The following is a 141,671-nucleotide window of genomic DNA, read 5'->3' as shown; positions in this document are numbered from 1 at the left end:
GCTCCATCGGTCAAGGGTCCGACTCTCGATTTCGGCTCAGGTCGTGACCTCACGGTTTGTGAGATCGAGCCCCGAATCGGGTTCGGCTCTGACAACTCGGACCCTGACTGGGATTGTTTGTCTTCCTTTCTCGCTGCCCCTCCCCAGCTGGTGTCCTCCCCAGCTCGCTCTCTCTCTCTCAAAAATAAATAATTAAACTTAAAAAAAAAAAAAAGATTCACCCATTTCTCACGGGGACATATCAAATCCACGGCAGGCTTTGAGTGTCGATGGCCCTGTGCTAGTACTCAGGGTAGCAAGGGGACAGGGAAGGGACTCAGGGTCACTTACAGAGGGTAGGCTGGAAGGAGGGGTGGCATGCAGGGGAGGCCAGAAACGGCACCCAAGTTATCTCATCGATTCCTCAAAATGACTCCACAAGGCAGGCACGGTTACCATACCCAGTTCACGGATGAGAAGACCAAGTCTGTCGGGTTTCTCAATGTTTCTATCAAAATACTCCTGATAATGGAAGAAGGGGAACATAGACGCTGGGGACCTGGAGGGGGGGTTTCCCAAATCTACCTACTGCAAAAGCAGTGTTTCTTTGAAGTTCTGTGTGCGTGTGTGTGTTGATTTGATTTTTACACACATTTTTACGTAGTTTTTTTTTTTTAATATAAAAATGATGTTTTGGGGGCGCCTGGGTGGCTCAGTCGGTTGAGCGTCCGACTTCGGCTCAGGTCATGATCTCACAGTTCGTGAGTTCGAGCCCCGCGTTGGGCTCTGTGCTGACAGCTCGGAGTCTGCAGCTGCTTCAGATTCTGTGTCTCCCTTTCTCTCTCTCTCTCTCTCTGCCCCTCCCTCGCTCATGCTCTGTCTCTCTCTGTCAAAAATCAATAAACATTAAAAAAAATGATGTTTTGGGGCACCTGGGGGGGTGCCCCAGCTAGTTGAGTGTCCAACTCTTGGTTTTGGTTCAGGTCACGGTCTCACGATTCATGAGTTCGAGCCCCGAGTCAGGCTCTGTGCCAAAGGTGTGGAGCCTGCTTGGGATTCTCTCTCTCCCTCCCTCCCTCTCTCTCAAAGTAAATAAATACATTTTAAAAATAAATAAATGAATAAAAATAAAAATGGTGTTTTTGGTTGTCCATCAGTGAAATCCCACAAACTTCCTCTCAAAAGAACTTCTAATGCAATCTGCCTTCCCAGAGGATGTGCCTCATTTCTTCTGGGCATTTCTGACTCCTTTTACCCCCTGACTGTGCCCGGAGGCTAAAGTGCTCCAGTTTAAGACGCTCTGTTGGACAGCAGAACTTGTAAACTGGTAGGCCTTCGGGCCCTTTGGTTTTGTTTGGCTTTTGTAGCGTTTTTTTTTTTTTTTTTTTTTTAATTTAATTTTTTATGGCTTATGTAGTGTTTTTAAGTTTTCACCAAAATAAGAAAATAATCCAGATTTCCATGTTCTCTTGAACAAATGGTTCCCCAAAGAGCCACCACATGGCCCTGAGTAATGGCAGGCCCCTTCTGGCTGGGCAGGGGTTCCCAGGGGTGGTGCTGAAGTCCCCACCGCTCCCTAGTGTCTTACGCCTAGACTATGCCATTGGTTTATGGGCTCAGTTGGGCCCTGGAGGCACTGGGTATGTGTTCTTGCCTTGGAATGACTGGCATTTGGAGGTACAAAGGGCTGAAAGGCCATGGGGTCCTCCCCGGGAAGACAGAGTTGGCCACAACACGAAGAAAGTGAAGCGCGTTCACAAAGAGCCTGGCAGAGCCATGTCAACCTGGAGGGAAAAAGCCCAGACGATGCTCGTGAAGCCTTTTTATTTTCCACTCTACCTCTGCTCCTGCTCGGAGTGATGGATCAAAGAAGCTCACTTCCTTTGGTTGAAGAGAAAAAAAAGAAAAGAGAAAAAAGGAAAAGAAGAAAAGAAAAGAAAAGAGAAGAGAGAAGAGAAGAAAAGAAAAGAAAAGAGAAAAGAAAAAAACAGAATGCAAAAGAAAAAGGCAGTGTTTAATAAAACACGGAGGAGTGACGTAATGGCGCTCAGAACCCTCGGGGTGGAGCTGTTAATTGCTTCCTTCCCCGGGATGCTGGTTAGCCCTTCTCTGGTGGACTTAGATGTGTTTGTCAAAGAAAGTATCAACCCCCCATAACTCTCCGAAATGATACAATACATCACTTGAAAGTAAGCTAGGATCAACACGTTGTTAACTGTTTGATCTCCCAAGTCAGAATTAATGATAGGTATTTTGCACAAAGAGAAAACAAATGAAGCTAAAAGCCTATTTATGTTAACTAAAGACATCCTTGCAGCATCGGGGTTGAGCTGGAGGCGATTTCCTGCGGCACAGCTGTTCCACGTTTGGTAGTCTGCGGGCGGGTGGCAGCAACCGGTAATCAGAGCCAGACTGAGGGTGCGGGGCTGCGATGATGGGGCGACAGGGATCTCCAAACAGAAAAGCCCAGTGACCGCCTGGAAAAGGGGGGTCCCGCGTTAGAATTCATAGTGGACTCCTCCAAAACTTCGGGGAGAGTCATGGATCAGTTTCTTCACCGGAAAAATGGACCTCGTTCATTCCTTCACTCATTCTGAAAACAGTTAAAGAGCCGGGCTGTGCACTGGGGTCCAGCGGGGTGCAGACCAGGTCCCTACCCTCGTGGACCTCACATGTTGGACGAGAACACTTTCACCAGTAAGGAAACCAACAGATGAGCAAATAAGAAAAGTCCGGGTCAGGATGAACGGACGATAAGATGTGTCCCAAAGGGACCGAGATGAGTGGTCAGGGAAGGCCTCTCTGGAGCGGTGACGCCGGGGTGGAGCCCTGAATGATGTGAAGACGGGGTGAGCTAGGCACACAGTCTAGGATGGAATGTGCCGGCAGAGCCCGAAGCCCGTGCAAAGGCCGGGAGGCAGGGAAAGGCATCGGGGCGTCCAGGCTGATGCCAGGGGGCTCGTGTGCTAGAGCTGCGGGAGGGAGGTGGCAGGAGGAGGAAGAGGCTGGCGACGTAGGGGACGGTCACACGTGAGGCTCGCTCTGGAGGCTCTGGAGTCGGGCTGCTGTTCTGAGTGTGAAGTTTCCACTGAAAGAGTCTGAATAGGATCCGATTTTCACTTTGTTTTTTTTTTTTTTTGAGACAGAGAGAGCGCGCGCGCGCGCCTGCGCCCAATCAGGGAAAAGGGGCAAAGGGAGAGGGAGACAGAGAATCTTAAGCAGCCTCCACACTCAGTGCAGAGCCCGACGAACCCACGAACCGTGAGATCACGACCTGAGCTGAAATCAGAAATCTGACACTCGACCCACTGAGCCCCCCAGGCGCCCCCTCTGCCCCCCACACCGCTGATGTACATTAAAAGAATCTCTGCGGCTCTGGGTAGACAACGGGTTGCCGGGACCAGTGGGGGCAATGCAGTCGGGGAGACCCCTCAGGTCCTGGTGTTGTCCAGCCAAGGGGGACTCCGTGAACTGAGGCGGCCAGCCCCCGGCCGTCACCCACCGTGTCAGGCACTGCCCTCAAGTGCCAAGTTTCGGATGGGGGACAGGGACTGCCACAAGTCTGAGGACTCAAGATGAATAAGGACACCTTTGGCATTATTGAGTTTGCTCCTGCCTTAGGGTCTGGGACGGGTTGGCACAGCCCTGGGACCCATCCTGTCTCTCTTTAGAGTTTTGATACTCTGTTCATCAGGGATTTTTTTTATGTTACTTTTGATTCAAGAACGACAACAACAACATTGCATGAAAATATCGCTTCCCTGGATGACTGAAGTTCTGGTGCCCCCTCAACCCTAACTGCACCCCTGTGCTAAGCAGGGGACAAATGTGAGCCATGGCCATCGTTGCTGTGGTTCCTTGGCTTACCAGCGAGGATGCGAAATCTTACCCGGCTGCCAGGAGGGGCAGGTGCGTGGTGGCTTCTGGAAGCTTCCCATGCTCCCCCCTCCCCCCCACTCACCCAAGTTGATGACTGAGCTAGAACCATGTCCGCCAGGAGCCCCCGGGGCTATGAGTGGCTGAATGCATGCTCCCAGAGCTCAGACGGAGGGAGCCTGTCTGTCAGGCAGGGGGGCCTCCTGGCTGCACCTCAGTCTTCACCTGGGGAGCTTCTCAGTTATTCAGATGCTGGGGCCACACCCCAGAGCAATCACTGGAAAGCCTGGGATCTGGCCCTGGGCCCCCTGGTAATTCCAACTTCCAACCAGTTCGAGAAACTGAACCGAGAAACTGAATTAAAAAACACAGGAGGGGGGCGCCTGGGTGGCTCTGTCAGTTAAGCGGCCAGCTTTGGCTCAGGTCATGATCTCGCGGTCCGTGAGTTCGAGCCCCCTGTCAGGCTCTGTGCTGACAGCTCAGAGCCTGGAAACTGCTTTGGATTCTGTGTCTCCCTCTCTCTCTGCCCCTCCCCCACTCATGCTCTGTCTCTCCAAAATAAATAAACATTGAAAAAAATTTTAGGGGTGCCTGGGTGGCTCAGTCGGTTGGGCATCCGACTTCGGCTCCGGTCATGATCTCGCGGTCTGAGTTTGAGCCTCACGTCGGGCTCTGTGCTGACAGCTCAGAGCCTGGAGCCTGCTTCAGATTCTGTGTCTCCCTCTCGCTGCCCCTTCCCCGCTCATGTTCTGTCTCTCTCTGTCTCAAAAATAAATAAACATTAAAAAAATTTTTTCAAAAAAAATTTTTTCAAAAAAAAGTTTTAAATGTGGTTATTTTATGGGGACAGGTAAAAATCACGAAGGTGAGTGAGAGCAGTGTGGGCCACCCCTGTTCAGTGGATGGCCCCAAGGCCCGGAGATGCCATCTGACGTGCACCACTCTCTCCGGGTGACAAAGGACGAGACAGACGGTGGGGGGGGGGGCAGTAGAAATACACGTCTCAAGCCACACCGACGGTGATGAAGAGCCAGGGCCCAAATGCTGGTAGTTTTTAAACTCTTGGTTCAAAAGTTTTGTCACGTCTACCAAACTGAGAAGTCCTCTGTCACCCTAAGATGTGAGTTTTACAGACTCACCCCAAGCCAGGCTTTCCCAACACTTCTCTGCAAGCAGAAGAAAAACCGACAAACTGTGACGATTATCTATTCGTCCCCATTTTTCCGTCGCTAGCAGTGTTTCTCAACCTGCGGTGATGTGGCTCCAGGGAACATTTGGGAACATTCCAAAGAGGGTGGGGGTGAGGTGAGTACGCTGCGGGTGCAGGCCCGGGAGGCCCCGACACTTGCCGCCGTGCACGGGACAGTCCCCACAACAAAGGATGAAGCCCCAAATGTCCACCGTGCCGAGGTTAAGAAACCCTGCTCTGTAATAATGATGACCGTCTCACTTCACAATCTCAGACGGAAGGATTAGAAATGTCTCTCTGTGGCATTCCTCAAGTTTGCCCAGAAATTAACTTTTTTTGGCTAAAAAAAACAGGAAAATATTATACGAATGGCAATCATATCTTTTTTTTTTTTTAACATTTATTTATTTTTGAGAGAGACAGAGTGCGAGCCGGGGAGGGGCAGAGAGAGGGAGACAGAGCATCAGACGCAGGCTCCGGGCTCCGAGCTGTCAGCACCGAGCCCGACGCAGGGCTCGAACTCACGAATCGCGAGATCGTGACCCGAGCCGAAGTCAGACGCTCAACCGACTGAGCCACCCAGGCGCCCTGGCTCATATCTTTAATGAGAGCTAACATTTGTAGAGCCTTCGTGTTGTGCCAAGCACTGGCCCGAGGACTTTGTGTGCAGTCCTCACCAGCACCCCACCAGGCTCGGAGGAGGCATCTGAGGCACAGAGAGGTGAAGCCACCGGCCTGAGGCCCCACAGCCGGTGCTTCCGAGGCGGGGTCCGACCCCAGCAAATCTGCGCTCACGACTGCACGGTTTTTCGGTGTTTTTTAGTGTAGCCTAAATTGTAAGAATATATATCTTCTACGGGACTCACTTTAACTATCTTCGTTGTTAAACGAGGGGACAACATGTCACACAGAGGCTTTCATTTTTCCTGAGTTGGTCCTCGTGAAGAAAGAGGACACTGCCCCGTTCCAGCTCGTACCCTTTTTGCGGTCACTTGTCCTGCGATTTCCCTGTTTGGCCTTAATTTCCTTGGAGTCCTCGGTGCCATGTAAACCGGACGGGAGGGGTGTGTGGAGACGGCTTCTGTTGAGCCCAGGACAGCCCGTCGGCTGGTCTGAGCGAGAGACTCAGATTTGATGGTGTGAACGAGCCAGAAGCATGCAAGTCTGAGCATTTACCTGGAGGGAGCGGAATTCAGCGAGTCCTTATTCTATGCCAGGCACTGTGGGTGTTTCTTCATGGCAGGCCCAGCTCTCGTTGGGGGTATGTAGTGGGGTTTTTTTTTGCTTTTTTACTGGGGTGAAAATCATATCACAAAATTTAGTACTTTAAGCACTTACTGTCTCTATGAACTTGCCAGTTCTGGACACTTCCTGTCAACGGAATCGTACAACCTCAAGTCTTTTTCGTCTGGCTTCTCTCACTTAGCGCCATGTTTTCAAGGCTCAGCCAGGTGCCCACACCTGCCACCATTTTACGGCTGAATCACGTTCCGTTGTGTGGCTAGACCCCATTTTGCTTCTCCATTTCTCTGTTGACGGGAGCGGGGGTTGTTTTCACGGTTTGGTTATTGTGACTAATGCTGCTATGAACATTCATGTGCAAGATTTTTTAAAAAATTTTTTAAAGTATTTATTTTTGAGAGAGAGACAGAGCATGAGCGGGGGAGGGGCAGAGAGAGAGAGACACACACAGAATCTGAAAGAGGCTCCAGGCTCCGAGCTGTCGGCACAGAGCCCGACGTGGGGCTCGAACCCACAAACCTGGAGATCGTGACCTGAGCTGAAGTCGGACGCTCGACTGACTGAGCCACCCAAGCACCCCCATGTATGAGCTTTTTGAACACTCGCTTTCAATTCCCTTGGGTACATTGTCGAGGAGCAGGATTTCTGGGTCATCCAATAACTCTGTTAGAGCAGTGGTGAGCCCACTTTAGAGACGCGATATCCGAGCCGAGATGTACCCTTGCCCAGTGTCTCAGTGCTAAGTGTTAGGACTGGGATTTGAACACGGGCCACAAGGCCATAACCTCTGGTCTCCCCTGCCTGTCATAAATGAGGCCTGGGAGAAACTGCAGGTGAATCGTATGACACAAACCCTCGTTTGTTTATTACATTTTGTATTTTTCAGTTTGCTTTTATTTCATTATAACAGTCGGGAGCGCTCATTGCCTCATACCAAATGATTTTTAAAATCAAGTGTATTAAAAAACAAATGATCAATGGTCCACATGCTTTAGGCAGCTCTCGCTTAAAAGATTTTTTTAAATGTTTATTTTTGAGAGAGAGAGAGAGAGAAAGAGAGAGCACAATTGCGGGAGGGGCAGAGAGAAAGGAGACACGGAATCCGAAGCAGGCTCCAGGCTCCGAGCCGTCAGCACAGAGCCCGACGCGGGGCTCGAACCCACGAACTGTGAGCTCATGACCTGAGCCGAAGTCGGACGCCTAACCGACCGTCTCACGCAGCTTTCCCTTTGGGGTTTCTTTCCTCCGTCAGTAAATGACAGAACGGTTGCCGAGGGAACACTCAGGTTTGATCATTTTTTAACCTCTGGGAAGGAGGGACTGATCCTCAGGGGCCCAGGGCTATGCCATTCCCAGGGTCACGAGTGACGGGGACTCTCGGGGCCTGAGCTGAGCCATCCGGGGAAGTGCTGTGCCCTCCGCAGCCACTGAGACCAGGCCAACAGTACTGGCGACCCTGTGCCAATCACAACAGCTCCCGGGTTAGGGCGACACCATCTGACCTACGTCTGATTCTCGGGAAAAGGGCTCTGTCCCCTTCCCGTTGAAACGGAGCCTCCGTTGGACTGCCTTGCTGAGTAGCGGGGACGTGGCTGCTCATCTGGGAGCCCAATGCAGCGCTTTCTGCCGGAGAGCTGTACTTTCTCTCCACTCTCTGCCTTTACACGTTGGCATCTTTGATTCAGAACACATCTAAGATGCTAAAGAAATACAAGACCCTTCCACTATGCCTATTTTGTAGACAGGGAATGATTTAACTGAGATCATTTGGTTAGAGAGAGAGCCGGGCTGGGACTCTGATGCCAGATCCGAGTCCCTTTGTATTACAAGAAAGCATTTCCTCGCAATTCAGGGGTTCGTGAAGTGCCTCTTTGGCTTCTCCGTCTCAGGGTTTCAAGCTTCTAGCTTTCCTTGATTAGCTGGATGGGCCTTGGTGTCCTACAGACAGGGCTCGGTTTCAGAATCAGCTGTGGGCAAGTTGCTTCATGGGAAGTCACACCAAAGAGGTGAAGGCACACCTATTCCACGGAGAGATAATAAAGAAACCACAGCTTGTCCAGGGAGCTTATGTTGTGCCAGAAAACGGGCCAAAGCCCTCTCTATCTTCTCATTAACTTAATTCTCAACAATCATCCTTTGATCGAGGGACTGATTTTGTTCCTGCTTCATGGATGTGGAAGGTGAGGCACAGAGAGGTTAAGTGACTCGCCTGAGGCCACCCAGCCAAGGCTGGACTTTGCGATCCCAGCAACTTGGCTCCAGAGCCCCGCGCTGTCAGCCCCCGTGGCTCAAAATCATGCTGGGCAGCTACATCCACCAGAGTGTGGAAAACTCCATCGGCTCAGCTTCAAAAGAGGTCACACATCAGCCCGGATGGGCCCGTGTAGTTTACATGTATATGTAACACTCCGTGTCCTGAGCGCTGACTCTCTCTCTGCTGGGTGCGGAGGCAGGCGCGTATTGTTTCACTAAGCAGCCCTTCGAGGAGGGCACCAGTCTACCCATTCAGATGCAAAAGGGAAGAGTCAGAGGGGTTTAGTGACTCCGTCGCGGTCACACAGCCCTGAGAGCAGGAGCTGGGATTCCAACCCAGACACTCAGGCCCCCGGAAGGCACTGGCACGGATGTACTCGTTGCTGGTCGTACTCTGTGGCCGGCAGCTGCGATCGGTGGGCGCACGGGGTGGCCCTGCAGTGTCCCTAGAGATGCACACCGCCCGGCCTTCCCCACCCTGCCGCTGCAAGTTGCATCTCCAAACATGCAACAGCACACGGGTGGAGGGTGGTGCCGGCCTCCCCCGCTGTGCACATGCTGCTTCTTTAGACAATGAACTGGGGAGGAAGGAGGGTCTGGGGTGACGGGAGGGGCACGCGGGGGGCTCGGAGCCACGCTCTTTGCCAACTCGCAGCTTGTTGCTGCCGCCGTGGTGGGCACGGGCCCTGTTCTTTGCCCTGAAGAGCAGGCTGGGTGCCACGGCTTTCCCGTGTCTTCCCAGGAGCCGCCCCCAAGCCCTGACTCCCAAGCGCCTCCAAAGGCAGAGCCCCAAGCCGGACTACAGAACCTGGACGATGCTGGGATCACGAACGGCTTTGGAGGAGCGGCAGCGAGGACACCGAGTGGGGACAAGCTCAGATGCCCACCCCTCCATGTGCAGACCAGATGCAGGACGGGAAGCAGAAACCACATCAAAGTGGCGGGCGCCCAGGCCGGGGCGGGAGGGACCAAGGACGGGCACAGCACGGTGATAAAAACCCCAGGCCTCACAGCCGTCACCATCTGCAGGCACGGAGCCGGGGCCAGCGGGGGGCAGGCCCGAGCCAGCCCTGGTCCGGGAGGACACTGAGCATTTGGGCTCCCTGCATCTTGGGGCTGAGAACGTGGTTTCGTCGGCCAGCGGGGCCGTGGCCAGGGTGCAGCTGTTCCGTGGCCCGCGGAGAGGCGGGGCCAAGGCCAGCGGAGTTTCGGAGCACGGGCCGTGGGCCCTGAGGTGTGTGGGGGGGATCCCAGCTTGACCGACCACGAAGATCATAACCTTGCAAAAGCTATTTAGCCTTGGTTTTGCCATCTATATAATGGGCGTAATGCCTTGACTACCTTACAGGGTCGGGGAGAGGATCAGATGCGTTCCGGAAGCCCTCTGGGAGCGAGCGCCCCCCAGGGGAGCAGCTATGGGCGGGTTGAGCTATGGGGGTAAATAAGCCAGTGTCCTCCCGGCTCTGAAATGCATGCTCCTCCCTGTCCCCTGGAGTCCCCAGCAAGAGCGGCTCGGCTGCCCGCGGCCATAGCTGTCCCTTTGTCGGCTGCCTCCCCTCCCTGCCTGACTTCCCTACTCCCGCGTCTCCCCCACGCACACTGCTCGCCGCACGTGGTCGCTGTCGTCACCGTCTCAGGTGGGCTCTGGGAAGAACCGAGCCCATGACCTCGCCCACGGCTAACACCACCAGCTCTCCACGCCGTGAGTCAGACCGTGGTTCGAACCCTGCCACGTGCACGCTGAGACCTGGGACGAGTGATGCGGGGTCTCTGAGCCTCTGTTTCTCTTCTTTAAAATGCACGCCCTGAGGGGCGCCTGGGCGGCTGAGTCGGTTGAGCGTCGGACCGCGGCTCAGGTCACGATCTCACAGTCCGTGCGTTCGAGCCCCGCGTCGGGCTCTGTGCTGATGGCTCGGAGCCCGGAGGCTGCTTCGGCTTCTGTGTCTCCCTCTTTCTCTGACCCTCCCCTGCTCATGCTCTCTCTCTCTGTCTCAAAAATAAACGTTAAATTTTTTTTTTTTAATGCAACAATAACGGCAGCCGCTGCGTTAGTCTCAAGACTCGGTATATTCTGTAGGTCACGTCTCACATAGACCCCGGCGGACAGTGACCGCTCAACAAATGTTGGCGGTTAGTTTTACAGTCAGGTAGACACGGGGCAGCTTTCCGGGTGACAGAGCCGTGCGGGCATAAGGCCCCCGCCTGGCTTAATGCTTTGCCATCACCGTCTTCACATTCGTAACGAGCGTGAACAAAGGGTCCCACGTTCCGTGTCGTATACTGGAACCCGCAAACGATGTAGTCGTCCCTGTGGGATGTCGATGGGTGTCAGTTCCCCCGTCTGTACGATGCGGTGACAACAGAATGGACCCAGCCCAGCAGCCATGACGTGGGGCCCAAGTGTGGGTCTCTAGAAGCGGTCTGCCAATAAAGACAAACGCCCCGACGAAAACACTGGCAAAGGATCCGCATGGCCACGTCTCCGGAGAAGAGGGACGAATGGCCAAGAAACGCACCGGAGATGCTCGCGCCATCGGCCATCGGGGAAATGCAAATCAAGACCACAGTAAGATACCCCTCGGCACCCATTACCACGGCCAGAGTCAAAAGACGGACCAAAGCAAGCGTTGGCGAGGACGCGGAGAAAATCGGGACCCTTCTGGGCGGCCGGCCGGTGGGAACGCGTGACGGCACGGCCGCCCCGGAGAACAGTGTGGCGGCTCTTCAAGAGTTAAAGTGGAGGGTTACTCTATGGGCCGGCAGGCCCGCTCAGGGCCTGCCCAAGAGGAACGAAAACCTACGTCCACACGAAAACTTGCACGTGCATGTCGACGGCAGCATGAGTCACAAAAGCCAGAAGTGGGAACAACCCAGTGACCCACTGACCGATGCGCAGACCGCGGTCTGTCCCACGATGGGACGTTACTCAGCCACACAGACGAGGGGAGCGATGGTACCCCTGCGACAGGTGGCTGAACGGGGCGAAAGGAGCCAGACACAGACCCCACGCTGTGTGGTTGCCCTTGCGAGAAATGTCCGGGAGAGAGGGCTCCACAGACACTGAAATCAGTGCTTGCCAGGGGTTGGGGCTGGAGTGGGGGGGGGGGGGAATGGAACTGGGGAGAGGCTGCTGATGAGGCTGAGGTGTCTCTTGGGGGCCAGGAAAACCCTCTGCGAGCCTGTGATGGGTGCACAACCACGAATACACTGAAAACGCTGACCTGTGTACTTTAAGCGGCCGAGTTGTGTATTTTTGAAAAGGTGCCTTGCAAATTCCACAGCACTGGACGATGGCTGTTCTGACGATCGTGGCCCTGCCTGCACATACGTACACACACACCCACACAGGCACCTGCACACGTACATATGCACACCCACGCAGGCACCCACCACGCTCGTGGTCCTGGCCGCATTTGTGCCAGACCTGAGCCACTGCCCTGCATATTTTCCGTGTTTATTCTTCACCTTCAGGGAAACACATCCCCCACCAGGCCCCCCGGGGAGAAGCCTCAAAGAAATATGCCAACCAGGAGGGATCCCTCCTTCCCACATTCTGAAGCAGAAGCAGAGGTCACTGAGAGCCCCTGGTGGGACAACATGTGACATGGGCCCTCCAGACCCTCCTTAGCACTCCCGGACCTTGCTAGGAGGTAAGGGCCCCCTCGTTTTGTTTCAGGCTGCAGACAGCAGAGGGCTCAGGACAGTGGTGCCCAGATGGGGGCTCCCCAGAGCAGTCAGCGTTCCGATAAAGTGGTGGTGGCCCATATGGGCTTGTCCCCTCACCCTGTCCCTCCTTTGGACTTCTGTCTCCCTACAGTGCTCATGCATGTGTCCCTCTCTGACGCTCTGATCCTCTCCCTATCTCTCCCCATTTCTCCCTCATCCGCACCTTTGTCACCTCATAGCTGCAAGGTGGCAGCCGAGCTTCCGGCCAGCACGCCCATGTTCCAGGCAGGAAGAAAAGGCAGAAGGAACATTAATCAACGCCTCAAAATATTTTCCCAGGTATTTGTGACGGAGGCTCAAATCGGTGAATGTCTGGATGCCCCTTCTTTTCCTCAAGCACCCCCGCCGGAAAGAATTTTGTATTTCGCTTGCTCGGTATTCTCCTCTGTTCCGCGCTCTAAAAACAGCCCGGGTTGTGCCTGGGCTTTTGTGAAATGGAAGTGGAGGGCTGGCAGGGCAGGGGGACTAGTAGGCAGCTGTGTGGGTTCCGGTCCGTCGGCCCCACGGGCCTCCACCACACCCGCACTTACCCCCACCGCACCAAATGTTTTAGCTTGTCGTTCACTCCTTCTCCCGCACCCCCACTGATCCCCTCCCTCATTTCAACAAGAACTGGGGGCTCATCAGAAGGACCCTGACCAGGAAGAGCTCAACGAAGCAGAAATCTCTGAGCCAGAGGAGACGGAGGGAAGGAATGTTTCCGGTCACTTTGCCCACGACCCCCTGAGGCCGGCATCTTGTTGTGATGCCCTGCTCGGGCTCTCCTCCGTGGCGACCCACAGGGCTTGAGTGGACCCCCCCTTTCGTGGCCCTGCTCTTGCAGAGCCTGGAGCATCACCTCCAGTGACAGAGGCAGACAGAGATGATTCCAGGAGATGGGCCAGGCCCCGCCCTCTCCCAGGACCTGCTGGGCAGGCCCTCGCTTGTTCTGTGCTCTTCGTGGGGTGTAGACATGTGGGGGAGGCGGGATCTGGTTAAAGGGGCAGCCGGCTCAGTTGAGTTCCAATTAATTGTGGTCTCACTTAGCTGAGGCCGGCCTACGGTCTGCTCTTTCCCGCGCCTTCCGTCTCGGGCGGCGGGAACCTCCAGCGGGGTGGGGATCGTTTCCGCTGGCAGAGCCAGGCGGGTCCCTGGAAGGATGGCCAAATAAGCCTGATGATTATGATGATGGCACCAGTCCTTGCGCACTTGTGATGGTCCATGTTATCATAATATGCTAAGCACATGGGGTTATTTTTCTTTTTAATCTTTACAACAGCTCTATGAAGCAGATGCTATAATTAAAGCCATTTTGCAGATAAGGAAACTGAGGCTCCAGGAAGCCAAATAACACAGCCAGGAAGCAGGTGGACACTGGGATAGAAAGGCGGGGGCGTCCGCCATCAGGGCACACGCCTCGGTCCTCCCTCCCCGCCAGCACCTCCTTGGCCACCACTGTCCCACCTGGCCTCTAGCAACGGCTTTGGCGTGGGCTTGCTTCCGTCTTTGTGTACATTAATTTAGTCTAAGGTGTGAGCGACTACCAGGCTCGACTCCTCGTAGTAATATCTGCTTTTTTCTTTTGAGTTCTGGTTCTTCCAAATGCATCCTTATTCAGAATGCAGAGAAGCACCAGCCGAATTAAAGGGCCCCTCCCACATGCCCATTCCTGCGGGGGGACTAGGGGTGCTGAGCAGGATCTGCTGCCTTCTTTCCATCTACAAACCCTACGGCAGCAGAGGCGGTGAGCACCTCACCTCCAGCCCTGCCCTTGGCCATGAGTAAGTCTTTCCAGGCCCTTCCACGGCGGCCGTTAATCTGAAGCCCCAACGACCAGACCGTCCTCGGCATTTCCAGGTCTTGTTTGGACTGGAACAATTTAAAATGCTTTCTTGTAATTACAGAGGTAGTGCGGGCGGGGGAAGTGCCACCAGGAGGCCAGTGGGTTTGCACGTCTCGGCCGCAGCCAGCAATTTCAGTAATGATAGTCATGCACGCCGGTTATCTTTGGGGTTTCCAGAAATACAGGGACTTTTCCAGACACTCGTGAGTGTCTGTGATATGAGTGATTCGGTCTCCATCCCTCTCCGAGGCCGCGAGAACCCACTGCCTGGATGAGCAGGGTTGCCTTTAGCGGCCGTTCAGGGAACACTGAACTCAGGTGGGTCCGGACCGTCCGGGGGGGTAGAAAACACTCAGAAGCCACCCCTGGAGAAGGGTAGTTCCCCGGATGGAGGGCTCTCCTGGGGTGGAAGCTTCTGAGTTTTAAGGCCAAGAAAGTCCTGGGCAGATCAGGAAGAGTTGGTCACCCTATTATCCCAAAGCTTGGCATAAAACCATGGCGATGGGAAAGCAGAAGTCAGAGGCTCCATGCTGGGACCCGGCTCACAACTGGCAAGAGTTCTAGAAAGAGGAGATAGGATAGGACAGAGGGAGAAATGATCATAGCATTAACAGTTCTGGGAAAACCGGAGACAAAAAGGACACTCCAAGTTTTGCCAGAGAAAGAGGGGAAAGTTCGTATACAAATGAACAGGAATCGGAATAGCCTTGAACTTCTGAACAACAATCCTGGAAATGTTGCAACTCTGAGAAGCAGGAGCCGAGCCTTACGAGGCCTTCAAAAGTCTGGAGGAAAATTATTCTCCAGCGAGAAGTTTTCTATTGAGCTAAGTAATCAACGTGTGAGACAGAATGATGTTTTCAGATATTGGAAGTTTCAAAAAGTGGCCTCCCGTGTATCTTATCCCAGTAGCTCCTGGAGGCCTCTGTCCCAATCACACAACGGTATAAACCATGAAAGGCACAGGATCCAGGAACCGGGGGGGGGGGGGGGGGGGGGACGCACTGCAGGACGGAGGTGAAAACTCATCCCAGGGTGGCATGTGGGGAAGTCCCAGCCGTGCAGCAGGCCTGGAAGCCACTGACAGGAAACCAGGAAGAATAATTGAAAACCCCAAACGAAAAGAAAGTCACCCAATAGATTACCTGATGTACTGAAAAAACTTCAGAATTCTTTCGGAAAGCAGAGAAAGAGATAGGGGCACAAAGAAAGCTGAGCAGATTGTCTTCTAGAGGCAATTATAAACTTCAGGAAAAACAAAAGTCTGTGCAGGAAAGGAAACGATGCCGTAATATACCGCATAGTGTCGAGGTCAAACAGTATTTCCACGGCCATAATTGTGCAAACGCTAAACATGCATTTCACCAAAAATTGGGATCAATAGACCAAGAGGATGTACGAGAGTAGTCTGTATATGCAGATGGTGTAAGGTGTTCAATCCTCATCTTTCGTAGGAGAGGTCAATGAATAATGTTTAAAACAGGAGCATTTTTAATGTTTCAATGTGAAATTAATGTTTAACTTAACGAATAATGTTTAAAACATAAAACAGGGTGCCTGGGTGGCTCAGTTGGTTAAGCGTCAACTCTTGATTTTGGCTCAGGTCATGATCTCGTGGTTCGTGAGACTGAGCCCTATGTCGGGCTCTGTGCTGACAAAACAGCACCTGCTCGGGATGCTCTCTCTGCCCCTCTCCCACGCACGTGTGTGCATCCTCTCTCTCTCTCTCGAAATAAATATATAAGCATTTTTTTTTAAATAATCAAATAAAATAGAAAGTCAAGAAAGAAGAGTATGGGTATATTTTTTAGAAATACAGAGGTATATATATGAGAAGAAAGATCCAAAAGAGTGAAAAAGTGCTTTGTTCCCGCATTGAAAGTGCCCATCAGGTGCCCAGGACAATGAAGTTCAGAATGGCGTGGGGCACCTGGGTGGCTCAGTCGGTTGAGCATCCCACTTCGGCTCAGGTCATGATCTCACCCTCCGTGAGTTCAAGCCCTGCGTCGGGCTCTGTGCTGACAGCTCGGAGCCTGGAACCTGCTTCCGATTCTGTGTCTCCCTCTCTCTCTGCTCCTCCCCTGCTTGCACTCTGTGTCTCTCTCCCTCTCAAAAATAAACAGTTAAAAAATTGTCTTTAAAACAATGGTGGATCCTCACCTGTATTCCCACTGAAAGCAGGAGTCCGTGCTGGAGCGGGGACTGGCCCACAGCTGCTCTTTGTCACAAACTTGTATTCAGCTGAACATAGAGGTCTTATTTACCTCTGCATAAGTAGAAATTAAATGTGAAAAGTGACAAAAGCACACTTTTCTCCGGGAAGCAAAAGTAATACAAGGAATTCGTCCGCAGAGCGGGGGTTGGGGTGGGGGTGGTCGGCTTTCGAGTACAGCTGGATCCAGCAGCTCACACGATGCCACCGAGGGCTGGGGTGGCCCACTCGAGTCAGCGTGCTGGGGACTTCCTTAGTTTTAGCACCGAAACCTCCACCCTCTGGGGAAACCTGTCAGTGCCCAGCAAACCAGGACGGCTGGTCACCCCAGCAAGGGCCCCGGGGTTTCTGCTTTTCTGGTCTGCCTTCCACGGGGTCGACATCATGCTCACGTCTCACGGGGTGGCCCCTCGCACATTTGTGTGGTCGCCCCTCCCCCGCTGCCAGGTGCCTGAGTCGTTGACTCACAGCCCCTTTTCACACACTTTTACTCCGATTTTATGTTTCATCTTCCCATCTTTCATACGCTTACGCTTTTTGTGAAGCCTCCCACCGAACCTTTTTTGGGAAGCAGTCCGTCTATACATCCTAAATAAATAAACACATCACTCTCCTTTCCACAGCTGTCCTGGCGAGAGCGGCTTTCACGGTGGACCTGCCCGGCTTCCCGTGGTGGGGGGCCCTGCCAGGGCGAAGTGAGTTCTCTAGCCCGAATTACTCTCTCTGGGCCCACACCCCTTTTCTCCGGGGGCCACCCCCACGCCTGCCGAGCGCCTTTGTGTGAACAGGGACAAGGTGGCCCTCTCAGTAGATGTGGCCGTCCACACAGCTCGGGGGGCCGATCACAGCATCTCTCTCCCGGGCCGGACCGGGACAGCGGGTGAAAACACCCAGATCAGCGCCTGGATGCGGCACTCGGGTCGGCAACCAGTGGCCCGTAAGACCTCTGCCCCTGCCCCTAAAGAATTTGCTGTGGCTGTGCGCCCCCCTCAAAAAAATAGACTCAAAAACAGAAAATTCAAAATTGAATGGTACAACCCACCAGAGTATGCAGAATGAGAAAGACAGACATATCAGGTGTTGGGGAGGGTCTGAGCTCTTGTAGGCTGCCGCTGGGGACTTAGTGTTCGACCACCCTGGACAACAGGGGGGAGGAATCGACTGGAGCGAACGATGCACAAGTCCCCGTCCGACCCAGCTGCTCTGATCTCCTTCCTAGGAGTAGACTCGCTGACTTGTGTGCATATGTTCACCAAGAGGCAGATAGGCAAGGATGTTCCCGGCATCATCTCCTTGTTTTTTTATTGCCTTTTTCTTTTTTATTTGGGAGAGACAGTGGGCGAGGGGCAGAGGGAGAGAGAGAGACAGAGGGAGAGAATCCTAAGCAGGCTCCACACTCAACACAGAGCCCCAGGCGGGGCTCACGATCCTGGGATCGCGACCTGAGCCGAAATCAAGAGTCGGACGCTCCGTTGACCGAGCCACCCAGACACCCCTTCATCTCCTTCTTTTTTTTTCTTTTTTTTTACATTTATTTATCTTTGAGAAACAGAGTAAGACAAAGCGTGAGCAGGGGAGGGGCAGAGAGAGAGGAGACAGAATCCGAAGCGGGCTCCAGGCTCCGAGCCGTCAGCACGGAGCCCGACGCGGGGCTCGAACCCACGAACCGCAAAATCATGACCTGAGCCGAAGTCGGACGCTCCACCGACTGAGCCCCCCAGGCGCCCCAACCCTTCGTCTCTTTCCCAAACAGAAACTCCAAAGGACCACACGCCCATCAAGAGAAGAACAGATAAACTAATCAGCTCCACTGACAGAATGGAATATTATAGAGCGGAGAAAATGAACCGATTACAGGTAAACGCAGCGAGATGGGTCGATCTTACAAACATAACGTTCAGGGAAAGAGGCCAGACACACAAGAACAAACATCAATTCGACTTTGTCCGCCTCCCTTTCTCTGACAGCCAGACCGATTTTGGGGTGAGAATCTGGGCAGGTGTTTACCCTAGGAGACGGGGCTGTACCGGAAGAGACCTCTTGGGGGGGATGGGGTGATGCTATTTCTTGATTTATTCCCAGGGCAGAGGCCCTCACTCTGGGGTCACTTGGTGCATATTCACTCTTGCAAAGTTGGTGCTCCTTCCTGTGCGGGTGTCATTCTTCAATAGCAAACCCCGGATAAATGCGATTACATCACGTTGACTGTGTTTCCCTCGCCCAAGGGGTCGTGGGGGCCTGGGCCGATGGTGAGCCCCCCTTGTCCTCCCGTCTCTGCCGAAATGTCTCCCAACACCTGTCCTAACAGGTGGCCTAACCGCTGGCCACGATGCCACCATGCCCCCGGTTCGTTTCCCTTTACGCCCGGCCGGGCCGCTGTTTCTCCTGTTGATGGCGGAGCCGCTTTCTGTGGCTGGGGGGCTGTCACTTGCGGGTTTGGGGACATGGTGGATTGTGCCTTATCCCTCTCACGGCCCGGCCTGCCGCGTGCCTGTTTTCTGGAACAGTGCAGAGTCAGAGATGAAGCCTTTGCGGCTGTCGTGTGTGTGTTGAACGGGACGAGTCAGGCGTTTCTCACCCGACCAGAGGAAGGGAAACGTGCGTCCTGTTTTCCGTCCGCCGAGAGGAGAAGGCTGGAATGATGGGCAATGTTTTCACCTCTTCCTCCGAGCCCTTGTTCGTTTCCGGATCTAAGATTGGGAACAATCCGTGTGAACCAAAGGAGCGTTCGGAGGCTGAACCGGCAGCCAGACGGAGGCTTCGGGCACGACGCTGAAGGGGAGCACGTCGGAGCCCACGGCGGGGACAGGACGTCCCAGCTGGGCAAAGGCTGGAAGGAAGGCCGTCCGGGGTGAGACCACCGAGCCCAGGGCCCCCCTGTGGTTGAGGACACGCGGGCAGAAGCCGTGGCAGGCCTCTGCGCATACGTGACCCCGTGGGGGTCACAGACCAGGCGTGCCAGACTCTGCCATCAACGCCACGCCCACACAGTCAGGCCCCCGGCCTGCTGGACTATTTATACCCCTGGGAGGTCACCAGGAGGGCCAGGAAGCAAAGAGCTTTGCGGCGCATTAAGCCCGCGACCGCCGCCCCATCTCAGCCCCGGGCTTCCGAGAAGGCCCGCTCAGCGCTATCAGCAGGCCGGCTCTGAAGATAAGCGGCCTCCGCTTGGCCCCACGAATGGTGTTATTTCAGGGACCGCTCAGAAGGACAGGATGGGATGGGACCCAGCCATCTGTCATCCTCTCCTTCGTCAACACGCTTCGCAAGCGTCGAACAAAGACCAGCACTTGTCTGGGGAAACCACCCTCCCCAAAGGCATCTGGGCAAGGAATCTGCTCAGAGTGATGCTTTCCATCCTCCTCCCCAGCACCTCTGGGCGGTCACCACCCCCCCTGCCCCCCGAGGCCAAGGTCTGCTCCCCAACCCCGGGCTGGACGGGCTGCGTGACGTCACTTCTGCTAAAAACCTCCTAAAATAAAGAGATCCCAGATCTGGACTCGGTTAGAGAGGGTCAGGGCCCAAACGTGGAATTTCTCTACTTCAAACCCTCTACATCCCGCATCTCGATAACATAATTAAGTTGGATACGCAGCGCTGAGGGTCAAGGGCCAAGGTGCGGGCCTCTGAGCCGACGGGGGCCCGCGTCTCCATCCCCCACCCTTTCCACCTCGGCCCCCGCCGGTCCCCCACCCCCACCGGACACACGCCCACGCTGTTCTTGGGGATTGTGTCATCTTCTACTCGGCGGCCAGCCGGCTGCCTCAAGTGATGCCACCGGTTTGGGAGAACGTGGGCAGATGCATCGTCCCCAGTTTCCCCCGCCACTGCCCGTCACAGAGCGGGAAAAGCAAAGAAGACAGCCACGGGTTTGGGATGAAAGTCAGCGGGAAGGTTCACTGCTCTGTTGGCCCCCCCCCGGGCACACCTGAGAAGACTTCTCACTGATGATCCCCAAGCGGCGTCAAATGTGCTCACGGGGTGAGGCCGACCGAGGGCCCCTGACCCCAGCCTTGATCTGAAAGGGAGGGACGCCGAGGGCCAGGGCGAAGGCCTCCTCGAGGTCGTGCAGCTACGAGGGGCACACCCCACGTCTGATTCCAGGCCTATTGATGACAACAATGACATGTATTCACCAAACATGCGAGGGCAGCCATGGGCTGGGCACTGGGGACACCGCAGTGACCAAACTCCTCGCCAGGAGCAGGGCTCACGCACGAGGCGACTTGGGGCGAAGATCTACGGAAGCTGAGGGAACAGCCTGTGGCTGTCTGGGGGAACAGCATTCCTGGCACAGGCTGGAACCAGTGCAAAGGCCCTGAGGCAGAGCACGCTTGGGGTGTTGAGAACAGCAAGAAGGATGCATAGCCGTGGCAGAGAACATCAAGGGACAGGGGGTGGGGCGAGGTGCGGGAGGCCGAATAAGGGCCCCTCAAAGATGTCCACGTCCCAGTCCCTGGACTCTGTGAATATCGTACCTTACAGAGCTGACATGTCACTTAGTGCCCGCTATTTTCACCCACAGCACTTCTGGCACCGAGACCCGAGACCCTCGACCCTAGGAGGAGCCCCTTCTTCAAGTCTTCAGACACCAGCCGGATGTCCTATGATTCGATTCCATTCTGGCACTAACCACCCAGAGTTTGCACAGACCCAAGGTTAGGGGGTCCCCTGCGTCGGACGCCCGTTGTAAGTCCCAGGTTGTCACCTGGACTTCTGACCGACTGGCTATAAACGAGGGGGGGGGGATATCCACAACCCCTCCTCAGCTTGGGTGACTTGCTCAAACTGCTCACAGAACTCAAGAAGTTACTTTCCTTATTAGCACCGGCCGTAAAGGACACAAGCCAGGAACAGCCAAATGGAAGAGATCCCTGGGGCGGAGCATGGGGGGGGAGGGGGGAGAGGGGCTCAGAGCTTCTGGCCCTCCCAGCACCCCCATACGATCACCAGGCAGGAAGCTCCCCAAACCCCATTTTTCAGGGTTTTTTTAAACGGATGTTCCATTAAGTACGCAGGACTGAGTAAATCGCTGGCCGGTGGTGATGAACTCGGTCCCCAGCCTCCTGGAGCTCAGGGACTTGGGCTGGAAGTTCCAGCCCTCCTCTAGGGCTCCGTCCCTCTGGCCAGTCAAGAGTCACCTCCTCAGCATAAACTCAGACGTGGCTGGAGGGAGCTACTTTTGGGAATCGGCCGACATCTCAAAACCCCCTTCTTCCCATCCATCAGGAAGTTCCAAGGGTTTTAGAAGCTCTGTGCCAGGAACCGGGGACAAAGACCAAATATTTATTGTTTATTCCATCCCACCTTGCACCAGGGACTTGGCAGATGAGGTTGGGTTAAGGATCGTTGAGGCAGAGGGATGGTCCTGGACTGTGTGAGCACAGCATCATCACAGGGGGCCGTGTGAGAGAGGAGTCGGATCAGAGGAAGACGTGGGGGGATTTGGGGACGCCACTCTCCTGCCCTGGGGCTGGGGAAGGGGCCGCAAGCCGAGGGGCGACAGGAGAGGCACTAAGGAGCTGGAAAAGGCGGGGGCCCTCCAGTCCCTGGAAGGAACCAGTCCTCTCCTGCGGCCTGGGCAGACTCCCGACCCCCCGAACGGTGGGGGTAAGTCCGTGCTGCTGTGAGGCGCTGAGTTAGGGGTCATTTGTCGCAGCAGCCCAGGAAACCGGGGACGGGACAGTTGCAGTGGGGCCTCTGGGGTGATTTGACTCGAAGAAGGGTGGGGCTCGGGGAGGGTGCTGGGCAGAGACCTCGGGTTTAACAGGATCACTCTGGCTGCGGCGATCAGCCCGGTGCTTGAGCTAAGTGCTCTGCTTACATCATCTCATTTAATGCTCCCCATGTCCCTGAGAGGTTGTGACCACCGTGCCCATTTCACAGAAGAGGAAGCTGGGGCTTCAGGGAGCTCCGTGGTCGCTGTGCGGTGCCTCGAGGTGCGCCAGCTCGTAAGAGGCTCCGATTCTCCCCCTGGTAGGGCATACGAGGTCCTTCGATCGGTGGCCACCCCCGCCCCGGCAGATTTCCTTCAACTGTCCCCTAGAATAAATGTCCAGCCGTCTGCTGTCCCCTCACTGCCTCCTGCAGGTGTTCACGGCTCTCCCAGAGAGGCAGGCACTGCCACACAGACTCCGTCACCAATCCGCCGAGTGGACACCACGGCGGGGGGGTTTCCAGAAGGCAGGAGGGGCCCCCGCCCCTTAACATCTCCCCTGAGCTCCCAGGCTTCTGCCTTGTCGGCCTGGCTTCCGTTTCTCCATCAGTGGTTCTCAACCGGGAGTGACTGTCTTCCCAGGGGACGCGGGGCAATGTCTGGGGACATTAATGGCTATCACCACTTGGGGGACAGGAGAGGAACGGGGGCCAGGGATGTTGCTAAACATCCTACAGTGTACAAGGTGCCCCGCCCCAAACGGCAGCAGCCGAGGCCGAGAATCACAGTTTGCCCGTCACACGTCTACTGGCCTCATGTCCCCCCCTCGGGGTCTGCGGGCGGCCCTGTGGCCATGGGGCGTTACACATGGGGTTTCTGTGCACTCTGCCTGCGCCCCTTGTCACATCCCCTTTCTGACACCCCCTCACCTGGTTTGAGTGCCTTCTCTCTGCCCCCCGCCCCGCTCCCCTGCACCAATCCCCACCCAACGCTCAACGTTGTCACCCGTTTCCCTTGGTTGCTTACTTGTTCTGCTCCCTGTGCCCCTGGACGCACCACCATCCACGAGCACGGGGCCCTCATCTCCCCCTCGGTCACGGTGTGTCCTCGGGGCCCAGAACACCGCCCACGGTGCGTCGATGCTCAAAACGCACCTGCTGGATGGCAGACGTATCGAGTCAGAATTGGGCCCCGGGCCTGGCCCCGAAGTCTTTGTCCTAGTCCCCAAGCACAGGACAGCCCGGCAGGACACGGGTGGGGCCCTGGCTCAAAAGGCAGGAAGGATTTCAGGACGATGACCACAGCCCATTCGCATCAGCAAGGGGCCGTTCCGAGCACAGAGGCTCGTGCGGCTGCTTAGGACACGCGGCCGGAGAGAGGAGAGCTCGTACCGTCGCAAAACGTTGGCCCGCGGTGCTGGGACAAGAGTGGCGGCCACACCTCAGTGTCACGGCACTTCGAGTGGGCCCGCTCCTGGGCCAGCTCCTGGGCCTGCTGGCCGCCGGGTCTGAGAGACGGCCGGCGGAGAGGGCGCCGCTCGCCCAGGCCAGGTGCACTCTGCCTCTGTCCAAACAGCTGCTGCGAAAGGCTTTGGCGAGTTCTGTGTTTTCCCTCTTCTATTTTTATTTCCTCAAATCTAAGACCAAGAGAGGCCAGTGCCAGATTCTGAAGCGGTCTGAGCCAGGGCAGACCGATCCACAGGCGAAGGGAAACGTGTCTGCGAGGGGTCACTGCAAGTACCCTTGGAAGGGATGGACAGACTTCACGTTGAGGGCGGGGCCGAGCCCGGAGAAGGACTGGGTCCCCTGACAGAGGCTCCGTCCCGCCATCGGAGGCCCCCGGACCCAGGGCCGCCTCCGCACTGCCCCACCCTGGAGGTGCTGTTTTCCCCGACCCCTCCCGGGAAACAGCGCCCCCTGGAGGTGTGCAGGGCCCAGCAAATGTGTGACGGTTTCTACCTCCCTGTGTGTTCAAGTGGGGACGGCGGTCAGCGTATGTGGCTCTCAGGCTTGTCCCGCAGATCTGCACGAGCTCGGTGCCTCGGACGGGGTCCCTGGCCCGGAGGGAGCACTCCAGGGCTCACACTGTGGTTTGCAAAGATCCACACAGGTCATGCCATCATCCTTCCCGGGCACATGTGAGAGTAGCTGAGGTGATGAGGGACTTTACAAAGACTCTGGGGACGACAGGTAATGATTCTGGGCACTTGTAGGTCACAACCTAAATCGTTCAACTCACTGGATGGGATCGGGGCGGGGGGGCGTCCTCCCTGGGAGGACTCTGTGTTCAGCTACAGCCATGATCGTTCTCTCGCGTGCCTGCTATTTGCCAGGGACTTTCTGTGCCCGTGCTACCCCTAACGTGCTCCATAACCCAAGGTGCGTGGGGTAGCTCAGGTGATGTGCGAGGGAAGAAGTCTGAAATAGCCCCCAGATTTCTGCCCGGCGTAGAATGATCGCTCCCAAAGGTGAAGGGATTTTGCAGGTGCAGTTAGGGCCCCTAACCAACGGACTTGGAGCGAATCAAAGGGAGATTATCCTGGGTGGGTCTGACCTCATCAGATGAATCTTTAAAAGAAGAGAGGTCCTCCTGCTGGCTTTGAAGAACGAAGCGGCCGTGTTGTGAGGGGAGCACCTGTAAAGGAGGCGAGAGTGACCCAGGGCTGGAAACCAGGAAGAAAATGGGGACCTCGGTCCTACGACCACAAGGAATTGGATTTGGCCAACAGCCAGGATGAATTTGGAAGAAGCCTCGGCTCCAGGTAGGAATGGAGCCACGGGGGGCGGGGGTGCCTGGGGGCTCGGTCGGTTAAGCGTCTGACTCTTGAGTTCCGCTCAGGTCATGATCTCGAGGTTCGTGAGATCGAGCCCCGCCTCGGGCTCTGCGCTGGCTGCATGGAGCCTGCTTGGGATTCTCTCTCTCTCTCCCTCTCTCTCTGCCCCTCCCCCATGTTCACACTCTCCCTCTCTCTCTCTCTCTCTCTCTCAAAATAAATAAACATAATAAATACACATAAAAAAAACAACGCACCTGCTGGCACATTGCTTACAGCCCCGTGAGGTCTTGAGCAGAGAACCTAGCTACACATTGTCCACACTTCTGACCCGCAGAAGGTGTAAGATAATAAACGGGTGATGATTTAAGCCAACAAGTTTGGGTAATTGTGCTGTAGCAAGAGAAAACTAATACCAATAGGTAGTTGCCAGTCTCCAACATCCATAAAATTCTGAGAGCAATAAAACACTGACTGCTGATTTTTGACTATATACCTCGCCACCTAGAATCAAAGACTATAGTTTCCAGTCTCCCCTGGAGAAAGCGGCTGGGTGTGGCCATGTGACTGTATTTTTGCTAATTGGCGGATGACTGGATATTTTGTGTCTACGCGTTAGGACGGCTACTGGAAGGAAGCATATAGCCTAGAATACAGATATAATGGCTGGTGCTCCAGCAGCCATGTTGGGCCACGAAGTGGACTGGGAAGATGGAGGCCATGAATGATGATGACAGGGCAGACAGGCAGAAAGAGACTAGACCCCAAATGGTGCGTGGAACTGCCATCCTGACCTTGGACAGCTGGCTTTCAGACTTCCTTTAAATGAGAAACTTTTATCTTGTTTAAGTCACTGTGACTTGGGGGTTTTGTTGTGGTGGCGGTTAAGTACAGCTTATGCTCACCCTACATTATCTCGGTGGGCACCATACCATCTCACAGAGGAGGAAACTGAGGTCACAGAGAAGGTAGAGACGTGCCCACAGCGGGGATCCCACAGCTAACTAAATAACTGGCCCCAGGTCCCTCTGCCCAACACGCACTGCCTCTGACTCTGTGGCGTGAGAACTCTCCTCCATGTCAAACAGGTATCTGTAAGAAAGCAGCAGTGGTCTTCCCCCAGAGCAGGTGAGTGAGTGTCCTGCCAGTTGCTCCCACCGGTGAATTTGACCAGTGTCACTTCTCACCCCAAACGCCTGGTGAAGGGCCTCGGGGCTCACCACCTCCAGCCTCTGCAGATGAGGAGGCAGGACAGGTTCCACTGGGGCCTCAGAGCCTTTGCACGTGCTGATCCCTGAGCCAGAGATGCTCTTCCCTGCAGTCACTCCGCTGCTCTGTCCTTCCTTCGGGGGCCCACCCCTTCCTTGACCACTCCGTCCGAGGAGCTTAGCCAAGCTAAGCCAACCCCTCACTTCCTTCCCCTGCTCACTGTTCCTTCCTGATACACATCGTTACTCGCCACTAAAGTGCTCACGGTCCACGCCAGCTTGTCCATCAGGCACGGTGGACAGTGCCCAGGGCTCACGGCACTGTCAGGGGCCCCCAAGGTGTTTTCACGTCTTTTAAAATCAGAAGGTAAGAAATGAATGGGATTCAGCCTGACTTACTTGCCATTCCAACCCAGTCGTAACAGAATCTGCGTCATTCTGCGTGAGGGGAGGGGTCCACGCGGCCACGGTGCGGTGCCAGTTACGACTTGTTTCTCGTGCTCCCCGGATGCAGGCTTCGTGGTGAGGACGCTTTGCCTCGTCCCCTGCCTCTCCAGTGGCCGTAGCGGGGCTGGTGCATGGTGGTGCGTGCCATGAACTAGTGAATGAACGAACGAGCGAATGAATGTTTCCGGCCGAAGAGGAAGGCTGTGCTTCCTCGGAGAGATCCCCGCTCCAGCAAAGGGCAGCGCGGGTTGGCTGCCCTTGGCCGTGGTCATCCTTGTGTGTGGTCTACCTACTCCCCCTGGATCCCTGTGCCACGTCGGCCCCACCGGAGGACGGTGGCTCCCGTCGTGCGTGGGCCAAGGGCGGGAAGTTGGGGGAAGCGGGGGTTGGGCTCCCGCAGCCCCTTCTCCAGCCACGGGATGGGGCAGAAAGCGGCAGCACGTATGGCACGAGGCAGGCTGGGACTGACTGAGGCTGCTGGGAAGTTCTGGTAGGCTCCAGAACTTCGCGGGGGCAGAAGGGGACAAGGCCGTGGGAGAAAGACAGGAACCTCACCGTAATGGGATGAACGGTGGCCTCAAAAAAGACTTGTCCACATCCTAATGCCTCGTACTTACGAATGTGACCTTATTTGGAAAAAAGGTCTTTGCAGATGTAATTAAGGATCTTGAGATGAGATCATCCTGGATTATCCAGCGAATCCTAAACGCAATGACAAAAGGCCCAGGAACGACCAGAGGAAAACGGAGAGATGTGACGACGGGTGACCCAGCCACCAGCCGAGGGAGCCAGCAGCCCCAGAAGCTGGGAGACGCTGGGAATGACTCTCCCTGAAGTCCCTGCACAGGGCACAGCCCTGCAGACACCTTGAGTGTTGACTTCTGGCCTCGGAACTGCGAGCAAACCCTTCGGTTTTCGGCCACCACTGTCGTCATCAGTCACGGCAGCTCCGGGAGACGAACACGCTCACCTTCCCCGAAACATCTGAACAGAGGGAAGGACTCCAAACGTACATGTGAGGATTCTCCGAGCAGATGGCCTCAGTGGCCACGGCCAACACCCCCAGCCTCTCAGCAGGGCCCACACACGGTCCGTCACCGGCAGGCGAGGGAGGGCTCAGAGCGAAGGCCTCGCTCGCTCGGCAGGAGAGGCCGCCGGCCACAGCCAGGGAGGAAGCTTTGTGTTGTGCTCAGAGTTCTCACAAAGGGAGGTCTCGGGCGGCTTGGAAACGGCAGGGAGACCCCAGGCCTGCCCTTTGTGGTCCAGGAAGTCGGCATGGATTCGGGGACTGACACACGGCCCCGGGGGCCTTTGGGAGGGTTGGGGCTGGGGGCCCAGAGACCCCGCTTTTACAAGCATCCCCGGGCGATCGTAGCTGCGGTGATCTCGGTGGAGGCCAGGCTGCGGGGCTCAAATTCTGATCGCGGCACTTGGTGGCTGGGGACTTCAAGTAAACGCCTTCACCTCCTTGCGCCTGCTCGGCATGACCAGCGGGGACCTCAGGCCACGCCGCGGGAGCAAAGGTGCCTGACGCAGGTGCTCGGAGAGCAGGGGTGGGACAGGAGGCGATGAGAAACCGCTCGGAGGTGAAAGTGAGCGAGAGGGGTGGAAACCGGGAAGGCAAATGACCTCACGTGCGCCGCTGCGGCCACAACACCCCTGCCCGCAGGAGCCCAAAGAGGTGCCAGACGGGGGAGGCGGGCCAGCAGGTCGCTCTGAGACTGGCCTCTCGGCTTCTTCCGGAAGGTGTGGCTTTTACTTTCCTGCTCTTAGTAGACATGTGGGTACAAATCCATAGCCATCTGCAATGATTAAAACAGCAGCTGGCATTCACCCCTTATGAATAACAGCCTAACGAGACAGACGATTGGGAGTAGTGAGGACTGTGGTTAACGAGCGCTGTTTGGCTCCAGCCGAGAGTCTCCATGCAGGAATGCGGCCCACGGCAGGCAGGTCTGCCCATTTCTCAAGAGGAGCCAGAAGTGGCGAATGTGTTTCTCGCCCTCAACCTTCTAGTTTTCAAGAACCATGAAGGCCATGGACTCCCTTTCTGAAGACGTATCAACACCATGCTGGGGGCGGGGCGGGGGTCAGGCTCGTCCGCAGGCGCATCCGGCCCTCCGGTTTGCGGCTCTGGTCTCTGGCCTGGAACCAGAACAAAAGCTGGGCTGCGCATCAGGACAGTGACAGGAGGCTTTGGAAATCCCGGGGGCTGGAACTTGCTGGGAGCGGTTGTTTCGTCTGAGGCAACGGGGAAGGGCGGGCCGTCTGGCCAAGTAACAGCCGGGCTCCTAACATCCACCAGGCGACCTCTGGGTGCACTTGAAAGTGACAAAGGAACCCACGATGTTGCACGGCTGAGCGCTGCCGAACGCACGGCAAGGAGGTGGGCCCCTGGCTGCCCCCCCCCCCGGGCCCCCACCGGTCGGTCCCTCCCCGGCTCGAGCCCAGAGCCAACAGATCCCCCGCCCCGCCCCGCCCCGAACCACTGAAACAATTCGCATTGGACAATGCTGGCGACGGGGCCCTTGCTGCTTCAGTTTTGGGTGTGCACTTCCCTGCCCCCCCCCCCCGCCCCCAGCCTGCCTTTTTTGTTTCCTTCTTGTGCCTCTCTTTTATTGGGATGACTAAATCTTTAAACTATGTTAGCAGTAAACACAGCTAATTTACCCCCCCCCCCCCCCGCCTCTCTGAAACAGCTGTTGACAGCTGCACTGTAATTCAATCAAGGATCTTTGTAGTCGAGCCTCCCCGGTTCACATTTGTGGTTCGTTTCCATCCCTCCTGCCTGGAGCCCCACACAGCTGGACCAAGTATTGACGAGCGCCCCGTTCTCCCCGGGGCCTGGCTGACGAACAGCGTGCTGACGGTGGGGGCCAAGGCGGAGAGTTCTTAGCGAACCAAGGGAGCGGCGACGTCCGGGAGTTAAGAGGGAAAGAACCCGACATCCAAGGCCCCAAGAATCAGAACCAAATGTCTCCTTTTATTGGAAAGTCAAAAACCCTCTTTATTTTGTCTATTTATACAGAAAATTCGCTGAGGACCGCTCTATGCAACAGCTGAAGGTACAATGGTCTGACCGTTAATAAATAGTCTTAAATAAGAAAACAAACAGGCCGGGGGTGGGGGGGAGGGAAGCGAACTCATCATCCTGAACGAGGGACCGAAGAAGGAGCGTGTAAAGTGAGCTTCCGATGGACATAAATAATTTCCTTTGTTTTGTAACAACTATTTACATGTTTCAATGTACAGACGATGCGAGCCAGAGGCCAGCTGGGGTACAAGTGGCCAGAAAACTTGCACCTGGAGGGAATCACACAAAAATCCCCAGATCTGCCAACAGGTAAAACAAAGCACAGCAAAGACAGTGACTCTTCCCTACTGACCGGGCCGAGTGAAGGCTGCAGCCTAAGCTACTGAAGAAGAAAAATAAAAGAAGATAAAAACGGGGGCTCCGGTGTTTCCAGGAACCAACTTAATCAAGGTGGAGAAAACAATCCCCTGCTGGACAGGACTCCAGGGGCACAGGCCTCATCTGGATGAAGCCTCGTGTGGGTTAGCCTCATCTGGATAACCCTGCTCTAGACTGCCCAGAGCTCCCCAAGGCTTGTGTGGCAGCTAGTGGCTGGGTGCACAGCATTTAGGGGACCCACTGGCCAAGGGAAGGGAGGCTCACACCAAGAGCCACATCAGAAATGGCAACTTGGAGTTGGAACACCCGATTAGGACGTCACTCCCAAAGCGGCTTCTAGATCCTTCCATCTGAGATTGGCATCCAGCAGATCTAAACCACGTCATCTGCTCCTTACTTCAAGGAGCTGATTGTTTGCAGAGTCCTCAACAGGGGCCACCGGGGGCCCCGGTTGGAGCCCAGACCTCAGAACGCTGCTGTCCATCTACGGCCCAACGGGGGAGCCCCCCGGGGCGGTGGCCAGCACCCCCGCCCACCCCACCCCGATCTAGAGCTGGGCTTCCTTGGCACTCCTTTAAACGGGGCCATGTTGGCTAGAGTGCAAGGTGTCGCCGCAGGTGCTGTCCCGCTGGCTGTCCCGTCCACTCTGGCATGCCACATCGAGTTTCCTACCGTGAGGAGAGCCGGGAAACCGGTTCCAAAGTCTGCCAGAGCTCCACATGCCTATTTTAATCTCTGCCACCACACACACACACACCCAGCTGAACATGTTTTTCCTTCAAGGTCAACACCCCCCCTCCTGCGAGCAGAAATCTGCCGTTTCCCTGCCCGGCTAAATCTTAGATTTAGGCAAGTCTATATAAACAGTGGGCCTCTGCAAGTCTCAGAATGAAACCAGACTGGAATGACGGGGGGCGGGGGGGGTGTCTCCCCATCCTCCCCCGGCCACAGCTTCTGTTTACGAAACCAGAGTAAACCAAGAGATGGGGATAAATTGTTTAGGAAAATATATCTGTAACATCCTAACCATTTTCGTTCATTCGTTTTATTGTGACATTTATTACAGGAACTTCTGTGTTAACTCTCCTTGCGCACAGACACAACGCGCCCATGCCTCGCCGCGCCCCCTTCCTCCCGCTGCTGGGGGGCCCGGCTGAAGGGCGCTCCTAATTACCCCTGGGAACGAGTCAGTGCACGGCAGAGACTTCACAGCCAATGATCGCGGCCGGGCCATTTTTCTTTATATATATATTGTCTTCCTTCAGGCTTTGCCTGCAGCAGCTTGTAGGATGTTGTCCATAGGAGGCCGGTGAAAACCTGATCAAAAGGCATTCACCTCTCAAATTCCTTGATGCTCCCACACCGTTAAGGTTGGGGACGGGGGCGGGACAGGCCTCTCGAGGGGCAGCGGGTCTGCTGGTGCCTTGCCAAGGCAGGGGGTGGCGGGAGACCGAGGATCCTGAAAGAACGTGGCCCCCGAGGATCTGAGCTCCGGGGAGGGACTAGTGGCAGCCACAGGCCCGGACGACCATGTTTCTGTATTTCTTCAGGATGACGTTGGAGCTGTCGTCGAAGTAGAGCACAGAGATGGCGTTGAGCTGCGTGGGGGCACAGCACGGCTTGGGCACCGTCTCCGGGTTGATGAAGTGGACCTGGAACGAGCAAGCGGCGGCAGCGGTGAGACGCGTCGCATCACTCCCCCCCCCCCCGGCCCCCTCGTTTCTAGAAGGATCACGCGTGGCTTGGGTGAAACGACTGTGCGGGGCTCGCCCTCGGCGCTTCCTGGGTGGACACGGGACTAGCTCGGTTCTGAGAGGGCCCGTTTCCCACGGCAGGGAACCAGAGTACCGACGTCTACACAGCACATGGCTGGGAAGTGAGTGGCCGGGCAGGTCTCCACCGCGGGGCTGCCTGTACAGTGCGGAGGGCTTCGCGGGGTCTCTGGGGGGCCAGGGGCACTCGACCCCCAGCTGCGACGGCCAAAAATGTCTCCAGAACCTGTCAAATGTCCCCGGGGGGGGGGGGGGCAAAATTGCCCCAAGTGGAGACAGAATGGGCCCGCAGGCCGAATCCTGCCCACCAGCTGTTCCTGCGAATAAAGTTTTATTGGCACCTAGGGCTGCACCTGGCACACTTGAGTCTAGGACTCGCGAGGTTAAAAAGATCTACCACCTGACCCTGTCCAGAAAAAGGTGGCTGACCCCCGGGCTCACCTGTCCTGTCCAAGAAAAAAAGAAAGCAAGGCACACATGTAATTTCCCATGTTCTAGCAGCCGCATGTGAAAAGATGGAAAAGAAACATGTACAATTAATTTAAATGATATATTTAATTTAACCCAGGGTTTCAAAAATATGATCGTTGCAATACATACTTACCGTAAAGAAACATTAATGACGTATTTTGCTTTTTTGGGGTACCAAGTTTTCAAAAACTAGTGTGCATTTTATTTTTTGGGGTTTTTTTTTTTTAATGTTTTTATTTATTTTTGAAGGAGAGAGACAGAGAGACAGAGCATGCGCGGGGGAGGAGCAGAGAGAGAGGGAGACACAGAATCCGAAGCAGGCTCCGGGCTCTGAGCTGTCTGCCCAGAGCTGGACACGGGGCTCGAACCCACAAACCGTGAGATCACGAGCTGAGTTGAAGTCAGATACTTAACTAACTTAGCCACCCAGGTGTCCGTCACCTTCTTTTAAAAATTTTTTAAAAATATTTATTTATTTTTGGGAGAGACAGAGAGAGACAGAGCATGAGCAGGGGAGGAGCAGAGAGAGGGGGAGACACGGAATCTGAACCAGGCTCCAGGTTCTGAGCTGTTAGCACAGAGCCCGATGTGGGGCTTGAACTCACAGACCGCGAGATCATGACCTGAGCTGAAGTTGGACACTCAACCAACTGAGCCACCCAGATGCCCCTATGTTTATTTATTCTTGAGACAGAGACAGAGCATGAACAGGGGAAGGGCAGAGAGAGAGGGAGACACAGAATCCAAAGCAGGCTCCAGGCTCCGAGCTGTCAGCACAGGATGCGGGGCTCGAACCCCCAAACCATGAGATCACGAGCTGAGTTGAAGTCGGACGCTTAACCGACTTAGCCACCCAGGTGCCCCTAAGTTTTTTTTTTGTTTGTTTTGAGACAGAGAGAGAGAGAGAGAGAGAGAGAGAAAATGCAAGTGGAGGAGGGGTGGGGAGAGAGAATCCCAGGCAGGCTCCACACTCCACAAGGAACCTGACATGGGCTTGACCCCAGAAACCGTTAGATCATGATCTGAGCTGAAACTAAGAGTTGGATGCTTACACTGACTGAGCCAGCCAGGCGCACCCCTAGTGCGTATCGTATTGTACTGTACTGTTGATTTTTGAGGGGGGGAGGGGCAGAGAGAGGGGGACAGAGGATCCCAAACGAGCTCCACGCTGACAGCAGAGAGCCCAGCGTGGGGCTCAAACTCACCAGAGATCATGGCCTGATCCGAAGTCGGATACTTAGCCGACTGGGCCACCCAGGCGCCCGTAGGGTGCAGGTTAGACTCCCGACGCCTCTTGATTCAGACTGGCCCTATTTCAAGTGCTCAAGAGCCACGTGTAATATGTGGTTACCGCGTTGGAGGGTGCAGATCTAAACGATACGAGACCGTCCCGCCTCGTTAGTAGTGACAGTTAAGAGGACAAAATGGGGCGAACGCTTGGTTGGACATCATCAAGAAAGAAGGTCGGGAAGGGAGGACTGAAGACAGAGGCCGGCTGGCTGCTCAGGTTTACTGCCCTTCATGCTCGTGGGATTCTCTGCACCCTACGGAGACCAGGGCTGGTGGCAAACAACGCCCCGGGCCTGAAGGGGCCACACAAGCGCCCCCGGATGAGCGAGGCAGGCAGGGAGTCAGACGAGAGGGAAGAGTGAGGGCTGGGGCACACCGCAGGGCGGACGCGGCCAGCTGACCGCGGCCAACCAAAGCCAGCGAGTTGAATATGCCGAGTGCCCGGGACAGGCCAGGAGTCTGGTTCTTGCTTTGTTTTTATGTCAAACTTCAGGTTTCCAAGCACATGCCAAGGGAAAGCACCCTGTAGAGGCCTCCAGCCTGTGACCTCTGACATGAGCCAGCACACTTGGTAACTTTTTATGACGGACCATTTCAAACTTACAAATCTAACCGCCCCCCCCACCTCCACCCTTGAATCATTTGAAAGCAAATCCCAGACATCAGCTCATTTCCTCTGTATTTCACTAGGACTCTCCGCAGGCAAGGCTTCTCCCCCCACCCCCTTTTATTTTTTTAATGTTGTTGTTTTTTTTTTGAGACAGAGACAGAGCATGAGCAGGGGAGGGGCAGGGAGAGAGGGAGACACAGAATCCGAAGCAGGCTCCAGGCTCCGAGCTGTCAGCACCGAGCCCGACGCGGGGCTCGAACTCACAAACCATGAGATCGTGACCCGATCCCAAGTTGGACGCCCAACCGACTGAGCCCCCCAGGCGCCCCTCCCACCCCCTTTTAAACATGACCACAGAAGCATCTTTTCGGAATAATCAAAGGGCTCGCTCTGATCCCAGAGTTTCCTCGTGACGAGCGGACGGGGCAGGTGGTCACAGGACGGCTAGGCTCCTGTTGTGTGGGCCATGAAGCAGGGGTCGGAGGGTAGAGTTAGACCCATGGCAGCCCGGGAGACCCCCGGGGCACCTCCCAGGGGCTTCAGGACAGGACCTTAGGGGGCACGTGGGCGCCAAGGAACAGGGTGGGGGCACTATTCATTTCCAGCCCGAGGACTTTCAATCCTGAACAGGGCTCCGGAGTTTACTGCTGGGGGAGGAAGGACCTTGCAAAAGCATTGCTAAAAAGAAGAGGCCTTCTTTCAAAGGGCAGACCGCGGCCCAAGCGAAAGGACCAAAGGAGCTTTTTCTCCAGGAGGTAACACGTGGGTAGGAACATGGGAAGAGAGAGACGGTTTATTCCGAAACAAAAGAAGCCAAAACGTCCATCACAAACAGAACTGCAGGACAGAGGGGATGGCCCTGAGGAGGGAGCTCTCTGTCACCAGGAGCATTCAAGCCAGGGACGATGACCGGTTGACAGGAAAGGCCCCAATAACGTTCATGTCAGAGAGCTAGATAATCAAGACCCCTGAGCCTCAGATTCTACACCGAAGAACCAAGTTCCTAATTTTTATCACTACTGCGGTTTTCAGGAGAGTAATAAAAATCACATGCACCAGGGGTCCCAGTGCTAGGCACCCTGGTAAGAGCTTAGCTTATTATCACACTGAATCTTCCAGTGACCCCAGGGAAGTTCCACCTGAAAGGCCCCCCGCCACCCCATCTCTCTGTCCTATCGTCCTGTCTGCCACCTTCCTGTCCCTTACTCCTCTCAGGCTTCCTCATTTGTCTACTTGACCGTTTCTCTCCCTGGAAACCGAGGCCCAGAAGGCAAGGACCCCATCTGTGCTGTTCCCTGCGGTGGCCGCTGTTCCCAGTCCGGATCTACATGCAGGAGATGCTCAGGAGATGCCCTAGGATGGCTGAAACCCCAGAGTTCAAGGGTAGGAGGCAAAGACGTGAACTCGGAGAGGGGACAGGCTCTCGAGCCAGCATGAGCCAAAGGAAGCATGGATTTGGGGGGTCGGGGAAGGACCTATGGACATGGGGTAGACGTGCGGACAGCCGAGAACAGTCCCCCACACAGAGGCAGGACCAGGGCCGACTTCCCCATTAGGCACAGTGACCGCTGTCCGAGATGCCTTTAGGAGCCCAGGAAACTGTTCTCGCTTCTTTCAAAACTGGGAGAAATACATGAACTTTAGGGTCAGAGGTTGTTGTACACATTGTTATGCCGATGCCGTTGTAGAAGAGGATTCTTAATCTTTTTTTTTTTTTTTTTTTTTTTTATGGAGGAAGGGGCCCAGGCAGGATGGGGTGGGGGCCCCAGCCTGGGGGAGCCCGAGGCAGGGTCCGGCCGCCCCGATGGCGGGCGGGCCGCACTCACCAGCGTCTGCACGATGGCGTGGTTGGTGGCGTTCATGTAGGAGTTCAGAGGGAAGGCACACTCCCCCTCGCAGTAGTAAGCAGCATAGCCTTCGGGAGCGATGATCCAGTCCTGCGGGCGAGAGAGGGCGAATCAGGGCGAGTGAGAGCCCCGTACGGCTCACTAACCTCCACGTCCAAACCGCCTCCTGCGGGCCACACTCCGCGCTCCCGGGCACAAAGACCCGGCCCCGGTCCGTCCTGCACAGCGGGGGTCCTGCTGGAGCAGGAGAAACAGATGATGCGCTTTCACGGTCCCCACTGAACGCAGAATGGAGGAAAGACCACCGGGGGCTGGGCTGAGTCCGGAACGGACGCTCGCACGGCTTTGTGGGAAGGTGCCACAGAGAAGCACGACCGAGGGGACGTCCACGTTAGCACTGCCAGGTGGTTGGCGGTCTGCGTTCGGCGAAATCTCCGTCTGCCAGTTCGCCCACGTGGGGAACAGATAGAGGACCGTGTAGACGAGCCAGCCCAGCCGCCCGGTGCACGCGAGCGGCTTGATGAAGGATGCGCAGCCGTGCCTGCCTTTACGGTCAGGTGAGCACAGCACTACCGTCCCAGCAATACCCACACCCCTCACTGACTCAAGTCCATGGATTCTTCCAGCAGCGGAGTCTGGGGCTCGGTTCCAGCCCGGCCGGGTGCCCCGTGGAGCACGGGAGCCGTGAGTACGAGGGCCAGAACCAGGGGAGGGCTCCACGCTGGCCATGGGCCAGTGCCTTGAAGGTGCGCTTGGGAGCGATCCCCAGGGAAGGGTCTGGCCTCGCCCACCGAACCACAAGTTCACTGAGGAGAGAACGAAATCGGTGGCCTTGGTGATCTCAACGCCCCATCGGGGAGCCGAGCTCCACGAGGGCGGGCACACTGTTCATGCTCACGGCTGTGTCTCTGGTGCCCGGAAGAGGGCCCAGGATGTCGGAGATACTCACAAGCAATCACGAGAGCGTATGACCCTCATGCCCGTCCTGGGATACACCCCCTGCCCTTCACCCCACTCCATCCAAATGGTTCCAGAGGGAGCAGTCATGGTCCCAGGACGTGATCTCATCCCCCAAACAGCCAACCGGTTCAGGATCAAGCACCTGACCCGAGCTGGCTCCATCAACTCCCTGCCCTGCACAACTGAATCACGGAAGGGGGAGGGAGGGACAGACAGGGCAGGAGGTGGGGGCCGGCCCTCCAAGCAGCTGCGTTCTGGCACACAGGCTCCCCTGCGTCTGAGAGCAGCCAGCCAGCCGCAGGATGGAAATGGGAGTCCACGTGGAGAACGAGGCTCAGGGTCCGGAGCGTTTGGGCTGCTGGTTCTAGCTTGCGTCCTGATTCCATTCCTGCTCTTGGATCTCACGAGGCGTCCCTGCATCCTTAACCTGGATTGTCTACCCTAGCGAGGGCCCTTGAGGCTGGAGTCTCAAGTCGAGTAGGTGAGAAACCTGACCCACCGTACGTGTGGGACACAGCCCTCACCGCCCTGGCGGGGGAGCCTGGGGGAGCCCAGCCCAGAGCCCCCACCATCGGGCAGACCCAGCCGACCGCCCTTACCTGCCAGCCCAGGTCTCGGAAGCTGACGTACAGCTCGTGCTTCTTACAGGCCTGCCTCTGGTCACTGCTGCTGTTTTCTGCATTGATGGGAAGCAGAGGGGCAGGGCAGGGGGGTGGGGAGGGAAGGAAACACGCGCGCGTTAGAGTTCCCTCGGTCGCAGGCAATGGCGTGAGCACAGTCAGACTCAGAAAGCTGGAAGGCGACCTTTCGGACGCAGAAGCTGTTCGAGTACCCGCAGCCTTAAAACTCACTTCTGTCCCCGACGAACGGCCCACGCAAGACGTGCCCGCATTCCCGCTCTTCCCGCGCCACCTTAGCCCCTGCCACGCTCTGGACCCTTCTGCAGACCCTGGGAGTCTTTGTCCACGCGTGTTGTTCAGACGCAGACATGGGCCCAGATTCCCTGCGGGAATCAAACTACGGCCACAGGCCGCCGTGCTGGCCCCAGGAGCCCGCTCAAGGGGTCTGCTTCCGTGAGGCCTGCCCACTGGCGAGGCTCACCCTTCAAGAAAGGGCACGAGGGGGCGCAGACGGGGCCTGGGACAAGGCCCCCACCACCAGGAAGAAAGGAGAGGGCAGGAAGTCAGATCCCACTGACCTCCCAGAAAAACACTCTCCTGAGGCTGCTTTGAGGAGTCAAAACTATGCGCTGGGGTTTTCCGGAAGTATGTAAGGGTTGTTGGCATTTGGGTTAGGGCCTGCGCACTCGTGAACATGCAGAAACCCTCAGCTTTCTCTCTCTCTCAATCGTGCGCACACTCTCTCATTCTCTCTCTCTCTCACATACACACACACTCACTCTGTTGCTACTGCAACATCATCTTCTATCCTGCAGCCACAGGGATCGTTTCCCTTAACCATGCCTTGTCTCTCTCCCACCTAAAACTGTCTAGCATGCTTCGAGCAACATCTCTCACCTCCTGCCCTTGGCCTGTCAGGTCCTATGGAACCCGGATTCCTAAACCATCAAGCACTAAGCTCTAATCACACCGGCCTTCTTTCTGTGCTGTGTATCTAATGCCAAGCCTGTCTCTGCCTCAGGGCCTTTGCACTTGCTGCTCTCTGCACCTGAAATGTTTCTTGTGACCTTTGTATGTCTGGATCTACTTGATATTCAAGCCTGTCTGAATGTCGCCCCTTCAAAAAGGTCTTGCAAGGTCACCATTGGATTCCCAGAGCCCAGTGTCCACTGATATTTGTGTAATTAACGCACAACTAAAGGAGAGGTTAGTGCCCAGCTTCTGTCCATTGCTGTGATGCCTCCAGGCCTAAGTGTCCCAGAAGGTAATGAAACCAGTGGATGAGAGACAAAAGGAGGAACCGGGACTGCCTGCTCACCTGGCCCGTACCTGGGAGGCTTCCAGATGTAACCCGTTCCCGCTGCCTGGTCAGGCCTCTCAGAAGGCCAGGGGAGTGGCCCTCCTGGTGGCCTCAGGTGCTCCCGGCACCCCCCGCCCCGGTTGAGAACCCAGGACTGAGCTCACCAGCTCATTTCCCACCCTTGGAATGAGGACTGGTTCAGGTAAGAGCAAACGGCCCGATCCAAGCTGAGCACGTGGATGGAAGCATGCTGGGGGCTTCTGGAAAAAGTCTCCTGATTCCTAAGAAAGACGCATGGGATACGGTGCTCAGCTCTTCCCGCCTATCACCCGGGAGCAGAAGAGGAATGAAGCCTGATGGCTCCACGCGGCCACAGCCTTGAGAAGAAGCCAACTCGGAACACAGAAGGGCAAGGTCGAAAAAGCCGGGCTTCCACTGTCGTTGACTTTGTGGACCAACCAACCCTCGCACCCACCCGGCCCTGGCACCGCGAGCCGATGGCTTCCCTGGCGGCTGACGCCACTTGATCTGTGCTTCTGAGACTTGCGGCCAAACCACCCAGCGGGTCCTACCTAGGAAGGTGCGTCCCGGTGTGGGGCTGGTGGTCAGCTGGAGCCCAGGTAAAGACCCCGGAGGTGTAGACCCCAAAGCGCACCGGCTCCCAAGTGGAGTCTGACCAGTGGGTGTGGACCAGGGAAGGGGGTGGTGCCCCTCCAGCTGTGGAGTCACATCCCGGTTCTCCCAGACCTTGGGCTCCTCGTTCGCCAAGGATCCAGTGCCTACTGGGGCGTCCTCGAACGTTCACATCAGTCTCGCACAACACTCGGCTCATAGCGACAAGCTGCTGATCCTTATCCTTCCGGCCCACCTGCGACGGAGGGGCCTGCTCCTGAAGCCAAGACTTCGCTGCTGACTTGAATTTAAATGATCATAAAAAACACTACACACGAACTTCATTCACACAGACACCCTTCAGCCATTTAAAGCGAATGCCTTGTTTCCTCCAAATCCCACGACACGCCCATTTGGCAAGAAGCGAAACGTCCACCAGTTTTCCGCCTTCCTCTGATTCACGAGAATTCTCCCCGTGTGGCTTCTAGGTTCATGGGAAATAGTCGGATAAAAAGGGTATCACTGAATTCCCTTGCCTGGACCTCAACTTCCCCATCTGGGAAGTGGGTGGGGTGGTTCTCTAGGAAGTCACATGTGGCAGCCACAGCAAATCGGGAAACCCCTTCGGACACCTGGGAGACATTACACTGTCCCAGACACCCCAAACATACGGCCACCTGGGCCACCCCGAGGCGGAGAACAAATCTGAAGCGAAATGGAGGGGGGCGGGAGTGAGGATGGGAAGGACAAAAGAGAAGGAAGAATGGGGTCGGGCTGGCAGAGCAATACTGGACGAGAGGAGGAGGAGGGAGGGCAGGGGGAGGGTGGCAGAGGGCACAGCAATCAGAAAACGGTCTCAGACGGGCTTTCCGGAAACGCTTAGGTGACGAGCCCGTGTTCACGGCTGGGTGGGTTAATCGCACGCAACTTCCACCTTCGTCGGCCTCTGTGAATATTCCCAATTTTATATATATCTTTATAGTCCAGGAAAGCAATTTTTATTTTCTATTTCTTTTTTAAGTTTATTCATTTATTTTGAGAGAGAGCGAGCGAGTGTGCACGCAAGCATGGGGGAGGGGCGGAGAGAGAGGGAGAGAGAGAATCCCACGCGGGCTCTGCCCTGGCCGTGCAGAGCCTGACTCGGGGCTCGAACTCACACACCGCTGAGATCGTGACCTGAGCCAAAACCAAGAGTCGGCGGCTCAACCAACCGAGCCACCCAGGCGCCCAGGAAGGCAGTTTTTATAGATTTACAAACCGGTGAGAAAAACCGCATTGGACTGAGCACGACAGACACTCGGAACTACAGAAATGACACAGTGTCACTGCCTGGTGCCTCATTCATTCATTCATTCATTCACTCACTGATGCCATCTGTTCCTGGGGGTCTGTCTACTAGTTTGCGGCCACTGTTCTAGGCATTAGAGTTACAGGTGCCAACAAAACAAAGCCCTGCCCCGGGCGCCTACGCCTTCCAGTGACAGACAGATGGTCAATCAGTGGGTCAGCTTCAGTTGTGTCCTGTCGAGGAGAGCAGTAAGGCCGGAGAGGGGGTGTGTTGCCAGGGGGCCCTGCGATGGAGGGTCCTCACAGAAGGCCCTTGGGAGGAAGTGACATTTGCACGAGAACCGAAAGGGAGTGAGAGTCTGCCAGAGAGGCATCCCAAGGAGAACGCTCCAGCCCGAGGACGCAGAAGGAAAGGCAGGAGCGTGCCGTCCGTGACCGCGAAGGTCAGCGAGAACCCTGACAGCCCCAGCAGCTGACAGACGGACAGAGGGCCAGGCACCAGAACCTTCCAGGAGCGAGGAGGGGTGAGCGGGGCTCAGCAGCAGGCAGTGTGGATGGGGGAGAAGACAGGCCTTGCTGACCGAGCTCCGAGGGGTGGCTGGGAGGACAGAGGAGCAGCGGGGGGTCGGGCTCCCCTTCCCCACCTCTGGGCCTGGCAGCCGGAGGGCTGAGAGAGGGAACCGGCTACGGGGGTCCTCTGGAGGGCCAAGTGGCACTCAACACGTGACGGTCGAGGTCAAGGGAGCCATCAGAGAAGAACCCCAGAAACCGACCGGACCATTCACAATGCTGTCCGGAATGCAGAGCGGAAATGCAAAGATGGCCTCCATTGCTGTGGCCATGCCGGTGGCCACAGGCAGCAATTTCAATGCACAGGCCTCCCTCCCCGCCTTCCCTGTAGGGAGCCAGAAGGTAGAGGGGAGGGAAGAGGAGCCTCCCCTCAGCCCAGTGACGCGTGGAGCAGCCTGAACAAGACAGGACTGAGCGCGTTAGCTTGGGACAGGGGCGCGGCTACGAAGCTTTATGTCGAGCGCCCACGCTGCTGGCTGCTCCATGTCCTGGGTAACGACGGATCCGAAGCTACGCGAGGCTCAGTGAGGAGAAGGTGCCAGCATCGATTAGTAATGTCTGCCATGAGCAGAGGAAGGGTGAGGGTCGGCCCGAGTGCCACTTTCCCCAATCCTGTCTTAAAGCGAAGCAATGATATCTGACTTGATGTTGAAACCCAAGGCCCAACAGACCAAGGCTGCGAGCAGCGTGTGAGGCCAGCTGTAGGTGTAAGTGCTGGTGGTGGGGCACCAGCCCTGCCACCAGAGACCCAGACGCCTGCACTGTAACTCCGGGCCTCCTTGGATCGCTGGGCTGCTCTGGGAGAAAGCGGTCAGAAGTCCTGGTTCAAGATGACCGCGTGTTAGCAGAAAGGCCAGGACAGGGAAGAAGAGATGACTCCCAGCTCCCCTGTCCCTCTGGTCTGCCCTATCCCCCCGAACCCCACACGGCTTCATCCGCCTCCACCGGCCCCTGCCTGAGCGGCTGACAAGTTACACCCCCCCACCCCACCCAGGTCATCTGGTGGAGCTGCCTAATTACCAGGGGGGTGGGGAGAAGACAGTCGAAGGGAGGCCAGGGACCCAGGCTCTCCATCCCCAACCACACCGTCTACGAGCAGTAGAAGGCTCTGGGGTGTATGTAGGGGAGAAGGGGGGGATGAGCCTGCAGGAGAGAAAGCTCCGTGGTGGACAGCAGGCTGGAGCATGTGGCCCCCCAGCACACGATGGGCTGCGTATGAGAGAGAATTCAGCTTGTAGGGCCCTAGAGCAGGATTCCCAGCCCAGCACGTGGGGCCAAGCACTTCAAAAGGTGTGAATGAATGTACTCACACATTCAGCCATTCTGGTTTACCAAGTCTGTTGGGGTGGGGCGGGGCGGGGGGGGGCCTTGCTATGGCTTTTAAATTAAATGTCCAGGAAGGGTTTAGATGAACTTCAAAAAGGGCCAGGAAGTAGAAAGCCCCGGGAAGGAGGCAGACCGCAAGCAAGCAAGAAGAGGTGCCACGTGAGGTAGTGAGAGCCCCGTCCTGGGGGTTATGTAAATGGAGACCCGATGAGTGTTTGGGGAGGATGCAGTGGGGGAAACCGGGTGTCGAATTCTAAGACTTTGAGGCCTGGTCCCTCTTCCTTCCCTCCTGAGGCACACCTGCGTGTCGGCTGGCAAGGAATCTGCCCGTGCTTCCTGCCTGGCTGATATGGAAAGACATCTAACAGGGGTCCCTACTCTGACACCCCACCCTGCTCCTCGCCATTCCCAGAACATCCAGAATGATTCTCATCACCCCTGCCCCCCGCCCCCGCCCCCCATCGTAGCTTAAAACTCTGCCAAGACTTCCAAATTTGCTTTGGATGAAGTTCAAAGTCAAGACGGGGCTCCCAAGAGCCTGATATGGCTCACCTTGCCAGCCCCGCCGTCCCCTGGTCCCAGCCACCATGGCCTCTCTCTCCCCTCGAAGGCGCCCTGTCGCCTCCCGCCAGAAGTCTCTGTGCCCGCTCCCTGGGTCACCCTGGTCCAGCCGACCCAGCCAGGCCTCGAGGGCACCTGCTGGTCCCAGAGCTCTTGGGGGACGGTCTTCCCTGAAGTCCCCTCCCCCAATGCATCCGTCCCTAGTCACCACCCCCTGCCTCTCAGGCCTGTTAGTAAGTGTGCCTGGGAGTGGCAGCCACCTCCAGCCTGGCCCAAACCCCGAGGACGGACGGTGGCTGGGCTTTCCCCACTGAACCCCCGTCCCCAGGGCCGGCGTAGAGGAGGCTTCCAATGCGAAGGAAGGGATCCAGTTGTTGGATGTTTATTTATTTTTGAGCGAGGCAGAATGTGAGTAGGGGAGGGGCGGAGAGAGAGGGAGACAGAATCCGAAGCAGGTTCCAGGCCCCGAGCTGTCAGCACAGAGTCGGACGCGGGGCTCGAACTCACGGTCTATGAGATCGTGACCTGAGCGGACGTTTAACCGCTTAACCGACTGAGCCACCCAGGCGCCCCGGTTGCTGGATTTTAATTAGGGGGCATGACAGACCCTTTTGAGAAGCCTGAAAACGGACGGATCCAACTGCCAGAAAAGACTGCCTGCAAATCCCCTGCACATCGTCTCCAGGGCCACTGGAGTCCATCCAGGGGCCCCTGGGGGGTCAGGAAACCCGACGCTGAAAGCTTTACCAAGCACAGCAACCATCCCTTTCTTCTTCGAGAAGGAAAACGAACAGACACTTAAAAACTGGTCACATGAGGCCAAAGAAGCTAATGACAATACGGGGTCAGTCTGGGGGTCGGGGCCGCTCTGCCGGCTTACCACCCTATTTCTGAACACCCCCGTGATCCCCCCCGCATGCTTCTCGGGCCAGCTCCGGGCCCAGCGGCGGGCAGAGCCGATGAGCTCAGCTCAGAGCTCCCCACGCGGCGGGCAGGCTGGTCCCTGCTGCAGACCCTGTCTGCCCTGCCCCGCAGCCCACCCAGAGCTCCGTGATGGCCTCGGGGGGACGTGTTCCGGCACATCCGTCTGCTGAGTCAACCGCTCTGCAAACACGGTGGCTGGGCCTCCTGTGGCTGCTTCAACAAATCAGCACAAACACAGCGGCTGAAACACCACTTTATAGGCTTCTAGCTCTGTAGCTCGGAAAGTGCATCACAGGCCGAATTCAGGGCCTCGGCGGGGCCTCGTTCCTCCTGGAGGCTCAGGGGGACATCTGTTTCCTGGTCTCTTCCAGCTTCGAAAAGCCCGCCTTCGCCACGTGTGCCCCACCCCGCCTCCAGCTTCAAAGCCAGCGACATCGCACCTCGCCGCCCCTCTGACTCGGGGAGAGATTTCCCCCCTTCAAGGACCCACGTGATGACAGCACGGCGCTGGGCCCACCTGGACCATCCAGGCTTCTCTATCCTAAGGTCAGCTGATTAGCAACCTGGATTCTATCGGCAGCCTTGGTCCCGTTGGCCACGTAAGGAAACAGTCACCAGTTCTGGTGATTAAGGACACGGGCATCGGAGGCCTGGCGGAGGCGGGGGGGGGGGGGGGGGTGGGCATTATTCTGCAAACAGTTTCCTGAGGAGCCAAGGGATACCCCTTGGAGAGCAGCACACCCAGCCAAGGCGAGGGGGACGGGGCACAAGCTGGGCTCCTCGGAGGCAGTGGGTCATTTCTGCAGCCCACTGGGGACGTGGTCTGCGGGCCAACTTAATTTATTTGCAATTTTCTTTTTGCTCTGGGGGAAAAATCAAGAAGCATCTTTCCCTAACAGAGGGAGTGTCTGCTACACAGAACGTGGCACGGACCAGGGTGTGGGCACGCAGGCCACAGGCGTCCACCGTGCTGAAGAGGCCGGTCCAGGCCAGCCCGGCCCCAAAACTCATCCCAGCGACCGCAGGCCACCAGATGCCATCAACATCCTGCTGCTTGATCAGCCGGTAGGGAAAGGGACCATGTCTCGGCCAAGCCCCGATGCCGGCACAAAGGCAGGCCCAGGCAGGGCTCAGCAGGCACCTGGTGAATTGTCAGAAAACACTGAACAGGACTGTGGAGGAACCCAAGCTCATCCAGTGCAGGCAGACGCCTCCCGGCAAAATCAACAGGCTCAAATCCCAGGGCTGACACTTACTTGCACTGTGCACTTCCGGACCAGTGACTTAACCCCTCTGAGCCCCACTGTCGCGCCCTCTTCAACATGGGAGGCCGTCCGCCTCAGAGCCTCAAGAAGCACAGAGTACATAAATGTAGCACCTCCTGGAAGTTTCTGTTGCGGAATTCACTACCTTCAGGATTGCTATTCATCTCTGAGTTGCTTGCTGTGAAGATGTTCCCTTTATTTTCAGTTTGTGTTTACTTGTCACAATGCAACATTTCAATGCACCTAAAAGTACCCCCCAAAATACACTGAAAGAGTTAATGCTCTTTTTTTTTTTTTACTTCTGACATTTCAAACAAACGTTCAAAGTATCCCAAATAACATTCAAAAAAACCCCACCACCGCCCATGTGGAACAAGCAGTAAAGCGAGCCATGAATTTCAAATATTTTTCACCTAAGAAATACAATTAAAGACACAGCAAACTCTCCCCGTTTGTCCTCCTTTCCTCTCCCAAGGAGTGGCCTTCCTGGGGATGTTGGGGCGGCGTCTCCTGCTCTGCATGTTTTCAGAGTTTGCTTTCATTTATTTGTGGCCACGAGTCTCCCTACTTGGAAACTGACATGACTGGCATCTTGTTATACTAACATATACTAACGGTAACACACTAGTATACATTGTATACTAACGTAATGCACAAATGTGCCGCCATGTGCCTTTCTACACGAACTTATTACTTTATCCAGTTAAAGCAGTGGGATCTGCGCAGCACAGGATTTTACGGGGTCTGCTTCCCGCTGCATTGGCTCGAGGGTCACTTGCTGAGTACAGGATGAATTCTGGGGTCTTGCGGGGGCCTGTGGGATCCTCAGGGGCTGTGCATGAACCCTCCCGGCCCGGCATACCTGCGACGTTGGTCACCCGCAGGGCTTCCTGGTTCTTGGGCGTCTTGGAGCGGTTCTGGCTGCGTTGCTTGCCCCCTGTGGAGCGGGTGCTGCGAAGGTGGACCTCCGTGGCCTTGAAGAAGGCCACCATGAAGGGCTGCTTGTTCTGGGGCCCGTGCCTCCCGATCAGGCCCGCCAACTTGGGGTTGATGCTCTGCCCTAGACCGGAAGCAGCCAAATGCACAGAAGATCAATTATGGGAGAAACGGTGAGCTGGTGAGCAGGTAGGGGCCGCCCGGACACGATTTCTTTCCCGCCTCACGGTTCATTCATGCATCCGTTATCTGTCCACCCGGCGGGTATTTATTCGGCATTTACTCTGTGCCATGCTGTTCAGGAGCTTGGAACACAGCAGGGAACCGCACAGAGAAAACCTCCTGCCCTCTGGCCGTGCGGGCAGGTGGGGCAGGCAGGCTGAGGTTTGCAGGTCTCAGGCTAGCGGAAGTCGCATTTACATTTCATTGGCCCGAGCTGGTCATGCGATCCACCTATCTCAAGAGGTGGGAGAAGCCTGCTTGCCCGAGGACGGCGGGGACAGCTGCACACAGCCCTGGTGACTGCCACCCGAGGCACGGAGGGGCCGTCTGGGCGGAGGACTGCGTGACAGGGAGGGGGGAGCCATGTGGATGTGTGGGGACAGGCGTTCCAGGCAGAGGGCACTACCGAGGCGAATGCTTGGGAGGAGGGAGCGAGGTGGGTTCTCTCAACGAGCAGTGAGGACGCTGGCTGCCTGGCTGGAGCACAGCCTGGGGGGAAGCAGGGAAGAAAAGGGGTCAGGGGATGAATGGTGGGGGACTCTCAGGAGCACAGGTAAGGTCGGGTCCTGTGGGCAACAGCAAACACTTTACCTTTACTCTGTTTACCGAGTCGAACAGCGTCCCCTCCCCACCAGCCCCCACCAAATTCAAGTCCGTGCAGAACCTCAGGATGTGACCTCACTGAAAACAGCACCTTTGCGGACACAATCAGTTAAGATAAGGTCACATGGGCTCGGAGGGTGTCCTCAGAGAAAGGCCACGTGAAGACACAGAGAGACACGGACCCACATGCACCCACGTGCATACACCCGGAGGGGAGGAGGCCAGAGAACACGGAAGAACAGCAGGGGCCCCCAGAAGCTGGGACAGGCAAACAAGGGCTCATTCCTCGAGGCCTCAGAAGGGGTGCGGCCCTGGGGCCTGCGGTCTCCAGGCTTTAGCAAGGTGCGGCCCGCTGTTTTGCGGCCCCCAGTTTGGGGCCTCCCGGTAGCCCCAGGAGACCGAGGCGATTGCGTGAAGTGGCAACCCCGAGACGGCCACCTGCTGTGTGTGACAGAGCCGCCCAGGTGTCCTGGGGGGGGGGGCCGGTGGAGGCTACCGGGGCCGTGGCAGGGAGAGGGGACGGGGGGCTCCTCAACGGTCCATTTCTCAACTCCGTCTTTTAAATTCATTTTTCGTGTTTCGTTTTGAAATAATTATACAGATTCACAGGAGAAGTCGCAGAAGAAAACGCACAGGGACGTGCCCCCCGCGCTCCTTCCCCAGTTTCGCCCAGCGGTCGTGTCACGGGAGTCCCTCCGAAGCTGGGAACCAGCAGACCCTGGAGGGACTGTGAAAAGACACAAGTTGACAGAACTTGCTGAGGGACTGGACAGAGAGGGTGTGAAGAGGTGGGGACTCATCCCTGACCTTCCTGCTCTGAGCCTGGGCACCTGGAGGAAGGGAGGGGCCATTTATGGAGGTGGGGAAACTGAGGCGGGCGTGGAGGTGGGGTGGAGAGAATCAGCCGGGGAGGGGAGGGGAGGGGAGGGTGGAGGGCGAAAGCAGGTGGTTTCGCGGCCGCGGTCTGCATGTCCACCTGACGCGGGAGGGAAGCTGGCACGTGGGAAGCACAGCATCCCAGCCTGGGTGCGGCTCCCGGTCCGGGGGGAGAGACGGACCTGGGGCCAAACGTGCTCTGGCCCGGTGCCAGACGTCCCGGGTTCAAGTCCCGCCTCTGCCACTCAACACCCAGACGCTTCTCAGAGCAGAGCTTTGCGTTCCCCAAGTGCTGGAGAAATGCTGGCTCAGGGCAGAGGTCGGGGGGCCGTCTGGGTGGCAGAGAGGAGCTCACCTGGGGAGGGCGTGTAGCTGGACAAGCATTAGGAGGGCTGAGCCCAGGCATCCTGTCTCCACCACCGAGACGACAGGGGTGCCCAGTCAGAAGGACCTAGAAGAAGCGTGGGCAGGAGGAAGGAGGACACCCAGAGGATATGGGGTCCTGGAGGCAGAGAGGAGAAGGCGGGCAGAATAATCTCGGTGTCCTGTGCTCTGCTGATGGGTGTGCAGTAGGATGGGAGCCGGGATCAGTCTGCCTTTCGGCTGCGGCAACAAGCAGGCCATTGGCCGGTAGGGATTGATGTCCTGCCTCCTGGTGGTTAAGTATCCCAAAGAAGAATAAAGCAAGAGACAGGGGGCAAAGAAAACCTATCTCACTCGCGAGAGAAGAGCTCCGAGAGGCTGAGTAACCTGCCCAAGGCCACCCAGCTGGGGAGGGGCCGAGCCGAATCTGAACCCAGGCTGCGTACCCACGACAGGAATGCGTCACCCCGAGTTAGGCGAGAGGAGCCAGAGGCGAGCGGGAGCGGAGCTTCTGGAGGCCGCGGGCCTGTCCACATCTGGAATTAACTTCACCTGGAGCCCCCCAGACGGGCCCAAGTCAGGAAACCCAGCCTCCCAGGGACCAGACCAGCACCAGGGGGTTCGCTTTGGTTTTTTAACAGCCAGTGTTTAAAAGAGCAGACTTCCCCTGTCCACCACTATTTTAGCTTAACCCCTTTAAACGTTCGGCTTTCCTGCATTCTTCAGCAGGGTTTCCTCGAGTTCATGCATTTATAATTCGAATGATTCTATAAAAGAAACCATTAAAGCTGAGCCCCCTAGGAATTGCATCTTGCCCCCACCCCCACCTGGAAGGCTTTCAGGGCAAAATAAAAATGCCTCGCCTGAAAAGCTGATGCCGATCTAGATACAGTAAACGCGAGCGCCGTGAGCAGTGTGTGCAGGGAGGGGGTCGAGCTCGCCCTCACAGCTGTCGGCGCACAGCCTCGGCTGTGAAACGGGCAGACAGAGGGGAAGGAAGCGGGTCTTCGGGGGGGTTTAAACCCGCAGCTGCCACTGACCACGCCGTGTGGGCTGAGGGAGGTCAAGTTGCATGCTGGGGCCTCTAATTCCTCATCTGTAAGATGGGGATGATGCCATGGCTCCTGTCCCTGGTACCCAGCCCAATTTTCATTTCTGCAGCTGTGCCTTAGGGGTGGGCCTACGAGACAACAACTAGTCCCCCAGCTGCAGCGACTGGCTCAGGGGCGGGCACATGACCCAACTCAGCCAACGAATGGAGGGGAGGCACCCTGGAAGTTTCCTTTCCAGAAAGTCCCTGGACAAGACTGAGGCAGGAGGAGTGGATGGAGCCCTAGAAATGGCCACCCGTTAGAGACCACAAGTGGGTGACATTTTCGAGTGGGACCGACCTGGTGGAAAGAAGAGCAGAGACACGGACATGGAACCTCTGGTGATTATCCCTGAGCCACTGGATCAAACCGGTCCTGAAGCTTGCGTCTCGCCCCAACCACCGAGATGAATAAACCCCCCGTGACTGTTTAGTCTGAGCTGCCTGCCCGTGTGTCCACAGTCACACGTGTGCACAGGTCCTCGTAACTGGGATTGTACTGTTACTGCCGTTTCCTATAAACCTGGTTTTTACGCAATATACCCTGGACATCTTTCCACATCGATGAAACACACTGACCTCATCCCTCGTGGCCACAGAGGAGCCTCACATCTGGAAATGCCTTTACGTCATCCTCTCCTGCCCGTGGACGTTTGCGTTATGTGTTCCAGGCTTCAGCAACCACCTTGTTACTGACTCATTAGTTCATTCAGCAGCTATCGACGGCACGCCTGCCGTGGGCCGCCCTGGGCTAGGTGTTGCACGTAGAACAGCCAGAACAACCCCCTGGGGGCCCACCGGGGCGAGCTGAGGGACGGTGGTGATGGCCGAGAAGCAGTCTAGGGCAGGGGCAGGGGCAGGGACAAGGGGGACTGGTCAGGGAAGGCTGCATAGTCACAGGGGTCCTGGGAGAGAAATGTTCCCAGCAGAGGGAACAGGAAATGCCAAGTCCCGGAGACAGGAACACACACGCGTGTGTTTGAAGAACAGGAAGGAGGCGGGGGCGCCTGGGTGGCTCAGCTAAGCATCCGACTCTTGATTTCGGCTCAGGTCGTGGTATCGTGGTTCGTGAGTTCGAGCCCCGCGCTGGGTTCTGCGCTGGCCGTGTGGAGCCTGCTTGGGATTCTCTCTCTCCCTCTCTCGCTCTGCCCCTCTCCCACTTACTTTTTCTCTCTCTCTCAAAATAAATAAGTAAATAAACACTTAAAATTAAATTAAAAAAAGAACAGGGAGGAGGCCAGTGGGGCTGGAGAGAGAGAGAGAGAGAGAGAGAGGGAGGGAGCCCGACGATGAGGCTGGGTCACTGGGGGCCCTGGCGGGGGCTCTGGATCACATTCTAGGTACGATGGCGGCCACAGAGGGTCTGGAGAGGGGGGACATGGCCAAACCTCTGAGGCCTGCTCAGGGGCGTATGTGGGGTGAATGGTGATCTGGAACGGAGCCCCCTCCCACCGTGCTCTCCTCTAGACCCCCGCACTTGGGTGGCCTCTCTGGGCCCCACACACATTGTGCTGCCCTCCATCCAGCCCGGCAATTCAGGGCAGGGTGGTCCCCTCCACTCACTGTCCCGGCACAGGACAGGGCTCGACACTGGCCAAAGCACGTTCACACAGACGATGGCAGGAGGCACTCAGGCCAGCGGGGGGCACCTCAGCATGGCAGACGTGCCCGAGGAGCACCCTCCCTGAGTCCTGACAACAAACGCTGTCTCCAGACATCGCTAAGTGTCCCCTGGGAGGCCACATGTCCCAGTGGAGAGCCACGGCTTGACCCACGCCTTCCCTAAAGTGAGCACCTGCTCTCCTGGATGGACATACAACCGGAAGTCATTGCCGTCCAGTTTTTAGCTGCAGAATCCTAGAGACAATGTGGCGTTTTCCCAACACAATTAACCGACCAGGCACCTAAACCATTCATCTTTTTTTTTTTTTAAGTTTATTTAAGAGAGAGAGAGAGAGAGAGTGTGCAAGCAGGGGAGGGGCAGGGAGAGAGGGAAAGAGACAGAATCCCAAGCAGGCTCCACACTGTCAGCACAGAACCCGACGTGGGGCTCAATCCCACAAACTAGGAGATCGTGACCTGAGCTGAAATCAAGAGCCCGACGCTTAACCGAGTCACCCAGGCGCCCCTCATTCACCTTTTTACAAGTATTCACGGTGCGCGGGCCAAAGCCCCACACTGCTCTGCACCCCGGGGGTTATAACCAGGAACAAGACAGGCCCAGGCTCCCGCAGGGCCCCATGGAGGAGGAACAGAACAAGATATGGTGTGATTACACCTGGGAGAGAGGAAGTTTAAAGCATATGCCAACCTACGTGGGTATGTACCTGCGAAAAGTGTATTTTTATTTTAATGCCCCCCAAAAAGGGCCAAGAGAGGCTTGAATGAAGGACGGGACACGTGGGCGGGCTGGGGGAAGAATTCGATTTCAGTGTATGATGTCACAGTTATAGCACACACAAGCACAAGTGCTCGTTTTGATTGTTTCTAAGTGTCCAGGGCGAGTCACGCTAGATACGGAGTCGGGCCACACGCACCAGGCAGAGGGACGGAGGTAGGGGACATACCTGGTCTAGGCAGGGAGAGCAGAGAAACCCAATACTTTAACCATAAGGTCTGTATCCTCAGGGAAGTCGGAAACGATCTAGAGCGTAGCTAAGAGTTAATAGGTTAAAAAAAAAAAAAGGAAAAAAACACCTGAAGATTTGCCCAAGTCCAGGGTTGCCAGACTTTGCAAATGAAAATACAGGATGCCTGGTTAAATCTGAATTTCAGATAAATGGCCATGTTTGCAGCACGTGGGACACACTTACACAGAGTAATTGTTGGGTTTTTATCTGAAATTCAAATTTAACGGGGCGTCCCGTATTTGAATCCGCCAAGAGGTGCCCCGCAAGCTAGGGGAGAAAGGTTTTCCTGATGTGCGACGGTAACTGATCCCTGTGCAAACAGGATGGAGGGGACATCTGGTCCACCTGACGGGCAGGTTATGGATCCAGGGTGAGGGCTTCACCGGTTTCTTCTTTAGTAGAACACACAGCTGGCCTCTTTCGTGGCCTCTTTCTGTTTTTGCTTTCTGGGCTTTTTAAACTTGGGGTTTTAAGTGAGCATGTAGTAAAACAGACCTTTCTCGTATACAGAGCCGTGAGAAGACTCACATGATCACCACTTCTGTCAGGATACAGAGCGGCCCCCAGTTAGGATGACCCCACGACAGAGGACGATCTAGCACAAATGTCAACGGTGCCAAGGTGGAGGGGCGCCCGGGGGGCTCCGTCGGTGGAGCGTCCGACTTCGGCTCAGGTCACGATCTCGCGGTTCGTGGGTTCGAGCCCCGCGTCGGGCTCTGTGCTGACGGCTCGGAGCCTGGAGCCCGCTTCGGATTCTGTGTCTCCCTCTCTCTCTCTGCCCCTCCCCTGCTCACGTTCTGTCTCTTTCTCTCTCTCAAGAATAAACAAACATTTAAAAAAATGCTTTAAGAAATAAACACTTAAAAAAATAAAAAAAACCAAATACTGCCAAGGTAGAGAAACTCTGCTCTCTAGACCTGCTCTCCCTCCGTTTACCGCCTACTCACCATCTGTTTGGATGCTTTAATGGCACAGTGGACGACCTGTGACGGAGCACCTCTGACCCACAAAGCCTAAAACCATTGCTACCCGGTGCTTTACAGGAACTTAGTAGGTACTTAAAAGTTTGCTGACCTCTGCTCTAACCGACCCCGCCTCCACATACCCCCGACCGTAAAGGCGACCATACCTGCCCTCGAGACGCGACACTTTTATGGTCTATTACCTGCCAACGAACGCGTTCCCGATAGAGTCGGTTCTCTGCGGCTGGTGGCTCACGAGAAAGACGAGAAACCATCCTTCCGGCCCCTTTGCTCTGCGCCAGGCACTGTGCTGAGCCCCTTCCGGGTGCTGCTCCAAGTGGCCTCCTGACCCCACGTTTACAGGCGGGGAAGCGGGCTCCAAGCTGTGAACTTAATCATCAGACCGTCGCTGAGTCCAGGTGGACGGAGACGCAGGGAGTAAAGATTGCCCAGGCACGGATGTGGGCGACACGCGGAGCCTCAAACGGCAGGGGAGGGTTCGCCGAGGCACGGGGGCGGGCGACAGCCACGGCCGGCAGGTCCTGGGATGGCACGAGCAGAGTCCGCACGCCCAGCCCAGAGGACGTCCCCCCAGAACCGGCCCGGGGCACAGACGGGGGCCTCTCGGGAGAGGAGAGAGCACAGCCTCATCACAGAGAAGGAGCATCTTGGTTTTCCTGTGGTTTCCTTGTTTTCCAGGCCCAGAGCCACGGGCTCCCCTGCGGAGGCCCGAGGCGTAAGAATGCGCTTTGTTGATTGTGCAAAACGCCGGTTCCAGCCACTTGTCTCGATGGCCCAAGGTCCAAGTGACAAGTGAGAACGCAGTGAACGCTTGTGACATCTGCCTGGCCTCAATTACCCAATGTCGTCCCGGCCCCTGCTGCCCACCCAGCCCTGGAAGGACCCCTCCCAGCTTCTGGGTCATCAAGGCCTCCTGTTTTCTCTCGCTCGGCCTCTGGAGAAACAGGATGTGAAGCAACACCAAGGGCAAAGGCACCTTGGAGCCAGCTGCGCTGGGGGCGGGACCAGTCGCCAACCTCGGCTCTCTGGGGCTTTGTCTCCCCAGCGGCCCTGGGCGAACGGCTCACCTCCTGGTCCCGTCCCAGCCGAGCATCGCACTTGGGACAGCATACGCCCCCAATCCTTTAAATGCCTCGCAATCCCCAGAAGTGTGAGACGGGCCAGGGAGGCCACCGCATCGTCCTCTTGAACTGGAAGGGTAGGGCTTCTGGACGTCGCCCTCCTGGGCCTCCCAGTGATTTCTTCTCTCTACAAGGGGGAGGAGGAGGACCCTATAAAGAAGGACAAATGCTGAAGTCCTTGTCTTGGGAACAAGGGACCAGGTGTTTTCACGTCTGTAAGAACAGAGGCATCTCTGGCCCAAAGCAACGTCTCCATCATCTCCCGGCAGCTTGGAGATGAAAGGCGGCCCCGGGAGAACCACGGGCCCTGATCTGGAGAGCAGCCAGAAGCACTCCTGGGAACCTCCGAGGCTCTGAACTTGTCTTCACAGCCTGAACCTTGACCCTCAGCATACAGTCTCTCCGCTTTCCACCTTCCTACAAGAATGTGGGCGAGGTGACGGCAAAATCCTTCAGGCCGTAGCCCCGGTGCCTACAACAAATCGCTGCCATATCAAATGTTTGTCGAGTGAAGAAACGTGTATCCAGTGCAGGCGGAGAGGCTCTTAGCTGCAGGAGGCTGGTTCTAACAAGCAGGTCTGACGGGGCAGGGAGAGTCCGGCGTTGCTCTCCGGCCTGGGGGGCAGGGCCCGGGGCCAAGCTGTCCGCGGGCACCGTGCCCAGGCCCACGGTACTTTTAGGGGCCCGTGAAAATGTTTTAATGTCTCTTAAAATCGGAAGACAAAACAACAAACTTTTTGGGGTCGCAGAAAATGTTTTCATTTTTAATCCGGCCAGGATTATATTCATCTTTATACTAACGTGGTCATAGAACATAATTTTTGGTGTTTTTTTTTTTCTTTAATGGAAGGAAGGAGTCCACGAAAGTCAGATGCAGCCCTGGCCGCTTCTGTTGGTCCTGCGGGAAGCCCACGGTCTTCCGGGTTCCTTTCCAAACAGCTTCGTTCCCAAAGAGGGACCGGGAGGCGGTCCTGGGCTGTCTGTCCGGACGGCCTGGCCGTGTACCCGGTGGGCACCCACCGAACCACACAACCCTCCCCCGGCCTGGGCCCCACTGACCACATTCCTCGGACGCGGTCCCGCAAAGAGCGAGGTCGGGGGCGCCGGACTGGGAACCCGCGGCGGAGTCCCCGGTCTGCCCAGGGAACTGGGCGCCTTCAGGCAAGTTACCCCACCTGCTGGGCCTCAGTTTCCTCCCCTGCTCCCCTGCTGACAACCCCCCGGGCGGGCCACCGCGGCAGCGAGCACAGCGACGGCGATCTCAAGCACACGTGCTGTTGGCCAGGGTGCCGGGCCCAGGACTCAGCATTTTACCGCAAATCCATTCATGTCTTCCTCCCGGCCATCACCGCGCCCGTGGTGGAACAGACGAAAGGACGAGGCATCGAGAGGCTGAACCGGCTGCCCCAGGAGCAGGGACTGGGGCCGTCGGCTCCCGAGTCCGCGGGGGTGCCGCCGGCCTGTCCCACTTCTGCTCTGCGCGGGAGCCCCGCGCCGGCCGCCGGGCCCACGGCAAGGGTTCGGCCCGCCTGGCACAACAGGGACGGCCCCTCGGTCAGCGGGCCAGCCCTCCACTCGGGTGGCACTGGAACGCGTCAGAACCCCTCCGTCGGGGGTTGCTCGGCTCCTCTCCCACCCGCCCCGGGAGCGGGGAGTACAGCCTGGGTGGCTTGGGGGCAGCCGCTGCTCCTCCTGCCTTCTGGATGAAGGGAGAGACAGGGAGACGCCGGCCCTCCTTCCCACGGCGTCCTGCCCTCGGACGAGACGATGCTCCCCAGTTGGCTCCTGATGAGCCACAGGTGCCCGGAGCGTTTACGAGCTTCTCCCCCGCACGGGCCCCAGCCGTGCCGCCCCCGGGGGCACCCACGGGAAGGCGCGGCTGCAGGGACAGGGACCAGACACCCGCTTCCTGGGTGGTCCCGGGAGGGATCCGGAGACCCCGTGAGCGGGAGGCTCACCCCACATCAAGCACCAAGCTTCTCAGAGGAGACCTGTGACATCTGTGCCTCGCCAGGATGGAGGCGAGCTCACCAGCACTGCTGGCATCATGCCCATTGTACGGGCGTGGAAACTGAGGCCCCCGACAGGGCCCGGGCTCCCTGTTCCGGCAGCCGCCCGGCGGGCTGCAAGATGCTGCTAGGGTCTGGACCAGGGCGAGATGCTGTACCTGACCCGGTGCCCCCTCCCCTCCCCTCCCCTCCCCGAGGGCCAGAGACGCCCGGAACTCGGCTTGCCCCAGAGGGGGGGGGGGGGGCCCGCAGGAGGTGGCGACGCTCACGGACTTTACGCTGCTCAGCAGGAGCCGTGGGGGCAGGGACCCGGCTGCTTCTGCAGGCGACACAGCAGCGGGGTGCCAGCAGACAGAGCCCAGACCGCACAGATGCCCGGCGGCTCCCGTCTGTTGCACCTGTACAGACATTTAACACAAAGCGGGTGAGACCCGAAACCCAAACGGAGCGCTCGGCCTGGGTGCCATCTTACCGGCAGGTACCCCCAATGGGACACGGGGCACGGCTTGGCCAGCATGCCAGCCCTGGGCCAGGCCCCGGTGCTGGGGGCGGGGGGGCCGGCAATCACTATTCTCTACGAACCCCCGGGGGGATTCCGATGGACAACTGCAGAGCCAGGAGCCCGTGGTTTCAGAACCGCCGGGCTCACCTGCCTCTCATCTCATCCCCGAGAAGATCCCCAAATTCACAGCCCCCACTGGCCACGGCATACCTCGGCTCCTCCCTGGCGGGCTGAGTGGCTGGTCCTGCCCTGACCCAGGCAGCCAGGCCAAACTTGCCTCCGTGGCAGGTACGGTGCCTGGACGGACCGGCCAAGTCCCCGGGGGGCGGCATCCCTGCCCAGCAACCGGTGCCTGGCGTGGGAGGGGACGGGCGGGGAGGAGACGGGCCCGGGGTCAGGGGTACAGCTTCTGCTCCTCGCCCTGACTCTGGGCAGCAGCTTATGACCACCAGGCTACACCCCACCCCCCACCATAGACGGAGAGGAGTTCCCAGGCGGACGCCAGAAGAGGGAGCCGCACACCCTCAGGGGCCTCGGCGTCCTCCCCTGTGCCATGAGGAGCTGAACGGCGGCATCTGCCTCGAGGCCCCGTGGTGGGACTTACGAGGGACCACAGCAGACAGCGCTCTGTGCTCGGCTGCTCCCTCAAGCTGAGCAATTAAGCCCTTCACTTGCATGAGCTCATCTGATCCTTCACCACCACCCTGGACGGTGGAAACTATTATTAACCCCACTTTCCAGAGGAGGGACATTAAGTGACTCACCCTGGGTCACATGGCTGCACACGGCCGAGGTGGGATTTGAACCCGGGGAGTCTGGCCTCCTGAGCCCAAGCTTTAACAGCAGGCTAGGCCATCTCAGTGGATGCCAAGCCTCCCCTTCACGCTAGGGGGGGAAGAAGCTGGAGGAAATAAGCGTACAAAGCCCCAGACTTTGGGGGAGAAAGACAATGGCAAAAACTAAAGGGAACAGGGTTGGTTGTCCCTTGAGAGAAAAACCAAACTTGGGCCGCCTCGAGCCAGCAGGGCAGAGAAGCACAGGACCCCTTAAGGTCAAGTTGGAAGGTCTAGCCAGGATCCACAAGTCCAGGGAAAGGGATCAAGCCTACCTTAGCCTCATTTTTTAACCTCACCCCCCCCCCCCCAATCTGCTCCTCAAAAGCTTGTGAGTAAAAAGCAGAGTTGAATGACTCTATTGCCAAATACGTTTGGGATTCCTCTACGCTATATTCCCCATCAGGAAACTCCCAATGGACATTCGCAAAATAAAGGTTCTGATAAGTCCTGCAGAGAAACCTGCTGAGTGTCTCCAACCTAGCATTTCTCACGCCTCACTGATCATAAATGCTCTCCTTTACCCCGGGACATCCTTGAACACTTCACAGAACACAGTTTGAGAAGTTCTGGCATACAACAGGGATTGCACATTTTGCCTGTAAATAATCATCGGAAAATAGGAAGTATTTTCAGCTTTGTGGACCCGAGTCTCTGTCATAACTACTCAACGCTGCTGTGATAGCACAAAAGGAGGCCTAGACAATATGTAAATCAGTAAGTGTGGCTGTGTACTAATAAAACTTTATGACCCCCAAAATGTGAATTTCACAGAAGTTTACATGTCATGAAATAGTCTTTCTTTTTTGATATCTTGCCCATTTAAAAATGTGAGGACTATTCTTAGCTCACAGGCCACAGAAAAACAGGCTGCAAGCTGAATTTGGTCCATCAGACATATAGCTTGCCAACTCGAAATGTAGCAATGGAAAACTTCAGCACTTCTAGGAACCGCCCTCTGCCTGCCCCCCCCCCCCCCGCCCCGACCTTAAGTGTCATGGAAAGGGGAAGGAGAAGGGGAGGGAGGGGGAGGGCTCCATAGGGAGAAAGAAAGCCACTGGAAACAGGACAAGCGTGGCCCTAAACTCTGCGGCCCGTCCCACATGGTACACGGCCTTAGGCAAATCTCAGGTAGAGACGGCAGCCTGAGGCCTAAGCGGCGGCCTCTGATGGGAAAGAAAAGTGGCCAAGCCCAGGAGGCGGAAACGAAAAGGTGATACAAATTGGGCGCATCACCTAAATCCGCTGGGTAATAAACCCTGGCATTAACCACAGTAAAAAGAAAAAGTAAAAACGGGCAAAAGAATTTGCAGCTCCAAGCACCAAGGGCCAGCTGTCCGTAGAATATAAAGAAAAAGACCAACGCTCTACCAGAGGGTATGGACGGATGGAAAGCTGCGGGCCACGCACAGGAGGAAGGGCTGAGCCTCAAACGTGAGCGAGAAAAGCAAAGCAAACCTACAGGGTCCCATGTGTCGCCTACCTGATGAGCAAAGACGGACAAGTTTGGAAACGTGTCCTGTCAACGAAGGGGGAACGGGTGCCCTCGTGCATTGCTTGGCGGGGGCGGGGGGGGGGGGTGTATTGATCCAAACCACAGACAGCGTCCCTTTCAGGAATTTATCCCAGGGCTACACTCACTCAAGCGGACGAGGACGCTTAACCGACTGAGCCACCCAGGCACCCCTTTTTTAATCGTTAAAACTTTGTTTGTAGTTTGTTTTACAGACAGAGAGAGAGAGAGAGAGAGAGAGAAGGTGAGGGGCAGAGAGAGAGAGGGAGGGAGAGAATCCCAGGCAGGCACGTACCTGTCCACGCAGAGCCCGACGCGAGGCTCGATGTCCCCAACAACGAGATCGTGACCTGAGCCGAGATCCACAGTCGGACTCTCTGAGCTGCCCCCTGCGCCCCATTGGGGCACTATTTTAAAACCCCTTCTGTATTAACTCACGTAATCTCAGAACCACCCCGGAGCCCTGGGCGTTGAGGATGAGGAGGCTGGGAAAGGTTAGGGACGTTGTCCAAAGTCACACAGCGAGCGAGCGGAAGAGCTACGAACGCTCCACACGTACACAAACCCACAACAGCCTTCACACGAACAGGGAAGCTCTTTAATGGCTGAAAAGGCACAACCTTCAAGGTGAGTCGCCAGGTGAAAAAAAAGCCAGGCGGCCAATGCTGTCTAGACTATGGTACTGCCTGCAGGGAAAAACAGATAAATAAAAGGAACACAGAATCTACGTGCGATGGTGTAAATCCCCAGAGGGCATCTCTGAAAAGATGTCCACTACCATGGGAACAGCATTGGCACTGGAGGTGGAGTTCAGCTACAGAAGGAGGTCACGGGGCCAGTCCACACGGGTGCACGCGTCTGTAACTTGAATTTGGAGCCACTGGCAAGTATTACCCATTCTGAAATAAATGTGTTCTTCGTTTGGGTGTGTGTTTTTTTTCCCTTAAAGCTGGCGTAAGGAAGAAGCTACTGACCCCAGAGCCGCCCCCCAACTTAATAAGAAACACATTTCGGGGGAAGAAATGGGCGCAGCTAACCCCACCCTGGCTCCCACTCGCCGTCTGTCCGCCCTCGTCAAAGACGGGGGATCTAAGGCGGGGAGCGGAAAGCACAGGGGAACGCAGCCAACAGCGGAGTCTCCAAGTACTGGGGGCTCAGAACCACATTCGGGGTCTCCTGGAAGGGGCTTCCTGCCTCGCACCAGGGCTGAGGTCCTTAACCACGGGCAACGTGGCTCTTCAGGGAACATTCGGTAACAGTTGGAGACATTCTGGGCAGACTGGCCTCTAGTGGGTAGGAGCCGGGGACATGGTTCAACATCCTGCCATGCACGGGACACCCAGGATGTCCCATGTCCCCAGGTTGGGGTGCCTGCATCAGCGCGTCTCACACAGTTATGTGCGCTCAGGCATCACCTGGGGCTCCAGTTAAAGTGCCAGTTCTAGGGGCGCCTGGGTGGCTCAGTCGGTTGAGCGTCCGACTTCAGCTCAGGTCGTGATTTTGCGGTTTTTGAGTTCGAGCCCCGGGTCAGGCTCTGTGCTGACGGCTCGGAGCCTGGAGCCTGCTTTGGACTCTGTGTCTCCCTCTCTCTCTGCCCCTCCCCCACTTGTGCTCTGTCTCTATCAAAAATAAATAAATGTAAAAAAAAAATTTTTTTAAAGTGCCGGTTTTAGGGGCGCCTGGGTGGCTCAGTCGGTTGAGCGACCAACTTTGGCTCAGGTCATGATCTCGCCGTCCGTGAGTTCGAGCCCGCGTCGGGCTCTGGGCTGACGGCTCAGAGCCTGGAGCCTGTTTCAGATTCTGTGTCTCCCTCTCTCTGACCCTCCTCCGTTCATGCTCTGTCTCTCCCTGTCTCAAAAATAAATGAAACGTTAGAAAAAAAAACATTTTTTTTTTTTTAAATAAAGTGCCGGTTTTAACAGTGCAGGCCTGGGACGGGCCAGAGTCTGTGTTTCCGCGAGGATGTCCAGCCCGCTGGTGCGGGGACCTTGCTCTGCACAATGAGGCCTCGCCCAACCCGGTGTGGCCAACGGTGTCATCGTCTCCTGCAAAGGGGCAGGTGCTACTCTTGCTTAGGATCAAAACGCGGACAGCGAGCACTGCTTGGTGGGGGTCGGAGGAGCGAGCCCTCCCTGGATGGGAACAAGCATGCACTTGCTGCTGAGCTCCTACGTGAGTCCAGGAGCACAGGCTGTGTCGGAACCAGAGGGGTGGTGACAGGACACCTACCGTCCAAGGTCTCCACGCAGAGCTGCAGGCCCAGATTGTGCCGCGGGTTGACCACCCAGTGGTTGCTGGTGGCCGTGATGTCGAACACCAGCCAGCCCTCCTCCGAGGCCCAGAGCGTGCGGCTGTCCAGCAGGAACAGGTCTGACTCCCTACAAAAGAGGAGGAGAGACACGAGGCATGGCAGGTCATGGCTCGGTCAGCCTTGTCACCAGCCGGCCGCCGTTGGACAGAAGGACCGTGGGGAGTAGGGGAGGTGGGAGGAGGTCCACCGGGTCCCCAGAAGCGGGTACATCAGAGCAAGATCCAGGGCTGAAGACCCCTTAGTAGCTGTGATGGAAAAAGGGAGTGTAGAAGGGTCACAGAGAATGCACGCAGGGGACAGGGCACTGCTCCAAGGCGAGCTCACCCTTCACACTTGTTAGGGGGGATCCCGATGGGAGACAGTGCAGGAAGGCAGGCATTTGCAGCCTCTGTGTTGCCTGAACTCTCAGGGAATAGAAGCTCACATTTTTTGGATTACTCACCATTTGCCAGGCATGGCCTGGAATACACATATTACCTCATTCAATTCTCACGACCCTAAGGTGTAGGGATATTATCATCGCCACGATTATGGTAAAACCACGACTTGCCCCAGGTCATTTAGGCAGGAGCTGGGGTGTGATCTCAGGCAACCGAGCACCGGTACACACACTCCTCATTTGCATGCCGTGCAACTTCCTCCTAAGCCCACCACGTATGAGGTGGTGGACGCCTAGATGGGCATTAATGGAGACAACCCTTTAATCTTCTCTTTCTCACATTTTGCAGTAGCAAAATGGGTAAAACTACAACTGATGTTGTAGTGGATGGAGGATAGGTGGATGGGTGGATGGATGGATGGACGGATGGGTAGAGGGGTGGATGGATGGATGGATAGATGGATGGATGGGTGGATGGATGGATGGATAGATGGATGGATGGGTGGATGGATGGATGGATAGATGGATGGATGGGTGGATAGATAGAGGGGTAGATGGATAAAGAGGTGGATAGATGGATGGATGGATAGAGGGGTGGATGGATGGATGGATGGATGGATGGGTAAAGGGGTGGATGGATAGATGGATGGATGGATGGATGGATGGATGGATGGATGGATAGATGGATGGATAGATGGGTGGATGGGTGAGTGAATGGACAGATGGATGGATGGATAGATAGATGGATAGGTGGATGGATGGATGGATGGATGGATAGGTGGATGGATGGATGGATGGATGGATAGATAGGTGGGTGGATGGATGGATGAATGGATGGATGGATGGATGGATGGATGGATGGTTGGATGGGTGAATGGATGGAGGGGTGGTAGATGGATGGATGGATGGATGGTTGGATGGTTGGATGGTTGGATGGATGGATGGGTAGATGGGTAGATGGGTGGATGATGGATAGGTGGATGGGTGGGTGGATGGATGGATAGATGGATGAATGAATGGTTGGATGGATGGATGGATGGATGGATGACTGGATGGATGGACAGATAGATGGTGGGATGGATGGAGGGAGGGAGGGAGGGATAGATGGGATGGAAGGGATGGATGGATGGATGGATAGATGGGTGGATGATGGACAGGTGGATGGGTGGGTGGATGGATGGATAGATGGATGAATGAATGGTTGGATGGATGGATGGACAGATAGATGGTGGGACGGATGGAGGGAGGGAGGGAGGGATAGATGGGATGGAAGGGATGGATGGATGGATGGATGGATGGATAGATGCGTGGACGATGGATAGGTGGATTGTGGGTGGATGGATAGATAGATGGATGAATGAATGGTTGGATGGATGGATGGATGGATGGGTGAATTTTTACATTCATTGTTAATAGAATTGTAGTATACAACGTCTCATGACATTCTGCACACTTTTACTCGTAAGAATTGAAAGTTTCAACATTTTGAGTCCTTCAACAATCAGTTAAAAATTTTGAACCCCCACACTGTGCCAGACACTGGGGTACAACAGCGAACGACACCCTAACCAGCCCCTGCCCTGGGGCGTCGACCATCTGCACCATACCCGGAGTGATCTAATTTTCCTGGAAATTAAGGCGAATTTTCTCCGCTCACACATAAAGGCCTGAGATCGAGTGACTGTTTATTGAGCACTTACCACGTGCCAGACTCTGGGCTGAAATGCCTGACCAGCATCCTATCAGCACTGAATCCTTACAGCAACTCTATGAGGTGGATAAAATTACGTGTGCCATTGTGCAGATCTCAAGACTGAGGCTCAGAAAGGCAAAGCTGTTTGCCCGGGACTGCAGGGGTCACTGTGTGCTGAAACACGGTCAAGGCGGGATCGAAATCCAACCAGACCACCTGCCAGTCAAAGCTTGCAACCAGGGACGCACGCGGTTCATCTGGACGCTGCCATTGCTCAGGTGTGATTGTCCTCATTTCAGAACCTCTGGCAAATCAAACTCATTGTAATACAAGCCATTAAGCCATCGGCTGGCACCGAGGAGCAGACGCCCCCCCACCTTAGATGAGGGACACATCTCCGGTCATCCCTCTTCTGTGTGGCCCGGAGACTCCACGTTTGTGAGGTCGGCCGAATTCTACCTCTGCTGCGTGCCGTAACGCTAAATTAGACATGTACCAAGCCCCTTAATGTATATGAGAGTCGTGAGAAGGCAAGCAGAAACTAGATCAGTGACTTTAGCCGGTGTTTCAATTTCCTTTATCGCAGAACCCACTGGAAACATATGGGGAGGTGAACAGGTCACTCAGAAAAGCCTACACAGGGATGGGGAAGCAGCACGAGCCAAGGCAAGTGTGAGGGTGCAGGGCTGTCTCCTCCGGCCCAGCTGTCGAAGGCAGGAGCTTGAGTTCTAGTTCTCTCTATGCATCGCCCCATCCCAAAGTCTGAGAGCAGAGAACCCGGTTGTCTTAGTCAAGTTGGTGCCCAGCCCTTGGCCATGGGAGGGCTGGGCACTCCACAGTGACAGCATCATCCGGACCAGAAGACAGAAACGGGGCGGGGGAGGGGGGGTCATCCCCCTCCACCTCCCCTAACATCCCACTTTTTAAGTGACACCCAACGATGGCCGGAACCCGACTCAGAAAATGCTGAGGTATGTTCTACAGTGCGTGTGCAAGAAACAGGACTGCCGATCTCCCGGCCAACAGACAGTGCAGCGTCTCGGCCAGCCACTCGGAAGTCCCTGAGGATCTCAGTCCCCTCGCTAACGCAGAGACATTATGGAAGCAAGGACAGCTTTTCATTTTATTTGTATTTGTCCTTTCTAAGCAATTTAAAATTTTTCAAAATCTTTATGTCTTTTCGAGACAGAGCGAGAGACAGAGCGCGAGCAGGGGAGGGGCAGAGAGAGAGACGCAACATAGAACCGGAAGCCGGCTCCGGGCTCCGAGCTGGCAGCACGGAGCCCGACGCGGGGCTTGAACTCACGGAGCGCGAGATCGTGACCTGAGCACAAGTCAGCGCCCAGCCAGCTGAGCCACCCGGGCGCCCCAGGGACGGCTTTTTGGAGCCCCGAAGTCTTTCTGAAGACCCTCGCTTTGACTGTCACGTCTGAACTGAACAAAAACGACAAGATAGTCTTTCCTGACTGCTTTACTTCCACCTCTGCCCGGTGCCCCGTTACAGGCAGATTCAGAACTGCTTTGGGGGATGTTCCAGGCAGATCACCAGCTTACAAAGGAGAGTTTCCCGCCGTCTTCGCCCCCCGTGTGCCTCGATGGCTCCGCTGGCCATGCATCGCTGCCAACATCGTCAGGGAACCAGTCAGCTGCTCCCAACGAGCCACAGGCAGAGAGGAAACACCGCTCCGAGCCAGCACAGCTCCCCTGTTCCCACAGGCTCCCGGGGCCCTCGCGGAGGCGTCCACACCACAGCACGGAAGTCGCAAACCTGGGGCGGGGGGGGGGGGGGGTGACTCTGCTGGACGCCGCCGTTTGCAAGAAAACGCGACCAGATATCTGGAGAGGCCCTCACGGACAGGAAAACACCACGAGGAGTCACTTAGGATCAGGCCTTCGAACGGTGAACGCCTTGCCAAACGATACTGAACGTTCTTCTCACAGGCCGTGACACCCCGCGCCAGATGTTACAGGGAGCGTTGACTCATCCGTGAATCAGCGGGAACGCACCGACTCCCCGCCCCCAAGCCACGGGCTGCAGTCTGTTCCTTCCAGGCCGGCTTGGCAGGGCCAAAGTCGTCTTCGAAGGCACTGGGGCAGGAGAGCCTTGGCGAGGCGGGGAGAGCGGGACGCGGACACGGGCTTTGCTTCTGCCCCGACGGTCCGGGCACGAGGCGGGCCCGGACGAAGCAACGGAGACGTCACTCTGCAACCAAGTCTGGAGGGAAAGGTGGGCGACTGGCCATTTCCGGCCGGCACCTCGAGCATCTTATCAGAGCACAGTGGTTCTCACGCAGAGGAGGAACCAGAGAAGCCCTCGGTGACGTGGCATTTACCTTGAACACGCTGGCCTCCTGGAGCCGGCCCAGGCGTGAGCAGAGGCCGAAAAGGCTCAGGGTGAAGGCCACCCCCCCGCCCCCGCCCCGGTGCTTTCCTGCCGTCAGTTCTCTGGGGCTCCCGACGTTAAGAGTGGTGTTCCCATTTTACAGATGAGGACGGTGAGCTCCAGAGAGGCGAAGCCAACTGTCCATCCGAGTGACCTGGTAAGCGACAGGACCGGGCACAGCATCGGAAGCCTGAGCACACGAGCCCTGGCACGTCCTTAAATCACCCTCTCACCAGAGGACAAGAGACACGGGAGGTGGTCGGATGCTGCGTTCACACGCGTTCCCATCACAGCACAGCAGCGGAGCAGAGAAAATACTAGACGGGTATGAGGTCTGGGTGGGGGGGAAGGGAGGAGAGTAGGTCCAGCCAGCCGATCCCTGGGCCTCAGTCTCCTCTTCTGTCAAATGGGGATAACGCGACCTTCTTCGGCGATGGGGAGACCCAAGTGAAGACCAGCTCAGCACCAGACTCTCGAGGCTCCGCGGGGCCTCCCTGGGCTGACGTGAGCCACGCAGGGGCTGGTTCCCTGCGAGACTGCGGAACTCAACCTGCCTTGGCCCCAGACGTTCCGTGACTTCCCAAGAGCCACAAGTCAACAGACCACGTATCCATTCGAAGAATGTTCACTTGGGACTCCAAAGTGCATCAGGCAACTGCATTAGGATGTTCAAAGTTGTAGGTTTTCTGCAAATAGGGCCACCGGCAACTCCTCCCACCGTTGCCCCCACATGGAGCTCCCCCGTAAGTCAGTGGGGTCTGTTTCCTGCCTCTGAAGTCTGGGCCGACTTTGCCACTTGCTGTGACCGGTGGGACCCAGTGGAAACGAGGCCCGGCTAGGCTGGGGACTAAAATGTAAGGGGCTCAGCAGCTCTGGCTTTGCTCTCTGGGAAGCTCGCCACTGGATCAAGAAATCTGGCTGCTGTGCTGGAAAGAGGGACCACGTGGAAGGGGGCAGAAGCCATGGGGGAAGAGGGTCTGGAAAAGAGAGAGAGAGAGAGAGAGAGAGAGAGAAGCCAAGCCAGCCCCCAGACAAGGTGCCATCTTGGGTGTCCCTGGCCCAGCCAAGCTGCCAGCTTCGTCAGTGACCACAGCAGACCCTACGGAAAATACGAGAACCTCCCAGCTGAGCCCTGCCTGGATTTCTGAGCAAAACAGGACTCTGCCGATTCAGCCGCTGTGTTGTGGGGAGGCCGTCCCTCCCAGAGAGAGGACCCCAAAACCAGTCACGCCGCATTACAGAAAAACCGAAACCATCTACTTACTAAGAGACATTAGTAAAACCTTACGGCGCACACAAGTCCCATGAAGCTGCTTCTAAGGACCACACAAATCAACACTTCTTGACAAGGGGGAAATAGGGTACCAAGCAAAAAGGTCCTATAAAACAGAATGCGTAGCACGAGTGTTTCTGGAGAAATACAAGATACTAAAAACGGCGGAAAAAAACAGAGAATTCGAGCCAAACTAAATGCGTTGACAATTGGAACACGCGGGGCGTCTGGGTGGCTTAGTCGGGTGAGTGTCCGACTCTTGGTTTCAGCCCAGGTCATGATCCCAGGGTTGTGGGATCGAGCCCCTCATCGGGCTCCGTGCTGGGCATGGAACCTGCCTGAGATTCTCTCTCTCTCAATCTCTCTCTCTCTGTCTCTCTTTCTCCCTCTGCCCCCTCCCTGACTCGCACAAGTGTGCCCCCCCCACCTGCGATCTCTCAAAAGAAAAAAAAAAGAATTGAAACAGGAATAAATAGCCTTTCTCACCCCCAAACCCCAAATGGTTTTGCACTACCTTTCCCAAAATGGACAAACTATCAACGGACAATTCCTGCTTATATACAAATCGGTCAAGAAAATGGCACAGGACAAGGTGGGGAAAGCTCGTCCGCCACGGACTCCAACAACGGACAAGGCCCATGTCAACGGCAGCTCTACAAAGACCTACCAATGGCCGGTGAGCACGCGGAAGGAAGATAACATCGCCAGCCACGAGGGAAACGCGACGCAGAACCACAGTAAGACAGCCCCTCACGCCCGCTAGGACGGCTAAAACCAAAAACACAGACGGTAACGAGTGTTGGCAAGGACACGCGGTAACCAGAGCGCTCCCACACCGCTCGTGGGGACGTGAAACGTGCACACAGACCCACACAAAATCCGACACGCCGAGGTTCGCGGCAGCATCGTTTGTAACGTGGCCCCAAAGAGTGTGAACCACTCAAATACCCATCAACTGCTACATGGATAAACAAAGCGTGGTAAATCCACGCCACGGAAAATTACTTGGCAGTAAGACGGAATAAAGAACCGGCTGGTAAGATGGGCGAACTCTGAAATCATCCTGCTGGGTAAAGGAGGGCAGCCACGCGACCACACGCGGGGGGATTCCGTTTACGTGACCTGTCCAGAGAGGCAAGTCTACAGAGAATCAGGAAGACGAGCGGTGGCTGGGAGGGGGCCGGGTGGGGGGGCGGGGGGTGCTGGTGGGTACGGACTTTCCTTTTGGGCTTATGAACACGTGGAACAGTGGAAATGGCCACAGACCTCTGAACGGACTAAAGACCACCGAACGGTAGGCTCCACAAAGGTGAGTCGTACAGAATGCGATTTCTCTCTCAATAAAGCTGTGTCGTTTGAAGCGGGTAGAGCCAACGTAGGCCTAAAACACGGAGCAAAGAGCCATCATGCTAATAGTATGCTCAGGTTCCCACGCCCACCCACCGTGTCTCAGCTACAACTCTCCCCCAAATGGTTCCCCTCCTCGCGTGTTCAGCGACGCTGTCCCAATTCAGCTGGCCCGTTCCGTGTCTTCCAAATACGTGTTCAGGTTGACTTTTTGATTTTTTAGGGGGGGGAGGGGCAGGGAGAGGGGGAGAGAGAGGATCCCGAGCAGGCTCCGCGACGCCAGTGCAGAGCCCGACGCGGGGCTCGAACCCGCGAACCGAGAGACCCTGACCTGAGCCGAAACCAAGAGTTGGACGCTTAACCCACTGAGCCCCCCAGGGAGCCCCTGGCACGTTGTTTCCATTTCTGGAAGAAGCCAGATCTCCGCGGGGCAGCCCTACTTCCCCGCTCGGCCCGATCCGCATTACGAACCGGGGAGGGGGCGCTGGCCCGGCTCTCAGCCCCCGTTCGTGGGTGTGGACAACGTGCCCACCCCTCCAAGCGCACAGGGGCGCAGCCGAGCTGAGATGCAGATGTGGCCTCGCTTCACCTTCTCCCTCCTGACCCCCAGGAGCCCCTGAAGCCGTGCTCCCTGTGAGGCCTGAACCGCCAGTGACCCCGGCTTCGTGGCACGGACGGGTGTTAATATTTAACCACCGGCCTGGGAACAGTGTGTGGCCGGGGCCTGTGGGCTCCTCCTCTCCTGGGAGAGAACCAGCCCTGAGAACCAGCCGAAACCTAAGCCCCAGAGAGAAGCAGGAGGGCCACACGCCATGGCTAGAGTCGCTTTCCAGTGCCTCACAGCCCACCTGCCCCGGAAAGTTCCACCACGCTGGAAAAGTGGGTATTTTTAATCCAACGTGGGAAGGCGGAAAGTCCTTTTTTTTTTTTTTTTGCCCTCTGGCTCCTTAGAAACTATTCCGAGACTGTGATCTACAGGGCCTCACCACGACCCACCTCCCAGAGCGGTGGGGATCCCGGGGGAAATGTGGGGGGACCACCCCCGGACCAGGACCTCAGAGATCGGCCCTCTACGCAAACACAGCCCCCACAGAATACAGCCCCTGGGCCCCGCACAACGGCCAGCTTGGAAGCCGGAGGATTTCTCTGGCCCCGGGGGACCCCTGGCAGGGGCAGGAGCCACAGGAAACAGATCCCAGCCAGCTTCCCCAGTGCCCGCGGCCTTGGCACTGGAGAGCCCCTCTCCTGTCTCAGAACCCAGTTTCCCTCCTCTTTCCCTCGATCCTGCAGCACTGTGGGGACCGGGCCTCCTTCCACCTCCCGCCTCCCCCTCCCGCCGGTGGGTCCCAGCGGCCTGGGGCCTCGGAAATCTCTTCCCGCTGCTTCCATTTTCGGCGCCGAAACCCAGACTTTGTGTGCAGGCCACGGGCGGCTGCGTGGGGGTAGCCAGCTCTGGGCCTCAGTGTAGGGTATGATGGAACCACTCGTGCCGTCACAGCCCGACTCCCAGCTTGGCTGTCCCCCCTGGGGTCCCTCAGGAACACAGCCCACAACCTTCGGGGAGCACACGCGGCCGGGGTTTGGAAGGGCCACATCGGAAGGCATCCGGGTCTCTCCAGGAGTCCTGCCCGGCAGCGAGGGGCCCCCGCACCGCAACACTGAGGCCTGGGCAGCGGCTGTGCCACCCAGGCTTGAGTGACATTCTCCCACCTAATCCTTCCTCCTTCACCGGGGTACAGAGCCGTGACCCCTGCTTTACAGATGAGGGGCTAATGGGGTGCCTGGGTGGTTCAGCCGGTTAAATGTCTGACTTCGGCTCAGGTCGTGATCTCGCGGTTCGTATGTTCGAGCCCCCCGCGTCAGGCTCTATGCCGACAGCTCGGACCCTGGAGCCTGCTTTGGATTGTGTCTCCCTCTCTCTCTGTCCCTCCCCTGCTCGGTCTCTCTCTCTCTCTCTCTCCCTCTCTCAAGAATAAGTAAACGTTAGACAAAAAGTGTCTTCAGCCAATGAGCACACCCCAGACAGAAAGCGACATGAATAATCCCTCCCATCGGGCCCCCCCCAGCCAGGAATCCTCCCAGGGGTCAGTGGGCGTGGAGAGAATCCAGGAGAATGTGGCTGGCCCAGTGCCAAGCGACCCCCATCAGAGAGAAATGGACTTCGGATTATGGGGTGGGCAGAGTAACACCCGCCCCCCAATCCGGAAGACCATGTCCTCATCCCCAGAACCCGTGACCTGTCCAGGCAAGGGCACTCTGCAGGTGTGGCGAAGGACGCTGAGCTGGGAGAGGATTCTGGGTGGTGCAGGTGCGCCAGCCAGAGACGGAGGTGTGAGGACAGACGCGGAGTCACAGGGACGCAACTGTTGGCCGCAGCCCGTGAGCCCGAGCGATGGGGGCGGCATCTGAAGCCGGAAAGGACAAGGAAACGGATCCTCCCTTGGGGCCTCCAGGAGGACCGCGGCCCTGGGGCCCTTCACGTTAGTTCAGCGAGATCCATAATGGGTGTGCGTTCGAGCCACTAAATTTGTGGTCCAGCAGCCACAGGAATGAATGGAGTCTCACTGCCCCAACACCCGCTCTGTCAGCCAGAGACAGAGCTTGGACTCCGGAGGCTGAGTGCCTCACAAGGCAAAGGCAATTAAATCCCGGTCAGTTGGCCCGAAGGAGGGGAAGGAGTCCCCTGTTACCCCCAGAGGAAGGAAAAGAGTGTCTCCTGAGGCAGGTCAGAGGGACGGGCAGGGCTAATGCAGCCAGGAGGGCGGGAAGGGCATTCCAGCAGAGGGAACAGAGTGTGCGAGGCAAGGTAAGAGAGGCAGGGAGAGCTTCCGGCCCCGGGGGGTGGGGGTGGGGGGGGGGGTTCTGGTCTGAAGAGGACTGGGAAGCTAGGAAAAGTTTCCAGCCGGGCGGTGAGTCACGATGAAGGGTCACCAGCAGCCTCCGCTCCCTCACCCCTGCTCTGACCCTCACCCTCAGCCCGCGGCTCTTTGGAACACCGTAGGGCCTGGCGCTTTCAAACTCTGCACGTCACTGACCGCCGCTGAGCCTTGAGAACGTGCCCCCAGAAGCCAGAGAGCAGGAGGGCGCGCACTGGGGAGCCCCAGGCTGACAGGAAGTCACGGAGGGAGAGCAGGCATGTTGCTGCAAAGGATGAGTCAGGCTGGGAAGCCAGCAGAGCCCTGCTCACACCTGGACCGGCACACCAGCCCTGCAGGGAAGGAGATCAAAGGGCCCAGGGAGGAAGCCGGGGCGTGGTGCCATGGGGAGTGCCCCTCCAGAGCCCCAGGCTCGGGAGGACCCAGCCCGGCTCCCCAGCACCCCACCCGGGGGCTTCGGGGAATGCCCTGCCTTTCTACCAAGCTACCCAAACGGTCCCTGGCATCCCTGGGACAGGAAGATGAAGTCAGAGAGGCTTTTTTTAAATACTTTCGTGAAGACCATACGCACATCCAGGAAGGCTAAAATTAAGTCATTTGGGAGGAAGGTGGAAAAACACACAAAGAAGCATGATAGCCTCCTCCCACGGCCGGAGCATGAGCCGCCAGCCCGCGGTTTCCCCACCCCGGGGCCATCTGTCCGTCTGTCTGTCCGTCGGTCTCTCTCCCTTCCCCCGTCCCCCGCCTGGGCATTCGCAGGAGGGTCAACAAGACTCCTGTCCACAGTCCAGGAGGCCCATGTTGTCAAAAGTCAGGAAGTCAGTCAGGAGCCATCAAGGGCTGGGCCTCAGTTTCCCCATATGTAAGACGACGGATGTGTTTACCAAGCTCTCAACAACTGCCTCCGCTAACAGAACACCCAAGAGAGCAAAACGAGAGGGTCAAAAATCAAAAGGCTCTCAAACAAGGGTGGAATGCACCACAGGATCATTGCTCCTTAAGGTGCATTAGCTCTTTAAAGGCTCTGAGAAGTCCTGCTGCAAAGAAACGCCTACTCTGACCTTGGTGTGTGATAAAGAGTCTCTCAAATGTGTGCCTACACATGGGTCATGGGGGCAGGAGGTGGACGAGGAGGTCGGCTAAAAATAGAAGGTTCTCCCTGATCAGGGATGGAGCAACCGGCAGGAGAAAACAATCAGGAGGTCTAAGCGGAGCCCAGGATCCACTTTGCGAAGAATCCCCCAGGCTGGTCCTTGGGCCACACTTTGGGCGGGCAGGGATGTAGGCATTACAACACAAGGCTTTGGGTCCCAGAAAAGTTAGAGTAAAATCCCAGTGGAGCGACCCTGGACAAGCCAGCTTCTGTCTTTCGTGTTATTTTACTTACAAAGTGGGGCGAACTATGAGGATTGTTCTAAAAATGGATTCCATAGAATGATGCACTCCCGATGCCACGCCAGCGTCCAAGGCTCAAGGCTCCAGGTCGGAGCGGACCTCCTCGTCAACGTGAATCTTCCCCACCCCAGATTTAAGCTGCCCCAGCCCCAAAGCAAGGAGCTCACAACCAAGTTCCGACCCTCACTCAAGGTGCCACGATCTTAGAAGGGGCCTAGCACCCCGTCACCCAGGGAGCCTGAGAGGTCGGGGCTGTTGTCTCCTTCCACAGGCGGGAGGCTGAGGCTCAGGGAAGCCAGCAACGCTTCTGATGGGGGAAAGCCTGGGCGGGGGGGTCCTACTCCCACCCGTCCTTACCCAACCCCCGCCCCACCCCCAGCAACCTGCGAGGGCTTTTCCGGGGCTCAAATCTGAGTACACAACTGCCCTGCTTTCCACCCTCTAGTGGCTCTTAGAATAAAAAGCCAAAATTCCCTAATGTGTTCCCCCCGTCACCCCACACGCCCGCTGCCCGGCCCCCACGGCCTCAGCCACCCCAGCCTCCTTCCAGGCTCGCATCCGGACCAGACGCCAGCCTACCCCAGGCCTCTGCACGTGCGGCCGCTGCAACACTGTCCCTCACCTTTTTACCTCCAACACACCTGCTCAGCCTACGGCTTCCCAAGGAAGCTTCTGCCGACGCCCTGATGGGCACACCATCTCTAGACGCCCTCCAAGCCTCTCCCTTCCGAGAACTCAGGCTGGGGTTTAAGTTCGTTTGCACGGTTCTTTGGGTTTTCCCTGTTTCCCTACCAGACCTCAAGCTCCTAAGTCCGGAAGAAACAGTCCTGCTTTGCCAGCCATTCGTTGCAGCCCCAGCACCTAACACACGGCACAGCACACAGTAGGTCTCCAGTTTACGTCGCGTGAACGTGCGAGTATCTTCAGAGTCCTCTTACCAGCCCAGGGGGCTTTCTGGGATCACTTTCTGTTATCTGTGTTATTAAAAGAGGAAAAGTCGGGGCACCGGGTTGGCTCGGCTGGTGAAGCGTCCCACTCTTGATTTCAGCTCAGGTCATGATCCTGGAGTTGTGGGATCGAGCCCCGTGTTGGGTTCTGTGCTGAGAGCAGAGCCTGCCTGGGATTCTCTCTCTCCCTCTCTCTGCCCCTCCCCCGCCAGCGCTCTCTGTCTCTCTCCGAATGAATAAACTTAAAAAAAAAAAAATGTTTCTGTAAGAGAGGAAAAGTCCATGTTTTTTTCCAAACGACCCAAGCGCCTCCGGCAATGGATTCACCCCCAGCCCACTGCCCCCCACCCCAACCCCGGTACCCACCGGGAACCCAGGCTCCCGACAACACCTGCTGATTAGCCTCGGGCACTGCACACCCCACCCTCCAGGCCTGCCTGTGCAACCGGGGGGCTACCAGATTACCCGAACAGACCCCCGGTGGGAAACTGCTTGGTGGTCTGGGCTTCACCGCCCCCATATTTGCACCCTTGTCACTGTCAGCACTGGCCCCTTTATCTGTAAGCATCTGGGGGAGCCGGGAGGACACAGACAGACAGGAAGCCACAGCTGGGAAAAAAGCCAACTGCAAGTTTACTTTTGGACCTGACTCTTGTCCCCCTTTGCTCAAGGCTCCAGGGTTTGGGCCCCAGAGTTTCCGGAAACTGGAGACCCTGTCGTTCCTTCCGTTCACCCAGGCACGAGCCATCCAGACACCAAGTGACGAGAGGAGAGCCATGCTGCTGACTTCAGTGCCTGGGAACCTATCTGCGGTGAAACAGAAAGGGCCCCGGGGCCGCCCCAGAGAAACCAGGCCTTGTGGGGAGCACCGTGGGGCTTGGGGGTGGCTCTGGAAACCCCCCGAGGCTGGCAGCTGCGTGCATCTCACATCGTGGGGGCGGGCGGGCGAGACACCACGGACAGGAGACTCATCTTTCGAGACTTTCCCTGGTGGCCCCACTTCCTCCAGCCTCCAGCCCCAGACCAAAATAGAACGAGGTAAATTCTGCCTCTTTCACGCACAGTCAGGGAATAAACAAACCAACATAAACACCGTTTTCCTGCTGGGTCATCTTTCCTGCCTTTTTTCTTTTTCTTTTTCTTTTTTTTTTTGAAAAAGAACCACAGCCTGTTTTAAGATTCCAAACCCAGAGGCAGAGACGCGAAGAGAAGGAAGCAGCCAGCAGAGAAGGGAGCCCGACAGCTGGGTGTGCAGACAGAAACGCGTAACGTGATTACCAAGTTCGAGGTCAGAAAACAAAGGCCAGATCAGAGCACCTCAATGCCGAGTGGGAAGGGGTGTCTCAGACTTCATCCCGACCGTGGATCCTTAACTGGAAGAGTGGAGGCTGGACGGAAGGCTGTGGAAACAGCTCCCTCTTCGTAATAAGCGCATACTATGCCTCATAGCCACTCTGTCATACCTTCCATCGTATTTCAGGGGCCGCCCCCGCCCCCAAAAGCACATCCTGAGTCAAGGACTTAAATGCAAGTAGCCTGAGAGGTGACCCCAAGAACCACCTGGAGGTGAGGCAGAAAGAGAGGCAGGGATGGAAAAAAAGCCCAAACAGGAAGCTGTGTGCATCTGGGGCTCACACGCCTGAGCCCCCCGGGGACACGGTGCGAACACAGCTCAGCACGGTGCTCCCCAAGTGACAGGAGGCTGGGGCACTTATCCACCATTTATCCCTGACCACCAGCAACAGGGGGGGCTGCTCCCGGGGGCCTTGGCTCCTCCGTGGGCTGCAAACATTCCCAGGGTCAGAGAAGACCCTCGAGCAGGAGGGGCCGGCGCTGGGTAGGAGCATCCAGGTCTGCGGCATCTCACCGAGGAGGGACAGAGGCTCTGTCCACGGCCACAGCTGGCGAGACCAACGTGGCAGAAGCCATCCCCCAAGGTGGGCCGCCGTAGGCTGGAGGAGCAAGTGCTTCAAAGACTCGGGGCAGGGACATCCATCCAAGACGAGGAGATAGTGAGGAAGGTGAAGGCAGCAGCCCCCCCCCCCCCCCCGTTACTGCCCAGGAAGCAAGACTGGGCCTCATGGGTTCTCCCAGGAATTCAGGGTCCAGAGATGCTCCCGGGTCCCCTGATGTTTGTAAAGGGACCCGAAGCAGGGCTCTGTCGGCTAAAGCTTTCCGAGAGTCCCCATTTCCTTTCCCTTGACAAGCCGGCCCCGGAGGCTCCTGGTTCTGACTCTTGGTCCCACCTGACTCACAAACGACCCTGCCCTTCCTCCTCCTCCCCTTCCCCCACCTGTGGGCCCAATCACTGAGCCAAAGGTTGAATGCAAATCCCTGAACCCACAACGTCGAGGAGAAAAAGTCTGCTTGGGGGCCTAAGTATCATTTTTAAAGATTCCTTAACTAGGCCCTGAAAAAGAGTCCGAAAGAAAAAAATCATCTTCTTTAAAAGACTCTCATAGTCTAGTCTTTGCTCAAGAAGCATTTGCTCTGTGCCAGGCACTGGAGGGACGGTAGCTAAAAGCCCCAAAGGTTACAAGGCTCTCCAGCTGAGGACCCAGTGATCTTGACCCCCACATGTCCAGGTCCAAAAGGCAGTGAGACCACAATGGTGGACTTGAGCTGGATGTTAAAGTAGGTAGGGTTGGGGCACCTGGGTGGCTCCGTGGGTTAAGTGTCTGACTTTGGCTCAGGTCATGATCACACGGGTCATGAGTTCGAGCCCCGCGTCGGGCTCTGTACTGATGGCTCGGAGCCTGGAGCCTGCTTCGGATTCTGTGTCTCCCTCTTTCTCTGCCCCTCCCCAACTCATGCATGTGCGTGCCCTCTCTCTCTCTCTCTCTCTCTCTCAAAAATAAATAAACATCGGGGCACCCGGGTGGCTCAGTCGGTTGAGCATCCGACTTCAGCTCAGGTCATGATCTCATGGTTCATGGGATCAAGTCCCACCATCAGGCTCTGCACTGACAGCACGGATCCTACTTGGGATTCTCTCTCTGCCCGTCCCCCCCACTCTCTCTCTCAAAATAATTAAATAAACTTTAAAAGGAAATAAATAAAAACCTAGTAATAAAAAGTAAATTGTATTTCTTAAAAAGCTGGTGGGGGGAGGGTGTAGGGGCGGGAATTAAGAGAGGAGAAGACCGGACGGACAGGGAAATGGGGTGAGAAACGCAGAGGCCTGAAAACAAGGTGCCCCCAGAAAAAAAGGGGGTGCAAATGTCAACCTGGCCACACCAGAAAGCATGTGTACGTGTGTGTGCATCTTCGTGTGTCTGTGTATATGAGGTTGGAGCTAGACCAAGGAATCAAGGTGCGGACGCAAGGTACCCAAATGCACAGAGATAACGGACAGATATCCACACCCGGAGACGTTGCAGGGCCAGCCCCACGGGCATGGCACCTGTCCCATCACTCAGGGTCCCCCATACAGAAGGACTCTGTGCGTGGTTTAACGCTCTGCCGTCACTGTCTCGAAATCCTTAGGACCTTTTCATTTTGCCTTAGGTCTCACAAATCATGTAGCCAGTCCTAGGTGCTCGTTCTCAATACTAACACCTACATCCTGTACGGTTCCAACTACGGGACGCTCTGGAAAAGGTAAGATTATGAAGACAATGAAAACAAGGATGGGGAGGGGAGAGAGGAGTAGGCAGAGCACCGAGCATTTTTAGGGCAGTGAACACGTTCAGTATGACAGTGTAACGGTGGACACACATCATTGTACATTTATCCAAGCCCAGAGAATGTGCACCAGCATCGGTGACCCCTAGTGTAAACAGCACACCTGGGGTGATTGTGATGTGTCCAAACAGGTTCATCCAATGTCACAAGCGTCCCGCTCTGGCTGGGGATGTTGATCACGGGAGAGGCTGTACATGTGTGGGGCCAGGGGGCACAGAGGAAACTTCTGTCCCTTCCCCTCAGTTTTGCAGGGAACCGAAAACGGCTCTAAAATAAAACTTTTAAAAAGTAGAATACAAACGAAGACTTCCAGACCCTGCCTGGTTCAGGTCATGATCTCACAGTCGTGGGATGGAGCCCCTGGGCCGCGTCAGGCTCCGCACTAACAGCACAGAGCCTGCTTGGAATTTTCTGTCCCTCTGTCTCTGCCTCTCTCTCTCAAAATAAATAAACTTAAAAAAAAAATGGTAATCTCTACTTTCCTCTTTTTTAAAAAACTTTTTTTAAAAAATATGTTTATTTTTGAAGGAGAGACAGGGAAGGGGCAGAGGAAGAGGGAGACACAGAATCCGAAGCAGGTTCCAGGTCCTGAGCTGTCAGCACAGAGCCCGACTGGGCTCCAACCCACGAGCGGCGAGATCAGGACCCCACTTGAAGTCAGACCTTTAACTGGCTGAGCCACCCAGGTGCCCCTCTGTTTTCCTCTTTAAATGTGCTCCCAGGTGGTGCTGATGCCACCTCGGTTTGGGCCTCATCATCCCTGACTGTGGAAGGATACAAGCCTGTGAGCAAGGGCATGGCAGGGGCTAAGCAGTATTTTAACGGGCAGACGGCGGTAAGCAAGATGAACGGGCAAGTAAGAACAAGGCAGAGGTGGTGAAGAATTCGTATTCCGAGCGTGGGTCAGAGCCAGCAACACCCCTTGGGGCTGGTCCAGCACCCCAGCATCTCAGATCCTTCTCGGAGGCTCCTCTGCGGCAAGGAGCTTCCCCTCCCCCACGCCAGCATGCCCTTCGCCGACCAACATCTAGAGTGGAAGTGCCTGGGGACCGACCTCCCCCTGCTCCACTCCGGGCGCTTCTCATTCGGGGGCCATTCTGCCCCCAGGGGGCATATGACGACGTCTGGACACGTTTGGGTTGTTGAAATTTGGTGGCGCCATCTCCCGGGTAGAGGCCAGGAGGCCCGCAGGGCCCCGGACGGCCCGACCCACCCTCACACGGTGATGCGCACTGGGTCCACGGCAGGTCACGCTTGCCAAGCCTGTGACGCTCGCCCTTAACCCCTACTGACGGACCTGGAGGCCTCAACACCTGCAGAGCTCTGCACCCCTGTCTCCAGGAGCCCCTGCAGGCGGAGGGAGCCACAGTCCCGCCACGGAGACTTCAGGGCGCCTGGCGGCCAGCCTTTGCCCGCCCACTTCTCCGTGCCGGAAACGTTTTCTAATTACTCACTTTCACCCGTAACTCTCGTGTCGGGGTGAGCTTCCAGGAAACCGGACCTGAGACCCGGGGCCGGCCGGCTTCCCTCCGCGGCTGATCATCACTCGGCCGCTCCGCGAAGCGAAGGCCTGTGCCGAGGATCAGGCTGGAGGGCGTGCCGCGATCCATTAGCAATGCCTGCCTCGGACGCCGGAGGGGCAGGAGGGGGAGTGCGGGCCGGCTGTCTGCCTTCCTTCCGCCATCCTGGGACCGGCAGGATGGAAAGCCAAGGGCATCGTGAGGGGAAAAGAAGAAAATGGTGCTGACAGGCTGGCAAGAAGACGGAGGAAGGGAGACCCAGGGTTTGGAGGAACCCTGAGCATTTGCCCGGATGGCTACCTTCCGCCATGAACTTGAAATAACCGAGGACTTCCACGAGCGCGGTTGACGCCTTTAAAACATGATCTTCCTGGAAAGCCTGCCTTCCCGGTCCTCACTGGGTTCTTTTCTTCCCAGCTACAGATGACCGCTCACGACCGCATTGAAAAATATTAATTCTCTTTGTGTCCTGCCAAAAAGGCTAAAGCAATTACAGGCCCTGATATGAAACACAGATGTTAATACATTTGGAAAAACAGGCTCCTATAGGCGAGCAGAGGTCCAAGTATGAAGTGCTTTTGGAATTAAAGCGCCAGATCAAGTTATACAGCCAGCCCCCAATGCGAAAGCCATCCTCTCCAAATTCATTCCAGGGTAGGAAACCCAGGGCCGCGGCACCCACGCTGACATGTCCCCTATTTGCAGACGAGAACCAATCCACCCTTGGGTACCCACTGGCACACAGCTCTAAATAATATAATTATAATCATCACAGGGAAACGTCCCTAAGATCGAAAAGTATTATAATTACGGGCAATTTTCACTTTTTGGAAATTGGGCTCAGATGCCGAAGACAGTGTGCAAACAAGACGTTCTCAGGTTTCAGTTCCGGAAGAGAGAACACGCCGGGACGGACCGGTCTGAGGCTGGACTAGGGCTCCTTGGCGGGCACTCGCTCAGCCAACAGGTAACTGTTGGCGTGCGTTTCCACACTGGTGACCGCTCAGGTGCTGGGACTACCTCGAGGCAAGAGGCGGCCGTGGTCCCCGGATTCGGGAAGCCCACGCCCCAGAAGGCCGGATGCTCCGTCACGCAATCACACACACACAGGTTTTACCGAGCGGCGGCTCTGTGTCAGACTCCAGGCGCAAAGAACATGACAATGGGCCAAATAAAGCAAACCCCTGCCCTCTCGAGGCACCTGTCCCCGCCCCTGCTGTTGGGCAACTGCCACCGTCTCAGCAGCTGGCACTCGGATCTCCGGTGAGGCTCAGCCAGGGTCCATGAGCCGCCTCCCCTCTCCCCCCACCCCCCGCCGGCCCAAGTTCTTTCCCTCCTCACTACCCAGATTTGTGGAATAAGCCGGCCAGGTCTTTTGTCTTCTCTGCCTCAGTTTCCTCGTGCAGGAAACCGGATTTCCCCACCATTACCCAACTCCTAGGACTGCCGTGTAGGAAAAGGAAAATGCGTACCTGCCGGCCGAGGAAGAAAACCCGGTGGGACTAAAGGCAAATGCAAGCTTCCTTTCCTTACTCCCTAACCCGGCACCGTGCCTCAGTGTCCTGGTCTGTGAGCCGAGCTGCCTGGTGGTACCTCCCTTGGGGGGTGTGATGCGAAGGACCACAGACTGCCGCCTGGCAAGTCCTCAAGGAAGCTAGCTTTGTCATCATCGCTGTTCAAGAAGGTGGCCGTCTCTTCTCTCCGTTCAGAGGGGCGTTCTCAAGAAGGGGAGGGCCAGGGGACACCTGGGGGGTGGGGGTGGGGGCTCGGTCGGTTGAGCGTCCACCTCTTGGTTTCGGCTCAGGTCATGATCTCGAGGTTTGTGAGTTCGAGCCCCGTGTCAGGCTCTGAGCTGTCAGTGCAGAACCTGCTTGGGCTTCTGTGTCTCCCTCTTTCTGCCCCTCCTCCCCCCACCCCCCCTCGAAATAAATAAGTAAACTTAAAAAGAAAAAAAGAAGGGGTGGGCGAAATGGAAGGCACCGGCCGAATCGATGCAGGTGTGCCCAGCAGCAGCCTTGCCCGCAGGCAAGGGGACCCGTGCTCACCGTGACCTTAGCCGCCAAGTGTTAAGCCCACCTGGAGCGATCAGACTGGGGCGGATGGGTAGGAGGCGCCTCTCAAGTGCCCCTTGCTGGGATCGCTTGTGTCCCCTCGCAGAAAGACAGCCAGATCCTTCCAGTCACCTTGGGAGCCCTACTTGCCACCCCGCTGCACTTCCCCACAGCCCCCGAACCCCTGGCGGGGGGGGGGGGGAGCGGGACGGGAGTCTGCACCCCCATGAAATGGATGAAGTGGCTCATCCGAGGTCCCGCCGATCCTCAAGGGAACAGCAAGGGCGGGGAGCAAGTCAGTGTCAGGATAAGGTGACAGCAGGACCGAGTCCGTGGGGATTCTCGAGGTGGGGCTCCAGCGTGCCGAGTTTTACTTCTGCTGCCTGGTTTTGAATTCCGCCTCTAGCGTGTGACCTTGGGAGGCTCATGTGACCACTCTGCGCCCCGGCGACCTCATCCACCAAGCGGGACAACACGGACGTCTCGAGGTCATCGTGCGGAGTAGGAGAGGACGCGGGCGCTTTGCTAAGCACTGACTGGATCTGTTGCGAGCATGTGACCGACGGAAACTGTCACCATCGCTTCCCCACCAAGCCAGGCTTGGGATGAATTATGGAAGGAAACAAAGGCCCAAAGATCAGAAAAACCACCAAGGCCCGCCAGCGTCAGCCCGCAGGGCAGGACGCCGATGGCGCTAACTGGACTGGACACGGTGCCGGCCGTCTCCACCCGGCGGGTTTTCCCCGAATGCGGGCTTTTTCCAGAGAGGTCCCTCTGGACACGGGAGAGGACCCCAAGGGGGACCGAGAGGCATCGGGGGACTTGGTTCCCCGCTGAGGCAGCTCCGGGCTGGGATTACAGAAAAGCAGCAAGGAGACCTGCCTAGGTGTCCTTGACCCGACTGCCCCGGGCATGCTCTCCCCTGACCTTCCGGAAGAGCCGGTGGGTGCCCAGGCAGCCAGCTGCTCCTTCCCTGCCCTCTGAAGATTCTACTGGGGAGCTGAATCGGCAACTTCTGTAAAAGCAGCTCAAAACCAGAGCTCACGCCCTGGGGCTGAGGTGTAGTGGAAGGAGGCGCAAGCCAGGAGACGGGGAACCAGGCACGTAGGCCTTGAGGAGCAGCAGAAAGGCTCCGGAAGCTTCCGGAAGCCTCTGGAGCCAGAGCCTGAAGGGCTCCCCACCCTCAGCCAGCCCCTCGCCTGTGCCGCTGAGACTGTGAAGCGGGGTCTGGACGGCACTTGGGTTCGGTCCTGTGAAGAAAAACGGTCATCGTTGAAAGACCAGGCAAAAGGGAACATGGAGGCCCGGACTGGAGGGAATCGGTCCCCTTCCATCTCTCAGGCATATACGACGGCTCACAGACCAGAGAGAAGGGAGCTCTCGCCACCTGCCCACAGCCTGGAAGCTGTAAAAACATGCCCAGCCTCGACCCTCGGGACTCTGATGTATCCGGAGTTGTAAAAGCCCCCCACCCCCCCACCCCAAGGTGATCCTCACCCCCAGCCCAGGGTGAGAACCAGAGCTCGGGGATCCCAATCACATGAGGGAATCAGTACCAGCGAGAAACACCACGGTGCCACCGCGGCTGAGAACGTGAGCCCTGGAATCTCGGAGACCCAAGTTCAAGTCCCAACTCTGCCCCGTCCTAGCTGTGTGACCTCAGGTAAGTTACGCCCTCTCTCTGAGGAAGTCTCTGCACCTGGGAAATGGGGATAGTAAGTTTTCCTAGGATCTTTTCCAAGGAACACGATGAAGCTAAAAGGCCCAGCACACGCAGTCACATCCGGAAAGCACCAAATGATGACAAACCTAGAACACAGGTGGGGATGTGCTCTGGTGGGTGACCATATCCGTCTGCCCAGACATGCTCAGCTCAAAATCAGGTAAACGTCGGAGCCTCGCTCCCAAGTCCTGAACCTTTAACACGAGGGAGACTGGGGAAGGGTCCGGCGACCCGCGCCCTGCCGCCGCCGATGCTCTCCCAGTAAGACAGTCTCTGCCCCCAGCACGCAGGCAGCTTGTCCCTGCTTCCCACGGATGGAAATCACGAGGGCATCCCCTGGGAGCTTGTCAGAAACGCACAAGGTCAGCCCCCCCTCGCCCTGCCCCCGCAAAGGGCAGACTCGACCACGTTTTCACCAGATCCTGAGAGCCTGGTCACTGAACTGTTAAGGGGAAGAACGCTACGGGGCTCCCCTCTCGAGACGAACAGGTAAGAGCCATGGCAGGTCTGAGAGTTCTGGGAGGGGTGAGGGCACCGCTGAGGAGACAGGATGCCCCCTCCTTGATGGCAGCTGGGAGCCCTGGGGGTCCCCAGGGAGGGCTGGGGGGGGGGGGGAAGCATGTCCAAGACCCCCATCTGGCAGCACAGGGACACAGGCTCGCCTCTTCCCTCCGCTCGCCCGCCAGCCGCCTCGGCGAGCAGCCCCTCGGTCCCCACTCCAGCCCGCCACGGGGACAGCTCCTTCCTCCTCGGTGGCTCAGGCTGCGGCCGATCCAACCTTGGCCTCGGGGACCGCTCTGAGGTCCCTCCCCCGGCACCCCGAGTCCCCGAGACTGACTGAGGGACAGTTTTCAACGGCTGCCAACACCACCTCGACCTTGGCAGTCACTGACCCCCTTCGAACAGGCGCTGCCGTCCCCGGCAGGCCTGTGGTCCCCCAAGGGCGTGTCTCGCAGAGCACCTGTGTCCCGCACAGGTGAGGCAGCACGGGCTGGGGGGGGGGGAGGGGGCGAGCCGGGGCCTCTGCGGGGAGGGCTGGGAGGGGGTCGGGATGCAAAGGCCCAGTCCAGCGTTCGGGAACGAAACTGGTTCAGTCGTGCGACCTCCACACGGACGCGAATCCAGCTCTGGAGAGCCGGGTCCCAGCCGGTCCAGCCTGAGGCTTGGGGTTCAGAAAAGGAGGGCAGGCCCCGATCCCTGGGCCCCCCAGTTCCCCCGGCAAAGCCACTGGAGCCAAGGCCCCCGTCCCCAGGCCTGCCCCTCGGCCCCCACTCATCCCGCAGGCCGCCAAGGGCGGCTCCGGCGGCCTCTCCAGCTGCAAGCAGGGCCCGACGGCTATGGAAGGCCTCCAGCTCGGCTCATTATCGGAATCTAATCTGGATTCCGAGAGATCAAGAGGACTTGGTGGCAAGTGGCTGCCACGAGGGGAGAGACGCTGAGGCTAACCCAAAGCCAGCTAATCCCCGGCACCCCCGGGCCTCCCTGGAGCCCCGGCAGAGGCTCGCCAGGGAGCCAGATGGCCCAGCTCCACGCAGCTGGGCGGCTGGTGGCAGCAAAGCCACAGACCCCTCAGCACAGGGGGCAGGCTGGCCACACGGCAGGGTGGCAGGGGCAGCACCTGGGCTCCTCTGGGGATCAGCTCTTGAAGACCACGCGTGTCCCCAACCCCACCCCACCGGCAGAGCTGGGGAAACGCCAACAGGGGCCCCGCCTCCACACAAGCTCAGGCCTTCATCGCCATCAGAGACCTCGAAGCTAAGAGATTCGGCGGGGGGGTGGGGGGGGGGGGGAGCAGTGTGCTGCAGCCAAAACCGGGAGCTCCCGTTTTCTTCTGAGGGTCTCTCTGTGTCGCCCTGTGACAACGGTGATCGTAGTGAAGAAGGTGGTGATGGTGGTGGCAGCAGTGATGATCTAAACCCAGTGACCCTTTATTGAGCACTTACTATGTTCTAAATACGTATGTCGGGGCGCCTGGGTGGCTCAGTCGGTTAAGCGTCCGACGTTGGCTCAGGTCATGATCTCGCGGTCCGTGGGTTCGAGCCCCGCGTCGGGCTCGGTGCTGACAACTCGGACCCTGGAGCCTGCTTCGGATTCTGTGTCTCCCCCTCTCTCTGCCCCTCCCCCGCTCATGCTCTATCTCCGTCTCAAAATATAAATAAATAAATAATAAATAAGTATGTTAACCCACTTTATCCTCCCCACAACCCTGGGAGGTAGATGCAATTACTATCCCCATTGTACAGAGGAAGAAACTGAGGCCCCAAGGGTTACTGGTAGATAGTGTTGGTATTTGAACCCACACTCTTACTAGCCGGGCCATCCTACCTGGGGAATTACACAACAGAATCATTTTGCTTCTGTATTATAAAAAAAAAAAAAAAACCCACCCAGAAAAAGAGATAAATAATTAAAAAAATTTTTTTTTTAACCTTTTAACTTCTGGAGAATGGAGCTCTCGTCTCCTTGTCTCAGGTACGGAAAGGAAATTTGGAAATCTGAAGATAGCATTCCCTTTCCCTGCCCCCCCCCCCCCCAGCCCCTGCCTCCCCACGCCTGTCACTCCACTCCCGGCCTATTTGGTACTTTGCACCTGTCATGTTATCTCCTCTGCTGGATCGTGAGCTCCTAGCAGGCGGGGACGTGGGTCTGGTTACTCCCACCGGTGCACGGCACACAGCAGGTACTCAAACGTTTGCTGATAAGGGACTTGGTCTCCCAGCAAGCCAAGCGCCCCCAGAGTCGGGGACCCAAAGCAAGGCTCATAGCCCCACAGATTGCCTGTGGCCAAGCTGCTCGTCGGGGGGCAACCCGCCATGCCCACCCGGGCCCCCTGCTAGAGAGCCACGGACAGCCGTCCCACCCATCCCTCATCCAACCACAGCGACGTGGGCCGTCTCCCCTCCCCTGGGGCCTCTGGAGCCACTCCACAGAGCTAAGCCAGGGTCGAGGGGGCAGCAGCCTCAATCCGGGATGGGACAGGTACCCACGGTGCCAGCAGGTTGAGACAGGCAGAGAGGGGGGCAGCTGCAGGCAGCCGGGGGGATGGGAGGCCAGGGCTCGTGTTCCATTAAGCGAGGACTGAGTGGCTCACCTGCCCGGGCAGCATCTCGTCCCTCTGTCCTCCCCACGACCCGCACTTGTCCCTCACTTAGGACCACGGCCTTTGCAGTTCCCCTGGGACACTCTCCCTGCTCTCTCCCACTCCCCGTGGCCAGATCCTTCCTGTCACTCGAACATCCCCAGCTCAGCAAGGCCACCAATGACCACTAGCACTCTGCCAGGCCACGCGGCCCGTTTGTTTCCCATCCACCTTCTCTACCCCGTCGCGGGGAGGACTGTATCCGCTCACGTCCTCCCCCCGGGACCTAGGAGTGTGACCTTGTTTGGAAAGGGGGTCTTTGCAGACCCTCCGTGGAGTAAGATGAGGTCATACTGGAGGAAGGCAGGCCCCTAATTCGAGATGACTGGTTTCCTTCTGAGAGAGAGAGAGACACACACAGTGCCACGTGAAGGAGCAGAGCCACGTGGCAACAGGGCAGAGGGAATGGACGCAGCTGGAAGCCAAGGGCACCGACACTGGAGAGCCACCCCCGGAAGCTGGCAGAGGCGGGAAGGGCCCCCCCGCCACCTCCCAAAGGCTTCCGAGGGAGCACGGCCCTGCCTTGACTTCAGACGACTTCTCTACTGTCCTCGCAGTACTCTGTCAGGACGCCCAGAAACCTAGGTCACTCCTCAGCCACCATTCAGGTGGGCCCTGCCCTCGTGATCTGAGCTTGCTCGTCCCCACGGTCCAGCTCTGAGGCCGGCACCTGGACGCTCAAGGCGGTGGAAGCAACAAATCGCTGGGCTCACGCGTCTCTGTCCAAGTGCAGGGGCCTCGCACCTCCACGAAGGAGGTCCCGTGCCCGTCAAGCCGGGCTTGCCGCTCTCAGCCTCCAGCGTCCCCCAGCAGTGCAGGGACCGGCGGGTGACGACACCCCTGGCACCAAGCCCGGCACCGGAGGGTGCGAGCCGGCAGTCCTGGAGCAGCTTCCCGCTCACGAGAAGGGGCGGCATCCCGGCCAGAACCCCCGGGGACCGGCAGCCAGGGAAGGGCCACCGCGCTCCTGCACGGGGACCGGAGAAAGAGCAGCACAGGTGCCAGCCTCCAACCCTCGCGGATGCGCTCAGCCAGACCCACTCGGGGCAGCCACACGCCGGAGGTTAAGCCTCTTGATGGAGATTTCTGAGGCAGGTGTGGGGGGCCTGCCAGGAGGGCTGGGGAGCGAGCCGGGCTCACTCGGGGTTTCTGCACAAGGGGGCAACGGAGCGCTATCGACCAACGGCTCTGCCTCGCCTCCGGCTCATCAGCCTTCACGAGAAAAGTCAAACATCTGGTTTTGTTCAAGAGTCCTGGGGCAATCTGTGAGCAAACGGAGCAAACGTGTGTCGCACCCCCAGAATGAACGCCACGCTTCTTCCTATGAGTCTGGGGGCCAGGGCACAGGCCGTCAGGGTTACCTGGGGCACCTGAGTGTCTACAGTCAGATTCGGAGGCGACTGCCAGGACCGGGTGCCAGCTCCCCCACGCCACACCACGTCCCTTTCTGGTACTGTCCCCTCCAGGACGGCGTGTAGGGCACTGCGTCCCAGTGGGGGCTCTAAAGTGCAAGTTTCGTCCACACTGAGATACGACTTGTCGCCCGTCAGACTGACAGAGACCAAACAGTTCGATGAGAGACGGCGTCCTGAGCGCTTGGGAAACAGGCCTCCTCTCCTACGTGGTTGGTATAAACGGACATGACCTCCAAGGACAGCCGTTCAGCAAAACCTATCAGTTGCCAATGCGTGTACCCTCGGACCGCACAAGTCCGTTTCTAGAACCGTATCCGACAGACACGACAGACGTGAAATAATGCGTCCCTGAAAAAAACGTGTCGTCCGCCTGTAACACAGAGAGGTGGGGAACCCGCCACACACATGCCGGAAGCTGGCTAAGTCCCTCACGGCATGGTGGCAGAGAGTAAAAGGACGTTCTGTGTGAACGCAACCAGGATCGCCCAAGGCTTGCTGTGAGGCGAAGAAAGCAAGGTGCAGGAGGGAGAATATGAAGAGACGCCCCCTGGAAAGACACACACTCTCGCACACACGTGTTTGCGGATTCAAGGAAGCTCACGGCACTGAACTTGAGGCTGCCTGAGAGACGGGCCCCTGGGACTCAGAGCTGGGCGGGAGCTTCAATGTTCACGTTCGTTGCTTTTCTCGCGTCTGAATTTTATGATGTCCGCGCGTCTTAGCTACTCAAACCTGTATCTTCAAAAGAAACACTTTCTGTATACCACCCCGCCGGCTCAAGCCCTAATTTGGCCACTTTCTCTCTGGGTGGTGGGGGGAAACGGCACACCCTTTGCTCTCAGCTCTTAATTCTCCCCACGTCACTGAGAAGTCCCCATCCCGGAGGGCTACGATGCACGTGGAATGAGGTTACACATGCAAACCAGTGGAAATAAGAAAGAAGAGTTCGGTTTTCTTAGTGTTTAAGACGACCCCTAACATGGCGGTGCTTGGGGAGGTGGTGATGGTTCCTAGGTCCCTAGTGTGGTGACAGGTCCCCATTCCCGCTGCACATGCGAATAAGGGCTGTCCCTCAGGAGGCGCCATGAATTCCTTCATTAGATACTGACGAAATGGCACCGGGCGACGATAAAAGACGATAAAAGTCTGCCAGCCTGAGACATCTTGAAAGCCAACTGCTGGGTGTCACCGCCTGGGTCACATCCACCTCGGGAGCCCATTATGTCCTTGTTCAATGCTCCAGCCCATCTCTCAGCCTTCTTACCCCCCGGGAGACCTCAAAACTAAATCAATGCAACATTTTGGTTCCTGACTTCGTGATTCTCTGCCTGGTTACTTAGGTTCTGCTCCCCTAACATTTTATTACAAATGGCCACCTTCATTGCTTGCCTGACATCATGGGCTGGGGTTCGCAGTGAGGCACAGGGTAGGCCTCCCTCCAAAATGTTTCTCCCTCTTCCCTACCCCCGTCCCCTCGGTGCCCATGAACGCATGCCAGACCCAGACCCTCCATAAATACCCACGCGGCTCACCTGGCTGTCTCCGATTCCTAACTCAATTTGCTGACAGGGGCTAGTTTTAAGACACAGCGACATACACCATAAACTTTCTTGAAAAAATACATTCCGTGGAGGGGGCCTGGCACACGGCTGGTGACCCGTGACGGAAGCAGCCGCGACTGCCCCCTGCCCCAAACTGGCCCCGTCCCCTGGCCGCCACCCCCCGTCTTCCTCTGCCACTGAGGGAAGCTCAGGACGCCTCCCGGGGACCCGTCACAGCACCCACCTGCCCAAGTGCTCCTGAAGCACCTGGTAAACGCTGATCCGGAACGTCTCATTATCGAAGCGTTCCCGGATGTAGTCCTTGTAGATGCGGAATTCGGCTGCGGTCACGGCTTCCCCTTCTGGGATCTTGGAAAGATCAAACCGGAACTCCCGGTGGTGGTAACGTGGGTGGAAGAACTCTTTGTCGTGCTCCACTAGAAAGGAAGAAAGCACACGGGCACCGAAAGCTCGTTAGTAGCTGGCTCTCACGCTCGTGGCTCAGCGTCCCAGCCGGCCCACTGCCGGGCCCCCCGGGTGCCACCTGCCCGTTCCCGCTGACCTGGTGCAGCCGGGGTGGGGGTGGGGGTGGGGCCGCAGCCACAGACCGTATGGTCGCCTTGAGCGACAGCAATGACTCTCCATCAACCCGCTGGGGAGAGTGGGGCACAGACCCAGCCGTCCCAGGGACCCTGGACAGACTCGGGTTCACGGGAGCTCAGGCTTGCGTTCAAATCCGGGCTCTGCCGCTAAGGAGCTGGCCTGCACGAGGTACCAAGTCATCTCTCTGGACCTCGATTTCCTCATCTAAAAATAAGGACAATAGTCCTCCTTCGGGGGTTGTTGTGAGAGTTAAGTAACCGAATTCTCATAAGCAGGAGTGTTTATTTTGGGGGGGGGGGGTGTTAATGTCTATTTATATTTGAGAGAAAGAGTGCACGTGAGTATGCGAGCAGGGGGAGGGAGGAGGGGCAGAGAGAGACAGAGACAGAATCGGAAGCAGGCTCCAGGCTCCGAGCTGTCCGCACAGAGCCCGACGCGGGGCTCGAACCCACGAGATCGTGACCTGAGCCAAAGTCAGATCCTTCAGCGACTGAGCCACCCAGGCGCCCCACCCCAGATGTTTCTAACGGCTACCAGGGTTTACCACCACAGCCTTAGAGTGAAAGCAGAAAAAAGAGGTGAACGGAAAGGTCAGGGGACGTGGCTTTTGAAAATGGCTTCCGGATAAAGTAAGGCAAAGGCCTCGGTGCTTCTGCTTTATTCTGGCGGTGATCCTAGCCTCGGGTATGACACCCGCTGCATCAATAATAAACGCCCCAATGATACAAGCCCAAAATGGGTGTTTCTGGGAGTGGACCTGTGATTCCCAAAGTGCACGCATCCTCTGGTCCAAAATGGAACAGGGGAGGGGTGGGGAGAGACCAGACAGGCAGGGAAAATAGTGGAACCGGCTTGGCCAGAAGAGGGGAGAAACACACCAGCTTCATCTAGAGCTTTGGGTTAATGAACTCTAGAAGCTCTCAGGCTGGGTCAGGGCTACCCCGGCTGCGAGCAGGACGTGAACGCCTTTGAGGAAGAAGGTCCCCAACAGTGGCAGCCCAAAGACCCTTCCTACAGATCTCCGTTAAAAAAAAAAAAATCTGTTTTAAACCTTAATAGTAGTTCTAAAAGATACTGCGATGGGGGCAGGGGTGTTGAGGAATGATCCACTCATCAGGAGCAGCCCTCAAGGCCAGGGGACTCTGGCTGGGCACAGGAGTGACCCTGTCACTGGAGAGATCTCGGGAAGGTGACCCCTGAACAGCAGGTGCTGGAATCTTAGGCCACATGTGCAGAGCTGGCCACAGGAATGACCTCTCCAGAAACCACTGGATCTGTAGAACATTTCCTTTCTGACCCGGTCTACGGGCAAGGCTGAGCTGGGTGGCAAACAATGGTGATGGGCACGCGTCACCAGTCCCCCAACTCTGATCTATGCGGAAGTGGGGAGGGAGGGGTCTTTGTGGTAGCTTCTAGGAAGTACAGCCCACTGGGGACCACGGGAGCTTCGGGAGGGGGCACAGCAAAGACCCTCGACTCTGTCACTAGGGAAATGCCCAGGGCCGGTCCTCTAGCTCATTCAACCTTCAGGTCACCCAAGGAAGTGGGCACAATGCCACATTGGCAGGGAAGGCACCTGAGACCCAAGAGGTGTGGGGTGGCCTGCCCGGGGCCAAAGAGCCGGGACTCGAACCCAGGCCCCACCAAATCCCAGCCACGCATCTCAGTGGCTGAGCCAACAGCCCCGCAAGACCAATTCCTGTGCCTGTTGTCAGAACATTCTCATTGCGTGACAGCACGCGTCCGGAACGCGCTCGAACCGTGTGTGCGGTTCTGCACACGGTCAAGGTGAACCTCCCCACGGAGCTCCTCCCAGCTCGACAGAGCATCACCCCCCAGCACCCCTCTGCTCCCCCCAACTTCTCAAGCCACAGGCTGGTTTTCCTTGTTTTTGAATATCATAAACAGGGATTCACATGGTATGTATTCTTTTGTACTCGCCTTCTTTTTTTTTAATTTATTTTTGAGAAACAGAGAGAGAGCCCAAGCAGAGGAGGGGCAGAGAGAAAGGGAGACACAGAACCGGAAGCAGGCTCCAGGCTCTGAGCTGTCAGCACAGAGCCCGACACAGGGCTCGAACTCACGAACCGTGAGATCACGACCTGAGCCGAAGTCGGATGCTCAACCGACTGAGCCACCCAGGCGCCCCTCTATCTTTTTTTTTTTAAAGCTTGTTTATTTATTTTGAGAGAGAGAGACAGAATGCGAGTGGGGGAGAGGCAGAGAGAGAGAGAGAGAGAGAGGGAGACACAGAATCGGAAGCAGGCTCCAGGCTCCGAGCTGTCAGCACAGAGCCTGACGCAGGGCTCGAACCCACAAACCGCGAGATCATGACCTGAGCCGAAGTCAGACGCTCAACCGACTGAGCCACCCAGGCGCCCCTGAAATGTCCCCTTACACAGTCCTATTTAAGTCCCATGGGGCTATGGAATATGAGAGGCGCATTCCACAGCCCCCCTCCCTCCCCCCATGCCGACAGACTGCACAGATCAAGTCTCCATTTCCAACCATCGGCCTCTGTCCTCCCCCAGAGAACGTGGGTGCAGAACCCCCAGCTTGCAGCAAAGATGCCTGAAGAACCCAGAAGCACACACACACACAAAAAGCAGTATTCACGAAGCACCAGCTCTGGGCACTTTCCGGCATCATCTGATCGACTCTGGTGAGGCAGGGTGGATCCCCATTTTACAGATGAGGAACCGGAGGCTCGGGGACTTGCCCAAGATTACAAGTGAAGTGAGTGGCTGGCCTCCGGAAGCCCACTCTGGAACCAGGTGAGCTCAGCTCAAATCTCAGCTGTGTCTATCAGCTGTGTGGTCTTGACCGCGTTCCCTAACCTCTGCATGCCTCCCCTTGCCCCGGGGATAATAATGAGAACGGCCCTTTCTCGCTGAGCTGTCCAGAGTCAGCACCTAACAGCAATGCTGGGCACACGGAACCAATTCACGTCCTGGGCCTCTCAAACAATGAGCCGAGGGAACGACGGTCGGTGCAGAAGGAGCCTTATGCGCGTGTGGGTACCTGACAACTGTATTTGAAAAAGAGTGCGGTGGGGCGCCTTGGTGACGCAGTCAGTTAAGCGTCCGACTTCAGCCAGGTCACGATCTCGCGGTCCGTGAGTTCGAGCCCCGCGTCAGGCTCTGGGCTGATGGCTCGGAGCCTGGAGCCTGTTTCTGATTCTGGGTCTCCCTCTCTCTCTGCCCCTCCCCCGTTCATGCTCTGTTTCTCTCTGTCCCAAAAATAAATAAAAACGTTGAAAAAAAAATTTTTTTTAAAAAGAAAAAGAGTGCGGTTAGACCGAACACTAAAGACATGTGCGAATAAGCACGACACGAACACAGGTGCCATCACTAAAGTCACCCCCAAACAAGGAGAGAAAAGACTGATGCATAATCACAAAGCTCAATCTAGGCAGCAGGTGCACACAAAACCTTTTAAACGTCTAAGATAAAAATGCATCTTACCTGTGAAGACAGTGAAGCGATCAGGGTTATACGGTTTCTTTTTTGTTAAAACGATACAGGCACCGAGCGTCTGGCTACATTTGTTGCAAACATTTGCAGGCCCTTTCAGGCGGCTTTCTGAGCAAATTATTTCAGGGCAATGAGCAGCATAAACCACATGGACCTCCTGTGCTTCCTAAGACCACGGCATCGTGGGTTTTAGAAATAACTTTGTGATTTATCAAAGAAAGAACAGTCATTCCCCCCCCCCCAAAAAAAGAGCAGTTAATAATTCAAAGTCCAAACCAAACTCCCAATCTCGCATTTCCAAGGCTTCCATTTTACACAGCAGTCACCCCACAGCACAGAATCTACACCATTTCGATCTCAGGGGTCAAGACGGTTCAGCTCTCGCCACGAAAGCAGAGAAATGCATGTGCTTTGAGGGAGTAAATACGTCTTCACATTTCCTTGTTACGTCACCATTCTTGATTACCCAAGACCTGGGTTTTGAAATAACTGCCTAGAGTTGTTATCTCCCTTTGCCCATACAGAAAAGCTTTCCAAAGGGAACCCAGAGCCTAGGAATCTAGCTTTTTCTGCACTGACCTCTGCACTCCAGCACCCCACCGGCTAAGGGAGCTCCCGGGCATTAACCAAGACTTTCATCTTCCAAAGATGAAAAGGGCCCAGATCTCCGAGACCAAGAGAGAAGTCCAAAGAAAACGGATTCCGGGAAACACCATTCCCCAAAGCCGATTCTCGTGTCCTTTTACAAAAGGCTGGAATTAATAACCCCCACGCTGGTCCTGGGAGGGGTAATTCTGGGTGGGAGAATGTCAGTGTTTATGGACATTTATCTGTTTAGCAGAGGCAGGTGGGAACAGGAAGCCACCCGCCCGGGGGGCCCTTCTCACCACCCGCTGACACGTCAGGGAACACCTCTGCCCCATGCAGGTGACCACGGTCGCGACACCCGACACGCAGACTCACGCAGCTGGCTGGGTGCTTACCCGTCTGCGTCCTTCACTCAGCCTCCCCCCGTGTGGCTGTGTGTAGTCATGGGTCATTCGTCTGCACTGCTGTATCGAACCCCGTTGTGGGTACAGGCCCCTGTCTCCTCTTTGAGGGTAGTTTCCAGTCTGGGGCTGTTACACACCCTGCTTTGAGGAACATCCTGGTACGTGCCTTTTGGCGAACACGTTTCTGTTGGGGAAACACTCTGACGCAGGACAGCAGATCAGCGGGCAGGTAATCGCTGGTCTTCGGTAGATGCACGTGACTGTTCCCATGTCAAGAATGTGGGGGTAACGGCAACGGGGCCAAATGAGACACAGCCCCCAGAGGAACAGTTCGTTTTAGTTTCTGTTCGTAAACCCCAGTGCATTTGTTTACGTATGAGGGAGTTCTTCACACGGAAGACGGTGAATCCAGTCTTGAAGAAGGATGGGGACAAGCAGCCCCAGAGGACAGGGAAGGGCACCGCGCGGCAGAGGAGACAGACTGGTCCAAAGATCTCCAGTTCCGAGCCTCTTCAATAAAGATGACGCTCCGGGAGGCAAGAGAACCAATCAAGAGTCCACAATATAACCAGAAGCTAGAACTGACTTTTCAAGGACGCTTGACTGCCCGAGATCCCATGTGTCAGAAACCTCCCCCATCCTGACCTGACTCTAAAACTTCCAACCCAGGCTCCTTTCCTTCCTACAGGGATACACTTCACCCGGAAGGTTCTGTCACACATCCAGAACTCCTTGGAGCTGACTGTTACCAAGGCAGCTGTCGGAAGGCAACCGGTGGCCCGGAAGCCTTGGGCATGTCAACTTCCAGGATGGCTCTACATTCATTCGAAGATTTACCCGGCGAGGTGATGGAGTCTGAAAAGCTGCCCAAGGCAGAAATCGGGAGCTCTAGAAAGTGGAACAGGCGTACCCAACTACTCCCAGAGGAAAAGGTTCTCTTAGTAACACGACGGTTGGCACTCGGCTGTGCAACTGTTCCAGAAGAAGACAGGGCACTGTCCGGAACGCACAGTAAAGGAATAGCACGCAAAAGCGTAAAGTGATACACGCTTCCAGGAGAATAGCTCAGCGTCTCCTCGCACCCCAATGTACTCGTTCAACAAATGCTCCTTGACCGCTGTGACCGCCCCAGCGGGGTGTGGGAGAGCGCTCCATTGTCCTGAGATTCGAGAAACGCCGATAAAAGCCCAGTTAGGTCGAAGCTCTGTCCCCTGCCTAATCCCTGAGCTAGGTAATGCCTATCACTTTTTAAATTTTATGTTTAATATTTAGTACTAAAAACAGTAAGTAATACATTATTAGTATTAATTATCTTTATTTATAGATTGTATTATTTCATTGTAACTCAATGTAATTTAATATTAATCATTTAATGTTTTAAAATATACATAAGATTCACCATCTTTTTAAAAAAACTTTTTTAATGTTTATTTAGTTTTGAGGCAGAGAGAGACACAGCAATGAACGGGGGAGGGGCAGAGAGAGACGGAGACCCAGAATCCGAAGCAGTCTCCGGGCTCCGAGCCGTCAGCCCAGAGCCCGACGCGGGGCTCGAACTCACGGACCGCGAGATCGTGACCTGAGCAGAAACCAAGAGTCGGACGCATAACCGACTGACTACCCAGGAGCCTCGGTAACTATATTTTTCATTTTTCGAGGGACTGTCGTACCGTTTTCCACGGAGCCTGCATCGTCCTATGGTCCCACCAACCGAACTCAAGGGCTCCGGTCTCTGCAGGTCCTCGCCAGGAAGGGTCGACTTGTTGTCTTCTGGCGTTCCGTTTTGACAGCAGCCAGGCGGATGGCAGTGGGGTGGACGGCCACAAGTACACAGGCCCTCCCGCGGGCCTGGATGGCGCGTCACAGGGGTCACACACAGGATCTCACGGGACCCCTATCGAAGCCCTACTCAGCGGCAGGCACGTGAATCAGGTCCATTCTACAGATGAAGACGATAAGGCTCAGAGAGGTCAAGTCGCTTCCCCAGAGCCACACAGCCGGTCCGAACACCCACTTGGTGCCCGCATCACCGGCCGCAGGACCCCCTCCCTGACGCTGGACACGGCCACTGCCCGCACAGCTGCGGAGATCATCAGGTAAGGACACAGCTCGGAAGCACAGCAAGTTCGCCACATCCGCCTCCTTACACGCTAAGCTCGGCGGGTGAAGACCGCATCCCACTCGGGTCCCTCTCCAGTTTGCAAGTTCGGCTCCTGCCCAAGGCCAGGGCCGCCCCCGAGAGAGGCCGACAGCTCCAAGACTGGCCCGTCTCCCCATCGTCCCTCCCTAGCCCCCCGCCTGGCGGAGGGCACACAAGCAGCATTGTCTCCCCGCCCCCGAAACCGCTGCTTCAACTCTCGAACTTTCCACCAAATACTTGGGCTGCCGAGGAGACCACCTGGGGTCCCAGCGCCGGGCGCTCCGAGAGGGTCTTTGGAGACACTGCCTCCTTGTTAGATGCCCAGAGACCCAGGCGCGGAGGCGAGGCCGCTGGCAGGCCAGGCATTTGTCATCGTGCGCGGCACAGATGTGGGGTGGGGGTGGGGCAGGGGAATTACTGTACCGCAAGATTAAACACTTCAATGTCAACATGTGCTCAGTGTTGCTCGAACAATGTTATCATTGTGAATTGAATGGACCAAAGGGTTTAGGGGATGGGGCGGGGAGAGGGAGAAAAGATGGGTTTAATTATCTCTAGGGCTGAAGCCAGTTATTTGCCTAAAAAGACCCAGACGCTGGTGGAGCTGGAAAGAAAAATGGGCTGTAAGCACATGTCGAGCCTTCTGCCGTAAACCCAGGCGGCCAGCCCTCATTCGTGGGCGCCCCAGCTCCGCGGAGGGAGGCAGCCAGCCCCCCGGGGGTCTCCGGGTCCCCAGATCCCATTCCTGGTTCAATTGCGAGCGGAGGCACAGAAGGGAAACCGTTCGCTGTTTTCGGCTCGACTGGTTATTCTCAACCGCGGTCATTCTGTCCTCCCCTCAACCCCACCGAGGGATATTGGGCAACGCTTGGATTCGTTTTTGTTTTGCCACAACTGACGGGGTATTTGCCACTGGCAGCTAGTGGGTGGAGCCCAGGGACATTGCTAAACATCCTGCAACGCACAGCACAGCCCCCCACCCCTTCAGGGAATGGTCCGGCCCCAAGTGTCAATCATGCCGAGTTGAGACTCCCTGAGCAAACAGACAAACGACTCCTAAGAGAGTCAGGAACCCCGGGGTTTGGCCCCATCCGGGCTCTCAGCTAGGTGAGCGGGACCCCAGGCACCCTGGACCTCGGCTTTTCCCTGCAGAACGAGGGGACGGATTTCATCGGTCTCGCCCCCTCCCTGCACTCCCATCAGGGCCGTACCATGGAAAGTTGCCAACGTTCTACCAGTTTTGACCTATAAGGGTTCAACCTCACGCCTCTACGCTTGACCTCTGTGTCTGTGCTTCCGATATGACTGCCACTAACCCACAGGTGTCTACGCGGAGCACCTTGACACGTGGCTGGTGCTGCTGGGACCTGAAGGCTTCCATTTATTCTAGCGTGATTCATCTGACTCTAAACGGCCACGTGAAGCTAGCAGCTCCCGTATCGGGCAGCACAGACGCAGAGCGTTTCCGTCCCGGAAGAAGGTTCTATTGGACAGCCATGCTTCGCCGTATCGGTGTGCTGGCTTCTTAGAGCACCAAGACGATGTGTAAAGCTCACTGCAAACCAGGGTCTGACACATGTTCTCGGAGGTACAAGAGGAGGTTTTTTCCCCCCAGCTCAAAGACACCCCCATTGTGAAAAATGCCACGGAGACGGGGAGAGGTTAATCCTTGAGTTGTGTGCGAGGCCTGGGACGGAAGCTGGTGTCTCCGCGGCTCTGGGTTCTGTCTTTGCTCTAGGTCACCCTGGCACCCCAGCCCCTTCCCTCGTGCAGAGCTGGGCTCGTCTCCATGGTCACAGCCCCACGGGGCTTAACATCCCTTAACCTCCCCTCCCCCACCTGCCCCGTTCTTTCCCGCCTAGAACTGAACTGCTGATTATTTTGATGGGCCTGCTGACCTGTTTATTAACGGTCTCCTCTTCTAGGTTTTAACTCCAAGAGTATACACACTGAGCAACAGAACGTTAACAGGTTTCAACCGTGGAGCTGTACAATGGGAGAGCTCTAGAAATACTTAATTCTGGGTGCCTGGGCGGTTCAGTCGGTTAAGCGTCCGACTCTTGATTTTGGCTCAGGTCACGATCTCCCAGCTCATGGGATCGAGCCCCATGTCAGGCTCTGTGCTGACAGTGTGGCGCCTGCTTGGGATTCTCCCTCTTCCTCTCTCTCTTCTCCTCCCCCACTTACGCTCTCTTTCTTTCTCTCTGTCAAAAACCAATCAATCGATCAATCAATCAACCCTTCATCGGGTTGCTGTTGGCTCAAAATAGACCAGGGACTGGCCAACTCCAGTGCGCTCCAGAATTACCAGGGAGCTCATTAACACAGAGATCACTGGCATTTGTAATTCAGGGGGTCTGGGGTGGAGCCTAAGAACCGGCATTCCTAACACATTCTCAGGAGATACTGGCCGTCTGGGGGCCCCACTTTAAGAACCGCAGGACAGAGGCTGTGTGTAGAATGCCACCACCCAGAGAGGTCCTGACCGATGTTAGCTGTCACTATTTGGTTGTTCTCCACTGTCGCATCTGCTGTCGCTTGCCTGACTCTTGGCAGGTTCTCCAGTATCTCAGCGAAGAGTCTTCAGAAACCTCCCCAGCCGGCACCCTCGCCTCACTCAGCTCAAGAGCAATAAATAACTGGGTCTGGGGAGGGGGGGGACACGGGTTCGAACACAGGCTCTGCCAACCACCGGCAGGGACTCAGGACAAGTTAACCCATCTCTGGGAGGCTCAGCTTGCCCCTCTGTAAAATGGAGACATTAAGGGGCCTCCAGTTACGGGGCCTTTCGAGAATTCAAGGTCACAGAGGCAGGGGGTGGAGGGGGACACATGTGCCCTAACCACAGCAGTCCCCCACCCCCACCCAGGGCGGCCACTACTGGGGAGAGGAGCTGCTTTGGGACAGGAGGGAGCCTCTCCAGACCTTGCCCCAAAGCAGCCAAAGACTCCAGGGTCAGCTGGGCACATACAGCTGGCTTAAGGTATTTTAGAAGCAAATCAAATCAAATGAGAATTTATAATCCTTCCTGAGGTCTGGGCTCCATCAACCCAAACTCATTAGGCCCCCGCCGTGCAGGTGCAGCTAAGGAAGAGACTGTTGTGCGTTTCCTTCACGCTGGGCTCCCATCTCCCTTTCAAAATAAAAGCTTCTCTAAAGCCCAGTACTTGGACCGAACCACAGAGCCATCCACGGTGACCGCTGCACACAGGATGGTGTAGGTGAGGTGTGCAAAGGCTGGACCACACCAGGGCTGGGCAGTTTGCTGGAAGGCTGGACCACACGGGGGGGGGGGGGGGGGGGGAGGGAGGGTTGCTGGCACCGGCGATCTTTAGGAGCCACATCCGTTTAACATTCACATTTTCCAGTTTTTTTTTTCTCCCAAGTTTATTTACTTATTTATTTTTAAGTCATCTCTACACCCAACGAGGGGCTGGAACTCACGAGCCCGAGATCAAGAGTCACATGCTCCACCGAGCCAGCCAAGTGCCTCCCTATTCACACTGTCAACAGGCCGAACTTGGATCCCCAAACTGAACTACTCCAAAACGCCCTCAAGCTCACCCCGTTGTCCTTTGCACCTATTCCTGGTCACGGAAGGAGAATCCACAATCAAGAAGCCAAAGGATGGTTTTGAAATCTGTTGCACATCATCCGTAGAGGTGCAAACGACTTCCAGAGGGAGTCTCCCCAGCTTACATGAGCCGGTTCTACACGGGGACATCTTACAAATCACTGGAAAGGATCAGTAGCGATCGAAGAGAATTCCTGTACAATTAAATTTACGTAAAGTTTTAAAACCGGGGCGACGAACCCATGCCATGGGAGGACAGGACAGGGGTCACCCCCGGGGAGGAGCGCAAGGGGGTTCTGGGAGCTGATCGTGTTCTGCTTCTTGATTCGTGCACGGTTCTGCACACGGTTACACTTCTGTAAACAGTGTGCGTGGTAAAGGTTGGCTGGCTTCAGCCACCTTCAATACAACACGAGTATTTATTACCGTATCTCCTCTATTCTAAGAGGTGTGATCAACTTAATGACGGCTCTTGGGGGAAAAGATACCAACACGTTGATCAATTTTATGGCATTTTGGTTTCAGAAACGCCGATAATCAAAGAAATGGGGTATTATGTCTAAAGGACTCGATTGTAAAACATTTCTGTGGCTTCCTCCTGCCCTCGCAGATGACCTGCCCGTTAGCAAGGCTCTTTACTAACCTGCTCTAAACCCATCTTTCGAGCCCGAGGACCACTTCAGGATCAAGTTTAAGAGGGACGGCTCAAGAGCCGGACCTCCAAACTTAAATTCACTTCCTGGCTTTGTATCCTGGGCCAGCTACTACACTCTGTGCTCAGTTTTCTGGTCTATAAAATAGGAAGATAATAACAGCCCCCACCTGAAATGGTTGTTAGGAGAAGTCATCAAGTTAATTTAGGTAAAGAGGATAAAGGATGCTTGGCACATAGTAAGCCCCTGACAACTGGTACCTACTTAGATTATTATTAGAATGGCTAACACGGGGACGCCTGGGTGGCTCAGTCGGTTGAACATCCGACTTCAGCTCAGGTCGTGATCTCACGGTTCGTGGGTTTGAGCCCCGCATCGGGCTCTGGGCTGACAGCTCGGAGCCTGGAGCCTGCTTCGGATTCTGTGTCTCCCTCTCTCTCTCTCTCTCTGCCCCTCCCCTGCTCATGCTCAGTCTCTCTCTCTCTCTCAAAAATGAATAAACTAAAAAAAAATTAAAAAAAAAAAAAAAAGAATGGCTAACACAGATATAACTAAATAGTAGACACACCGTCAATCCCCCAACCCAGTCACAAGGGACCAGAACCTGACTCCCAGCAACCTTATTCATGTAGCACGATCTACTATCTAGATCCAACTGATGCACGAGGACACATGTGATTCAAGCTGCCTCAGAGTCTCTCTGAGGTGCAGAGGTCTACCATACCATCAAGGACCCAAGTTTCTTCGGTCTTTTTGCTCTGCCCCTGTCTGCATGTTGATTTTTAATCCTTAGGCCTTTTGCCTCATGGTCACAAGAGGGCTGCCACGACTCCAAACATCATGTCTTCACAGAGCCACACTCATGGCAGGAAAAAAAAAAAGAAGAAGAAGAAAGAAGTACAGAGAGTTCTGTTTGCTCAGCTGTCACTCATCTGGAAGCAAAATATTTTTCAGAACCACCTCCTACCCCATTCCTCCCCTAGCAAATTTCCTCTCGTGTCTCACTGGTTCGGACAGCATCCTGTGGCTATCCCAACCTGCTGGAGAAGCTGGGAAAGCAAGTATGTGGCTAGCCAGATAGTTATAATTACAAGTTGCTGTGGGTGGCCTTCTTTCTCCCAACCGACAGGGTGGCAGAGGAAACCAGTGAGGCAGAGAGGCAAGAGGGGAGCTGTTCAGTGACAGATGAGGGACCCAGAGAGAATAAGCCCGGGATTCTCTAAGGACCTGCGAGCTGCTGGCGTGTCCTTCCCTAAGGCTTGGGATGCACTGACTTCCTTTTTTTTCCCCCCTTAAGCTAGTTTGAATAGGTTTATTTTGCCTGCACCAAAGAATTCTGTTACGTGTACTTTTGTTCACACCAAACACCCGCTGCCCAAAAACGATCCCTGAAAATACCTGCCACCTCATCAACTCCAACCGGCGAACCCAAGGATACGCTCGGACCCTCGCGCATTACTCTCTTGCAGACAAGCAGAAGCAACCTAGTACCCAGAGCCCACTTCCTGAAAGTTCTTTCCGGCTCTCAGCATACACACAAGATTGAGCAGGCTCTCTCCAAGCAGCTTTCCACCTCTGGCTAGCAAACCGTGCGACACGGATTCTTACGATGCCTGGAGTATCTGGATCGATTCATCCTCTGTCCAGAGGGAAACAGGAGCCACCTGTCCCACAAGCAGAACTCAGATCAAGCCCCGGGCCCAGCCTCCGCTTCCTCCCAGGGAACAATGATTCCTGACCTTCTCGGGACTTTTCAAACACTTTGCTCCCCTGTCTAAGGAGATCAGGAGGGTTGAGCTGATAAGATAAAGTTTGTTTTCAGCAAACAAGTGGCTGTTGGCTAGAGTCCTGAGGACTCACGTTGTGTCTACTTAGGGGGGTGAGCCTAAAGAGAAGCTCAAGTCTCTCCGTGGGCCACAGAGGGTCTGAATTCGTGTCAGCATGCTACCGGCCTTCTCATACATTCACGGCGGCACACTATTGTCTGGAGACCAGAAACTAGCTTCGGGGCTGTGTCAGAGAGAGAAACAAAAATCACCCCCTTCCCCCTGCGTTGGCTAGAGGCCACTTTCATACCTTCCCATCCTCCCTGGCAGCAACAGCTGGCCTTATGAACCAGGTTGGCTCCTGGGACTTAAGGAGAAATCTTCTAGAGAATTCTAGAAAATGAAGAGCGAGGCAAGCAAGGAGAGCTCTTTGAACGCATCCCCTTTCTCTTGCCTTGAACGTGAGATTGTGCGAGGATGTGATGTCTGGGGCTGTAGCAGCCATCTTGCAACCACGAGGCAACGGGCACGAGGAATTTGAAGGTGGTGAAGATAAGGCGTAAGTTTCACGACTACCTGGATGAGACCACTGAGCTACCACCCCCAAACTCGGAATCACCTCCTTGAGGTCTTGCTGGTATGGGAGATAATGACATGTCTTTAGCGCCAAAGCCGCTGTTAGGCAGGTGTTCTGTGACTTAGAACACGTCCTAGATGAGACATCATTCCTCTCCACAGAAGCAGGGAGCAGGCTTTGGGAGGTATATATATGCCTTGCACCACCTGCTGTCCTGGAGGGTGTTGCTAGTGATTAAAGAGAAGCGTTTGGGTCCACTATGGGCGCTGAGCGCGTCTCTCTCCAACGTGGCAGCTTCCTAAGGGATCTCAAGGGTAATTTTCACTCTGCCCAACTTCTATCCAACCCGCTGCCTTCCGCCTGGCCCCCATGGAAAGGGTGACTTTTTTTCACACTCTTTTGCAAGGGTCCAGGCCTCTTGTCAAGATCTGTAATAGGAGGGGAGTAAAAAAGCAGAAATATCATTTGTTTGAATGTTTATTTGTTTTCGAAAGAGAGAGAGAGAGAGAAAGAACGTGAGCCGGGGAGGGGCAGAGAGAGAAGAGGAGACACAGAATCGGAAGCAGGTTCCAGGCTCCCAGCTGTCAGCACAGGGTCCGATGCGGGGCTCGAACTCACGAACCGCGAGATCGTGACCTGAGCCGAAGTCGGATGCTTAACCACCCAGGCGTCCCCAGAAGTATAATTTTTAAAATGTGAAGCCCCTTACGGAAATGCGGTCTTGGATAGGAGGGGCCCAGGCGGGGGGTGGAGAGGGACTCACAGGCGCCCCCAGTGAGCTGTACCGGGCAGACCGGTCCGCACATCAGGGGCTGGTTCATCACCATGTTCCCAGAAGGGCCTAGAAGATACTCTGCAGCAGTCAAGGGCTCCCAGGGCAGCCCCAGCAGGAGCCCCTCATTTCCTGAGGGTTCCCCATTACCATCTCGCTCAGTCTCCGTGGCCCCGAGCCCCCAGCCGCCCCACCTGACGGGGAAAGTGCCGTGGACTGAATCGTGCCCCCCGAACCCACGTGTTGAAGCCCGACCCCCAAACGATGCTATCAGGAGACGGGTCTTGGGGAGGGATTGGGTTTAGAGAAGGCCGTGAGGGTGGGCCCCAGGCAGGAGTCAGCGTCCCCATACGAGGGGGAGGTGACCGGGGCTCCGGGCCCTCGCCTTGTGGGGACGCGTGTAGCCAGAGAAGAACAGACCCAGCCACACTGGCATGCTCGTTTCAGCCCTGCGGACTCCAGACCTGTGAGAACGAACGTCTGCGGTCTAAGCCGCCCGGTCTGTGGCCCTTTGCGATGGCCCAGACTGACTAAGGTGGAAACCGAGGCCCCGAGCACCCGGGTGCCTTCAGTCACCTGCCTGAGGTCACACACCAGCGACCTGGGACTCAAAGCCACACGGACCTGCTGTCCCCAAAGCCAGACAAGTGAGTGGCCAAGCCTGACCCCCACTTGGCCTCACATGTGGTAATGAATGTGGGAAAGCATGCTAACAGCTGGGGGGGGGGTGGTCACTTAAGATGGAGAAGTATCAGGGATTCGTATCAAAACACAAGGGGACACAGGGGCGCCCGGGGGCTCAGTCGGTTCAGCGCCCGACTTCGGCTCGGGTCAACGATCTCGCAGTTTGTGGGTTCGAGCCCCGCGTCGGGCTCTGTGCTGACGGCTCGGAGCCTGGAGCCTGAGCTTCGGATTCCGTGTCTCCCTCTCTCTGTCCCTCCCCTGCTCATACTGTCTCTGTCTCTCAAAACATGAATAAATGTTAAAAAAAAATTTTTAATAAAAACATGAGGGGACACAAGAAATGCCACCCCACTAAGTGTGACATCAGTGGCGTTCAGGAAAAGAAAACCAAAACCAAAAAAAAAAAAAAAGGCACAATTTTACTGTGAGTTTTAAGTTAATTAATTAATTTTATTTCTTACAAGTAGACCAGCCCACAGCCAAGTGTGTAAATCCAAAGGGCTGTCTGTGCCTTGAGCTGGAAGGCACATGCAGACTGGGCCTGGGGGTTCCGTGTCTCCCTAAAACTCTGCACCGATCAGCACGGATCGGAGCCAGCAAGGGGCGACTTTCTGGGATAACAGGATCTGCGATAAGAAAGCCAGCTTCCCGGTCTGTCTCACGTCCGGCTAACTCAGACGGGCTCTCCGCTTCCCCAGGGTCATCACGGCTAAGGGGGGACCACCCTCAGCCCCAAGCCTGCAGAGCTCAGCGTCCAGCCCACTGTGACCCTCGGCACGAGCCGACGGCGGGTCCCGCCGCCCTGGGGGCCCAGAGGCGCCATGCTGGGGGCCAGCACAGGCAGCCCGCTCTGGGTGGCCCAAGCGTTGGCCCAGCAAGTGACCTTGTCACTGCCGGCAGCTAACGTTCCTGGGCATCCAATGCCCCGCAGGCACCATGCCTGCTCTCCTCTCTCCTCCGCCCAGGGGGTCCCGCCAGCTGCCCGGGAGGCAGGTGCCAGTATTCACGCAGAGGAGGAAACGGGGACCCGGAGTATAATCACCTGCCCCAGGTCACAAAGCTAACGAGTGGCAGAACTGGGATTTAGACTCCTAAGGTCCAACCCCAGAGCCAGTCTTAACTACCACTGGAGATGTTTTATGAGAATGTTTTTTTTGACGTTTATTTTTGAGAGAGAGAGAGACAGAGCTTGAGCAGGGGAGGGGAAGAGGGAGAGAGGGAGACACAGAATCCGAAGCAGGCTCCAGGCCCCGAGCTGTCAGCACAGAGCCTGACGCGGGGCTCGAACCCACGCATCGTGAGATCGTGACCCGAGCCGAAGTCAGATGCTTAACGGATTGAGCCACCCTGGCGCCCGTAGAAGTTTTTACAAGCAGAACACGGGGAGGAGGCTACTAGGACCACGTAAATTCAGGAAGCAGCATGCGCTGGGCCACGGCATCTCTTACGGAGGCACGACGCATGGCTCGTGTGACGGATGCTGAGAAGCCGTCAGCGGAGAAATCCGTTTAAATCAGAGGGGCCCCTCTGAACAGCCGGGAGGAGACAGGGTGCGTTGTGTCATTGGTCGTCTGCAGAGGGACAAAGGGGGACAGGTGAAACTCGGGCTTCATTTTTAGCCCTTCCCAGGTAGAGGGTGTGGGCAGCCGGAAGCAGGGGTCAGCGACCTTCTCCAGCAGGCCAGAGAGTCAGCACCGTAAGGCTTCGGAGAGCATCGTCTCCGTTGCAATGACCCCACTCCCGCTGCGGTGGAAAAGCAGAGGCGACAACACGTAGGCGAACGAGCATGTTCGAAGCAAGTTGTAGACACTGGAACCTGGATTTCCTCGGATCTCCAGATGTCACGAAGTCTTCTTCTTCTTTTGATTATGTATCTTGCTTTTTAAAACAATGTAAAAACCAGGGCGCCTGGGTGGCTCAGTCGGCTGGGCGTCCGACTTCAGCTCAGGTCGTGATCTCACGGTTCACGAGTTCGAGCCCCGCGTCGGGCTCTGTGCTGACGGCTCAGAGCCTGGATGGAGCCTGCTTCAGATTCTGTATCTCCATCTCTCTCTTTCTCTGTCCCTCCCCCATCCTCTCAAAAATAATAAACAAAAAAATTATAAGTGCTCAGGGCACCTGGGGGGCTCAGTCTGTTGAACGTCCGACTTCGGCTCTGGTCACGATCTCGCGGTTCGTGGGTTCGAGCCCCGCGTAGGGCTCTGTGCTGACGGCTCGGAGCCTGGAGCCTGCTCCGGATTCTGTGTCTCCCTCTCTCTCTGCCCGTCCCCTGCTCGAGCCCTCTCTCTCTCTCTCCCTGTCTCAAAAATAAACATTAAAATAAAATGTAAAAACCGGGGCACCTGGCTGGCTCAGCCAGAAAAGCATCCAACTCTTGATCTTGAGGTCGTGAGTTCGAGCCCTGTGTCGGATGTAAACATTACTTTGAAAAAATGAACTCAAAAAAATGCAACAACCACTCTTGCTCACAGGCTATGCAAAAACAGACAGAGGTTCAGATGTGGGCCGTGGGCCGTGGCCTGAAGCCAGCAGGTCCCCCTGCTTGAATCAGCTTTTGGGCTACGGCAGATGTAGAAACACCACCTCTTTGCTACACCCCCCCAAGTTACCTGCCGAGAGAGGAGGACAGTTACCTGGTAAGAGACGTTTTTACCCCAATGCCTCTGAGGGAAGCTGGGTGACAAAAAAAGAGGGGCCACTTCTAAGTGTGCATCTAATAACCTTTCAGCATCACGGAGCACAAGTCACTGTAATGCTCTGGTGGGGCAGCTGGGTGGCTCGGTCGGTGAAGCATCCGACTTCGGCTCAGGTCACGATCTCCCAGTTTGTGAGTTCGAGCCCCATATCGGGCTCACTGAGGTCAGCCTGTCCGCATGGGGCCCGCTTCCGATCCTCCATCCCCCTCTCTCTGCCCCTGCCCGACTTGTGCTCTCCCCAAAGTAAGTATGAAAACAAAACAAAACAAAACAAAACTACTTTGGTTCCTGGGAGACGATGCCACTCTGTAGAGATGTGACCTCCCTCTTTGTCCCCAGGGTGTTTCAGACCCAGGCAGAGCTGTGCTCCCATGAGAGGGCTCACATTTTGGTTTCAGTCCGTGTTCCTTTTGACTGAAAAATGATCCATCGGTCTAGAAATGCCGCTTCGCCCGTTCACCGCCATGGGCCGACGGGTTCGAAGCAAAGGCTCTCAAATCAGTTTCTAACTTTGAGGAAAGGTACCCTACACCAGTGGTTCTCCACTGGGGGCAACTCCCCCCCCCCCCCCCCACACACACACGGGGGACATTGGCAATGTCTGGACACAAAACGCCTCGGGGTGCAATGCCATGGGTACCTGGCAGGGAGGAGCCAGGGCCTGCCCAACACCCTGTTAACACACAAGACAGCTCTCACCACAGAGCGCTGTCTGGCTAAAAATCTAAGAGTGCCAAGACTGGGAAACCCTGCCCTACATCCACCCAAAGAAGGCACCGCCCAGTTCCCAGGGCGTCTGAGCCACGAGAGGTTTCTGGACCCCCTTTCCCATCCCCCCCTCCCCCAAGTATATTAAGACAATGAGGAGCCCGGGGTTCGAGTAGGTATAAGGCAAGTAGCTTCATTTATTGTTTCCTCCTAAAGGAAATGACCAACCGGTGCCTCTACCCTATAAACATTTACTAGCCCTGGAAGGTTCTGAGGCCCCACTGCCATTTTTAAGGGCTTCTCTCTCAGCAAACGTTAGGTCAAGTCAATCAGAAAAGGGAACCTGAGAAAGGGGAAGGTGGCGGGGGTGCGTTTTACAAAGTTCAGGACCAGGAGGAACGCTGAGAGACCTAACATGACCCCCCCCCACCCTGTCTCTCGCGCTCATAAACGAATGTCTGCTTCACATTGGGCATCTTATGAACGGGGGCAGAAAGAGTTTTAAAGGTCTCAGGGCACAGCTGCACAGGCTTTTCATTTGCCAGCTGAGTCCCTGTCGTGCTAGTGGGTCTGTGGATTGATTAGTTATTGGCCCTTGGGGCATGATACCCCAAACATTCTCTTAAGACTGGCTCTCTGGGAGGGTTTCCGGGAGTCCTTGGGGCCTGGAAACAAAAATGTAATCAACAAAGATCGCAGAGAAAAAAAAAAAATGCAATCAACAAAGATCGCAAAGTGTAACAATATCCAGACACCCACAATAGAGAGTTACCAAGAGTTAATATCGTGGTTGCTTCCTTTGTTATAAAGTTTTTCTTTTTAGAATAATTTTAGATTTCCAGGAAAGTGTCAAAACTGGTGCAGCGCTCCCGAACACGCTCACCCAGGACCATGGGACCCTTGTCAAAGCGAAGAAACGAGCACCACTGCCCATCTCCATTTACTATTAACGAAAACTCCAGGCTGTTTTTCAAATCGCATCAGTTTCTACTGATGTCCGCGTTCTGTTCCAAGATCTAATGCGGGATACGCTGTACTTCCTAACGGTTTCTTATTAACAGAAAGAAAACTTGACAGGAGCCGTTGGAGTTTCCTTGAAATTTCTCCCCAATCGCATTCCTTTCCTGCCTCCCGAGAGGCAGCTGCTGGGAGTGCCCCTGGTGTGACCTCATACGTGCGGACCCATGGACGACACATAGTATCACCTGGTGCCCCCTCCTGAGTGTGTGTGGTTGGACACAGTGTCCAATGGTTATACCTTTAAACATCTTCCTGCAACTTGCTTTTTTCCTTCCTGACATCATTCTGAATCTGCATTGCTACATAAGAAAGAAGTCCTTCCGTTCCCTCCTGGTTGATTACAAATTTATAAATAAACGGATTGCAAATTTATTTCTCCAATCTCCTGCTCGTGGACATTTAGGCATTTGGTGATTCTCGTCTTCTCTAGAGTGTCTTGAGGTATTGCTATTAAAATAGCAATCTCTAGGGGCGCTTGGGTGGCTCAGCTGGTTGGGCATCTGACTCTTGGTTTCGGCTCAGGTCACGGTCTCACGGTTCGTGGGTTCAAGCCCTGTGTGGGGCTCTGTGCTGGCAGCTCAGAGCCTGGAGCCTGCTTCGGATTCTCTCTTTCCCTCTTTCTCTGTCCCTCCCCCGCTCATGCTGTGTCTATCTCTCTCAAACAAATAACCTTAAATTTTTTTTTATTTTTAACTTTTTAATGTTTATTTGAGAGAGAGAGAGAGAGAGAGAGAGAGAGCGCGCGCGCGCGCATGAGCGGGGGAGGGGTAGAGCCAGAGGGAGACACAGAATTATTGAAAGCAGGCTCCAGGCTCCGAGCTGTCAGCACAGAGCCTGACACGGGACTCGAACTCACAGACCGCAAGATCATGACCTGATCAGACACTTAACCAACTGAGCCACCCAGGCGCCCCCCTCCCACCCCCGCCACCAAAAAAAATTTTAAATACCCATCTTTAGTTGCCTCTGGAATTTCACCATCCAAGGGGAGTGGGGTGCATGTAGGAGCCCCGGTACACGGCACTCGGGACCCTCCACCCTGGCAATTTGTTTGAGGTCCCAGAGAGGGAGGAGGGAGTTATCATAAGCAGGATAGATGATGAAAGAAAAAGGTATGCACCAAACCACAAAATGAAGGTCAAGGGTTCAGCGTGTGTTTTGGTGGCCCAACACCACTCCCCTTGCGTGTCCCCCAGCCCCCGTTCACATACCTCCCTGGGGCGAGGAGAAAAGAGTATACTGCTTTACGTTCAACCCCACAGCTTTCTAGCCACACAAGTTGGGGCCCCTTTACCTTCCTGCTCCCTGATAAAAGGGAACGACTCGTTTTGCAGAATGTTGAGAGAATTAAATGAGAAGCCCGATAAAGAGGGGTGTAAGAGCTCCACGGCTGCTACAAAAAGATGGTGTCCTTTATCACTAGGATTTATTTCAGTGACGTATTTAGCTAACGAAGGACTCTCTGAATTCAGTCCCTACATTCAGCCCTGCAAGATCCCACCCGGACTACAGGAAGTGGCCCTGAGGCCCAGGCAGAAAAGGCAGCACCCCCATTTCGGGGCAAGACTTCGCGACAGAGTAATGATCTGCACAAGCCGGACAAGCGCCAGCCAGGACCGGAGTCAGGCTCCTGATTCTCTGGGTCGGGAACCAGAGGGAGGCTGGAGCGTGCTTTTGCTGAAAGACAAGTCCTAAAGAGGTCAGTCGTTTTACAAGTGGGAAGAGAGAGAAGTGGTTCTTCTTGTTGAACCATGTCAATACCTCAGTGATGCAGAAACTTCTAGAAACACTGGTCTCCACAATGGGGTGCAAGCACTTGGGGGAGGCTAGAGGGATCCACTGGGATGTGGGGAAAATACTACAATCATAATTAAGTACGCTTCAAGGACCGATGGACGTCAGGAAAGGTGGAAATTTACCAGCCAAGCTTTGATAAAAATCTCTGCGTAACTGGTGGATGAGATAAAAAGCGAGGATCTTGGGGTGCCTGGGGGGCTCAGTCGGTTAAGCTTCCGACTTCAGCTCAGGTCACAATCTCACAGTCCGTGAGTTCGAGCCCCGAGTCGGGCTCTGTGCTGACAGCTCGGAGCCTGGAGCCTGCTTCCGATTCTGTGTCTCCCTCTCTCTCTGCCCCTCCCCCACTCATACTCTGTCTCTGTCTCAAAAATAAATAAAAACACTTGGGATTCTGTGTCTCCCTCTCTCTCTGCCCCTCTGCTATTCACGCTGTCTCTCTCTGTCTCAGAAATAAAAACATTTAAAAAACATTTTTTTTAATCTTTTTTTAATGTTTATTTATTTCTGAGACAGAGAGAGACAGAGCATGAGCAGGGGAAGGGCAGAGAGAGAGGGAGACACAGAATCCGAAGTGGGCTCCAGGCCCCGAGCTGTCAGCACAGAGCCCGATGCGGGGCTCGAACTCACGGACCGCAAGATCATGACCTGAGCCGAAGTCAGTCACTCAACCAACTGAGCCACCCAGGCACCCCTAAAAAACATTTTTTTTTTTTTTAAATACAAAGTGAGGATCGTGTTTCAGCCAACAGTTCCTCTCTTCCATTGCCATATTCTTCCCGGGAGAAAGCCTTCCCACCATAGTGCCTCACTTCCCAGGTTCCTTCTGGTGCTCCCCTTTCCAAGCTGGGGTTCTAGTTTCCCCGCCCACCTTGGGCCAGGTGTGGCCACGTGACCAGCTCTGGCCAATGCAATGTGAGAAGTGGGGCATTCGCTTGTCAAAGCGAATTCACAGAGCCTTTCCCTCGACTTGGGAACAGGTGACACCGGAGAGGGTGTCAGCCCCACCAGCCAGGGGACCTGCGCCCCCTGCCAACCCGGCCAAGGCGCGGAGCCCCTACCAAGCCACAATGGAGCCAAACTTAATACAAGAGAACAACAAACCTCTGTGGGTTTAGCCTACCAAGACTGCGGTCTCTGTTATCATGTGATAACTGCACTTATGCTGATTAGGCAAATGGAGGGCCAAAATAATAAAAATGTAGGACCAGGACTTTGGCTCGCTGATCCCGAACTACTGGGCCACGATTCTGAAAGCCATCAAATTCTATCGCACAACATGAACTCACCTGTGAGAGCAAAATTAGGTGAAGGTGTCTCGTTAAATAAAAGTGCAATTTTGCATTAATTAATAATGATCAATTAGTTAAAATGTGTATCAGTTAACATCAGAATTTTGCATTGTTTTTACCTTTAGGGCCTTCTTTCTTTTTTTTTTTTTTTTTTTTTAAACACATTTATTATTGAGACACAGAGAGAGACAGGGTGCAAGCAGGGGAGGGGCAGAGAGAGAGGGAGACACAGAATCGGAAGCAGGCTCCGGGCTCTGAGCTGTCAGCACAGAGCCCCACACGGGGCTCGAACTCACGCACCGCGAGATGGTGACCTGAGCCAAAGTCGGACGCCCAACTGACTGAGCCACCCAGGCGCCCCATGGTTTTACCTTTAGTGCCTTCCTCCTTAAATTTATATTTTAGTTATGTTTTATAAGGTAAAAAAAAAGAAAAGAAAAGAAAAGAAAAGAAAAGAAAAGAAAAGAAAAGAAAAGAAAAGAAAGAAACTAAACTAAAACAGTAGGATTTCTTTTTTTTTTTAAATATTTATTTATTTGGGGGGAGAGTGCAAGCGGGGGAAGGGCAGAGGGCGTTTGGACAGGGGATCCAAAGCGGGCTCTGTGCACACAGGCTGACAGCAGCTAGCCAGATGTGGGGTTCTAACTCACGAACCATGAGATCACGACCTGAGCCCAAGTCGGAGACTCAAACGACTGAGCCATCCAGGCGCCCCAATAGGACTTATTTCTAATTAGGGCGTCGACCCAGAAATTTACAAGCAGAGAGGCAAAAGCAAAAAAAAAAATTCAGAAGAGCTGCCTTAGAACATCTTCAACTCATTCATGCATAGAAGCAGCCAATATCTGATCACCTCCTGTACTATGAGAATTTGGCAAGGCAGTGCAAGAACAAAATAGTAAGAATGTCTGAAAAAACGGTCAAGAAAAGAGTCCTTTATCAAAGGCCAAACACAAGTCATTGAAACCGCAGAATAACTTGCTTGCCTCTGTTGGCCGCCTTAAATTGCCGGGGCAGATGAGCACCGGGACCATTACAGAACCAGTCTAAGCTGACTGTCACGCTAAGTGTTTAGATTTTTTTTTTTTTTTCCAAACTACATAAAAGCAAGCGAGAGGCGGGCATGACAGGACAGCACAGGCCTAACTCCAGTGCTTAAAAAACATGCGAGTCCTCGATTTTGGAAACAGTGCAAGTTTTTATTCACAGCCAAATTTAATTAAGCCAGACAACAAAAGATTGGGACTTGAAAGCCACTCTGGGGAGATAAAGATGGGAAAGAATAACACGTGACCTCAAAGATGCAGGGAAACCTAATACTCACTAAGTCAGATTTTTCGAGCAGTGTAGAAAGAGCTGAAGGGAATTTACGGGAAGCCTTGAGTGATTAAGCCCACCCCTCGTCTCGGGCCCTGGAGACGTTCTCTTTCGTCCCAGGGTCTCCAGAGGCTTCTAAACGCACTGAATCCACACAGGGCTTTGTTGCAGCCTAACCCCAGCCGGGGGAGTGGGGGACAGCCTTGCACCTGCTCCAATAAAGAGTGGGGAGGCTGTGCTGTTCTGTTAATGAATGCTTTGGGCTTGTCACTCCCTTGAAGGAAAAGACAATTTGTACTTTGACCATCTTCCAGAAGGGGTGGGAAGAAATAGTTCAGTGCTGGGCTTTTTTTTTTAATTAAAACTTTTTATTTTGGAATAATTTTTGACTTAGAGAAAAGTTGCACAGAGAGTACAGAGAGCTCCCACATACCTTCACCCAAGTTTTAGTTTCCCTGGAAATAAAATTTTTGAATAGCCATAGATGCTAAAAGCAAGAGAAATAGCATAATACTCTGTTTATCCTCAAAGAAGTTTGGTGTGTTCATTCAAATTTCATCGATCTCGGAAAGAAGGAAATCGTGTGTGTGCGAATACACACACATTTTGGGGGCCATTTTCTTGCTATCTTTAAAATAACATGGGTGGCTTAACCTAAATATTTTAAGTACTAAAAAACTCATATGGGGGGGTGGCGCCTGGGGGGCTCAGTCGGTTAAGCGTCCGACTTTGGCTCGGGTCATGATCTCGTGGTTTGTGAGTTCGAGCCCCGCGTCAGGCTCTGTGCTGATGGCTCAGAGCCTGGAGCCTGTTTCGGATTCTGTGTCTCCCTCTCTCTCCGCGCCTCTCCCACTGATGTTCTCTCTCTCTCTCTCTCTCTCTCAAAAATAAATAAACGTTAAGAAATAAATTTTAAAAAAAACCTCACCTCGAGACCAATATAGCAAAATGACTAGTGCTGTGGCCACCACAATAAAAACGAAAGCCACCGTTTCGTGCACACCTACTGTGTGCCAGGCTCTACACGTGTGTGATAGGGTTGTGCCTTCGCAAGGATCTGTGAAGGAGGGGATCGTTACCCAGCTTTACAAAACGAGGATGCGAACTCAGAGATATTAAGGGACTTGTTCAAGGTCACACAGCAACCAGAGAGGAAACAGACACATGGGGTTTAAGCTGTGTCTAAGGAGAAATCGCAGCGGATGCCGTTCCGTTCTCCCTCGCCAAGTCACACCCTCGGCTGTCACCGAGAACTTCCGTTACAAGGCAGTGAAGCCCCCCAACCCCCCACTCCCTATATCACCCAGAATTAGCTGCAAAGTGTCAGGAAACTTGGCCAGGCAGCCCCAAGCATCAGCAAGGGCTGGAGACCTTCACCGTGAAGCCCTTTATAGAAAGCTGCAGTTGGAAGCCCCCTCTCCCGCAAGGGAACAAATTAACATTGGCATTCCAAACACAGGAAAGGAAGGAAATTGGAAACACAGTTTATACTTGGCCAGCCCTTTGAAATACTGTACCATGCTACCGACATCAATTAATGGAAAGCAGGGCTGGGCTGAGAGGCTCTGGTTTGCAAATGCATTAACACACGTTAAACATGTTTGTACAGGAACCGGATTATAAGCACCCTGGCTCCAAAACAATAAAGCAATTACCCTAAAACTGGTGCTCAGAGTTGTCATTAATTCAATCCACTCCACTCGGATCAGCAAAGGCTTTGCGCAGCTCCCAACAATGCCTTCTGCTACAAATGTTGAAAGGCCGCATCGCACATGCTTCTCTGAGTTTCACATAAGTAAGTGTCAAACTCTTGCGCTCCTGATGTCCTCCCCCCCACCCCCCAAATCATAAACACTCCTCTGGCGAGGGGAAGAACACGCGGCGGCCGGCCCCCGGTGTTCACCCACCGCGTCATTCCACCCGTTGGGTTCAAGCAATCTTTCGGGGAGGGGGGGGAGGTCAACTATGAAATATATGAAAAAATATCTGTTCCATATTAAGAAATACCAAGTCACATTTTTGTCAGATATTATTTGTCAAATGCCAGTTGCTGCAAAACCCAGAATTCAACTGCAGCTGAACACACAGCTAATACCAAATGGTTCACATAATAGCCGTGATCATACACGGGATCGTTTGCAGCGAAAGAACCCCCCCCCCCCTTCCTCTATAAACTGTTTCAGGAATTGGAAAGAAAAGCATCTGAAGCTCTGGAATAAATAAAGCACTGTGCCTTGAGCTGCCCCGTACAAAAGACCCAGCATGCTGGGAGCAAGGACTCAAAACAACCAGAAAGGCAAGTGCCCGCTGAACAGCTTTGTAAGAATGCTCACGAGGAAAGATTTTACACGATGCACGGGTCAATCGCACCAGTTCTGGCTCACCAGGTAAGAACCGGCCAAATTCGTAAAAGACCAGCATCCCCGGGCACCCGCACCCACGGCAGCTCCCACCTGCACGCGCGACATCCAGGGTCCAGGCGACCCCGCATTCCTGGGGCCGCCTCTGCCCTGCTCCCGCGCCCCGGTGACGTCACCCTGCGACTCCACGTTGCTCTGGGATCCAACAAGTCTGAGCAATTTGGGTGTGTAAAGCTAAATGTGCCATCATTTTCACCACAAATTAACAGTTTCTATGTAAATATTGGTATTTCCTCACCCCATGAAGGCGAGAGGAGGCAAAATGGCACCGGCACATTTGATTCAAACTAATTAAAAGCAGAGGGTCATGCAATTCAATATATTGATTTTACCAGTGGGACTTAAGTCTTTTATAAGAAGTATACACAGCTGCGTTGCTCGCCCACCACCACGTTTTCACGGCATTTCTTTGCATTCCTTCTGACAATAACATGACAGGTCCCACGCATCCCTGCCTGTGCCCTAACCCCCGCGACACTGCCTGACGGCACTGAGGCAAAGTGATGCAGCAGCCTGCCAGAAACACTGTGTCGACAGCCCCCAGCTAGGTCTGAAGAGTGACTGCAAAGAAATGAACATGGCCAGCCCTTCGGGCCCTCCATTCAAAATATTCATTTGGCAAAACGGATGGGCAGGCTGGGGAGGGTGGGGACTGGGGGAGCGTTAGGACACTGTGATGCTTGCAATGGGCCAAATATGACCTTACCCAATAGGGAAAAAAGATATTAAAGCGATAGGGGTGATCAATCAACTTAGATGGGACTCTCCCCGGAATGAAGTCATCACTTGTCTCGGAGTTCAGCGGACATGTGATATTCGCTCACATCGCAGGCATCCTGGCCGTCAGGGGATCGGACGCCAGCTGGGTTTATCTCGCAGGGGTTTGAGAGCCCTACTACGGGATGAAAGGCCCCTGACCCACAGCTCACAAGAGCTGTGTTTTACTTTCGAGTTCGTTTCTTTATGGGGAGATGGCGAGGAGGGGGGAGAAGGTGAGGGGTGTCGGGGCGGGAGGAGGGAGAGGGAATTTCAAGCGGGCTCCGCGCTGTCAGCATAGAGCCCGATGTGGGGCTTGAACCCACGAACCGTGAGATCACGACCTGGGCCGAAACCAAGTCTGCCGCTTAATCGACTGAGCCACCCAGGCGTCCCAAGAGCTTTGCTTTAGAAGCCGTTTCTTCTCTCTGGGCATTCACAGAATCGTCCCTTTGCAGTCCTGAAATCAATCTATCCGGGCCACCTCCCTCGCCCCACTCCACAACCAAAGCAGAGCCCCGGAATCAAAACCCCAAACCAGCCACAGCAGGCTGGCACCCAGGGCTCGGCCTCAACCTGCTTGGCTTCCCGAAGGGCATACAAAGAAGATCAAGAAAGTTCAAGTCCAGGGCACATATATCCTTGGGAAAAGGGGTGGGGGGTGGGGGTGGGAGAAGATCTGTGATTTAAGAAGCAGGAAAAGGAGGTTTAAGGGGAGCGATTTCGCGAGGGTTCCGAAGCACACAGCTGTTGGTGCAGTCCTAGAGTGAGGACACCGTGCAGCAAACAAGAAAAGAAAGCTAGAAAGAAGGGGGAAAGCCTGTGTGACATCTATATTAACCTCCAGCTGCTCACCAGTGAGGGCCTGCGCTCCAAGTGCTGGAATGTGGATCCGCCCCTTCCAAATTTTAACACAAGCCAGGTTACAGCTGCAAATGCCTCCAGCCCATGCTCCCTTCTCGAAGCACTCCCTGAAGGAAATTTTTAAACTGTAACAGAATCTTTTTCTAATAGTCTACAGTGGTAGGGCCTGTTCTTAAGGGGCAAGAGGAGAGATCTTAATGCCAAACACTTGTCAACAAAAAGAACAGCCAGATGGTATAAAGCAAAAAACTGCACAGCCTTCTTTCTCCCCGCTCTTTGGCTGCATTAACAAAAGCCACTTTTATACGTGGAGTCCAATAATGACCGGTTTCCAGCCTTTTCTTTTTTTAATTCAGCTCCGAAGATTCAACAAATTTGCTTCCTTCATAACCTGGGCCGGAGACGAACACCCATCTTACACCCCTAAAGCCAGCCGGCTTCTTTTGAAGATTCCAAAAGGGGCCGCTGGATTTCCCCAAAGGCAAAAAGAAAAAAAAAAAAAAAATGGTAGGGGGCTCTGGCTGGATTCGGTCTGCAGAACTCACATTGCCTGGGGACAACTTCAGAGAAGGTAGCCTGTTTTGAATTCAAAAACTTAAATTCTACACAGAGGAATCAGGGGCTTGTTAATCCAAACCAGTTTACAAATCTCGCCATTGAAGCGAAGGGGCCCAGGCTGAGATGTGAGTCTCCCTTGCAGCTCAGCTAGTGTTACACGGGGCGGGGGGGGGGGGGGGGTTCATCAGACAGGCTGGTCTTTGTCATAAGGTGGGGTCTGAAGTCCTCATTCTCAGCACCTGGTTTTGTTGTACATTCTCTCCCAGCTCCTTCTCTAGTTTAGACCCCACTCAGCCTGGCAAAAAGCTAGAATTCCAAGGAGAACCACTTAGAGGAACAAAACCGGGTTTGGCTGCAGACAGAAGAGTAATGCACTGGGTCTGCAAAAGCCTTCAGAATCCAGGCAGAGGTCTCCCCGGCACGCAGGACAGCAGCGGTGTGGAGTGGAGGGAGGAGAGGGTGGTGGAGATCGCCAGCTTCTCCACCCACAGCCCCCCAACGTCACCCCAGGTCCCCCGCATGATACCAACTAATGGTCCGATAGGGACAAATGACATTTTCTTCTGCTTGGAAAAAGTGAGACTAAACGCACCTTTAGAAAACTTGGTATGTTACAGATCCATTACGCTTTGCAACCCCAGGAAAAGCCATGTGCTCCCTCTGCAAACTTAGCTTCCAGATTAGTCTCCTACACACTCCCCTCCACCCCTGGCTGCCACCCCCAAGCCCCTCCCATGGAGAAATTCTGGAGCCTGGACAGAATGGAAGGGACGGGCGGTTTACTCCTGTGCTGTTGCTCAGCAGAAATTAAAGGCCAACCTTAATGCATCTACAGGAGGAGTCTTGCCAAACTGCAGCCCAGGTCTTCACCCAACTAATTACCTCGAGTTCTAGGGACGGCGAGAGAAAGAAAACAAGGTCAGCGCACTCTGTTAAAAGCCACTCTGCCATCTAATTTGGAGTGATGTTCCAGAAAGCAAGACCTGAGAAAGTCAGGACTGTCCCACAAAGCCCAAAGCCAGCCCGACTGATTAAGAGGCTCAGACAAGCCGGTCTTTGTCCTTTCAAGATGAAAGAAATGGGGCTAACGGGTTGAAAGGTGTGTGTTCAGCCAGAGGAGGTGAACCACCCAGCTGTGGCCTTCCCAAACAAGTCCCAGCTCGCTCCCACCACCAAGGGAGAGCAAACAGCCCTGCCCCAAGGTTCCCAGAGGCGCTCAGTCAGCAGCCTAGTCCTTCTCTGGGGTGGGGGGAGCCCTGACCACCGAGGCTCATCCATATAAACAGGGTGCTTTTCTGCACTGGGTTTGCAAAGCCTTCCACAGAAGCCAGGGTTTACATATACCTTTCTAATGACCCCTGCCTAGCTCTGAGGGCCACCCCTGGGACCTGCTGCGTTCAGTGAGAGTCACGGGGACCCAAGAGAGCATTAGATACCATAAATCCCTCACCAGAGAAAGGGCCTTGGCTAACCCCCAGCTTCAGGATGGTTACAGAGCCCCGCTTTTATAAATATATTTGGAATTTTTCTTTAGGTTCTGGTGTAGGTCATAAATACACATTGTAAAAAAAAAAAAAAAAAAAAAGGCACACAGACAAAAGTGCAGACAATGAAAAATCAGACCCCAGCTCGCACTCCCTAAGCCCCAGCTCCAGGGCTACCCCGCCCCCCCCCCCCCCCCCCCCGCCCCTGCCCAGTAAAATGTATTTCACGTTCATGGTCTCTTCTTCCAGGGGGAACGGATGACATACAAGCACATACATAACCTCACTGATCTGCACCTTGCTTTTTTTCCACCTCATACATCTTGGAGATCGTTCTAAATCAGGACATATGGAGCTGCCTCCCTCTAACAGGCTGCTTAGTATAATTTAAACTTTCTTGAGGTTATTTTGGTATCTAAACCTCCCACCCTTTTCTAGCTGAGAGTCGCTGCACTGTTTGATTTCTCGCTACTATTAGGACAGACAATGGCGACCCTGGAACTCAGGGAACCTTATCCGGTGCTGGAAGCGTGAGGGTTGATCCCCGCTTCCCCCGCGCCCCCTTCCCTGCCCCGCGCCCCCAGCGGGGGGCTTCGGTATCATCTCCCTGTTGACACGGCGCCCGTGGGCGTGAGTTTGTTGTCCTGGCTCCGTTCGCATTTTCGCAGCAAGTTACACACGTAGAATGAAATCGGCTTAGGAAACAGCGCTATCGGGGCGTGTTATCTCGGGAAACCAAATATTTGATCATCAGTCCTACAGCGCGCTGCCGGGGGTTAGTTTGAGCAAGTCGGGTGACCGTGCGCGCACAGACGGAGGAGCCCCCGCGCCCCCGCCGCAGCGCCAGCCTCCCGTCCCCGGGGCCATCGCGGCTCCAGGCGAGAGCTAGGCCCCCCCGCCGCCCCCGGCAGCGTCTGCTCGGAGATCCCGCGCCACTCAATCGCCAAAACCCGCGGTTTGCGCGCCACACGTGATAAACGCCGAAAATGGATTCTGCCCGCCCGGGACCTATCATTAAATATTTAAAATAGAAAGCTCGCGATGGCACCGTTTCTTCCCCAGCTCCCGCCAGGAGAGCTGGGAGGCAAGGGGGCGCCCGGCCGCCAGGAGGGCGCCCGGAGACACTGGCGGCGCGCCGCACGCCAAGGCGGGCGCACCGCGAGGGGACAGGTAGGGCTTCACGGGGCGGGGAAAGGGGGTGCGACGCCTGCGATGCCAGGTCCAGGCAGGGCTGAGAGGGGCCCCGAAAAGGCGGGAAGGCAGCTTCGCCCAACAGGGCCCTTTAAATCCAGGTAGCAGGGGCCGCGCGGGCCCGGCACAGCTCACATGACCCAGCCCCGCGCTTTGAACTGAGCCGCGGCGGGCCCGGCGCCTCCGGCCCCCCAGAGGTGCGGCCGGCCGACTTCACCCGGAGGGGGCTTCAAACCAACCCCTTCCTCCGCCAAACTCCCACGGGCCGAAGGAGCCCGGCTCGCCCTACCTGGGGCGCGCGCTGCTTGGGGTCCACGGGGGCTCGGACCCTGCGCCAGGCACTGCGGTTTTGCAAACCGCCCGGAGTGTAAAGATGGGCGGGCTGCGTGCAAAAGGGACCCCCCCCTCCCCGTCCCAAAGTGCCTCCTGACCTAGAGGCTCACCCCCTCCCTCCTGCCCGCACTCACCGAGGTTGACGAAGCTCATGACCATGTCGGCGTCGGTGAGGAAGCGGCTATCTTGCAGGCTGGCCAGAGGGGGGCCCTGGGTACTGAAGACGGCCTTGTAGGGGTAGGAGAAGCCCTGGCCGTCGGGCCCGCCGCCCTCCTCCACCGCCATGGCGTTGTACAGGTCCAGCATGAACATGGGCGCCGAGTTGTGCTTGCCCTGGAGGTGGGGGCGCGGGCGATGGGGCAAGCCCAAGATAGAGAGGATCTCGCGCTGCATCTCCCGCCGCTCCTGGCTGCGGAGGCGCCGGTGGATGAAGCTCGAGTGCACCTCGTTGTCCAGGCTGAAGTCGGCCAGGGCGGAGCGCAGCAGGAACAGGGGCGCCCAGAGCGCCACGAAGCTGTGGGGCGCCGCGGCGCGCAGCGAGCGCACGTGCATCGCGCCGGCTCTACGCGCGACCCGGGCTCCGGGCACGCGGCACCGGGGCCCGCGCCGCCCCAGGTGGCGGAGGGGGGCAGGCGGCCGTCCACGCCGCTCGGTCACTTGCTGCAGACGGGTCCCGCTGCGCCCGCGCCGGACATGGCCCCTCCCCGACCGGCTGCGCTCTGCCCGGACCCCCGCCCCCTGCTCGGCGCTAGCCCCGGGGTCCCTCGCCCCGCACTCGCCCGGGCTCACCGCGGGGCTCGGAAACCGGCTGGAGCGAGCGAGCGAGCGAGGAGGCGGGCGCGGGTGGGAGGAGCAGCCGGCAAACCTAGGAGCCGGCAGAGCGAGCGCCGGGGAGACAGCGAGGCGGCGGGCGGGCGAGCGAGCGAGCGCTCCTTCCTCCCGCTCCGCTCGCGCTCTCGCCCTCGGGCGGCGGCGACCCACTCTCTTCCGAACTGCGGCGCGGAGAGCAGGGGCCCCGAGTCGCTCTCCCAGCGGTGCGCGCCCTTGATCGCACGAGAGGCAGCCTCGGGAGCTCCAGACTGGTACGCGCTGGGGCCTGGGAGGAGGAGGAGGAGGACGGGCTTCCAAGGGCCCCTCCCGCGCCCGCGGCCTCCCACCTGCCCTCGGCCCCGCCCTCCCCCCAGCTGCGCCCAATGGGTTCATTCATTCCTTCTAGTGCGCTCTACAAATATTTACCGAGTGCCCACGGGGTGCCCAGCGCCGGGCCGGACGCCGCGGGGATGCGGAGGGAGGAATCCGTGCCGGCCCTGCCCTCTGGGGACGCGGAGTCCGGCCAGGGAGGAGGCCTGAGCGGGACCGGTGGGATTCTTCTCGGGCTGAGGGGGAAGAAGCGAGGGAGGGGGGGGAGGGTGCGGAGGCCGCGCAGCAATCCGAGAAGGCTTCCCGGAGGAGGTGACCCCGAGTCCCTCCCGCCCCTCTGCTCCACCACCCCCCTCCCCCCATTTACTCCAGCCACGCTGACCCCTGTGCGCCTCCCAGCGCTTAGCGCCAGCCTTCGCTCTTGCCACCCCCTCCGCCCGGAATTCTCTCCCTTCCCACCCTCTGTGCCTAGCTCCGATAGCCAACCCTCCACCTCCGGGTGCCACTCGGGTGCCACTTCCTCCCGGACCAGGAGAGGTAAGGTCACTTCTTGTGTTTTCTTGAACTCCCCCTCACCGCCTGGATTCCTGTTTTGAGTTATTCGTGCTGCCTTTATTGTCTCGTGCCCCCCCCCCCCCGCGTCACACACCGGAAACGGAGTCCCCCACCCCGGAGACCCAGGCCTGGCTTCTCTGAGCCTCCTCTGTACCCGCTGCGCCTTGGACCCGGGTCCTGGTAGCCACTGTGGCCGCAAAATCATTATCTGCTGAAGGATTGAAATTGTGTGAGCTGCAGAACTCGCCCCGCCTCCTCCCCTCTGCCCCCCCCCCCCGTTTACTTCCTAGCACCCCCCAGCCTGGGACTGAATACCCTGGCCCCTACCCCACCCCATGTCCGCCCTTCCCCATCAGCCCCTGGCTTGGCATTGTCTGAGGATCCACCTTGCTCCCAGTTCCCCTCTGTGGCTCTGTGCCTGAGACCTCCTTTCTTCCCTCCTGGCCTTCCCTCACCCCACAAACATCCTGAGCTCCTCGGGGCCCAGCGCTATTGGGCAGGGACACGGACGCCTTGGATGATGCTTGGAGAACTTAAGTGAATTACTGCCCTTCAGAACCTTGATTTCTTCATCCGTAAAAACGGGAGCAAAATACTCCCCCGGAGTGCGAGTGAGGCCGTGGGTACAAGTTCAACCTTGCCTCCCTCCCCTCCTGGGACTGCCCCAAAGAGGCAAATCCAGAAGCTAGGAGTTCCTAGATGGAGGGCCACCACGAGAGTTTGGGAGGAAGGTAAAGTATTGAGTTTGGGAGACAAGAGCCCCGGCTGGTGGGGGGTGGGGGGACAGTCTGGCTAAGCCTCACCTGGGAACAGGAGAAAGCTCCGGGGTTGGTCAAGATAAACCTGGCCTTCTAGAGTTTTCCGGAGCAGAGATGGTTCTGCCATGCAGTCCTTTGGGGGCTTTTAGACAAGATGGCAGCCAGAGAAGAGAGGCCGGAGGCCAGGCAAGGAGAAGAGATCTACAAGGCCTACAGGTCAGAGCCATTCATGTTTCTTAGGCCCCTGGCTTCCAGGTGGAACAGGTCCTGAGGCCCCTCTGCCCACCTGTCAGTCAAGGCCCTTTGAAAGCCCCCTCCACCTGCCCTTTATCCATTAACTCCTTCCTTCAACAAAGGTTTGTGAAGGACTTCCTCCGTGTCAGGCAGGGTGGGCTTCCTGGGCGGGCAACCGTGGGGACGCCCAGGCCCCAAAGCTCAAAAGGGCCTCACGCTTGGCTTAATGTTCTGCTGCTTCTGTGTTGCAATTCTTCCTAATCTATGAACAAAGGGCCCCTGTTTTCATTTTGCACTGGGCCCTGCAAATTACACGCCCGTCCCAGTGCCAAGCACAGTGCTGGGCTGGAGGGCACCGCAGAGAGCGAGCCCGCACGGCGGCCTCCATCGCAAAGCTGGCTTTCAGCCCAGAGGAGACGAAGCGGGAACCTTCAACGGGATTAGAGGTCCGGAGGGGTGGCAGTGCTGTCCCTTGATTCTCTTGGAGAAGGATGTGGTGCACTCAGCCGGGGCCAGGCAGCACAGGGAACACAGGAGGGTCAGGGAGCAGAGACCCAAACGGGCATCGTGGTGGGTAGGAAGCAAACACAGGGGCCTGTGGAGGCAGTCAGAGGAGTGCTGGCGGGCCTCCCGTGTCCATGGGTGAGGGGCGCGCCCTAGATCATCTTGTGATAAGCCCCGGGGCTAAGTCAACAGGATGAGGCAGTGGGAAGGAGATCTCCTGGACCAGATGCCATTGACCTGCGTCCTGGAAGGAGGAGGGAGAGCCAGCTTCGCCAGGGAAAGGCATCCTAGGCAGAGCGACCAGCAGGTGCACGGGCTGTGCAGAACAAGGGAACAGACGCGGGGCTTTGTTGCCCCTGAGCTCACTTCCGTCACCAGCTGAGATGAAGGAGGTTACTTTCTTCCCGAGTCCTCTGCTGCAGCCCTGTCTGCTTTTTAATCCACTCTTAAGTTTTTTAGGGGGATTGTGACCAGCGAGGGAGGCAGGGGGTAGGGGCAGCAGGTGCTGGAGCCCTGCTCCGATTTACATATGAAAACAACTGATTGGTCAGCATCTGCCCTGCTCCCCTCAACCCCAGGAAGGCCCTGAAGCCAGGATTATGGTTCACCCCTCGGCACATCCCACTGGGAGCCCAGTGGAGCCTGGCCCACAGCAGGTGCTCAGTAAGTGCCCATTGAATGAATAGCAAAATAAGCAGAGCCAATACCTGAAAAGCACAGTTCACTGAGGGCTGACCATGCAGGCGCCAGGGTGAGGTGTCTCCCACACCCCTCACCCCGAGACCCTTCCGTCTTTTCTCATGCAAGGTGAAGAGAAAACATGCTCTCCATATCCAAGATCTGGGCAAAGATAAGGTTCCCTCCGAATTCCCACAACCTGATTTAGCTTTATCTTTCCTGCCTTCCACGCTGGGGGAGGGGGTGTGTTCTTTAATTTCCCTGCTTCCTCCCCCACAGGAGTCCCCAGCACTGCACCCAGCCCTCAGTGAATGCTTGCTGGACGAATGAATGAATGCCAACACACAGGCGAGAAGTATCTGGCCGGGAATGTATGGGATGCTGGTTTGAGAGCTGAGGACACCATCAGAATCTTGGAGATTGTTTAGAGAAAGTCGGGGAGAGGGGAGCTAGCAGCCTGGCCCTGGGAGCCTATCTGTCTGGTTTCACACCCCAGCCCTGCCACTTGCCCTTGTGTCTCAGAGATTTAAGCGCTCTGTGCCTCAGCTTCCCTGTCTGTATAATGGGAGGCTATTAGCGCCCATTTCCTAGGGTCACTTTTCTCCTACGGTTCCCAGGAGGATTTGGAAGCTAATGCAATTCACGTAAAGTGCTTTGCAAGGTGACTGGGGCACAGAGAAAGCATTTGATAAGTGTCTGTTACGATCTGGATGAAAAGGAAAATATGTTAACAGGAAAGCCTTCTAAGTTAAAAATAACAACAGGGGCGCCTGAGTGGCTCAGTCGGTTAAGCGTCCGGCTTCAGCTCAGGTCATGATCTCACAGTCTGTGAGTTCGAGCCCCGCATGGGGCTCTGTGCTGATAGCTCGGAGCCTGGAGCCTGCTTCCCATTCTGTGTCTCCCTCTTTCTCTGCCCCTCCCCTGCTCATGCTCTGTCTCTGTCTCAAAAATAAATAAAAACATTTTTAAAATTAAAAAAAAAAACACAATCCTGGGACGCCTGGGTGGCTCAGTCGGTTAAGAGACCGACTTCGGCTCGGGTCATGATCTCTTGGTTCATGGGTTTGAGCCCCACATCCCTCTGCTGACGCTCAGAGCCTGGAGCCTGCTTTGGATTCTGGGTCTCCCTCTCTCTCTGCCCCTCCCCTGCTCACGCTCTGTCTCTCTCTCTCTCTCAAACATAAACATTAAAAAAAATCAACAACAACAACACAGTTCTTCGTGAGGGTCTGGTTTTGGCCAAGCAGAGAAAAGTCCATTTCTCCCGATTATGAGAGATGGAGAGCTGGGGTGAGGGGTGAGAGCAGAGCACGATCACAGTAGTAGAGATCAAAGGGCAAGGCTTGCATTCTGACCCCCTCATTGTCCCCTGGCACCCCTCCTGTGCCATCCAGGGCCCAGGAACTTCCCGGGGGCCTATCTGGTTTCCCAGCAGCCGGTGCCCCAGCCCCCACCCCGGTTGTGGTTCCCTGAGCTGGGCGCCCAGCGCAGGACTCCCCGGCCGGCCGTAACCGGATCCGCCCTCTCTGCTCCACACCTGGGGCCTGCTTCGCCTGGCTGAAAGACAGCCTGGAAACGTGAGGGGTATCACTGTGTCTGGCCGGGCCCAGCCGAGAGTCCACACCCGGCTCTCAGCACCGGGGCAAGTTTTCATTTCATACATCATCGCTCACATCTTGCCGGAGTGATTTTGACCAAGTCAGCATGTGTCTCAAAGGCAATAAAAAAAGGTAATCCTGTTGACGCTCAGATTCAGCGGGAGGTAGGGACCTCGTCTTCCCCAGCAGAACCCTTGTACCACCTGTCCCGGCAGAAGTTCAGCGGGCCTGGGGGCTCCCCGGGGGCACCCTCCCCCCAGCCTGGCCAGTCTAGCGAGCTGTTCCCTCTGTCTCCCCACCTGGCCATGGCCTGATGACCTGGACGGACATCGGACGCCCGCCGGGAATAAGGGGCTGAGAGCCTCCTCGTGCACAGGTTTTCACATCCTTGTGTGCAGATCCTTGTGTGCGTGTGCGTGTGTTGTGTGTGTGTCCACTTGCCCCAGAGAGGAAATTATTTTAGCACTCCTGTAATGAAATGTGGCTTTCCATGCAGACCTTTCATTGCACTGGAGATACAGACTCAAGCTCGCTTTCCCTGGGGCTTTGCACAAATTTTTCAACAGAGTAAGACACAAAACAGCTCCTATCGGTCTTCAGTGCATGTGGCAGTAGCCACAGTTGCAGATGGAAAACACACACACACACACACACACACACACACACACACACACTTGCTCCAGGGAAAGCTGATGCTCCCAGATAGATTTATTTATCAAGGTCTCCCAAAGAGCCAGGAGAAAGCTTCGGTTTTGTTTCTTACTGGCACGACTGTTGTTTCTTCCTCAGTTGAAGGAACCGGTTTTGAGCATTTACTATTCTTGGTTGAGCGGCAGAAGAAGCCCTTTCCTCCTTCCCAGACGTGAGCGGCTGGCAAGCTCGAAGTGGGGCACCTGCTACACCGTTCGCTGCCTAAGCCCACGTCACCCTCCCCCAGGCGCGGGTGTGTTCTTCTCGGACCACAGAGAAGCAGACCGGGATTCTGAGAGTGTCACGCTACTCATTCGGGAGGAGACCATCATCCAAAGCCACATCTGTCTGCACAGCCCGGGCTTTGAAGCACCTGGTGGTTTAGTGGCCTGGGAGCAGATCATTTCTCCCCCTCACTTGATCCGAAAGCAAACCTTCTCCATCCTGACCATGCTGTCGAATTTCCCAAATCCACCCCCCCCCAGCTGTCAAAATGCGCATACCCACACCCCTGGTCCCCATGGGCCCTGTGATTCTGCACCTTTACTCGGTTCCCAGGGGGTGCTGATGTCGCCCGGTGTGTGGACTCTACATTTCCGAAGTTAGAATTAACTTTCCTCCTCTTCCACTAAAGGAGACCACACACGAGACAAACACAACAGAAGGAAGGGACCCGGGGCCCAGATCTAACAGGGAGGGCTGGGGAGAGGGCGAGCTGGAAGCCACATTCCTGTGGGGGCGTGGGGGGGGGTGCCATCCAGGAATTGTATTCTGACGTTCCCACAGAATGCTAACTTTCAAGAGAAGCGGAAACCCTGCTTTTATGTGACGGCTCTCAGTGTGTATGGGCAGCTAATTCAATTTGTTTTTCAACTGTTAGACCAAAGAAAAGCCATCTACCAGCCAGATGCCGGACTCCAGTTTGCCACTGTCCCTGTATAGGTCTCTGCTGAGTTTGGAGGGTGTATGCAGCCTCCCCACTCCCCACACCAAAGGACCCCAAGGTCTGTGCATTTCAAAGCAGCGCCCCGCCCCCCCCCCCCCCCCCCCCGCCAGCTCAGAAAATTCCCCCACAAACATCAAAATCCAGAATTCTCTCTCCAGGACCCTAAGCCTTCACTGCCATTGCCTCCAAGGGTCTCCCTCCTCCCCTCTGCATCTGAGTCCTCCCTTGTGTTCAGGGAATCTCCCATGTTGGGAAGCAGCCTCCTACCTCCACCCCCACCCCCCACCCCCCCCACCCCCAGATGAGAGATGCCCTGGACCAGCCTGCTTTGCAACCAGAGCATGTGACCAGGTCCCAGCCAGTCACATGCTGCTAGCCTGGGCCTGGGCCATTCTGCAGAACCATCTGGGGCCATGTTCCCAATTGCAGAGACCCCCAACCTGGTTCTCTGGCCTTCCTGGAACTTCTGTGAGCCCCACAAGATCCTCTGGTGAACTCCTTTCCTGTACCCGTCAGCCCCAGATGGTTTCTGTTGCCTACAGCTACAAGCCTGCAGGATACAGGATCAGGGAGCTGGAAGGGGCCACGGGAATCATGTCAGTCTAAAGTTTACAGGCCTCTTTTTTTCAGCAGCTGGAACTTTTGATCAAGGACGCTTTTCACATATGCTCGACACAGAAAACAGAAACAGAGCTTCTCCAGTTAAACAGAGCGAAGAAGGGTGGCTGTAATTGCTCCAATTAACAAAGAAGAATGTAGAATGCCCAGTTAAATGTGAATTTCGGACAAATAATGAACGATTTTTTTTTAATTTTTTATTTATTTTGGGGAGAGAAAGAGTGCGCACCAGCGAGTGGGGGAGGGGCAGAGGGAGAGGGAGACACAGAATCCTGAAGCAGGCTCCAGGTTCCGAGCTGTCGGCACAGAGCCCGACGCGGGGCTCGAACCCACGAACCGCGAGATCGTGACCTGAGCCGGAGTCGGATGCCACCCAGGCACCCCAATAATGAATGACTTTCAGTCTAAGTACGTCCCATGCTTTATTTGAGACGTACTGAGACTAAACGTTTATTTCGTCGTTTATTGAAAAAGATCGTTTGATCGTTTAAGCCACCGTGTAGTGAGTTTCAGGCGGTTGCAACCCAAATCCTGCAAATGCGTGTATCGTGTCCTTCATCTTGAAGATAGAGAAATCGAGACCCACAGAAAAAGTGTGGGGCCCAAAGTCTCCCAGTGAGTCAGGACAGAGCTGGCATTCAAATCTGGGGTTCTGGCTCCCAGGGTCCTGGGAACGCTTCACTGTCCCATATTATACATGTCCCCATGTCTGTTTCTTCCTCCTTCTCTGGCCTCCCTCGCTGTGTTCCTGCCCAGTATTTTTTATATAAAAAAAAAATACTGTTCCTTCTACTTCAGTGTTATCTTTATTGCCTCCCTCTTAATCAACCCTCAGTCTAAATAGGTTAGTCCTGACTCATGTGAAAACATAGTTTGGGAAGATGAACAGATACGAGCTCAGGTTACCTATGATGCAAAGAATAATGAGGGTCAGTGCTGACGACACAAACTATGTGGTGCCGGGCGCATCGCGGATTATCTTGAATCTTCCAACAGCCCGAAATTAGATGTTCTGTCTCCCGTTTCGCAGATGAAGATATCAAAGGCCCAGAAGTCAAAGAGCTTGACCAGGACAAAGGGCAGTGCCGGCATTTAAAACCTGGGCCAACTCCTTCTGACTGCCTCTGTCTTCCACCCACACCTCTCCATAAAGCCAGCCGCAACTTTTATTTCCGTGGCTCACACGATGACTGACCACTGAGTAAGGGTGCCAGATTTAGCACATAAAAATGCAGGACACCCAGGCGCGTTTGCATTTCCGATCAACAATGATGACTAATTTTTAAGTAAGTATGTCCCAAATGTGTGGGACACGCTTATACATACTGCCACCTGAAATATCATAGAGTTACATGTTTATTGCTTTCTTGTCTGTCCCCCACGGGGACGAAGGCATGGGCTTTGGTCTGACTTGTGCACCACCGTAAATCGAGCCCAGAAAGCGTCCTGCCTGTAGTGCATGACCGACAAATGCCCGCTGAGAGAATGAACGAACTCCCTGCCACCTCGGTTTCTGTCCGGAACGCCGCCTGTCTCCGAATCAGGAGCCGGGATTGTTCCTGCCAGCTGTCACTAGCTAGCATTGTCCCTGCTAGGTGCTCCTGAGAGGCTCACCGTAGCACCCAGTGTTCCTAGGGGGGATGGGGTGGCACAATGGCCTTGACAGTTGGGGATAGACTACGGAACGACCATGGGTTCGGGTGCTCAGGTGACAAGGGAGAGGCTCTCTGCCAAGGTGACGTCTGAGAAGCCAGGCATGTGACAAACAGGGAAAGGGTGTCCCCGAAGGAGGCGACGCCACGTACAAAGACCCAGGGGTGAATCCCAAGAGCACCTGGACCACTTGACCCCAGAAACTCCTTCCAACCCCAGCTTTTCCTGGGGCCCGATGGATCCCTGTGCCCAGACCCCCGGACCCCGGCGTCTGTATGACCCCATCACCCTCTTGGGCTGGCCTGAGTGGGTGCTTCATCCTGACAGCCAAAAGAAGTCAGCCCATGCCCCCAGCCCGGGCCCCTGTCCCGGAGCAGAGTCCAGACACGGGTACCGCCATTTGTGCGTCCGCTTCTGGTCGGAAGCCCAGGATCGTCTTTAGCCAGACCCATCCCCGGCCGCCTTTGAAGAGTGTGCTCCCAGGAAGCTATCTGCGGTTGCATAACCAGGAAGCACGACGTTCCCAGACATCAAAGAGGTTGCAAAGATTGCAGTCACCTCAGACCCAGCTCTCCTCCTGCAGCTGCTGTTTCGATGCCCAGTCTGAGGAGGATTTTTCTTCGGGGCTCCCATGAATGGTAGACAGGGTCAGCACTTGGAGCCACCGCCCCCACCCCCACCTCCCGGCTGTAATGTGTCCCATGTCCTCCCTTGTCTCTGGCACCACGGCCCTGATTTTGTTTTTATGGGGTAATATTCTTTGATTCCCAAATGCCTTGTGGGAACTTGCTGGAGGTTGGGGGTGGGAGCCAGAGAAATAAAAGGATGATTTACAGGGGTTCAAAAGCTTCGTTATAACCAGAACATTTAATTGCAGACATTTGGTGGTTTCGTTTCCATTTTCGAAGGGGGAAAAAAAATCAATTGAGGTTGGCCACACTGAGTCCCTCTTAGAGGTTAGTTCGAGGCATCTGTGACTTCCGAAATCCTTGTTGGCATTCGGCGATAAACAGACTGAGAAGATAAAGCCATCCTGTGTTTAAAAAGGGGGGGGGGGGTCTGTCTCTGAGGCAGAATTTTTAAAGATAAAACAATGGAACGTGACTCACAGAGGTCATCTTGTGAAAATGGCCCCACGTGGAGACAGATCTCCTCACTCAGGAGCAGAACCCTAAAACATACAGGAAGCTGGGAGGTGGGGAGCGGGGTCATTCTCTACACCTGGCTTCCGAGCAGCCACCTCACAGCTCTGTTTCCCAGATGAGTTTGATGTCGCGAGTGTCACCTCCCCGCCTCTGCTGCCTCACTGCCTGGAACACCCTCTCTTTTCTCTCCGTTCATCAAACGTACGCAACGTGGTACATGGAAAAGGCACTTCCCGGTCAGGTCAGCTTAAGAAACGACGAGCCGGAGAAAGACAAACAGCTTTCTTCATTTCAGAGCTTCTCGGCCTTTAATTAAAGTACAGCGTTTCCCTGAGCTGTTATATTAAGTCAGGAGGGCATTGAGTGCCGATGACACGAGCCCAAATCAGAGGGGTGCCGCTCAGCACTGTCCAGGCAGTGCCGGCTCCCAGGGCGCACGAGGCAACCTCTTCTTTGCAGCTCTGTTCTCTCCAGCCCTCCAGCTCCGTCTTTTGACTTGGCATCTGTCTTCGTGTTGGCTTCCTTGTTTCCTACCACAGACTGGCATCCTCTGCATGGGGAGGGGGGCGGGAGGGGATTCAGCCACCGATTGCTCTAGATGGACAGTGCTAGCTGGTGACCATGGTGGAGACAGAGAGATTCTTGCTTCCAAAAAAAAAAAAAAAAAGAACATCCGGGTCTTGGGCCAAGGAACGGAGCACCTGAGTTTCCTGGCCTGGGTCACCTGCCCACCCCCGAGTCAGGAACTGGTTCAACCCAACAAGAGACCTATGCCCTGGGGCAGAACCGGGACGCTGGTGTATAATCCAGTCTAGGGCTGAGCATCCGGGGAGGCAATGGTGTAAGTTCTGGTCCAAGTAGGAAAAACCGGAGAGCCAGCGGCATAGACGCCGAAGGGCGGAAGAAGACCGATGTCCCAGCTCAGGCAGAGACGGCCAGTTGGCCCTCCGTCCACATTGTCGCAGTACTCAGACCCTCCGTGGATCGGATGCCCACCCACATCGATGAGGGCCGTCTTCTCGACTCGGTCTACCAATTCGAAGGCTAACCTCTTCCAGAAACACTCTTATTTCCAGAAATAATGGTCTACCAGCCATCTGGGCCTCCCTTAGCCCAGTCAAGGTGATACCTAAAATTAACCATCCCTGGGGGGTGTGGGGGTGGGTAAGAAGGCTCCACCCCAACCGTCTACAGGCACATGGTGGGTGAGTTTCGGTACCACCACCCAGGGCCGTGAAGATGATTCATAGGTCATCTCTGTCTTCGGGAGACGGAGAGCCACAGTCATGACCTTGTGAACGCGGCCGTGGCAGGAGCACACGTAGGCTCTCTCCTCCTATTCCCCGACAGCTTCCTAACTGTTCCCGGAACTGAGGGGGAAAAAGAGGCACTGACGTTGCCTTCTGGCCAGAACGTATCACCTCCTACCTTACCCATCACTCAGGATGCCCCAGAGGGTCAGAGACCTCCCTTCTGACTTTACCAAGAAGTGACTCTACTTTGCTTCTTAAGAATTCACTTTGCGCCCAGCACTGGACCCGGTATTTGAACCCGTAGGATCGCATCTGGCTGTGTGCGTCAGAATCGTGAGAGGAGATGTGCGTTCCGCCCACGGGAAGCGTATGGGGAGGACGTCCTCCCCCCTGGCCACCCCACGCTGCTGCCCTCAGCCCATGGCCTACAGCCTCACGGTTGCATGGGTTGCCCGGCTCCGGGAATCTCATCAGCCAGCACGGGGTCACAGAGGCACGCTTAGCTGCCCCAGAGGCCAACCGGTGAGGATTTCTGGCCGGTTCTGGTAGGAGGTGAGGGAGGATGGACGTGGGGTCAGCGACCACGGCAACACCGGTCTCGACGTGCCACCAGCCTGACTGGTTCCGGTCTCCCGACGTCCTCGTGACGTGGCGACTGTTTGCCTGTGGTCGAGGGACTAGATCGCGGGGCGGCAAACTATGGCCCGCGCGCCACATCCAGTCGCCTATTTTGGTTAATAAGGTTTGACTAACGCAGCGACGGCCACCTGCTTACCTCTTATCTCAGCCCGCTTTCGTGTTTGACGACAGATTTGAGTAGCTGTGACAAAGACTGTACATTCTGCAGAGTCAGAAATATTTACGATCCGACTCCTTACAGAAAACGGAAAACGTTTACTGACCCCCTGCCCGAAACCCTGCTCACTCAGAGCGTGGTTGGGGGACCGGGACCTGCCGCCAACTGCGCGAGCCTGCACCTTTCTGCGGCCCCATTTTCTCGTCTGTAAAATGGGCAGAGTCGCCACTCTCCTTTTTTCTCCCTCTCCTTGCCTGGAAGACTCAGAGAGACGGTCCCTGAAGCGCCTGGTGTGGGATGATTACTTGAAAAATGGTGGCGAGTCTCCAGCATTGGTCCTCGCAGCAGCCTCGTAATTCCTACTCAGGAATTCCTCGGGGGTCAAAGGAAGACGGGTCCCTGCGCACCCCTGGCTGCTGGGCACTGGGGGGAAAACAGCGATGACACCGATCTGGTACCGAATTCTCTTTGCGGCTTTTATCCGACATCACGCAGAAGGGTTTTGGTCCAACTGTGGCCCTGCGGCTTTCTGGCCAGTTCCTGGGTGTTTGCGCATCAAGGGTCCGCCTCAGACCTTAGCGGTCACCTTTTGCCCCAAGTTGAGTCCCAAAACGGTAAGACTGGTCCCTGTGACTCCTTTGGTTTCCGTCTGCTCGCGAGCCTGCACGAGAAAGGTGCCGAGCTGCGTTAAACCCCCGCACAGCGAGAGAAGGCCCACAACCAGGCGGGCTCACCCTTCTGGAAACGTGGAGCAGGAATCCACGGGTCGGATGAGATGAGCTTCTGAACCCAGTCGTCCTTAGAAATTCCATCCTTGCCTGTACATAAAATCTTAAATTAAAATCAAAACTAGAATTCAATTAAATGAAAATGAGAATGAAACACGGATGAAAAAGAGAACCAAAGCATTTAAAATCGCCTCTTTGAGGGGGTGCGTTCCAAAGAACAGATGGCACCGAACTTACCTGATGTCCCAGAGAACTGGCCCCGGGAGTTCCCATCCCGCACGACACACGCCAAAAGCTCCACTTTGGGACAATCCTCCCTGTTTCCGGAAGGCTCTGGAGGTTTACCACAAATGCCCCTGCCTGTTTGGAGCTTCTCGGCGGCAGAAAATTGCTCACCACCAAGATTTCAAGACAGGCATTTAAAATCAACCCAAAGACACTCCTCTTTCGCATGCTTGTGCCTCCGTATGCTTTTCCACGGTCCAATTCCACACTGTTCCTCGCACACAGGATCAGCATCCAAAGCAAGAATTCTTTTCAGAATTCTGTGTGCCTTGCTAGGATCACCTTGAGCTTGTCCAGGGGTGGGGGAAGAGCTCCAGTTACCGGGGGCTTGCGAAGGCTTTTAATAGGAAACATTTGTGCCAAATAAAAAGGCTTCTCCTTGTGTTTCGCTTCAGTTGTAAATTATCTCTTCCAAGGATCCATCCAGAAATCTCTGCGGAGGGTGAACTGGGCAGCGTGGCTGGATCCCCGTTTGTCGCTTCGTGCAGATACGTTTTCAGCTGCTGCATCCAAACTGCAACCAGGGGGACAATGAGAACAGAACTTCTTTTGTTCCGATTAAACTGTTTTTAATGGTCCCTTCTAGTCTGGGCCTTAGTGGACGTCTCAACAAGGCCACTCATTGAGACGTCCTTGAAAGAGGCGAGTGGAACAGAGTGCAGGGGAACCCTCGGGAGGGGGCTGGCGGCCCTTTGCTCAGCCTTGGTGGTCCTGCCGCAGAGAACTGGGCTGTTTTATTTGTTGTCTAAGATGGAAAAGGGGAGAGGGTGTCGGCAGCAGGACTGTCCCACAAATTTCCATGACTAGTGCTTGCAACGTGTTCGGGCTCGCGTGCGTGCACACACACAGGGACATCAGAAGTCATCCTGGAGGGACAGGGGTTCCCCAAAGCTGAAACCCCAGAAGCTGGTGGAGTCTAGCCGCTGAATGGAACGACGTGTGTTCCTCTGGCCCGAGAACTCAGACTGCCTTAAGGGAGCCACATTTCTGACCACTTGGCTTTTCATCTGGAGGCCTGGGGAGTCCCTTTGGTTCAGGCACGATCCAGAATGCAGAAAAGAAGAAACCCACCGGCCGCTGCCAGGGCACAGAGTGTCCTGCTCAACACCTCTGGTGAAACCCGAGGTCCACGGTGTCCGTCCCCCGAGGGTCTCCCTGGAGGCATCCGAAGGGTATTGTCTATGTAACAACGGGGACCAAGGAGATAAGGAAATGAAAGGGAACGATGTATCCCTTGGAGAAAGCTTCCCCACTTCTTTTTATAAATGTACTCTTTCGTTTTCTTTTTGTTTGGGAGAGAGGGGGTGTGTGCATGAGCAGGGGAGAGGGGCAGAGGGAGGGAGGGAGAGGGAGAGAGAGAGAGAGACAGAGAGAGAGAGACAGAGAGAGAGGGAGAGAGAGAATCCCAAGCAGGCTCCACACTCAGCACACAGAGCCCAACGTGGGGCTCGATCCCATGACCCCGGGATCATGACCTGAGCCAAAATCAAGAGTAGGAATCTCAACCAACTGAGGAACCCAGATGCCCAAGTTTCTCTGCTTTCAACTGTACATGCGCAAGTGAGATTTTAAATGTGCTCGTTTGCTCCTTTTCTAAAGATACGCTTTGGTTCCCCACTTTAGTGAGGTCTAGATCAGTGTGGTTCTCAGCCAGGGACAGTTCTGCGCCCCCCAGGGGGACATGTGGCAATATCTGGGGACATTTACAGTTTTCACAACTTGGGGACGGTGCTAGTGGCATCTGGTGGGTGGGGGCCAGGCATGTTAATCAATATCCTACAATACCCAGCATGGTTTCCCACCACAGAGGTGGGTCCAGACCGAATGTCCGTGATGCCAAAGCTGAGAGACCCGGGGCCAGAAGAAAGTGACCCAGACCCCAGTCAAGCCCGCACCCCCGTCAAGGTTGGAAGGATCCGGATCCTCGTTTAGTTGAAGGTTAGGAAAGATCGAATTGCTTTCTGACCAGTGGACTCACAATTTCTCCCAAATGCGTTAGAACAACAAGGGAGACAGCGGCTCTTTGAAGCAAGGCCTTTGGGGTTAGTCTTTATTTGGCACTAAATCATCTTAAATTGCATGGGGAGATGAACTGCAATTCAAGTTGTATTACTAATCAATCTTTCAGTGGAATAAATCATGTGGAGTGATATTCTATTAAATCTGTAAGTAATTAAAGGTCATGTGGACTTCACGGGGAAAATTCTGGACTTTCATCAAGTTTCCCTTATGCTTCCCCCACCCTCCCCCCCCCCACCAAAAAAAACACACCTGCTTCTATCACAGGGGACTGTCTCGAGGTAGAACATGGTTATTACTTGACATAGTGATTTATTAATCACGTCTATTTTTCTGCAGGCAGTAATGGGAAGGGGCTGATACCAGAGGATTTTGAAGAGAGAACTGGATGAAACTTAGGATCCAAATCCCAGGGTTTGTATCTTGGTTCTGCCAGCTGTGACCTTGGCCAACCAACCCCCTCCCACGGAACCTTGGGTTGTCTCATCTGTAAAAGGGGAATAGGAATAGCTCCTTCCTTGTAGGTTTCTTACCCAAGTGGCATGGGAGCACCGTTATAAATTGCTCGGCGCGCTCCCTGGACCCTGAGGGGCGTTGGCCGTCTTCCTGGTCCAGCTTTGTCCTTCGGCAAGAAGCCTGGAGGAGTGAGGTCCCCTGACATGTGTCCTCAGGGCGCCCAGCTTCTCTGCACCCATGTGATGATATGGGCTCTTAAGACCCTTGTGATTGGCATCTGCCTTCCCCTCGAGAATGGAAGCTCCCTGGCCACACAGCGGGTCTCAGTGCCCAGCACGGGCACACAGCAAGAACTCAATAAATGCTTTCAAACGAACGGATGACAGAGAGAGTATTTGGCCAATGTCGGGAGCCTGGGTTTCTAGCCCTTTCTCCCCAACGCGGTAGCTGTGGACTTGGAGTAACAAAGCCAACAGCCTTGTCTTTTTCCTGGCACGTCTCATCCACCAGCAGATCCTACCACCCCCCCCTTCAAGGTGGATCTGGATTCTACCCACTTCCCCTGCCTGCTGCTGGATCCCGGCCACCACCACCTGTGCCTGGACCGTGGCCATGGCCTCCTCCCCAGCATCCCCCAAAGCCCCACGGGCCACATTTACCCCACCTTCTGGCTGCCTTTACCACTCTCACTGTATTCCAGATGTTCCAGACACCCAGCCTCCTCCTCAAATGTCACCACCCAGACGGCCCCATCAGAATAGCCTCTTCCACTCTGCAGCATAAGGTTACTGTGCCCGAGTTAGTCACTTAAATCCATTGTATTTATTTATTTTTCTAAATTTTTAAAATGTTGATTCATTTTTGAGAGAGAGGGAGAGAGAGAGCAAGAGACAGAGAGAGACAGAGAGAGAGAGAGAGAGAGTGGGGGGGGGGGGCAGAGAGAGAGGGAGACGCAGAATCCGAAGCAGGCTCCAGGCTCTGAGCTGTCAGCACAGAGCCCAACATGGGGCTCGAACTCATGGACCATGAGATCATGACCTGAGCCGAAGTTGGATGTTTAACCAACTGAGACACCCAGATGCCCCTCAAAATCAATCTTAGTAAAGATTCTTCAGGAAGCTGATGATACTGATCTACAAACTGAGACTCCTTCACACTATACCCCCTGGTTTCAATACTTTCTTGGTTTTTTCCTTCTGTCACGTGGACTACGTTCTTGGTGACCAGAGTTTAGGGGTATTCTCTGTTATCCCCCCACTCTTTTCCCCTTTATGGATGGCCAACCTCTGACTGCCTGAAATCTGAGCTTTGTCTAGCATCAAGGTACAACTCAGCATTTCTTTTAACTCCAGTTTAGCTATTACAGATAACAGCAACCAAGGGGTTACATATTTTGCTTTTTTCTTATTCGTTTGCTTTTCCTTATGCATTCAGTGAACCAACTCGCCAAAAGTTGGATCCAACTCTGAATTCTGTTGCTAACTTTTATCTTTAATAACTGACTACAGTACAGTGGCTGCTCCGGCTGAGGGGTGACCACATGGCCACCCAGAAACCCACAGCCTCTCATCCCCTGCCTTCCATCCATTCTCTTTTCAAATCACATGTTCCCATGAACTGCGGCAAGGCTAACAAATCCCACTTCTGACACCAACTATGATTTGCTTCTCCTCCAAATGTATGTTTCTTCCTACCCCAACCAATACTTTAATTCTTTGCACACCAGTTGGGTGTCCTGCAACTCAATTCAATTCTGACATTACCTAGAGTTAGCACAGACCCCCCCAGGTTAAGGGCTCAGCCCCAAAAGACGGTGCCAACATCAGGTACCAATTGCATCAGGTACCTGGGCCTCCCATACTTCTAACAGACCAGCCATAAACTGGGGGGGGGGGGCACCCATGACACCCCCTCCTCAGGTTCATCAATTTGTTATAACTTCTCCCAGAACACAATACAAATGAACAGCCAGTGAAGAGGTACATAGGGCTGCAAGCATCCTGAACCCAGGAGCCTCTGTCCTTGCAGAATGGGGGTTCATCCTGGTCCCAACACGTGGATGTGTTCACCAGAAGCAACCTGAACATCATCGTTTAGGGTTTTGTGGGGGGGGGGGGGGGAGTTTCATCACATAGGCATGACCACCTTTAATTGTTAACTCAATCTCCTGCCCCTCCCCTGGGATTGGGGGATGGGGCTGAAAGTTCCAAGTTTCTAATCAAGATTTAGTCTTTCGGGTGACCAGCCCCCATCATGAAGCTATTTAGGGACCTGCCAAGAATCACCTCATTAGAACAAAAGGCATTCCTACCACTCACTAAATTCCAAAGGATTTAGGACCTCTGTATCAGGAACCAGAGGCAAAGACCAAATGTTATAACAAAAGATGCTCCTATTACCCCCTATCACTCTGGACATCCCAAAGGTTTTAAGATCTCTGTGCCAGGAACTAGGGATAAAGACCAAATATGGATTTTCCATGATATCATAGCCTTCCCCTCCCCACCTCACCTCTTATCTTCCTTCCTGTTACTACCATTATCTATAATCCTTTTTCCTTATCTGCTATGTGTTATCTTTCTCTCTCCACCGAATTGGGGACTCTATCTTCCCTATCACTGTATTCTTAATGCCTAGAACCGTGAGAAAGAAAAAAGACTTTAATAAATATTTCTTGAATGAATGACCAGATTGACTTAAATAGTTGATGATTGATTAATGGCGGAGAGCTTGGGTTCTGAAGCCAGACTCCCTGGGTTCAAATCCGGGCTGCTACACATCCCAGGCAAATGTCCTAGAGTGCGTGATTTTGGCCACACGAGCTTCAGTTTCCTTATCCGCAGAATGAAGATTACTTGCATCCGTCCTTGGGGTTGCTGCAAGGATTGAGCGATGTCCGCGTTCACGTGCCGACTCAGTCCAGCACCGGCACCTCGGCGACGTTCGGTGACTACCTGTATGTAGAATTAGCTCGCCTCTCGCATCAGTACGACATGTAGCCATTTTCAAAACACTCCCACACTCCTTCTTTTTAGCTGATTCTGGTACCATCACATGGAATCACTGACCTTCGGCCATTTGTGACCTACAAAAACAGTAGTTTCATAGGGTTTGGTCTAAGCAGAGAGGCAAGACCACTACACTACTGATCTTGTGCACACAAGTGAAATCCTAGACAGGCAAAAAAGTCAGGGCCTTTTCCCAAGGCCACCCACCTGGGGAACACTGGAGCCAGTCTGCATCCAGAACTTCTGCTCAGTGTTCTAGCTGGGACCCTTCGAGTCTTCGGAAGCTGGCACGGGATATGCCACGAGAACTTCAGAATCTCTTTGTTCTCCCCTGTTTGCAGCAAGGAGGTGCCATTAAGGGGTGGGGGCAACCGGGCGGGGGGGTGGGGGGAGGCCGCGGCAGGAACCACTTTCCAGTTGAGCAGGAAATGAGCTCATTCTGTGATAAGAAGAGCTGTTCCTAGGGAGCCCCCAGAAGAGCCCCATCCCCCTGAGAGTATCACTGGCTTTCCCTTCTCCCCTCCCCCGCCTTCCCCTCCTCCTTCCTTCCTTCCTTCTTCCTCCCTTCCTTTTTCTTCTCTTCCTTCCTCCCTCCTTCCTCCCTCCCCTTTTCCTCTCATCCTTCCTTCTCTCTTCTTTCTTCATTTCTTAATTAAACAAGGATGGGATTCCTTTCTAGTGGTTTCACAGGCATGAAATCACTTAGCAACCTTAATTATTTTCAACTTAATAACTTCCTGGGGCGGGGTGGGGGGGGGGGGAAGCAGCTGAGCCCCCAGTGGGTGAAATGCCTTGCTGGTTAAGCTGCTCAGAAGTGCGATCCGGCGCAAATGAAGCGTTGGCCCGAATACTTCTCATATTTTCCCTCTCCCTGGTAAGCGCTTTTGTTTGGAGTGAACCTTTTTTCTCCCCCTGATAAACATGAGTGAGTACAGTTGACTGCAATGTTTTCAGCTGGCTGTGGCTTCAAAGGTTTGCGGGTTTTGGATTCCAGGCTTTTAAATTACTTTTTTTTTTTTCGTTCTCAGACACACCTATAGCAGATAGTAGAAATATGAACTTCATCTTCAAATAAGAGAGAGAAAGGGAGGGGTGTTGTTGGCAGTAGTGTTCAGTGTGGGTCAGATAGGCGTGGACAGTTTCCAGTGGTGGAAGCCCGCCTATCACTGCTACCCACTGAGCAATGACAAGGGGACCGACATTGCCAGACCCCAGCCCATCGGGGCCCAATAATCACAGGCAACAAGGACAAAGCCTTTGCCGTGAGCCCTCTGTGGAGATGCAAAGTCACTGAGCCTCAAACAGCCGTAGGAGCTGGGTGCCAGGATTACCGAGGGAGAAACTGCGGCACAGAGAGGTTAAGCAACTGCTCCTAGGTCACACAGCTCCATAGCGAGGCTGAACCCAAACGTGATTTTACCTCGAAAACCGCCTGCCTCCCCAAAGTCACTCTTTGTACTGAAAGGACTAACGCTCTACGAGCAAGCAGCTATAAATCAAGACTAATAAAATACCCACTTTGAAGGGCCACCGTGGTGATTCAATGAGATAAAGGGAAGGAAAGATTCTGGTACCCGATTCCTTAAGAAACATTCACCCATTTCCGGCCTCTCCCAGCTGGCAAGGCACATTTGCAAATACCAAAGACAAAGGTTCAGACAGATTAGGGTGCAGCTTGAGCACTCGTCACTTAGTGGCCACGTGATCTGGGGTGAGGCACTTAACCCTCGCTGGGCCTCAGTCTTCCTAGCCTGGAAAATGGGGCTCAGGCCAGTGCCTCCTGCATGGGCTGGCTGCGGTTAAGAGAGAAAGCCGTGGGGTGCCTGGGTGGCGCAGTCGGTTAAGCGTCCGACTTCAGCCAGGTCACGATCTCGCGGTCCGTGAGTTCGAGCCCCGCGTCAGGCTTTGGGCTGATGGCTCGGAGCCTGGAGCCTGTTTCCGATTCTGTGTCTCCCTCTCTCTCTCTGCCCCTCCCCCGTTCATGCTCTGTCTCTCTCTGTCCCAAAAATAAATAAACGTTGAAAAAAAAAAAAAGAGAGAGAGAAAGCCGTGGGAGCACTTGGCATAAGCGTCACCTGTGACTCCAAAAAACGGCAGCAAGCTGGGGGCCTACAGAGAGCATGGCTTGTCCTGGAGCGCACGGGCTCGGTGGGGGTCTCTGGGGAGGCAGGAATTGTGGCGAAGTAGCCAGAAGGGAGCCCCAGCGTGACTTTGCACGGCATTCCCTTTGCACCAGGTGCTGTGCTCAGCCCCGCTTGGGAACGGACTCAGGAATTTTGCTCTGATTCCCAACGAACCCTCGCAAAACCCCGAGGAACCAGGTCTGAGTATGAGCAGACAAGGAAACCGAGGCTCAGAGAGAAGTCCCCTCC

The 141,671-nt window shown here is 55.6% G+C and overlaps 1 protein-coding gene across 2 annotated transcripts; it reads right to left on the bottom strand.

Annotated features, from left to right (window-relative positions):
- Window positions 1–30,824: 30,824 nt before the first annotated feature.
- Window positions 30,825–121,347, bottom strand: BMP7 (bone morphogenetic protein 7). 2 transcript variants are annotated; one of them, XM_027046860.2, is made up of 7 exons: window positions 120,370–121,345; window positions 88,813–89,005; window positions 61,121–61,269; window positions 46,073–46,270; window positions 37,345–37,421; window positions 35,765–35,875; window positions 30,825–31,447 (listed from the first exon to the last, which is right to left on the bottom strand). In XM_027046860.2, exons 1-7 carry the CDS (start codon window positions 120,785–120,787, stop codon window positions 31,298–31,300), a joined length of 1,296 nt encoding a protein of 431 aa, XP_026902661.1. In that variant the 5' UTR covers window positions 120,788–121,345; the 3' UTR covers window positions 30,825–31,297. The 2 variants fall into 2 exon arrangements, with proteins under 2 accessions (XP_026902661.1, XP_053055763.1); XM_053199788.1 differs by lacking the exon at window positions 46,073–46,270 and having other exon boundaries at window positions 120,370–121,347.
- Between the last annotated feature and the right edge of the window lie 20,324 nt (window positions 121,348–141,671).

The sequence above is a fragment of the Acinonyx jubatus genome, chromosome A3, assembly GCF_027475565.1.
Source record: "Acinonyx jubatus isolate Ajub_Pintada_27869175 chromosome A3, VMU_Ajub_asm_v1.0, whole genome shotgun sequence".
NCBI classification, from domain to species: Eukaryota; Metazoa; Chordata; class Mammalia; order Carnivora; family Felidae; genus Acinonyx; species Acinonyx jubatus.
This window is presented reverse-complemented; position numbering and strand designations above follow the sequence as displayed.

Coding starts and splice junctions, on each gene's coding strand:
- BMP7 (XM_027046860.2), bottom strand. CDS start 120,787: ATGCACGTGCGCTCGCTGCGCGCCGCGGCGCCCCACAGCTTCGTGGCG. Junction 89,006..120,369: donor CATGAGCTTCGTCAACCTCG/GTGAGTGCGGGC, acceptor CTTCCTTTCTAG/TGGAGCACGACAAAGAGTTC. Junction 61,270..88,812: donor CTTCAGGAGCACTTGGGCAG/GTGGGTGCTGTG, acceptor CCTCTTTTGTAG/GGAGTCAGACCTGTTCCTGC.